Source organism: Giraffa tippelskirchi, chromosome X (assembly GCF_054371585.1).
Source record: "Giraffa tippelskirchi isolate mGirTip1 chromosome X, T2T-mGirTip1v1.2.pri, whole genome shotgun sequence".
Classification (NCBI taxonomy): Eukaryota; Metazoa; Chordata; class Mammalia; order Artiodactyla; family Giraffidae; genus Giraffa; species Giraffa tippelskirchi.
Window position 1 is genome coordinate 42,518,647 of NC_137289.1, and position 125,438 is coordinate 42,644,084.

The 125,438-nt window shown below is 42.7% G+C and overlaps 1 protein-coding gene and 1 long non-coding RNA gene across 5 annotated transcripts; one reads left to right on the forward strand and one right to left on the reverse strand.

The window, feature by feature from the left end:
- Positions 1 to 32,151: 32,151 nt before the first annotated feature.
- Positions 32,152 to 70,016, reverse strand: LOC145537107 (plastin-3-like). 4 transcript variants are annotated; one of them, XM_081567781.1, is made up of 13 exons: positions 69,788 to 70,016; positions 66,708 to 66,933; positions 53,443 to 53,524; positions 52,503 to 52,668; positions 50,456 to 50,598; positions 42,772 to 42,867; positions 38,972 to 39,167; positions 37,320 to 37,398; positions 36,478 to 36,592; positions 36,157 to 36,290; positions 35,192 to 35,315; positions 34,845 to 34,969; positions 32,152 to 33,383 (listed from the first exon to the last, which is right to left on the reverse strand). In XM_081567781.1, exons 2-13 carry the CDS (start codon positions 66,710 to 66,712, stop codon positions 33,251 to 33,253), a joined length of 1,398 nt encoding a protein of 465 aa, XP_081423907.1. In that variant the 5' UTR covers positions 66,713 to 66,933; positions 69,788 to 70,016; the 3' UTR covers positions 32,152 to 33,250. The 4 variants fall into 4 exon arrangements, with proteins under 4 accessions (XP_081423907.1, XP_081423904.1, XP_081423905.1 ...); XM_081567778.1 differs by lacking the exon at positions 69,788 to 70,016 and adding an exon at positions 69,425 to 69,593; XM_081567779.1 differs by lacking the exon at positions 69,788 to 70,016 and adding an exon at positions 69,425 to 69,593 and having other exon boundaries at positions 66,708 to 67,015.
- Positions 70,017 to 90,624: 20,608 nt separating this feature from the next.
- Positions 90,625 to 93,208, forward strand: LOC145537109 (uncharacterized). Its single transcript, XR_014076208.1, has 2 exons — positions 90,625 to 91,358; positions 91,451 to 93,208. It is a non-coding gene; the product is annotated as an uncharacterized LOC145537109 (long non-coding RNA).
- Positions 93,209 to 125,438: the final 32,230 nt, after the last annotated feature.

Genomic DNA, 125,438 nt, shown 5'->3' on the forward strand with positions numbered 1-125,438 from the left:
GAGCAGGGAAAACAGGATATCCATGCTAGGATGTGTCATGGGCAATCAGTGCCAAAGTGGGATTAAGAGGCATTCACAGAGCAGAGCAGCTTGCTATGAGAGTCCGTTTAATCTGGAGGATATTAAATAGGAAGCTGGCCAGGCATACAGAGTAAAAGCCTCAGTCCAGAGAAGACGAAATCCACAAGGAGGAGGCAGGTTTGTGTAGAAAGTCAGAGGCCAAGCAAGGTGAGGAGGGCATTCATGGATGGAAGTGATCCAGCTCTGTGTGGGCAGTTAGAGGCTGAGTGGAACAAGGAGAGTATCTGCACATGGGGGTATGCCAGTGCAGAGTATCAAAGCGCAAGGAGGGTAAGGGGGGTATGTTTATAAAAGGGTTGCCTGGAGTGGGTGTCAGAGTCTGAATATGCTGAGAAAGGCACTCACATGAGTTGAGGACAATCCAGCATTTTGTGATATCAGAGCCTGAGCTATATCGGGAGGATACACACACACACACACACACAGGCATGCACACACACGTGTACACTTCCCAGACTCTCGATGAAAGGAACTGGGAAATAATGAGTACACACAGATCTCATATATTGGATTCTAAATTCCATTTTCCACTAAAAATACTTGGGACTTCTTGGAGAAATTGTTAATTCCATGGCTAGGACAGGAAAAGTACAAGATGAGCCTGGAATATCTTGTACCAAAAGCATCAAATTTTTCAAAGAATGCTGCTGCTGCTAAGTCGCTTCGGTCATGTCCGACTCTGTGCAACTCCATAGACGTCAGCCCACCAGCCTCCTCCGTCCCTGGGATTCTCCAGGCAAGAGAACTGGAGTGGGTTGCCATCGCCTTCTCCGTCAAAGAATGATGGGGAGATGGCAAAAGCACAGAGAGCCAGGCTTAAGGAGGTTCCCACTGTCCAAGGCTGGAACAATGTGAACTTCAAAATAAATAATGATAGTGACAGATCATGATTCATTTAGTAAAATAAGAGACTCTTAACAAAATAGATACAAATAAATTAATAAACCTAATTTTGGTGAGGAATAAAATATTTACGTACTTTAAAATACAAAAAAAAAATGTTTTAAAATACAAGATAGGGGAGAGTAACTTGACAGTGGAGAATCTTGTCAGCAACCACTTTAATCAAGTGATCCAAGTGAATATCATCAATATTGGGACACAATGAAATCATGAACCACCTGATAGAATGAGATGATATGAACACAGTATCATTTCTGTCATTTTCCTGTCAAAGATGCAAAACATGAAATTCATCATGAGCAAATACTGGATGGAGCAAAATTGAGAATTCTACAAAATAACTGACCTCTAGTTTTGTCATCCGAGTAATACTGCCTCATAGAATGAGTTGGGAAATGTTCCTTTCCACTTCTGTGGACACATTTAGAATGCATGTGTGGAGAATTAGCATGATTTTTGGTTTAAATACTTGGTAGAATTCAGCAGCGAGGCTATCGGGATCTAGGTAGTGTAAGGGGGCCTTTTGTGAGGTGGGTTGGGCAAAAGGTTTAAAAATGACTAATTCTATCTCTTGCTATTCAGATTTTCATTTTCTTCTTGAGTCAATTTCAGTCATTTATGTATCTCTAGAAATTTGTCCATTTCATCTAAATTTTCTAACTAGCATCATGGCATTTCTTTACAACTATATTTATTTCTCTAAAGTTGGTAGCAATTTTTCCTTTTTTATTCCTAATTTTAGTAATTTGAGTCTTTTTCCTCCTTTGATGAAAATCGCTAAAGTTGTGTCAATTTATTGACCTTTCTAAATAACCAAATTCTAATTTGTTGAGTATCTCTGTGGTTTTTCTATTCTCTATGTCATTAATTTTTCTCTAGAATTAATTGTTTACTATGGCTGCCTATTTGAGTTTAGTTTGCTACATCCCCTCACGTGGATGTGGTGTGTTTTTGCTTTCATTCTTCTCAAAGTAAAGTTGACCCTTGAACAACAGGCATATGAACTCTGCAGGTCCACTTATACAAAGATTTTTTTTCTTTTTTTTTTTAATTAGTTTATTTATCTATTTTTTAACTTTACAATATTGTATTGGTTTTGCCACACATTGACATGAATCCACCATGGGTGTACATGTTTTCCCCTTCCAGAACCCCCTCCCACCTCCCTCCCCATCCCATCCTTCCGAGTCATCCTGGTGCACCAGCCCCGAGCACCCTGTATCATGCATCGAACCTGGACTGGCGATTCATTTCACATATGATAATTTACATGCTTCAGTGGCATTCTCCCATATCATCCTGCCCTCGCCCTCTCCCATAAAGTCCATAATACTGTTCTATATATCTGTGTCTCTTTTGATGTCTCACATACAGGGTTATCTTTACGATTTAGTAAACTCCATATACATGTGTTAGTATACTCCCCAGGTCGGTAGGTGCTCAAAATGCTACTGGAGATCAGTGGAGAAATAACTCAAGAAAGAATGATGGGATGGAGCCAAAGCAAAAACAATATCCAGCTGTGGATGTGACTGGTGATAATGCTGTAAAGAGCAATATTGCATAGCAACCTGGAATGTTAGTTCCATGAATCAAGGCAAATTGGAAGTGGTCAAACAGGAGATGGCAAGAGTGAATGTCGACATTCTATGAATTAGCGAACTAAAATGGACTAGAATGGGTGGATTTAACTCAGGTGACCATTATATCTACTACTGTGGGCAGGAATCCCTTAGAAGAAATAGAGTAGCCATCATGGTCAAAAAAAGAGTCCGAAATGCAGTACTTGGATGCAATCTCAAAAATGACAGAATGATCTCTGTTCGTTTCCAGGGCAAACCATTCAATATCATGGTAATTCAAGTCTATGCCCCGACCAGTAACATTGAAGAAGCTGAAGTTGAACGGTTCTATGAAGACTTACAAGACCTTTTAGAACTAACACCCAAAAAAGATGTCCTTTTCATTATAGGGGACTGGAATGCACAAGTAGGAAGTCAGGAAACACGTGGCATAACAGGCAAATTTGGCCTTGGAGTACAGAATGAAGCAGGGCAAAGGCTAATAGAGTTTTGCCAAGAGAGCACACTGGTCATAGCAAACACCCTCTTCCAACAACGCAAGAGAGGACTCTACACATGGACATCACCCGATGGTCAACATCGAAATCAGATTGATTATATTCTTTGCAGCCAAAGATGGAGAAGCTCTGTACAGTCAGCAAAAACAAGACTGGGAGCTGACTGTGGCTCAGATCATGAACTCCTTATTGCCAAATTCAGACTTAAACTGAAGAAAGTAGGGAAAACCACTAGACCATTCAGGTATGACTTAGATCAAATCCCTTATGATTATACAGTGGAAGTGAGAAATAGATGTAAGGGACTAGATCTGATAGAGAGAGTGCCTGATGAACTATGGACAGGGGTTCATGACATTGTATAGGAGACAGGGATCAAGAACATCCCCATGGAAAAGATATGCAAAAAAGCAAAATGGCTGTCTGAGGAGGCCTTACAAATAGCTGTGAAACGAAGAGAAGCAAAAATCAAAGGAGAAAAGGAAAGATATTCCCACCTGAATGCAGAGTTCCAAAGAATAGCAAGGAGAGATAAGAAAGCCTTCCTCAGCGATCAATGCAAAGAAATAGAGGAAAACAACAGAATGGGAAAGACTAGAGATCTCTTCAAGAAAATTAGAGATACCAAGGGAACATTTCATGCAAAAATGGGTTCGATAAAGGACACAAATGGTATGGACATAACAGAAGCAGAAGATATTAAGAAGAGGTGGCAAGAATACACAGAAGAACCGTACAAAAAAGATCTTCACGACCCAGATAATCATGATGGTGTGATCATTCACCTAGAGCCAGACATCCTGGAATGCGAAGTCAAGTGGGCCTTAGAAAGCATCACAATGAACAAAGCTAGTGGAGGTGATGGAATTCCGGTTGAGCTATTTCAAATCCTGAAAGATGATGCTGTGAAAGTGCTGCACTCAATATGCCAGCAAATCTGGAAAACGCAGCAGTGGCCACAGGACTGGAAAAGGTCAGTTTTCGTTCCAATCTCAAAGAAAGGCAATGCCAAAGAATGCTCGAACAACAGCACAATTGCACTCATTTCACACACTAGTAATGCTCAAAATTCTCAAAGCCAGGCTTCAGCACTATGTGAACCATGAACTTCCAGATGTTCAAGCCGGTTTTAGAAAAGGCAGAGAACCAGAGATCAAACTGCCAACATCCACTGGATCATCGAAAAAGCAAGAGAGTACCAGAAAAGCATCTATTTTTGCTTTATTGACTATGCCAAAACCTTTGACTGTGTGGATCACAATAAACTATGGAAAATTCTCAAAGAGATGGGAATACCCAGACCACCTGACCTGCCTCTTGAGAAACCTGTATGCAGGTCAAGAAGCATCAGTTAGAACTGGACATGGAACAACAGACTGGTTCCAAATAGGAAAAGGAGTACGTCAAGGCTGTATATTGTCACCCTGCTTATTTAACTTATATGCAGAGTACATAATGAGAAACGCTGGGCTGGAAGAAGCACAAGCTGGAATCAAGATTGCCGGGAGAAATATCAATAACCTCAGATATGCAGATGACACCACCATTATGGCAGAAAGTGGAGAAGAACAAAAGAGCCTCTTGAAGAAAGTGAAAGAGGAGAGTGAAAAAGTTGGCTTAAAGCTCAACATTCTGAAAACTAAGATCATGGCATCTGGTCCCATCACTTCATGGGAAATAGATGAGGAAACAGTGGAAACAGTGTCAGACTTTATTTTTGGGGGCTCCAAAATCACTGCAGATGGTGACTGCAGCCATGAAATTAAAAGAAGCTTACTCCTTGGAAGGAAACTTATGATCAACCTAGAGAGCATATTTAAAAGCAGAGACATTACTTTTCCAACAAAGGTCCGTCTAGTCTAGGCTATGGTTTTTCCAGTAGTCATGTATGGATGTGAGAGTTGGCAGGTGAAGAAAGCTGAGTGCCGAAGAATTGATGCTTTTGAACTGTGGTGTTGGAGAAGACTCTTGAGAGTCCCTTGGGCTGCAAGGAGATCCAACCAGTCCATCCTAAAGGAGATCAGTCCTGGCTGTTCATTGGAAGGACTGATTTTGAAGCTGAAACTCCAATACTTTGGCCACCTGATGTGAAGAGTTGACTCATTGAAAAAGACCCTAATGCTAGGAAGGATTGGGGGCAAGAGGAGAAGGGGGTGACCGATGATGAGATGGTTGGATGGCATCACCGACTCAATGGACACGGGTTTGGGTAGACTCCGGGAGTTGGTGATGGACAGAGAGGCCTGGCGTACTGCGATTCATGGGGTCACAAAGAGTCGGACACGACTGAGCAACTGAACTGAACTGAACTGATACTGTATTTGTGTTTTTCTTTCTGGCTTACTTCACTCTGTATAATAGGCTCCAGTTTCATCCACCTCATTAGAACTGATTCGAATGTGTTCTTTTTAATGGCTGAGTATATTCCATTGTGTATATGTACCACCACTTTCTTATCCATTCGTCTGCTGATGAGCATCTAGGCTGCTTCCATGTCCTGACTATTACAAACAGTGCTGCGATGAACATTGGGGTACACGTGTCTCTTTCAATTCTGGTTTCCTCAGTGTTTATGCCCAGCAGTGGGATCGCTGGGTCATATGGCAGTTCTATTTCCAGTTTTTTAAGGAATCTCCACACTGTTCTCCATAGTGGCTGTACTGGTTTGCATTCCCACCAACCGTGTAAGAGGGTTCCCTTTTCTCCACACCCTCTCCAGCATTTATTGTTTGTAGACTTTTGGATAGCAGCGATTCTGACTGGCGTGAGATGGTACCTCATTGTGGTTTTGATTTGCATTTCTCTGATAATGAGTGATGTTGAGCATGTTTTCATGTGTTTGTTAGCCATCTGTATGTCTTCTTTGGAGAAATGTCTGTTTAGTTCTTTGGCCCTCTTTTTGATTGGGTCGTCTATTTTTCTGGAATTGAGCTGCAGGTGTTGCTTGTATATTTTTGAGATGAATTCTTTGTCCATTGCTTCGTTTGCTACAGCACTACACCATCTGCAGCTGGTTGAATCTGCAGAGGTGAAATCACTGATTTGGAAGATCCACATAGAGGGCCAACTACAAGTTATATATGGATTTTTGGTTGCAGAAAAGGTTGTTGCCCTAAACCCCGCATTGTTGAAGATCCAAATGTATTTTCTACTTTCTCTTGTGATTCTTTCTTTGACCCTTTGATTATTTAGGAGTATGCTGTTTAACTTCCACATATTTATCTGTTTCTCAAAATGTTTTGTTTTCTAATTTCATTCTATTTTGAGGATGGACTTGATATGGTTCGAACCCTGTAATATTTATTTAGGTTGGTCTTATGTCCTAGCATATAGGGTATTCTAGAGAATGTTCCCTGCACTCTTAAGAAGATTGTATATCCTGTATTGGATAAATTGCTCTATAGATATCTGTTAGGTTCATCTGGTTTATATTATCATTCAAGATCTCTATTTCATTGTTGATCTTCTGCCTAGTCTTTCTATCCGTTATTGAAAGTGGATTAGTAAAGTATAGCAATTATTGTTGAATTGTCTATTTCTTTCTTCAATTCTATCAGGTTTTTTTTTCCTCCATGCATTTTTTGGTTGTCTTGTTAGGTGCATATATAATTACTATGTCTTCCTAATAGAGTCCCCTTTTTATCATTATGAAATGTCCTTCTTTATCCCTAGCATCAGTTTTTAATAAAAATCATTTTTTTCTTAGTACAGTATACCCAATTCTCTCTTTGGTTGATGTTTGCATTATATGTATTTTTCAGTCATTTCATTTAAAATCTATATCTTTGACTCTAAATTATGTCTACTGTAGAGAGCTTATAGTTTTATCATATTTATGTAGTCTCAGAATATTTGCTTTTTGATTAGATTGTTCAATTCATTCATAATTTACATCATTATTTAGTTCAGTTCAGTTGCTTAGTTGTGTCTGATCCTTTGAGACCACATAGACTGTACCACGCCAGGCTTCCCTGTCCATCACCAACTCCCAGAGCTTGCTAAAAGTCATATCCATTGAGTCGGTGATACCATCCAACCATTTCATCCTCTGTCATCCCCTTATCCTCCTGGCCTCAATCTTTCCGAGCATCTGGGTCTTTTTCAATGAGTCAGTTCCTCGCATCAGGTGGCCAAAGTATTGGAGCCTCAGTTTCAGCATCAGCCCTTCCAATGAATAGTCAGGACTGATTTCCTTTAGGAGTGACTGGTTTGATATCCTTGCAGTCCAAGGGACTCTCAAGAGTTTTCTCCAGCACCATATTTAAAATCATTAATTCTTGGGTGTTCAGCTTTCTTTATAGTCCAACTCTCACATCCATATATGACTACTGGGAAAACCATATCTTTGACTGGACATTTGTAGGCAAAGTAACGTCTCTGCTTTTTAATGTGCTGTCTAGGTTGGACACAGCTTTTCTTCCAAGCAGCAAGCGTCTTTGCATTTCATAGCTGCAGTCACCATCTGCAGTGATGCTGGAGCCAAAAATAAATAAATAAATAAAGTCTCTCACTGTTTCCATGGTTTCCCCATCTATTTGCCACAAAGTCATGGGACCGGATGCCATGATCTCAGTTTTCTGAATGATGAGCGTTAAGCCAACTTTTTCACTCTCCTCTTTCACTTTCATCAAGAGGCTCTGTAGTTCTTCTTTACTTTCTGCCATAAGAGTGATGTTACTTGTGTGTCTGAGGTTATTGATATTTCTCCTGGTAATCTTGATTCCAGCTTGTGCTTCATCCAGCCTGGCCTTTTGCATCATTATTAATATGATCAAATTTATGACTATTTTATTTTTTTTCCCAAAATTCATGTTTTTTGTCCTTGTTTTTATCTTTATTGCCTTCATTTGTAAATGAAATTTTTCAGTGTAGCTTTTGGTTTGCATTAATGATATAGTTTAAATTTTATTTTCTTAGTGACTACACTAGGGCTTTCTATATTCATATTAACTTATTAGCTCTACTTTATATTTTTACTAACTTAATGACAGTGAGAATAATCATCAACATCCCGGGTAACAGTGAACTAAACTGGACAGGAATTGGTGAATTGAATTCAGATGACAATTATATCAATTACTGTGGGCAATAATCCTATAGAAGAAATGGAAGAGCCCTCATAATCAACAAAAGAATCCTGATATGCACTACTTGGGTTCAACCTCCAAAATGACAGAATGATCTCGGTTCTTTCCAAGGTGAACCATTCAGCATCACAGTAATTCAAGCCTATCCCCCTACCACAGATGCCAAAGAAGCTGAAGCTGATCAGTCCTATGAAAACCTAGAAGACCTCCTAGAACTAACACCAAAAATAGCTGTTCTATTCATCAGTGGGGATTGGTATACCAAAGAAGGAAGTCAAGAGATATCTGGAATAACCAGCAAGTTTGGCCTTGGAGAACAAAATGAAGCAGGGCAAAGGCTAACTGAGTTCTGCCAAGAGAATGCCCTCGTCAGAGCAAATACCCTTTCTCAGCAACACAAGAGACGGGTTTACTCATTGACATCACCAAATGGTCAATACTGAAATTAGATTGATTACGTTTTTCGTAGTCAAAGATGGAGAAACTGTATGCAATCAGAAAAAAAAACAAGACCTGGAGCTGACTGTGGCTCTGTTCATCAGCTTCTCACAGCAAAATTCATGCATAAAATAAAGAATGCAGGGAAAACCAGTAGGACAGCTCGGTAAAACTGAAATCCAATTCCCTGTGAATATGCAGTAGAAGTAACAAATAGATTCAAGAAATTCAGTTCAGTTCAGTCGCTCAGTCATGTCCGACTCTTTGTGACCCCATGAATTGCAGCACGCCAGGCCTCTCTGTCCATCACCAACTCCCAGAGTCTACCCAAACCCATGTCCATCGAGTCGGTGATGCCATTCAACCATCTCATCCTCTGTCGTCCCCTTCTCCTCCCGCCCCCAATCCTACCCAGCATTAGGGTCTTTTCCAATGAGTCAACCCTTCGCATGAGGTGGCCAAAGTATTGGAGTTTCAGCTTCAACATCAGACCTTCCAATGAACACCCAGGATTGATCTCTTTTAGGATGGATTGATTGGATCTCCTTGCAGTCCAAGGGACTCTCAAGAGTCTTCTCCAACACCACAGTTCAAAAGCATCAATTCTTCGGCGCTCAGCTTTCTTCACCGTCCAACTCTCACATCCATACATGACCACTGGAAAAACCATAGCCTTGACTAGATGGACTTTTGTTGGCAAAGTAATGTCTCTGCTTTTAAATATGCTATCTAGGTTGGCCATAACCTTCCTTCCAAGGAGTAAGCGTCTTTTAATTTTATAGCTGCAATCACCATCAGCAGTGATTTTGGAGCCCCAAAAAATAAAGCCTGACACTGTTTCCACAGTTTCGCCATCTATTTCCCAAGAAGTGATGGGACCAGATGCCATGATCTTAGTTTTCTGAACGTTGAGCTTTAAGCCAACTCTTTCACTCTCCTCTTTCACCTTGATCAAGAGGCTCTTTAGTTCTTCTTCACTTTCTGCCATACGGGGGGTGTCATCTGCATATCTGAGGCTATTGATATTTCTCCCGGCAATCTTGATTCCAGCTTGTGCTTCTTCCAGCCCAGCGTTTCTCATGATGTACTCTGCATAGAAGTTAAATAAGCAGGGTGACAATATACAGCCTTGACGTACTCCTTTTCCTATTTGGAGCCAGTCTGTTGTTCCATGTCCAGTTCTAACTGTTGCTTCCTGACCTGCATACAGGTTTCTCAAGAGACAGGTCAGATGGTCTGGTATTCCCATCTCTTTCAGAATTTTCCACAGTTTATTGTGATCCACACAGTCAAAGGCTTTGGCATAGTCAATAAAGCAGAAATAGATGTTTTTCTGGAACTCTTGCTTTTTTGATGATCCAGCGGATATTGGCAATTTGATCTCTGGTTCCTCTGCCTTTTCTAAAACCGGCTTGAACATCTGGAAGTTCTCGATTCAAGTATTGCTGAAGCCTGGATTGGAGAATTTTGAGCATTACTTTACTCGCATGTGAGATGAGTGCAATTGTGCGGTAGTTTGAGCATTCTTTGGCATTGCCTTTCTTTGAGATTGGAATGAAAACTGACCTCTTCCAGTCCTGTGGCCACTGCTGAGTTTTCCAAATTTGCTGGCATATCGAGTGCAGCACTTTCACAGCATCACCTTTGAAGATTTGAAATAGCTCAACTGGAATTCCATCACCTCCATGGCTTTGTTCGTAGTGATGCTTTCTAAGGCCCACTTGACTTCACATTCCAGGATGTCTGGCTCTAGGTGAGTGATCACACCATCGTGATTATCTGGGTCGTGAAGATCTTTTTTGTACAGTTCTTCTGTGTATTCTTGCCACCTCTTCTTAATATCTTCTGCTTCTGTTAGGTCCATACCATTTCTGCCCTTTATTGAGCCTATCTTTGCATGAAATGTTCCCTTGGTATCTCTAATTTTCTTGAGGAGAGCTCTAGTCTTTCCCATTCTGTTGTTTTCCTTTATTTCTTTGCAATGATCGCTGAGGAAAGCTTTCTTATCTCTCCTTGCTATTCTTTGGAACTCTGCATTCAGATGGGAATATCTTTCCTTTTCTCCTTTGCTTTTCACTTCTCTTCTCTTCCCAGCTATCTGTACGGCCTTCTCAGACAGCCATTTTGCTTTTTTGCATTTCTTTTCCATGGGGATGTTCTTGATCCCTGTCTCCTGTACAATGTCACGAACCTCTGTCCATAGTTCATCAGGCACTCTGTCTATCAGGTCTAGTCTCTTAAATCTATTTGTCACTTCCACTGTATACTCATAAGGGATTTGATCTAGGTCATACCTGAATAGTCTAGTGGTTTTCCCTACTTTCTTCAATTTCAGTCTGAATTTGGCAATAAACAGTTCATGATCCGAGCCACAGTCTGCTCCTGGTCTTGTTTTTGCTGACTGTATAGAGCTTCTCCATCTTTGGCTGCAAAGAATATAATCAATCTGATTTTGATGTTGACCATCTGGTGATTTCCACGTGTAGAGTCTTCTCTTATGTTGTTGGAATAGGGTGTTTGCTATTACCAGTGCGTTCTTGTGGCAAAACTCTATTAGCCTTTGCCCTGCTTCATTCTGTACTCCAAGGCCAAACTTGACTGTTACGCCAGGTGTTTCTTGACTTCCTACTTTTGCATTCAAGAGATTAGATCTAGTTAACAGTGTGGTTGAAGAACTATGGGCAGAGGTCAATAATATTGTACAGGAGGCAGTGAACAAAGCCATCCCAAAGAAAAAGAAAAGAAAGAAGGCAAAGAGGCTATCTCAGGAGGCTTTAAAATAGCTGAAGACAGAAGAGAAGCAAAAACCAAGGGAGATCGGAAAAGGTACATCCAACTAAATGCAGCGTTCCACAGAAAAACACGGAGAGACAAGAAGGCCTTAATCAATGAACAGTGCATAAAACTAGAAGAAAACAAGAGAAGGAGAAAGAATAGAGATCTCTTCATGAAAATTAGAAATATCAGGGGGATATTTCGGCCAAAGATGGGCACAATAAAGGACAGCAATGGTAGAGACCTAGTAGATGCTGAAGAGATCAAGAAGAGATGGAGGGCATACACATAAGTAGTGTATGAAAAAGATCCTAATGAACCAGATTATTATGATGGTATGGTCAGTCACCCAGAGCCAGATATTCTGGAATGTGAAGTCAAGAGGGCCTTAGGAAGCAATACTGTTAATAAAGCTAGAGAATGAGACGGAATTCCAGTAGATCTGTCCAAAACACGAAAGGATGATGCCATTATGGTGTTGCATTCAATATGTCAGCAAATCTGGAAGACCCAGCAGTGGCCACAGGACTTCAAAAGGTCAAACCTCATCCCAATTCCCAAGAAGGGTAGTACTAAAGAATGTGCTAACTATCGGACAATTACACTCATCTCCCATGCTAGTAAAAGTCAGGTTTAAAAACTTGCATGCTAGGCTTCAGCATTATTTGAACCAAGAACTTGCAGATGTCCAAGCTGGGTTTAGTAAAGGAAGAGGCGCCACCAGAGATCAAATTGACAGTATTTGCCAGATCACGGAGAAAGCAAGAGCATACCCAAAATCATCTATGTCTGTTTCATCAACTACACTAAAGCCTTCGACTGTGTGGATCATAACAAATTAACAAAAGCTCTTAAAGAGATGAGAATACCAGACCATCTTACCTGTCCCCTGAAAAACCTGTACATGTGTCAAGAAGCAACAGGTAGCACCCTGTATGGACCAACTGATTGGTTCAAGATTGAGAAACCAGAGCCTCAATAAGTTGTGCTGGGGAAACAGACAGCTACATGTAGAAGAATGAAATTAGAACACTTCCTAACACCATACACAAAAATAAACTCAAAATGGATTAAAGACCTAAATGTAAGGCCAGAAACTATAAAACTCTTAGAGGAAAACATAGGCAGAATACTCAGTGACATAAATCAAAGCAAGATCCTCTATGGCCCACCTCCTAGAGTAATGGAAATAAAAACAAAAGTAATCAAGTGGGACTTGATTAAACTTAAAGCTTTTTCCAGCAAAGGAAACTATAAGCAAGGCAAAAAGACAACCCTCAGAATGGGAGAAAATAATAGCAAATGAAACAACTGACAAAGGATTAATTTCCAAAATACATAAGCAGCTTATACAACTCAATAGCAGAAAAAACAAACAATCCAATCAAAAAGTGGGAAAAAGACCTAAACAGACATTTCTCCAAAGAAGACATACAGATGGCTAACAAACACATGAAAAGATGCTCAATATTTCTCATTATTAGAGAAATGCAAATCAAAACTACAATGAGACATCACCTCACACCAGTCAGAATGGCCATCATCAAAAATTCTACAAACAATAAATACTGGGGAGGGTGGGGAGAAAAGGGAACCCTCTTGCACTATTGATGGGAATTAAATTGATACGGCCACTATGGAAGATGGTATGGAGATTCCTTAAAAAAAAAAAAAAAAAAACTAGGAAGAAAACCACCATTTGACCCAGCAACCCTATTCCTAGGCATATACCCTGAGGAAACCACAATTGAAAGACACATGTACCCCAATGTTCACTGCAGCACTATTTACAATAGCTAGAACATGGAAGCAACCTAGATGTGCATCAGCAGATAAATGGATAAAGAACTTGTGGTATATATACACAATGGAAAATTACTCATCCATAAAAAAGAATGCATTTGAGTCAGTTCTAATGAGGTGGATGAATCTAGAGCCTATTATATAGAGTGAAGTACATCAGAAAGAGAAAGATAAATATTGTACACTAATGCATATATGTGGAATTTAGAAAGATGGTATCAAAGTATTTATTTGCAGGGCAGCAATGGAGAAACAGACATAGAGAACAGACTTATGGACAAGGGGAGAGGGGCGGAGAGAGTGAGATGTATGGAGAGAGTAACATGGAAACTTACATTGGCATATATAAAATAGATAACCAATGGGAATTTCCTCTGTCTCAGGGAACTCTAACATGGGCTCTGTATCAACCTAGAGGGGTGGCATGGGGAAGGAGATGGGAGGGAGGTGCAAGAGGGAGGGGACATAGGTATAATTATGGCTGATTCACATTTAGTTTTGACAGAAAACAACAAAATTCTGTAAAGCAATTATTCTTCAACTAAAAAATAAATAAACTTAGAAAAAAACTACACTGATTTAGGGCTTCCTTGGTGGCTCAGGAGTAAAGAATCTGTCTGCCGATGCAGGAGACATGACTTTGATCCCTGATCTGGGAAGATCCCACATGCTGTAAAGCAACTAAGTTTGTTCTCTGGAGTCCGGGAGCCACAACTACAGACCCCATGTGCCGCAACTACTGAAGCCTGCGTGCCCTAGAGCCCATGCCCCACAACAAGAAAAACTACCACAGTGAGAAGCCTGCACCACAGGTAGAGAGTAGCCCCTGCTTGCTGCAACTAGAGAAAACCCCTTGAGGGAACAAAGACTCAGTGCAGTCAAAAATAAATAAATTTAAATTTTAAAAAAATTAATTGCTTTAAACATAACAGAGAAGGGCCATTAGAAGTAATATTAAGTCTGAATAAGATGATATGGTTAGATAGCATCATTGATTCAATGGATATGAATTTGAGCAAACTCGGGGAAATAGTGAAGGACAGGGAACCCTGCGTGCTACAGGTCATGGGGTCACAAAGAGTCGGACATGACTTACCAACTGGACAACAAAAAAATCTGACTTGTAGGATACTTTTTGAATAACTATAATAAAATAAATGCAAATAGCTACTGCTAAAAAAAAAATAAGATCGAGAAAGGAGTACAATAGGGCTGTTTGCAGTCACCTTGTTTAACCTGTACACTGAACACTGCATGAGAACTGCTGGGCTGGATGAGTTACAAGCTAGAATCAAGATAGGCAGGAGAAACATCAACAACCTCAGATATGCAGATGATAGCACTCTAATTGTAGAAAGTGAAGAGGCACTAAAGAGACTCTTGATGAGGGTGAAGAAGGAGAGTGAAAGAGCTGGCTTAAAACTAAATATTAAAAAAACTAAGATCATGGCATCCAGACCCATTACTTCAGGGCAAATAGAGGGGGAAAAGGTGGAAGTAGTGACAGATTTACTCTTCTTGGGCTCTAAGATCACTGCAGATGGTGACTGCAGCTATGAAATCAGAGGGCACCTGCTTCTTGGTAGGGAAGCTATGACAAACCTAGACAGTGTTGAAAAGTAGAGACATTACTCTGCCAACAAAGGTCCATATAGTCAAGGCTATGGTCTTCCCAGTGGTCATGTATGACTGTGAGAGCTGGACTGTAGAAGGTAGAATGCCAAAGAATTGATGCTTTCAAACTGTGGTGCTGGAGAAGACTCCTGAAAGCCCCTTGGACAGCAAGGAGATCAAATCAGTCAATCGTAAGGGAAATCAACTCTGAATACTCATTGGAAGGACTGATGCAAAAGCTGAAGCTCCCGTCTTTTGGTCACCTGGTGTGAAGAACTAACTCATTGGTAAAGTCCCTGATGCTGGGAAAGATTGAGGGCAGAAGGAAAGAGGGCATCAGATGATAAGATGGCTGGATGGTATCACCAATGCAATGGACATGAACTTGGCAAACACTGGGAGATGGTGAGGGACAGGGAGTCCTGGTACGCTGCAGTCCATAGGGTTGCAAAGTGTCAGACACGACTGGGTGACTCAACAACAACAATGACAGTGAGATATAGAAATGTTACTCCTATACAGCTCCATCTCCTCTTCTGCATTTTTGTTATGTTGGCTCAGCAGCAAAACCTGCACTTCTTACAGCACTCTTAAACTTGAACATCTTCAGTCTCTATTCCAAATAATGTTAGTCTCTTCAGGAGAGCTATGCAGCTCTGTTCTTATGGCCTGACTCTCACCCTCTGCAGAATCTCTGTGCTACTGCTTCAGAGATGGAACAGGAACTTTTATTCTTGCAGTGCCACTCCCATACAAGCAAGACTCTAGGCTGGGGGGTGGGGGCAGGAGGGGATGGGTCATTGCTGGTCTTCTTGGTTGGTCCCTCCCAGTATGGAATCTCTGCCCTACAGGGAACCTGGTGTGAAGATTATTGAAGCCTAGTATTCTCAGCTTACTCTGCCTAAGACAGAGTTTCTGTGTTATGGATGTAAGCTGGGTAGAGGAAGGGAGTCTTGGATCTCTCTTGCCTGGAAAGAGCTTCTGCAATAAATCTGGGAAGGATAAAGAATGCTGGAGCCAACCCCTCATGGGGAGAAATCATTGTCTTGAACTGAAGTCTGGGAAAAGAGCAAGTCCTGTGTAATTAGCTATAACCACATGGAATAGAGTTTCTGTTGCACTGAGCTGGGCAAGGTGGGAGGTGGGGAATAGGTCATGGTTCAAGCGCCATAGACTCTAGCTCATCTTATCAAGATTTACTAGATTTTATTGAATAAATGTTTCCCCAGGGCCTTCCCTGGTGGTGCTGCAGATAGGAATCTGCCTGCCAATGCAGGGGACATGGGTTCGATCCCTGGTCCTGGTCTAAGAAGTTTCCACATGGCATAGAGCAATGAAGCCTGTGCACCACAACTATGGAGCCCCTACTCCAGAGCCCATGTACTGCAACTACTGAAGCCTGCATGCCACAACAAGATTAGCCACCGTAATGAGAAGCCCAAGCACCACAACAAAGAGTAGTCCCTGCTCGCTGTGACTAGAGAAAGCCCTGCCACACAATGAAGACACAGCCTAGCCAAAATAAATAAATAAGGTAAAAATAAATAATTTTTTAAAAAATGTTTCTTTATTTGCTGTAGGCTTTAGAGTAATGTCTAGATATATTAAATATTTTTTTTTTTTACAAAAATTGCCAGTTATTGTTGTTTTGCTGATAGAGGCGATCCATGGAGCTTCTCATGCCACGATTCTAGAAGTGCTTTTTCAAATAACTTATTTTTAGAGTGAATGAACCTAGGACTGTTCTGAGCATGAAAATAACAATGAGTTCCCATTCTAGTTTTAACACTTTGAATGTATTATTTAACCTAAGTTTTTCCTCATTTATAGCATGGGCACCTTGTATACCTCTCAGATTTTGGTGAGGATTGAAAGACTATTGAAATAGTGTTATATAAACACCAAGCATAGACATTGACTCACAGTAATCACTTAAATGTCACTTCTCTCCCCTTCAAGTAAATGACTGTCTCAGGCTGGATAGCTATTTTGGGAACTATCACAGTGTCTCTGCTTAGTCACTCAGTCGAGTGCAACTCTTTGTGACCCCATGGAATGTAGCCCACCAGGCTCCTCTGTCCACGGGAATTCTCCAGGCAAGAATATTGGAGTGGACTGCTATGCCCTCCTCTAGGGGATCTTCCCAACTGAGGGATCAAACCCAGGTCTCCTGCATTGCAGGCAGATTCTTTACCATCTTAGCCACCAAGGAAGCCTTCACAGTGTCTAGAATATGGTCTCTGTGTTCATATATACTCTGCGTTCAAAGTAAGGGGCTAGGGCAGGCCTAGATGGCAGAAGACAGATGGCCAAGAGGGGGGCCACAGCTTAAGGCATTGTGTATATATCAAGAATTTTGGAAATATCCAATATCCTAAAGCTCTGTCATCATGCAAAACAAATTGAAAAGGTGATTAAAAAATTCAATTTTAGAAAATTTAGGATCACTGCAGTTGGTGACTGCCACCCTGAAATCAGAAGATGATTGCTTTTTGGTAGGAAAGCTATGACAAACCTAGACAGTGTGTTGAAAAGCAGAGACATTACTCTGCCGACAAAGGTCCATATAGTCAAGGCTATGGTCTTCCCAGTGGTCATGTACACTTATGAGAGCTGGACCGTAAAGAAGGCAGAGTGCCAAAGAGTTGATACCTTGAACTGTGGTGCTGGAAAAGACTCCTGAAAGCCCCTTGGATAGCAAGGAGATCAAACCAGTCAATCCTAAAGGAAATCAGTCCTGAGTATTCATTGGAAGGACTGATGCTGAAGCTGAAACCCCAGTATTTTGGCCATCTGATGTGAACAGCTGACTCATTGGTAAAGTCCCTGATGCTGGGAAAGACTGAGGGCAGAAGGAGAAGAGGGTGTCAGAGGATGAGATGGCTGGATGACATCACTGATGCAGTGGACATGAACTTGGGCAAACTCCGGGAGATTTTGAGGGACAGGGAGGCCTGGCATGCTGGAGTCCATGGGGTCAAAAAGAGTTGGAAATGACTGGGTGACTGAACAACAGCAACAAGTACCTCATATAAGTGGAATCATATAATATTTAACAATATTTGTAACCTTTGTATATTGTCACCCTGCTTATTTAACTTATATGCAGAGTACATCATGCAAAATGCTGGATGGATGAAGCATAAGCTGGAATCAAGATTGCCAGGAGAAATATCAATAACCTCAGATATGCAGATGACCCCACCCTTATGGCAGAAAGTGAAGAAGAACTAAAGACCCTCTTGATGAAAGTGAAAGAGGAGAGTGAAAAGATGGCTTAAAACTCAACAATCAGAAAACTAAGATCATGGCATCTGGTCCCATCAAATTAGTTCATTTCAGTTCAGTCACTCAGTCATGTCCAGCTCTTTGTGACCCCATGAATTGCAGCATGCCAGGCCTCCCTGTCCATCAGCAATTCCTGGAGTTTACCCAAACTCATGTCCATCGAGTCAGTGATGCCATCCAGCCATCTCATCCTCTGTCATCCACTTCTCCTCCTGCCCCCAATCCCTCCCAGCATCAGGGTCTTTTCCAGTGAGTCAACTCTTCACATGAGGTGGCCAAAGTATTGGAGTTTCAGCTTCAACATCAGTCCTTCCAATGAACACCCAGGGCTGATCTCTTTTAGGATGGACTGGTTGGATCTCCTTGCAGGCCAAGGGACTCTCAAGAGTCTTCTCCAACACCACAGTTCAAAAGCATCAATTCTGCAGCGCTCAGCTTTCTTCACAGTCCAACTCTCACATCCATATATGACCACTGGAAAAACCATAGCCTTGACTAGATGGACCTTTGTTGACAAAGTAATGTCTCTGCTTTTTAATACGCTATCTAGGTTGGTCATAATTTTCCTTCCAAGGAGTAAGTGTCTTTTAATTTCATGGCTGCAATCACCATCTGCAGTGATTCTGGAGCCCAAAAAATAAAGTCAGCCACTGTTTCCACTGTCTCCACTGCTTCCCTATCTATTTCCCATGAAGTGATGGGACCGGATGCCATGATCTTAGTTTTCTGAATGTTAAGCTTTAACCCGACCTTTCATTCTCCTCTTTCACTTTCATCAAGAGGCTCTTTAGTTCCTCTTCACTTTCTGCCATAAGGGTGGTGTCATCTGCATATCTGATGTTATTGATATTTCTCCCGGCAATCTTGATTCCAGCTTGTGCTTCCTCCAGTCCAGCATTTCTCATAATGTACTCTGCATATAAGTTAAATAAGCAGGGTAACAATATACAGCCTTGATTTACTCCTTTTCCTATTTGGAACCAGTCTGTTGTTCCATGTCCAGTTCTAACTGTTGCTTCCTGACCTGAATACAAGTTTCTCAAAAGGCAGGTCAGGTGGTCTGGTATTTCCATCTCTTTTAGAATTTTCCACAGTTTATTGTGATCCACACAGTCAAAGGCTTTGGCATAGTCGATAAAGCAGAGGTAGATGCTTTTCTGGAACTCTCTTGCTTTTTTGATGATCCAATGGATGTTGGCAATTTGATCTCTGAGTACACTTCTTAAATGAATGACCTTGTCTAATTGAAGTGTACCCCGCAGTGACCACTGTGATTCTAGGTGGTCTTAGTAAGATTCTGCCATTTTTGTAGGTAGTGATAGCTTCAGAAGGGAGTGCATTACTGAAACACAGTTTTAGCAGGTGTGCCAGAAGATGGTGTGCTTAATTCTTTGAAACTTGAGGATGCCATTTCTTCAGCTAAGTCTTAGGTCTCTCGGAGACAAATTAATACCTAAGAGGAATGTGCTACTGGGTTGGGGATTTTGTGGTGTTTTACAGCATACCTCTTTGTATAGACCTTCACCCGCCTGCTAATGCAGGAGACATAAGAGATGCAGGTTTGATCCCTGGGATGGGAAGATCCCCTGGAGGAGGGTATGGCAACTTACTACAGTATTCTTGCCTGGAGAATCCCATGGAGATGGGAGCCTGGCAGACTACAGTCCATGGGTCACAAAAGTTGGACACGACTGAAGCAACTGAGCATGCACACGCTTCTTGAGGTTGGCAGGTAAGGTTAGAGTTAGGTAGCAAGCACTCTTAAGGGCTTTTAAGTGCTTCACCTGTAGTCACCAATTTTGTGGCTATGGTTTCCAAGATTTGCATTAGCAATAGATCTATTATTTCTTTCACAAGATTTCTTTACAGTGGCAGACATCCTAATGTTTTTAAATAGTCCGACATGTGCCTACTTAGATTCTGATGTATCACTGGTCAAAGCAGTTAGAATTTCTTATCTTGTTTCCCCGAGTCCCCCTTTGGTTTATGCTGTGGACTTACCTTGAAGATTTGCAAAGCCCCTAACAGTGCCCATCTTGTTTTCTTAGATTGAAGGGTATCCATTATTTTCCCTTGTTGAAATAACCCTCCCTAGTTCAATGAGACTTACTGTTTCTGGCTGCCTGTGCACGGCTCATGAGACCTATCAAAACCTCCTGAAGTTGGCTTATGTGCTAGGGGAAGTTGGCAACAAACTCACATGCTGTGGCCCAGTAAGTCTCACCTAGAAAAGTCTGGAGTCTTTCACGCCCCAATCTTCCACTCAGAAGGATTAGGAGAAACAAACTCCAAAAGCTCAGAACACAAAATAAGCAGGGATAAACCTGAGAGAAGCTTACCTGAGATCCCAGAGAATGGCTGCTGCTGCTGCTGCTAAGTCGCTTCAGTCGTGCCTGACCCTGTGCAACCCCATAGACGGCAGCCCACCAGGCTCCCCTGTCCCTGGGATTCTGCAGGCAAGAGCCCTGGAGTGGGTTGCCATTTCCTTCTCCAATGCATGAAAGTGAAAAGTGAAAGTGAAGTTGCTCTGTCGTGTCTGACTCTTAGCGACCCCATGGACTGTGGCCTACCAGGCTCCTCCATCCATGGGATTTTCCAGGCAAGAGTACTGGAGTGGGGTGCCATTGCCTTCTCCGAATGGCTGAAGAAGCAGCAAACCAACAGGGTTCTGTGAGTATCTTCACCTGTGTTTTGGAGCAGTTCATGGAATCTCAGTAGCTCTCTTCAGGTCTCAACTCATTGCCAAAACTGTCAGTTGATGAAACAAAACAATTTGGTTACGAGTTTGATGTCCTTTATGTAGGGGAAAACAGTCCCTGCATGGTGAAGTGCAGTGCCTCACAAACAGTGAAGCGCTCTTCCTGAGGGATTTTGGGAAGAGCAAGTTTTATAGAGGTAAAAGAGGCAGTGCCAAAAGACGGCATGACTTGCTAGGAGGTCGGGGATTTCCTTCTAAGGCTAGTAAGCCCTGTTTTCTAAGGTAAATCTTAGTTAAAGCGGAGTTGGCGGATAGTTATCGGTGTGTAAGGATTCCTTGACAGGTGTTTCCTATAAGTGCCTGCTGATTTAGGTTTATATTTGTGATGTGGGCCTGGCCACTGGGGTCCTGATATATGACTCACCTTTATCAATAGGTACAGCAAGGAGTGTTTGCCATAGAGTAAATTCCACTTTGGCTGGTTAAGAGGTTATCAAGGCCTGAGTGATTGTCCATAGCAATCCTGATGGGTTTAGACTAGTTTGTCTTTCAAAGTTGAAATTGTATTACTTATGATTTATTAAGGTCTAAGGCAAGTTTTGGGCTGTGTTTGTCAGTGATATTACTCGTAAGAGGGAATTTCCACTTATAAAGTATGCATTTAACCAGAACTTCTGGAGGAGTTGTTTTTTAATGAGCTTGGGTGCACTGCATTTTGAAGGTTTCTGGGTACTATTTTTTTTCACATGATCCACAGGAAGGATGGTACCTTTAAATATGTAGAAGTGCCTCATAATTATCCTGAGTACACAGAATAAATCAGTGTGTGGCAGATCGGTGGAAGCCTATCCATGTAAAATGGAGTACCCTAGTTGGAAGTAGACTATGCTGGAAGTGTAAGTATCATTTATCACAAGGGAAGACCAGCTTGGTATCCTTCAAGGAAGATACTTTTTTTCTTTTCAGAGTGCATTTTTTATTTGTAGTTGTGGTAGAATATGCATAACAAAATTCACCATCTTAACAATTTTTAAGTGTATAGTGCAATTGTATTAAGTACGATAAGACATATCTTTTGAGTGGAATTAAATAGGTCAGCAAAGCAGGGTGTTTTCGAAAGAGGGTGAACTGACTGTCATGGTCAAGAGGCCTCAATATTATTGTCTACTACTGACTAGCAGGTCTTGCTGATGGTATTATAAAAACCTTAGCAGAAGTGTTCTGATACTGTAAGGTCAAGGTCCATTTTTATAAGGCTGAAGAGTGGGATTAATGATATGAGGGGAGCTTAAGTGCCAAAAGGGGCTTATCAGAGAGTCTTCCTTCCAAGATGTTTAAAGGAACTTATATTAAATTAGTGTCCCCAGGGTCTGGTGGAGGATATTAGATCTAGCAATCAGATAAATTCAGAGCAGCAGCTATGACTGGGAAAAACATATAGGAGAGTTTTGTTTTCCCTAAAGTGGCAGAAGAGGGCAATAGGGGTTTAAAACTAACTGGATGGTGATAGAGTATCTAACAGGAGATAACATATAATGGGATGAAATAAGAAAAGATTAAAAAAATTAAAAAGATGAAAATAATAGGATGAAGATAAGCTTTAAAGAAGGCTTCGTGCCGAAGAATTGATGCTTTTGAGTTGTGGTGCTGGAGAAGACTCTTGAGAGTCCCTTTGAGAGCGAGGAGATCAAACCAGTCAAACCTAAAGGAAATCAACCCTGAATACTCATTGGAAGGACTGATGCTGAAGCTGAAGCGCCAATACTCTGGCTACTTGATGTGAAGAGCTGACTCATGGGAAAAGACCCTGATGCTGGGAAAGATTGAGGGCAGGAGAAGGGAGTGACAGAGGATGAGATGGTCGGATGGCATCACCGACTCAATGGACATGAGTTTGAGCAGTTTGAGCAAACTCCAGGAGATGGTGGAGGATGGGGAAGCCTGGTGTGCTGCAGTCCATGGCATTGCAAAGAATTGGACATGACTTAGTGACTGAACAGCAATAGAAGAGAGATCACAAGAGTGTTCCGGAGGGTGTAAAAGTGTCATAATAGGTAATATCAGTAGAAGGGTAAAGGGACAGAAAGAGTGTTAAAAAAAGAGAAAATTAATCTCCATTCTGTCATCTTGGGTGGAACCTATCCAGTTCTGAAGACAGAAGCTTTTGTTGTCTCGGGCAGAAGCTGCCCACTTCCGCAGTTAGCAGCGTCTGGAGGATTCCTACGAATCCTCAGTCTAAGGTCTTCTGATGAAATGAATGTCCAGTAATGTGGGAGGAAATGATGTATATCTTTTAAGGTAAACATTTGATATACTTAAAAAAAAAAGTCTAAGTATCAGTATCTTGGAGTTTTACTGATATATCGGTTGTTAACAGTACCAACAAGATACTTTTCACTAAAACTCAATGAAGTTTTATCTCTGTTGTCTATTTCAGAAGACCAAACCTCCAGGTGGCAGATCTCACAGGGGATGTTTAGGTAAGTAGTTTGAAGATGTGCCTTATATCCATTATTCATAAAGTTGGAGATATTTCATAAGTCTCCTGGAGTACTCAGTCACATTAGCCTGTAAATAAAGTAGAATCTGGAATTGGAAGTGAAATTCCCAGATGCACGAGGCAGCTTTTTATTAACATACAAGGAAGAAAACTGTGGAACCTTGAGTGGCCTGAGTTTATCATCATAGGGCTAATGGCAGTACTTTAGGCCTGGGAAGTCCAAGGGTTTTTGAGAGCTTTAATAGCTAAAATTCTAGAATTCTCCTAACTTTCTTTATTTTTTGAGATTGAATATGGTATGTACAGAGGAATTTCTGAGTAAAATGTTAATACTTTAAAGGATTTAAAAATAACGATACCAGCAAAATGTGTGTCCCTGTTACTAGAGAGATACCTTGGGATTTCTAACATCAGGAGTTGGAAATCATTTCACTTGGCTCTCCAGCAGAGAGGCCTCAAACTACCCCAAGAATATACAATAACCAGAACCCAGTCATCGCCCACTTGGAAATGTTTAAGGGGACCTTGAAGTTTGGGTTCCTATTTCCTACATTTACAGACTTTGAGAATGTGTGAGATTGCAGGTAGGACATGCCCTGAAACCACCCTCAGCAATACTTCTTACCATTTCCCTGACTGTTAGTTCAATGTTGTGGTCAAACTAGCTCTGCTATTGAGTGTGCTACCATGAAGCAATTTTGCTAAAATCTGTTTTTATCAAGGTTATCTTCTTAGATAATGGCCAAGCATCTCAAGGTCTGTTAAATCATTGTTTATTTTATAGGGGTTCCTGGAGAAGTCAGGAAATCTTTGTTTCTATACCATGTAGACATCATGTAGTTAACCTAAAATCACCTGTTTACTATCAATATAAAATATTCTCTTAAATATTTTGTAGGTTAGTCTGAGCACAGACAATTAATTGAGCCATAAGAACTGATTTAATTTCTATGAGAAGTTTTCAATATTTCAAGGGGATATTTAAGTCTGTAATAGCATATCTTAGGTAGCAATTTTTTGGTTTTACTTTTTCTGTTGGAACCATTAACAAATACAAATGCATCACAGTTCTTTGAGTCTCTAGGAGGTCTGTCCAGGGCACATAGACAGTCTCCTAAAAGCCATAAGCAACCATAGCGGTTTTCCGTTTCAGGTGAAGGAAGGCGCGTGACTAGCTCTGAAATATTGCAATATTTCTTAGGTGACTAGCTGAAAGGTGGTGAGCGCTTTTCTTTCATGGAAGAGTGTATACAGCACTAGAGCAATTACATTTAGTGAAGACTTGAGAACCAAGTTACTGAAGTTTTCACATGTTTTGTTGTTGCTGTTACAGCTTGCAAAGAGGGTATGTCTTGGTTACTGAATCTAAAAAATAGACTTTTCACCAATCCTATGTAACTGAGTCAGTACCCCCAGTGCCTACCCACAAATATTTTGAACAAAAAAGAAAAACAATCCGTGAATCCAGAATCCTGCAAAAATACTTGGCAGAGTCAGTGCGTCAGTCTCTGTGCTTAAATGTATGTTTCTTTTAACTTGAAATGTATTCAGTCATTGAAAGACATAACTACCATGCTTTATTTATGCAAAATTAACATAGGAATAAAAACTCTTAATTTGTCAAGTTGATCATCACCATTATTTTTAGTTTGGACTTGATTAAGTGGTAGAAAAATTTATTCTTATATAGAATTGAGACTCAAATCTTCATATTCTCTAGTGGCCACTTCAGGACACCCAAAGATAGTTTAGGCATAGACGATGTCTTAGTAATTGTATGATTCTGAATTTGGAGCCTAGATTCGGGAAAGGCAAAATCAAGGCTAGTTGTCAGAGAAGACAAGGTGTAAGTCCTAAGTATCTAAAGACAAGAAATATTTATAATCAACACCATAAAACCACACTAGATTTTACCAAGGCTAAAGCTGTATTAGGGAAAAGATAGCAGCAGTACCTCCTATCAGCGAGGAGAGGATGTTTGCTCATTTCTGAGACTTAGAGGACATTCATGTTTTGTCTGTGTTCAGACAAGATTACACAGTGGCCTTGTTTTGGTCTCATTTTGTCACCACCCCAGAGGGGCCTTGTCGGATGTTGGCGCGTGAATTTCTTCATGCTCACGAGAGAACAGACTGAGCCGTGAATGCCAGGCCAGCTTCCATAGGCCAGGGGCTATTTTCCGCTTTCTCATCGGTGACAGACTCTGAGAGGACTGTCTTATCTATATTTTAAGTCTTGGCTGTCAAGCCTTACAAGGGGCCCCTTCCATGAAATTCAGCCAGTTGTAGCAGTTTTGAAATTAAGATTTTGAAACCCAGGAGTAAATATGGGTCAAATCTGTATCTCAAGAAGAAGCCTGCTGCTGCTGCTGCTAAGTCGCTTCAGTCGTGTCTGACTCTGTGTGACCCCATAGACGGCAGCCCACCAGGCTCCGCCGTCCCTGGGATTCTCCAGGCAAGAATACTGGAGTTGGTTGCCATTTCCTTCTCCAGTGCATGAAAGAGAAAAGTGAAAGTGAAGTCGCTCAGTTGTGTCCAACTCTTTGCGACCCCATGGACTGTGGCCTACCAGGCTCCTCCATCCATGGGATTTTCCAGGCAAGAGTACTGGAGTGGGGTGCCATTGCCTTCTCCGGAAGAAGCCTGCAGGATTTCGAAAAACCTTTCTGGGACCCTTTATCGCCAATCAAATTTGCAAGAAATAAATCAGCAGCTAAAGCATCACTTTGCATTGGGGATTTTGCCAAGTACCATGACCCCAAGCCACACACATTGTCTACCCCTGTCCAAATTTTCCCTTTTTGACTTTGTACTCTGGATACAAACTTCCACAGTCACACTTTAACCTAGTGGTAAGTGTTCATATCCCAGATCTGAAACTGTTGAGCTCAAGGAAAAGAATGGGTCTCATTCATTTTATTCAGGCCTTAGACAAAAGCCTGAAATTAAGCAGTTGCTCAGTATTGTTTAACTGACCATTAATGAAAAATATTTTAACATAAGACTCAAAGTAAAATGTAACTTGGAGAACTTCTCTAGGCACAGGAAGTATATTGAATAAAAGGTGACAAAGAGGAAGACTGAAGTCCTAAATTCTTCCCTGAGGGACATTTCACAAAGTGGACAAAATCTGATAAATACCTCATGAGTTGCTGCAAGTTCCTTTACCTGGGGTTTAATGGTTTTACTTAAAAACCTTTCACCAATACTATTTGCTTTCCAGTAAGTGGTCGTCATCTCCATCTTGCTGATCCTTGAAATAAACCTTCCCATGCAGTGCTTCTGGGAAAGTATATGAAGGACAGAGAACCACTTCCCATTAAATTAGCAATGATTTGTTTTTAACTTTAGGAACACTTAACATGAGATCTACCGTCTTAACAGATTTTTGCTGATGACATGATTGTCTGTGTAGAAAGTCCCAAAAAACTTACCCAAAAACTCCAAATAAAATGAAATACTTAGGCATAAACTTTAAAAAATGTACTGAATCTGTATACTAAAAAATTTTAAATGCTGATTAAATAAACAAAGAAGACCTAACTAAATGGAGAGATATGCTATACTAAATGTCCATTGACAGAGAAATGGATAAAGAAGATGCGGTATACATATATAATAGACTACTACTCAGCCATAAAAAACAATGGATTAATGCCATTTGCAGCAACATGGATGGACCTAGAGATTATCACACAAGCCAGACAGAGAAAAACAAATATCATATGATATCACTCATATGTGGAATCTAATTTAAAAAAAAGATACAAATGAACTTGTTTACAAAATACAAACAGACTTACAGATGTTGAGAACAAACTTATGGTTACCAAAACAGAACCCTGGCAGGGATGGATAAATCAGAATCTTGGGATGAACACATACACACTACTACACATAAGATAGATAACCAAGAAGGACATACTTGATAGCACAGGGAATACTATTCTTCAATATTCTGTGATAACCTGTGTGAGCAAAGAATATAAAAAGAAGGAATATATGTATAACTGAATCACTTTGCTGGACACCTGAAACTAATACAACATTGAAAATTAACTATCCGCCAAGAAAAATTTTTTAAAGATATTTTTGGAATCATCTGGAAATTTTGAATTTAGACTTTGTATTAGACATATCTATGTTATACTTTGGAGATATCATGACAATGTTGTTGTAGCATGTGGGTTCAGTTCAGTTCAGTCGCTCAGTCGCGCCCAACTCTTTGCGACCCCGTGAACCGCAGCACACCAGGCCTCCCTGTCCATCACCAACTCCCTGGGTACACCCAAACCCATGTCCATTGAGTCGGTGATGCCATCCAACCATCTCATCTTCTGTCGTCCCCTTCTCCTCCTGCCCTCAATCTTTCCCAGCATCAGGGTCTTCTCCAATGAGTCAGCTCTTCGCATCAGGTGGCCAAAGCACTGGAGCTTCAGCTTCAACGTCAGTCCTTTTTCAATCAACACCCAGGGCCGATTTCCCTTTGGATGGACTGGTTAGATCTCCTTGCGGTCCAAAGGACTCTCAAGAGTCTTCTCCAACACCATAAGTTCAAAAGCATCAATTCTTTGGCACTTAGCTTTCTTTATAGTCCAACTCTCACATCCATACATGACTATTGGAAAAACCATAGCCTCGACTAGACGGACCTTTGTTGACAAAGTGATGTCTCTGCTTTTTAATATGCTGTCTAGGTTGGTCATAACTTTCCTTCCAAGGAGTAAGTGTCTTTTAATTTCACGGCTGCAATCACCATCTGCAGTGATTTTGGAGCCCAGAAAAATAAAGTCAGCCAATGTTTCCCCATCTATTTGCCATGAAGTGATGGGACCAGATGCCATGATCTTAGTTTTCTGAATGTTGAGCTTTAAGCCAACTTTTTCACTCTCCTCTTTCACTTTTATTAAAAGGCTCTTTAGTTCTTAACTTTCTGCCATAAGGGTGTTGTCATCTGCATATCTGAGGTTATTGATATTTCTCCCGGCAGTCTTGATTCCAGCTTGTGGAGAATGTCCTTATTCTCAGATTTATGATGAAATATTTAAGAGTAAAATGTCACAATATCTACAATTTACTTTCAAATGGTTCAGCAGAGGAACACACAGATACAAAACAACTATGTCAAAATGCTAACAACTGAGGAATGTAGGTAAAGAATATATACATGTTCACTATAACACTCTTAACTTCATTGTAGGTTAAAAAAATTTGTGTTATTTGCCTGAGTATGGTAATAGTGTATTTTAATCTTAGCCTTCTGATATTATAGAAATATGTAATATAAAAAGTAAAAACCCCTTGTTAATCACACTCCATCCCTCCAAGTATAACTACACAAATATATTTATGGAATTTCTAACACTTTTATCTATATGAAAGTGAAGTCGCTCAGTCGTGTCCGACTCTTTGCGACCCCATGGACTGTAGCCTACCACGTTCCACTGTCCATGGGATTTTTCAGGCAAGAATACTGGAGTGGGTTGCCATTTCCTTCTCCAGGAGATCTTCCCGACCCAGGGACTGAACCCAGGTCTCCAACATTGTAGGCAGACACTTTACCGTCTGAGCCACCAGGGAAGTCCCTTTATCTATATATATACTATCATTTATTTTTCTAAAGTGGGATTAACACAGGACATCTTTCCTCGTCATTACAGAGTCACAGCCATCTTTTTTCTAAACTTTTTATTGGAGAATAGTTGACTTACAATATTGTGTTAGTTTCTGCTATGCAGCAAAGTGTATGTTATACATATATCCACTTTTTTAGATTCTTTGCCCATACAAGTCAGTGCAGAGTATTGAGTAGAGCTCCCTGTGCTATACAGTAGGTTGTCATTAGTTATCTATTTTATATATATAGCAGTGTGTAAATGTCAATTTTATATATAGTAGTGTGTATATGCCAATCCCAATCTCCCAATTTATCCCCTCCTTTCCTTGTAGTAACCAAAAATTGTTTTCTACATTCGTGACTCTACTTCTGGTTTGTAAATATTTGTACCTCGCCTTTTTTTTTAGATTCCACATAAAGAACAGACTTTTGTTCTAAGTGGGAGAAGGTGAGGGTGGGATGATTTGAGAGAATAGCATTGAAACATGTATATTACCATATGTAAAATAGATGACCAGTGCAAGTTCTATGCAGGAAGCAGGGCACTCAAAGCCGGTGCTCTGAGTCACAGCCATCTTTTTAACAACTACATAACTATTGCATTGTGTAGATGGACCATATTTATCTCACCAACCCTTTATTATATTACAAGATGTATCATGGCACACTGCTGTACTTGCTGGCTGCACAGAGTTGAAGGATATGCTAGTTTTTGGTTTCTCTGTAATTACCAACTTGCCTTCAACAAGCTATAAACTGATCACTCTTCCATCTGTGGTGTCAGAGAATGCCTGTATGCTCATACCTTCATTAGCATCAAATAATTTATCAATTACTGTTTAAAAAAATCAATGGCAGGCAGTTCATAAAAAAGGCAGTTCTATTAAATGCCTATTACTCAGTGAAAGAAAACAATCTGAAAAGGCTATACTGTATGATTCTGACATTCTGGAAAAGGCAAAACTATGGAGATCGTAAAAAGATCAGTGGTTTCCAGGGGTTAGGGAATAGGGAGGGATGGCAAGGCAGAGAACAGAAGATTCTAGGGCAGTGAAAATCCTATATATTATACTATAAAGGTAGATTCATGTCATTACACATTTGTCAAAATCCACAGAATATCCAAGGTAAACTATGGACTTTAGGTGATTATGGATGTGTCCATGTAGGTTCATCAACTATAACAAATGTACCACTCTGGTGGGGGATGTTGTTAGTGAGGGAGGCTCATGCATGTGTGTGGGCTGGAGGTATGTGGAAAATCTTTGTACATTTTACTCAATTTTGCTGTGAACCTAAAATTGCTCTAAAAATAAAGTCTACTAAAAAAGGCAGCTCTTTGTTGGTTGAAACTACATAACCCTCGTTACTTTTTGAGAATCAGCATTCCCTTTTAATGTTCTTTGTTTGATTATAGGCTTTGAATTGGATATTGATCTCCTTTGCCCATTTTTCTAATGGAACTTTCTCTTTTACAGATTTGTTAGATTTCTTAATATATTAGTGATTTTAGCCCTTTATTTGGAGGAAAGAAGAATGGTGTGTTCAGGCCAACTGTTTCATGTGAACACTTAAGTAACCAAAGGTGCATTCCTACAGATGGTGGGCTCTGTACAGTGAACCACCCAAGAAACTAGCTCCTGTTTTGAATAAAGGGCAAGATGGAATAAGTCTTTTTTATTAATATCTTGCTTCAAAGCCACTTCAAGGCATTACTTACAGAGAACTTTTGTACCTGGAAGGAAACATATGTAGATAAGCATGGGAAATACAAAGTAGAAGACAGGTCATAAGGGATAACTGTCCTGTCTTATCAGTTACCCTGGTATATATTTGCAGAGACTGGTCTTTTATCCTTATATTAAGAAAATCCATCATACGGGTACTATAGACTAAATGTTTCAGGCTCCTCCAAAATTTGCATGTTGAAACACAATCTCCCAGTGTGACGGTATTAGGAGGTGGGACATTAAGTTATAAAGGTGAAGTCATGAGTGGGGTCAGTGCCCTTATTAAAGAGACTCCAGAGCTCCTTGTCCCTATCACAATGTGAGGTTACAGCTAAAAGACAGCCATCTGTGAACTAGGAGGTGTGCTCTCACCACACAGCAAACCTTCCAGTGCCTTGATCTGGGACTTCCAGACTGCCTAACTGTGAGAAATAAATTTGGTATTTATAAATCACGCAGTCTATGATACTTTGTTACAGCAGCCTGAATGGACTAAGACAATGGGACCAAACATTTTTTCTCAGTCATCTATATTGTGACTTTGCTTACTCATTTATTGCAAAAGTAGAATTGTCACATTTATCTTTCTTTTATAGCTCTGGGGTTTATATCATATTAAGAAAGGTCTTTCTTATTCTTAGGCTATAAATAAAAACTATTTTATAGTATCACCATGTAGTTCCTTAAAGGATTGCATTTCATATTACTGATTCACACAAAACGTTAAAACGGTACCATAAACAACATTTTGTCAACTAGAGATGATTTTGCCCCCACCTTGGAACATTTGACTGGTTCTGGAGACATATTTGGTCTACACACTGGGGGTATGCTACTGACATCTAGTGGATAGAGGCCAGGGACACAGCTAAATGCTCTGCAATAATGCACAGGACAGCTCCCTCCCACCTCCAACAAAGAATTATCCAGCCCAAAATGTCAATAGTGATGAGGCTAAGAAAACCTGTCATAAGCCACCTCTCCTCCCTGGTTGTTTGGATCCCCATTGTTTTGACCTTCTGTATACCATAGAACAGGCGTCCCTGGTGGCTCAGCAGTAAAGAATCGCCTGCAATGCAGGAGTTGCAGGAGATGCAGGTTCTAGCCCTGTGTTGGAAAGATCCCCTGGAGAAGGGAATGACAACCCACTCCAGTATTCTTGCCTGGAGAATCCCATGGACAGAGGAGCCTGGCGGGATACAGTCCATAGGGTCACAAAGAGTCCAACAAGACTGAAGTGACTTAGCACGCATGCAAACACATATCGTGTCATTACTGAACACTGAAAAGATTGAATGACATGAAAAGAAAGAAAAAGGGAGAAAATGGACTAAGAAATTTTGGTAAGTTGGAGAAAACCATCTTACCTCATTGAGGATTATAACCTTAATCTGTCCATCTGTGTAATTCAGCTCCAAAAGCATAAATTTAACAAACATCATATTATAAAGTACACCAGAAAATGAGTTAGAATATTGGAGAAAAAAAACTGGCAAACATTATAGGCATACTAAGAAGGGACAGAGGCACGAAGAGACTAATTATGTAAATGCCTTTATTTGAACTAATAATCGCTACCAGATTACATTAGAGTTAGAGTAACATTATGATCTTAAAAACTATAGCAAACAGCTTGACAAAGCAAGAGTACATTAGAGTACATTAAGTCCTACATATATGTTTATTTTTTAGTGACCACATCTCCTTATCTTAGGTGTAAAATTAGAAAATTTAATATACACTTAGCATACTTGGCCTACCATATCCTTCCTAAATTCTGAGCCCACTCTCTCCTCAAAAGTGTCATATTCAACAGCATTTTAAATCTAAAGAGAGAGTTTGATGGTACATGTTTTAAAACAAATAAGCATATATTGAACCAATGTTTCAGGACAAAATATGTCAAGTGTTTACAGCTTTAGTGTGGGAGGGAAGATGGAAATTCAAGGTACATTTCCCTCTATGTTTTTTACTTACTTGAAGACCCCTTAAAAAAGTAGCAAAATCAGCAGTCTTATTTAACGTAATCAAAATATTCTTAAATGTACAAAAAAGGATCATGTAGACAGAATACTGTAAAAAGATACTGATTTTAAGAATAAAAGAATATGAAAAGCTTCTATTACATTCTGCACAGCCAGTTACTTCTGTCAATTTTCAGTACTAGAAAGATAAGCAAAGGATACTCATATACAAATACCCTCTGACCACAGTTCTTGAATAAGAACTAGCATACTGGATGGAAAGCAAATTATTGCCTAATATCAATAATATTCATATTCAATCATCTAAGCAAGTCCCACGAGGTGGACATTCTAAGAGGAAAACAGATACATAGAAATACGTACAGCAATGGAAAATGTCAAGGGCAGCGATCTATGAGGAGCGAGTAAATGATTTGACTACGGGCACATTTCAGGTGGGCCTGACAAATCCACCTTGACTATGGGAAAGAGGAGTTGTTGCTACTAAAACTCTTTCACCTGAGGGCTCCCATGATGAGCTTAGTCTTGTGAAAACTAAAAAGTCCTTTCAATAACCAATAGTTTCTTAAGCCATGAGCACTTCGGCCAGAAATTGCTGTACTGCTAATCATGCACCTGGGAGCAAGGTTGTTTTTTATTCAAATTGGTTATTTTACACTCTCTTCATACCCCTGCCCATCAAGCATGCAAACACAGTCATGACCATCTTGGGCTTTACTTCCACAAGGTCTTCTGGGAGAGCGTACACCCTGGCTCCAAGTCTTCTAGCCATCGACACTGCGTACCTATTTTTTGGAGGAAACAAAAATTGAAGTGCAATTCTGGTCAGTCATGGGCACTGACATGAGGCATCTATTTCCTCTTATATACTCAACTGTCTAGGATGCAAAACTTCTACAGTGAGAGTTCAAATCAGAATGACTTTATTTTTCATTGTCTTCTCTTTTATTTTTTGAGGTCACTCATAAGTGATACCAGATTTTTAAGCTCTACTATTTGGGGCTGATGATATTTATTCACTCCTTTTCTACAATGTAAAATGAGAACAATTTAGGAGCACTGATATGAAAAAACACTTTTCTAGAATATGTGTGTGTGTGTATATACATATATGTATATATACCCAGATGTTGAAAATATGTATATATAATTACTCAGATATTGATATTCTCATTGAGCATGTAATAAGATAACAGTGGCTATCACGAGATCTTAGAGACACAGAATGGAAAACTGTGCCAGATGCAAAATACAATTTCATAGATGCAGTGAATACTTCGAAATATCCAAGGGAGGAGAGAAAGTCTGTATGGTACATGCCAGTGTGGCTGAAGCAAGGAATGAAAAGGGTAGAAAAAGGAAAGGAGTTAAGAACTGACATGTCCAGCCGAGGAAATTTGCAGGAGCACCCCTCAATTAATACACAAGGCATTTCTAGGTGTTCTATAACAGGAATCTTTAAATATGATCAAGTTTCTGGAAAAAGAACTTTGAGGAGTTCTCTATAAATCTTTATCATATTATGCTGCAAATATTTTTTTCAAGGAGGGAAGAAATGATGTGATGCAGTATGTGATGCCAAAATGAAGTTTTACAGTAATGCTTCTTAGCTATCTTGTGAAGCCCTGTTGGGAGCTGATTTTCAGTGTATACTAGGAGAGCTTTCATGGGTTGCCCATGAAACCAGATCACAGTCTAGATCTTTGGAGAAGAAGGGAAGAGGCAGGTGGGAAGGACCTTCTGCATGTTGTCAAAATGCAGGGAACTTTCAAGGCACGGTTTCAGCTGAGGGTTTAGCATCCTGCCCACTTAAGGGACCAAGATAAACTCAGTGTATGTAGTAAGGTGGGCTATGCACAGTAAGTTTTAAAAACGTTTGAAAAGAGTGCAACAAAAGAAAACCCTATCAAAGGCATGGTTATCCTTAGCCCATTTTTCTTCTGTTCTAAGTTTGCAGCTAAGTTGCTTTAACACATACATTATTTCTATAACCTACAAACCAATGGCTGACTGAGCACCTACCTATTAGGTCAGGTGCAGCAATGTTAGGCTCTTAACGTATTTTACTCATTTCAAAATCTCCAAGGTAAGTATTATTGCTCCCATTTTATGGATGAGGAATCTGAGGCTAGAAGATGCTTCCCCCAGCTGACACCATTCTTGAGTGGCAGAACCTGAATGATAATGCAGATCTGCCTGCCTACAATGTCTATGCCCTTATGAGGATATTAGGCAGCATCCCTTACTTGGCATTATTGTGCTTGTCATCTTCTGTCAGAGTGCCACTCTTAACAAGGTCATAGTTTATGCAGCCTGGCTGGATGGCGTCAATTAAATCCACAACTGCCAAACTAGAGCTGATCGTCTTATCCTAGAGTAAAAGGACAATACATTTGAGAATTTCCATGTGTACAAATTAATGCATGATCACTTATATAACGCTGTCAAAAACAAAGTCTAGTGAATTAGAAAAGAATCATGTCGTTAGCCCCACAATGATCTCACTCACAAAGAATCCAAAGGCTAGCTTTCCAAACTATAGATACTTTTTATAGCAAACATAACGTTTAATAGTCAAACATGGAATTCTTACCTTAAAACTCTGAATGGAGGTTGATTTTCCAGCTTCATTCAATGTTCTGTTCACCCAGCTTACAATGATGTCGTCATTAGCTTTCTGACCATCACCGAGATCTTCCAGGACATTGAGGGTATATCTAAATGAAGCAGCAGAAGAAATAGGTAACTAATGAGAAGCTACTGCATAGGATAGGGAACTCGACTCAATGCTCTGTGCTGAAAAAGACGGGATATATTTAAACATATAGCTGATTCACTTTGCTGTATAGCAGAAACTAACACAACATTGTAAAGCAACTAAACACCAATAGAAATTAATTTTAAAAAAGCAGCAGAACAGTTTCTGTCCTAGTTTATTAGAAAAAAATACAATTATTAGAATGCTTTATCTTTCATTTCTTTTCCTTAGGTTTGAGAGATTAAAGGAAAGATTTCACGAGAAGACATTCACACTATATGAAAAAAAAAATTTCAGGCAGTAGTGGCTTGCCATTGAGCTGCCTTTTGCACTGCTGGTGGGAAGATTTTCAGCGCTCTACTGAGTAAGTCCACCAGTCTACTTACTGCAGGCTCACTGTGTACTAGGCCAACCCCTGGTAACGACTTAAAGTAAGCTGTGCTTTGGCTGGTACCCAGTTATAATGAATTGCTTTTTAGCATTACAGTTAAGAGATCTTCTTTCTCAAATGTATACATGTTCATAATTTTTGCTGTTTTTATTCACCAACTCTAAATGAGGCTCAGGTCTGTGTCAGGCAGATTATAAAAAAGGGAAATATTCACAATTCTGTTGCCTCACTATCGAGAAGGCATTTCCCATTGACCATCCAACATATACTCATTACTTAAACTCACTTCGGAGTCTAAACATAAAAATTTCAAAGGTGTAGTCATTGATACGTTTCCTTAGAAATAGTAAAGACTAGATCACAGACCTGTATGATAGTGAACTTGAGCAGTTAAAATTGTATACCATACCTTCTCATCAGCTGCCAGACCAAAGCTAAAGTCAGGGTTTGATTTCCATCATTCAGGTCTTGCCCTCCAATGCCAACCAGGGAGAATTTGGCAGGATGCTTCCCTAATTCAACAGCATAGTTGCAGTTTTCTAGCTGCAAGCAAACAAAAGCAAATGATTAAAGATTTTCACTTGTTTAATCTTTATATGCAGGTGCGCACAAAGTAAGACACAGTTTCTGTCCTCAAGAAGCTCAGAGTCAAAGAGTTTCCCAAACAAAAGAAACAAATTGAGAATAAAAACAGTCCGTAACAAATATGTGCAGCAACTTAATTAGCTACCTTTTTCATGTTGGCTCCAAGTTTCGGGTATGGAGGTTTATTCACCTTACTCCAGTCAACAGGAACTTTAATTCGTTCATATAGCTGTAAGATTACCAGGGCATCTTGCAGGTCACTGATGATTTAAAAAGAGTTTGATCAGTGTTTTCAGAGAGCAGAGCCTGTTTCCTTAAAAACAAGGACACTACACTGTCAAAAGACTCATGTATTTTATTAATCTGTGCTAAAAATGGAGCTAACACCATCCAATTCACTTAAAAATAGTTATTGAGAGCTTATTGTTTGCAAAGAACTGTTCTAGAAGCTGGGCTCATAGGAGAAAAATTCCAGGCCTTTAGAGTCAGAGAAAGAAAGAGAATAAACAAGTATATGGATAAATGGGTTAGGGGAATGTATTTAATTGCTATGAAAAACAAAAAGAAAGAGGTTAGGAGTTAGGGAGTGGTAGGTGGTGGTTAGGATCTGGATCAGCGGCTTGAATATAGCAAGGGAATAAAGCATTTGATGTGGAAAAGAACATTCCAGGCTGAGAGAACAGTGAACACAAAGACCTCAAGGCATCATGGATGGTCTACTTAATGTGCTCTCTGGTCTCCGTTTCAAAATATAAAGTCTCTGTTCCCTAGGGTGTTAGAAAGATATTTATACATTTTTTCACTTAATGACCATGTAAAGAAATAATCTGGGCTTTTGTGTATTTGGGAAATGATAACAGAAGTCACCACATTTTCCAATAAAGTAATGGCTACAAACTAACATTTAGAAAAGGTTTAGAGCTATAATTATTTATGCAGCATCCATTCATGATGTTCAAAACTTTACAAGAGCATTGGAAGGCTTACGCATAGAGATGGTTTACATGGGGATTAACACCAAGAGAGTTCATCCAGTTACGAAAGGTTCTTTCTTCGCGAGTTTCTCCTATTAAAAATATTCACAGTGTTTATATAATCATTAAACACCTTGCATATGTGCATATAACATCAACCCACAATTAGATGATTATTTTTTTTTCAGATCTAAAGGTTTTCTCCAATATGAATCTCTAAGCAGTCTCTCTAAATACATACTCTCTTGTTTTTTAAATTGGATGACTTTCTTTTAAAAGTAAAAATATAACCTTATTATAACCAGCTAAGAGGTATATGAACTTTTTATACTCTCTTCCCTATCTCATCCTTCTCCAGTATCTCCCCAAATCCCCATACTTCTAAAGTAACTGATATTATTGGTTTAGTTTTTATTAGAAAAATTTACCATGGTCATACAAACCTCTATACTCACATTAATTTACATCTTCTCTCTACCCATTTAAAAATACTGATACTAAGTTACATATATGTACTTTTTTTTACGTGCCTATATTAGAGCAACAAATTATTTGAAACTTCAAAAGCATAAAATTTAAAGATTTTACAGTAATCCTAGTATATATGCAATGAGCTGCTAATTGAGAGTTTGAAGTATTAGTCGCTAAGTTGTGTCCAGCTCTTTGTGATCCCATGGACTGTAGCCTTCCAGAATCCTCTGTCCACGGATTTCTTAGGCAAGAACACTGGAGTGGGCAGCCATTCCCTTCTCCAGGGGATCTTCCCAACCCAGGGATTGATCCCACGTCTCCTGCACTGCAGGCAGATTCTTTACCATCTGATTTCATAATAATGCTAGTGGATATGCAATGAGCTACTAATTACATTTGTTAATTTTTAAGTACTATACTTCATGCATATATAATCTGGCAAAGGTATACTCTGCCTTTCCCAAATTAAATGAATATTTACATGCATTATTATTATTTTTTGAGTAGGTTAAAGGTGAAAGGAAATGAGAGCAGTTTCAGTTAGTCTGACTATGCAAGAATGAATCAAATACTGCAGATTTACATAGGTCAAATTTTATGCACATGTGCATTTTTTTGGAGGGAGGTTTAAAAATAAGTGACCTAAATACAAAATATTAAAATAAAACATTGGTTTACTAAGTGGCCTTATACTAAGTGATCCTAGGCTAGCTTACTTTAAAAGTTCCCAGACTTCCTTGGTGGTACAGTGGATAAAAGTCCTCCTGCCAAAGCAGGGGACACAGGTTCGATCCCTGGTTCAGGAAGATCCCCTATGCCATGGGGCAACGAAGCCCAACTACTGAACCTACGCTCCTCAACAAGAGAAGCCACCCCAATGAGAAGGCTGAGCACCAAAACAAAGAGTAGCCCCCGGGTGCAGCAACTAGAGAAAGCCGACACGCAGCAACAAAGACCCAGAGCAGCCAAAAATAAGTAAATTAAAATAAAAGTTCCCTTGTATCATCCCTTTCTATCAGCTGCCACTTTTTACTCAGCCCTTGGGACTACTTATAGTAGACAGTTGCTAAAGGAAAGTGGATAAGGAAACTTATTAAATCAAGATTATGAAATCATCGTGGCCTATGTATTTCTACTGTGTAGCCCCAAATATAATTTAAGAAACCTGTATACTAAACCTGTATACTCTATTACCTTCTAATAGAGTCCAATCAATATCTTGGTTCTCTGGCTTAGTGAGTGCTGGGTATTTATTAAACAGGTTAGCCACAAAGGCTAAGTTCAGTTTGGGGTTCCCACTGACAACATCAGCTGGGGTAACAAACTTTCTGCAACCTAATTTGTCTGCTTGTTGAAGCATACTCTCAGCCCTCTTCAAATCATCTGTTTCCTGTTGAAGTAAAATAAGACTTTTTTTTAAAAAAGGCCATACTAAAAATATAGAAACTTTGCCCTACAATGATAAGCTGGGTATACAATTCTATTTTTTCTTAGCCAACACATGGTACTTATATTACTGTTTTGAATGCAAAAAAAAAAAAAAAGTTGCCTGTGCTGGATATGCAGTACCTTGAAAATACCCTAGATGGCACCAGATCACGAATCTAAGGACAGGATACATTTCACTCAACTGAAATTACTTCTCTCATGCCAAAATTCATTAAGAAAAAAAGTGAAACTTGTTCAGATTTTAAATTTAGGCCCTAAAGAGGGTGTAAGGCTGAAAAAGATGAAGGAATTATGAAGAAATTTTTTACAATAATAATCAAGGATACCAGGCTCCAATAATTTTGAGGTTTAAATTACATATTTCAAATTATCATCTTTCTCTTAAACTATTTTTTGATTTTACTTTTCCATCCAGGAAGCAAAGTTGTCTATTTCTGTGTAAAATACTTACTTTCAGCTAATTCCTAGGACTCCTAACTTCTTCTCTGTTTTGTCCCCCCCACCCCCTCAACCCCAACTTCTTTCCTTTTGGAAAGATGCATGCTGATTTCTTGACTAACATACAGTTTGGTGAGGAGTATAAGTTACAGATCTGATAATTTCATACCAAATTAAAGATAGTTTCCCAAGTGCTCACCATCCCCACCTCCCAACAATAAAAGTAAAAAAAAACTGGAGCTGCAGGAGGAACAATTGCTTTTGGATTATTCGTTTCCAGTGATCTGCCCCCTCTAGACTTCTCTTGGCAGTTACTATAGATGTGGCCACCCCAGTATGCCCCAGGGTAAATGTATGTCTTCTGGAAAAGAGTGTCAGGTAAGAAGGGATTTTTATAATAAGGGGGAAACAAGAGATAAAGGAAATTTGAGGAATGTTACTTACAAACCAACACAGTTCAGATTCTATAATTTGAGTCTTAACTCTGTCTTTAATGGGTGATGCTATCTTTACTTTTTTCATCTCCAGTGAGGGGCCTCGATCATCTAGGTCTCCAGAAGAATGGGTATTTACTGTGTTACCCTTCACTGTTACCATTGCAGAGCAATCAGTAACCACCAGCAGATGAGCAGTTGACTGGGATTCAGCCTTTGGGATTCTCCATGAGCCTAGTGAGTTCATCTCATAGAGCCTATTCTATTTTCTGTTACTTTAATACTTCTGGTTCATGCTATTTACTATCTTTATTTTTAAATCTCATATTTTTTATCATCTCGGCATTCTTAAACAAAAAGCATTGATGATATTGGAGTAGAAGGAAACGTTGAAATAGCAACAATTTTAAAAAATTAAGATACAGAATAATGAAACAAAAGACAATCAAATAAATATATATATATATGCCAAAAAGAACTTCAGCCCATACCTCACATCATATTCAAAATTAACCTTCAATACACACACACATGTAAATGTATAAACCCAAAACTATAAATAAAAAACTAGATATAAAACCCCAACTATAAACCCTCTAAGAGGAGACATAAGAAATGTTTGTGACCTTGTGTTAGGCTAAAATTTCTTAGATACAACATCAAAAGCATGATTTGTCAAAGAAAAAAAATGACTAAATCTGACTTTGTTCAAATTAAACAATGCCTGTTCTTGGAAAACCACTGGGACTAAGTATCTGCAAATCACATATCCAATCAAGGACTTATATCCAAAATATATAAAACACTCAAAACTTGATAAGAAAACAAACAATGCAATTAAAATGGGTAAAGTGTTTAAACAAAGATGTATAGACAGCAAATAACTACATGAAAAGATGTTCAACATCATTAGCCATTAGGGAAATGCAAATTAAAATCACAATGAGACACCTCTACCACTGCCAAAATTCTTAATGTTTAAACTAACCACATTAAAGTGTCAGTGAGCATGTGGATGAACTGGAACTTTCATGTGCTACTGGTAGCAATGTGCAATGGTACAACCATTTTGGAAAACAACTTGGCGGCTGCTTAGAAAAGTTAAACGCACATATACCATTACCCAGCCATTCTACTCCTAGGTATTTACCAAAGATAAATGAATGCATAAACTCACACAAAGACTTGTATATGAATGTTCAGAGCAGCTGTATTTGTAATAGCCTCAAACTTGAAACAATCCAAATGTTCATTGGGGTGAATGGATAACAAATTATAGCATATCCATTCACTGAAATATTATTCAGCAATAAAAAGGAATGAATTTCTGATTTATGTAACAACACAGATGAATCTCAAAATAATAACGCTGAAAGAAGCTTGATTAAAAAAAGGGCACCTATTATATGATTCCATAAAATTCTCAAAAATTCAAACTACATTGAAAGAAAGCAAATCAGTGGTTGCCTGGGATGGTGGAGTATGGAGGCAGAGAGGAATCACAAAGGATCATGAGGAAACTGGATGTTATGATGGAGATACATATCCCTAAAGAAGGTATAAGACTGACAAAGATAAAGGACACTGAAAAACAAAGGAAAAGCATGATGAAAGGCTCAACAGTAAAATGAATGTGTGGACAGAGCAGTAGGAAATTGCCCTGGCTAGAAGAAATGGAGCAAGATGGTGTAGCAGGGCTTCACGTGCACAGCAGAACATTTCAGATTGAACTCTTAAGTCAACGGGGAATCCTTAAAGGATTCTGAGGAGGACAGAGACAGCGAAGGGAGTGCTTTAAGATCAACCAGGGAGAAGTGACTAGAGAAGAGCTGTATCATAATCAGAATCAGTACACTGGTGTTATCTACCCAGGCATAAGATCACCTGGCTAGACATCCCAGATAGCTTCCTTCATGCACAGGAGGGCCCCTCATTTGTGCCAAGAGGGACCTGAACTGAAGAATTTCAGATTTAAAAACAGACAGAAATGTAAGTACTACAAGTCAGTGACAAATTCAGTTCTGATAAGGGCTGCATAAAATGTTTAGCAAGTGTAATCCACTCAATCCTGAAGTGGATATGAAATATGCTAGAAATGTGCATTTTTTAAAAATCAGTAGAATCCATTCCATATCTAATGAATACAAAGAACAACAGGATCCTAGAAAGTTGAGACTCAATAGTCTAGGCCAACTTGTTACTTCATGTATGAACAAAGGAACTTGTCCAAGGTCATTGAGCAAATAAGTGATGTAACAAGGGAACATGGTCTGTGACAGTAATTCACCAAATTGGATTTGAGAGATCAGGAGTTTGTAAACACATTCACATTACTCTCAACATAAGAATATGTTTTCATTAAATCTATCATTGTGATTATAATCCAAACACTCAGAAAAGGTTAGCCTCTAGTGCTTATTTCCCCACACTTACTCTGAATATTTTATGCCATCCATAAAAACCAACAACACCATAACTACAGAACTCACCAATAAACTATTAATATAAATCAAAGCTGGTCTTTCTGTCTATAAATTACATCTACAGTAATAAAATTTAAGATAATACTTAAAACTGCCAACATCACAACATGCAATTATAGGCATTCTTGTTATCTATAAGAAATTGACAATTTTGTAAGCTTGTAGAATTCACAAGAACATCTATACTTACATTGAAACCCGACATGTTAATATCTATCCGTGGTTCACCTTCCTTTTGTCCTTTTGGTGCGATTTGATTGAGAAGATGAAAATAGGCTTTGGAATCCTAAAAATGAATTGCAAATGTCAGTGAGATCACATTTACAAAGAATGAATGTATCCTATTGTCCCATGTGTGGAAGGATATTTGCATTGGATTTTGTAAGAATGTGACACAAATCTCTATCTTCTTATTTAACAGTTCCTTTTCCCAGAAAAGTCCACCTATCTGGCCTTATGTCTGCCTTGAATATGGATGAACTGGATTTTGTCATGACTTTACAATTTATTGAAATCATCAATATAATAATGCTAGAAAACATATAACTAGTTCTGTACCTTCACTGAGTTACTGAAGTCAATAAGCTTGACAGATAAAACAAGCACGAGAAACAAGTAGGATAGGAGAAATCCAGGAAGCATAGGGAAAGAGAAAATAAACAGGTTCTATCATTACAAAGCATAATATGTATATACCATAACCTATGGAGAAGAGATTAGTTGTGTTAACAATGCATTAAATTATAAATTGAAAGGACAAAAATTTTTAAATGATTTCTACTTGAGGTGGTGAAATAACAGTAAACTCTTAATCATCTGAATATATTTAACCAAATGAGCTTCTCTTTGTTTTAAGCCCTTGACCTCTTTCAACACTGGAACACTTTTACTTGGAATACCAATACCTAAAACAAAATGGTATTGCTCATATGGGATGTGGGCTGGGTGAATTCAGGCTGTGTGGATGCTACACAGAACAAAACCTGAAAACCACTATATTAGTGTAAACATTTAATGAGGGTCTCCAACACACATGTCAAGTACAATTCTGCCTCTCTGGAATACCAGAGGACAGGAACTGGAGTGAAGTTTCTTTATCATGTTGAGGCAGGACATACATGGGCCCCAGGCTGAAGTTTCTCCCTGTGGACAGAAACTCCATAATAGTAATAGCAGAAACTCCATAAAAGCTGGATGATGGAGCAGGCTGGGCCCTGTCCAGATAAGAGATAGAAGAGGTAGCATCACGGTGGTTTTGGGTAGCCTCAGTCCACAGTGCCTTGAAGCAGGGCTTTGGTTCCCAGACAGAAATTGAGGTGTTGCCCCCTTCCTTTTGACCTCCATTGAGCCTTCCTGTGCCTGTGTAGTCAGGAAGGTATCCTTGACTTCAAGAATGAGGAATATATGGTCTTTTATTTCTTATCTGGGCAAGGCCCAGCCTCCTCCATCATCCAGTTTTTATGGAGTTTCTTCTATTATAGAATTTCTGTCCACAGGGGAGAAACTCTTCAGCCTGGACCCATGTATCTCCTGTCTCAAGCTCATAGTAAGTGATGTCAACCTACCCATAGGCCTCTTCACTAGAATCCATCTTGGCTAAGAGATACACATGCACACATGGGAGGATCCTGAGATAAACCAAACACGGACTCAGAACCAGACAAAGCAAGATGACTGGCAAAGGGAAACCCAGAAGAAATGCTCCATGAAAGTGACTTCAACCACCACAAGGGTGCAACTGTCTCTCTGAGCCCACCCATGTGAGTCTATTCACATATACGTTTTCCTCCTAATAAACACTTGTTTTACTTGTCTCAGTCTCTATGTGGAAATTCATTTCTACACAGCTGATGGGCCAGGGCCTTGGTCCCACTGGTCCCTCGTGGTCTAGTGGCTAAGATTCAGTTCTCTCACGGCTGTAGCCTGACCTCAATCTCTGGCTGGGAACAGAATCCCTGCCTCAAGCTGCTATAGGCCGAGGCCACCTGAGATCAATGTTACATCTGAAGATCACCTTCCCAGCTTTGGTAGTTTTCTATTACTGGGCCTTGACAGTCCAAACAGATTATAAAGGAATGTTTCTCATGGTAACTCCTATGGATTGTGTACACCCTAATCCCCCAGGGAAGTTGCTGAATATGGAGATGGCCAGATGTAAGCTCTGACCTGCTAAGTACAGAGCTCTGGGAGAGGCCTAGAAAGCTGTATCTTCAATGAGCCAACTATGTACGTTTGATACACTTGCCAGAAATTATTCTAAGAATGGGGAGAATCAGGTGAGAGTGAAAGCCACTGCAGAGAAATTCATGGAACGCAAACTCAGATCTTACATTAGTGGCACAGAGGTTATCTCCTAAGGAGTAGGGCATTACAGTTGTGAAAGTGCTTTCACTTACAACTATCTACTAAGGGTGCAGAAATAATTTGTATGTGCCTTCTCCCTATGCACTTGAGAAAGACAGGTGAAGAGTAGACCCCAAAGAGTCTGTAACTTACTACCCCAAAAAGGGGCTTTAGGTGAAAATTTGAATGTGAACATAAATTGGAACTTCCTTTTCACATTACCCAGAAATCCTCTTCTTTTTAAAACTATTAAAAGCAGAATATCTTTTTAAAAAAATATCAAAGGAGAATTTTTTACAATATTCATTTAAAAATAAGATTCCCTTTCCAAAACAGCAGAATACACTTTTTTTCTCAAGTGTACACGGAACACTCTCCAGGACAGATCACATCTTCAGTCACAATCATCAGGAAATTTAAGAAAACTGAAATTGTATCAAGCATTTTTTCTGAACCACAATGCTATGAGACTAGATATGAATTACAGGAAAAAAAAAAACACAAACACATGGAAGCTAAACAACATGCTTCTAAATAACCAACAGGTACTGAAGGCATCAAAAAGGAAATTAAAAATACCTAGAAATAAATGACAATGAAAACATGACAACCCAAAACCTATGGGACGCAGCAAAAGAGGGAAGTTTATAGCAATACAAGCCTACCTCAAGAAATGAGAAAAACATCATAAACAACCAGACTTTATGCCAAAGCAAATAGAAAAAGAAGAACACAAAAAAAAAACCCTGAAGTTAGTAGAAGGACAGAAATCGTAAAGATATAAATGAAAAATACATGAAGGAAACAATAGCAAAGATCAATAAAACTAAAAGCTGGTTCTTTGAGAATATAAAATTGACAACCCACTAGCCAGACTCGTCAAGGAAAAAAGGGAGAAGACTCAAATCAATAAAACTAGAAACAAAAAAGAAGTTACTACAGAACGCAGAAATACAAAGGATCATAAAAGACTACTGTGAGCAACCATATGCCAATAAAATGAACAACCTGGAAATGGATAAGTTCTTAGAAAAGTACAACCTTCCAAAACTGAAACAGGAAGAATTAGAAATCACAAACGGATCAATCACAAGCACCAACATTGAAACTGTGATTTAAAAATCTTTCAGCAAACAAAGGCCCAGGGCCAGATGGCTTCACAGGTGAATTCTACCAAAAGTTTAAAGAAGAGCTAACACCTATCATGCTCAAATTCTTCCAGAAAATTGCAGAGGAAGGAGAACTCCCAAACTCATTCTATGAGGCCACCATCACCTTGAGAGCAAAACCAGACAAAGATACCACCAAAAAAGAAAATTACAGGCTAATATCATTGATGAATATAGATGCAAAAATCCTCAACAAAATTTTAGCAACCAGAATCCAACAGCACATTAATGGATCATACACCATAAGCAAGGGTGATTTATCCCAGGGATGCAAGGATTCTTCAACATATGCAAATCAATCAATGTGATTGACCATATCAATAAACTGAAAGATAAAAGTCATACGATCATATAAATAGATGCAGAGAAAGCTTTTGACAAAATATAATACCCATTCATGATAAAAACACTCCAAAAAGTAGGCACAGAAGGAACCTACCTCAACATAATAAAGGCCATATACGACAAACCCACAGCAAGCATTATTCTCAATAGCGAAAAACTGAATGCATTTCTTCTAAGATTAGGAACAAGACAATGGTGCCCACTCTTGCCACTATTATTCAATCTAGATTTGGAAGTCCTAGCCATGGCAATCAGAGAAGAAAGAAAAAGAAATAAAAGGAATCCAGATTGGAAAACAAGAAGTAAAACTCTATTTGCAGATGACATGATAACATAGAAAACCATAAAGATTCCACCAGAAAATTACCAGAATTAATCAATGAATATGGTATAGTTGTAGGATATAAAATTAACACAGAGAAATCCCTTGCATTCCTATACACTAACAATGACAAATCAGAAAGGGATGTTAAGGAAACAATTCCATTCACCATTGCAACAAAAAGAATAAAATACCTAGGAATAAACCTACCTAAAGGGACAAAAGACCTGTATGCAGAAAACTGTGAGACACTGATGAAACAAATCAAATATGACACAAACAGATGGAGAAATATACCATGTTCTTGGATTGGGAGAAATATTGTGAAAATGACTATACTACTCAAAGCAATCTACAGATTCAATGTAATCCCTATCAAACTACCAATAATATTTTTCACAGAAATAGAACCAAAATAAGTTGCAAATTTTTTTTTTTCAAAATAAGTTACAACTTTAATGGAAACACAAAAGACCCTGAAAAGCCAAAGCAATCTTGACAAAGAAAATCAGAGCTGCAGGAATCAACATTCCTGACTTCAGACTATACTACAGATCTACAGTCATCAAGACAGTATGGTACTGGCACAAAAACAGAAACATAGACCAATGGAACAAGATAGAAAGTCCAGAGATAAGCTTACACACACCTATGGGTACCTTATCTTTGACAAAAGAGTCAACAATATACAACGGAGAAAAGACAGCCTCTTCAATAGGTAGTGCTGGGGAAACAGGACAGCTACAAAAGAATGAAACTAGAACACTTCCTAACACCATACACAAAAAAAAACTCAAAATGGATTAAAGACTTAAATATCAGGTCAGAAACTATAAAGCTTAGAAGAAAACATAGGCAGCATGCTCCTTGACATAAATCACAGCAAGATCCTCTGTGACCCACCTCCTAGAGTAATGAAAATAAAAACAAAAAAAACCCTAATAGACCTAATTAAACTTAAAAGCTTTTGCACAGCAAAGGAAACAATAAACAAGATTAAAAGATAACCCTCAGAAAGGGAGAAAATAATTGCAAATGAAACAACTGACAAAGGATTAATCTCCAGAATATATAAGTAGCTCATATAGCTCAATATTAGGAAAACAAACAGCGCATTCAAAAAATGGGCAAAAGACCTAAACAGACATTTCTCCAAAGAAGACATACAGATGGCCAAGAAACACATGAAAAGATGCTCAACATCATTAATCCTTAGAGAAATTCAAATCAAAACTACAATGAGCTATCACCTCACACCATTCAGAATAGCCATCATCAAAAATTCTACAAACAATAAATGCTGGAAAGGATGTAAAGAAAAGCAAACCCTCCTATACTGTTGGTGGAATGTAAACTGATACAGCCATTATGGAGAACAGTATGGAGATTCCTTAAAAAACCAGGAATAAATACCATATGACCCAGCAACCTCACTACTGGGCATATACCCTGAAAAGGATCCATGTACCCCAATATTCACGTGTGCTTAGTCACTCAGTCGTGTCTGACTCTTGCGACTGCATAGACGGTATCCTGCCAGGCTCCTCTATCCATGGGATTCTCCAGACAAGAATACTGGAGTGGGTTGCCATTTCCTTCTCCAGGGGATCTTCCCAACCCAGTGACTGAACCTAGGTCTCCTGCATTGCAGTCAGACTCTACCGACTGAGCTACGAGGGAAGCCGAACATTCATAGCAGCAGTATTTACAACAGCCATGACATGGGAGCAACCTACATGTTCATCAACAGATGAATGGATAAAGAAGATGTGGTATATATACACCATGGAATATTACTCAGCCATAAAAAAGAACGAATTTGAGTCAGTTCTAGTGAGATGGATGAACCTAGAGCCTGTTAAAGAGAGTGAAGTCAGTCAGAAAGAGAGAAACAAATATAGTAGATTAATACATATATATGGAATCTAGAAAAATGACACTGATGAACCTATTTACAGGGAAGGAATGGAGACATAGATATAGAGAATGGACTTGTGGACACAGTGGGGGAGGGAAAGAGTGGGACGAATGGAGAGAGTAGCATCTATATATATATACACACACACACACACACACACACACACACACACACACACACACTATGGAGTGTAAGATGGATAGCTGGTGAGAAGTTGCAGTGTAGCACAGGGAGCCCAGTCTGGTGCTCTGTGATGATCTGGAGGGATGAGATGGGGAGAGGGGTAGGAGGCCAGAGAGGGAGGGGAATGTATGGCTGATTTGCGTTGTGGTATGGCAGAAACAAATATAACATTGTAACATTTTTAAAAATATATTTAAATTTAAAAAATAGGGGCAGGGTTGAGGTAAGAAATACAAACATACATAAGAGTATATAACTACCCCCAAGAACTGAATGCCTGAAGGAGGGAGCACATGACAGAAGAGGAGCCAAATAAGAAAGGGAATGGGGAATCCTGAGGCCCTTTCTCTCTAGGCCTTTACTAACACAGATCCACTGAGGCCTGGGAAAGGCAGTTAGGAACAGAAGTCATGACTGCCGATCTTTTCGTACAGCATGTTGAACAGTAGGCAGAATAGAAAATGTTAGCACTGTAATATTTAAACCCCTTTCCACAAAATGAAAGCTAGACTTAGTGCTGGTGCTCTTACTTGGCTCAGTCTCTCTACTGAAATCTACCATCAGGGCCTAGAGGCAACAAGGTTGGGTGATAAACTCATAGGATTTTCCCTCCTTTAAGCTGACCTGAAGTCTCCATGTTATTATGTCCCTGTCAAGTATTTAACTAAACGGTTAAGGCTGTATATTGTCACCCTGCTTATTTAACTTATATGCAGAGGACATCATGAGAAACGATGGGCTGGAGGAAGCACAAGCTGGAATCAAGATTGCTGGGAGAAATATCAATAACTTCAGATATGCAGATGATACCACCCTTATGGCAGAAAGCGAAAAACTAAAGATCCTCTTGATGAAAGTGAAAGAGGAGAGCGAAAAAGTTGGCTTAAAGCCCAACATTCAGAAAACTAAGATCATGGCATCTGGTTCCATCACTTCATGGGAAATAGATGGGGAAACAGTGGAAACAGTGGCTGACTTTATTTTTCTGGGCTCCAAAATCATGGCAGATGGTGATTGCAGCCATGAAATTAAAAGACGCTTACTCCTTGGAAAGAAAGTTATGACCAACCTAGACAGCATATTATAAAGCAGAGACATCGCTTTGTCAACAAAGGTCCGTCTAGTCAAGGCTATGGTTTTTCCAGTGGTCATGTATGGATGTGAGAGTTGGACTATAAAGAAAGCTGAGTGCAGAAGAATTGATGCTTTTAAACTGTGGTGTTGGAGAAGACTCTTGAGAGTCCCTTGACTGCAAGGAGATCCAACCAGTCCATCCTAAAGGAGATCAGTCCTGGGTGTTCATTGGAAGGACTGATGTTGAAGCTGAAACTCCAATACTTTGGCCACCTGATGCAAGGAGTTAACTCATTGGAAAAGACCCTGATGCTGGGAAAGATTGAGGGCAGGAAGAGAAGGGGACGACAGAGGATGAGATGGTTGGATGGCTTCACCGACTGAATGGACATGGGTTTGGGTGGATTCTGGGAGTTGGTGATGGACAGGGAGGCCTGGCGTGCTGCGGCTCATGGGGTCACAAGGAGTCGGACACAACTGAGCAGCTGAACTGAACTGAAGTATTTAACTAAACAGTTACCTTGATGTCAGCACTAAAATTGTTGATTTTCTGCCAGCCTGAGTTTTCCAAATGAAAATTTGCCCATCTAAGCAGAAGCTCTTCTGGAGATAATTTCATAAGCTCCTCCAAAGTCTCACCATCTCGAAGTAAAGCAGCCAAGGCTACAAAGGAAAAAAAGAAAAACCCAACCGATACATTATATGGTAACAGTCATTACATGTTTATTGAGTCTTTTGACACTCTGTTAAGTAAGTAACAGAGGTACAAAAAGTACTGTGACCTAGTTCCTGGTTTTCAGGTACTCACAGTCTAATAATAAAGATAAATGAAAGTATATAATGAGTTATAAGATGATACAGATAGAAACACTTAATTACAAGAATACACAGCATTACATATTTTAACATCTTGATTATTCATCACATTCCAAATACCAAGTAAGTTCTAGCTTTAAGTTGAACATTGTTACATTATGTCATATATTTACATAAACTATTCTTAAATAATATTAAAATCAGAGGCTTGGGGGAGTATGTTTAAAACTTTGGAGCCTTTTGATTTAAAGAGTATTCAAACCCTATGGTATTTATATTTAAGCATAACTAACTCTTGAAATGTTAAACCTGGTTTTTTAAATTAATTTAATTGGAGGCTAATTACTTTACAATATTGTAGTGGCTTTTGCCATACCTGTTTTTAAAGAAAAAGAATTCAACTTTACATTGTCTATAGCACCTAATATGTAAAGGTTCCTCAACACTTTTTTGTTATTGAATTAAATGTGCAGAAGAAGCCAAGGGTTTTTGGTTAAATATCCCCAGAGATAAGAGGTAGAAGCTTGGGCATCTGCACAGAGAATTGTCTAAATTTAGGTACTGTTTTTATGGAGAAGTTGTATAGTCCTTATGCAATAATTCCCTCCCATAGGATAAAAGATTTACACTGAACAAGAAGACTAAAACTGCCTGACTTCCAAAGAGGTCTAAGTAATATCTCTAATGGGCAAACTTCATCTTTCATAGACTCCACTTCACACCATGTCACTCTGGCACTGAGGGATTTAAGTAAAGGCAGAGGCAACATTGTCACTTGTACAGAAACCTCCTCATGCTCTCCATCTCCAAGTCAAAAGGCTGGAAAGGATTAAACAGCCTGACCTCCCTGCACCTGAGACCTTGTCAGAGATAAATCATTTGACTTATTACATGAGCCAATGTAGTTTAATTTTGTTGTCTTCCTTTCCTTGTTCAATGGACTTTAACTCTAACAAGATAAACACTGCTCTGAAGAGGCTAGCAACTAGAAAAATTTTATTTGTTTAAATACAGCCCACTTTGAGTGGACTGAAAATTTTAAGTATCATAAAGTCTTGGATAAATGTGCAGAATAGGACTGTTGACAGGTATTGTGAGACCCTGAAATACTGAGAACTCCCAATATATATTCTTCCCCCAAAGTAACTGAAGATTGATATGGTGATTTCCGGAAAAAAACGTGAATATTTGGAGTGATGCTTAATATTTTAAACTTCAAAAGGAGAGGACAGTGTAGCACTTCCTAGGACCTTAGGACAATTGTATCACATATGCTTATACATTCTACAAGTCTATGATGTGATATCAAACCCTATGCTATAAAAACGGTGCTTCTGCTAATTCAGGAAATATGAGACCATCAAGGGCAGGTTAGAATATTTTTGAAGAGTCTTAAATCTATAATAGAATAGAAAAGGTATTAAAATTAATAGGAGATGGTGTGCCTGAGGGTGGTAATGGGGTGGGGACTATGTGAGTAGAGCAGAAAAGAACTTTGCACAAATTCCTTAAACTCTCTGGGTTTTCGTGTCTTTATTGTGAAATGAATTCTAAAGAGCCAGACAAATGTTAATTACTACTAAAGAAGAAAGTTATAATTAGGCTGTTTTCCTGAATAACACTATAACATTACCTTCTGTTAATTCTAATTATCATCTAATCACCTCAATTAGGTGAAAGCGTGACAGTCTGCATGACTAGAAAAAAATAACCAATAAACAATTTTCAAGATCATGACTGTGTTTCATTACCTTCATTCCTGCTTAATTCAATGTCAGCAAACAAACCGATCTTAATGATCTGCCACAGCAGTCCCAAAACCAGGTGAGGCTTCCCAGCCCTCAAATCCTCTGCACCAATGTTCACAACATGACATCCAATGGCAGAAGCTGAATTCAGTGCCAAGTTCAAGTTTTCCTGCAAGACAGCCAATTTATAACACTTGCTTCTTGACCTTTCTGTTTTTTTACAGTCTTTTTCTCCCTTCACTGAAATAACACTCAGTAATGACATTATGTATTAAGTTTACCCATACATGATCCACAGAAAGTAATATCCAAGCTTTGGTGTTAAAAGCATAGCTAAAACAAATCTATCCTCATTTTTATAGTCTTTTCCAGATTTCCAAGGCAAGTTAACAGCATTTTTAGTTAGCCTCGATTGAAAGATACCGACCCTAAAGGAAAAGGCTGAGTTACTAGAGTAAGTATATCCATGTGGGTTATGTGTTGAATTTTTTAAAATGCCTAAATGAGAGGTCTACTGAATACACATGAGAGTTCTAGAAGTTCTGAATCTCCTCATCCCAAGAGATGGCCTTGCATGAGGAAATACTGCTATATAACGCCCTAATACGAGATGGAAAATAAAAGCCTTCTATTCTTCAAGCATGCTAATTAACTAAGAGCTTAAACATGCTTGCTTATTTCTGTATGTTTGAACGCAAAATGTAATGAAAAGAATATAGGGCTTTGCAGTTACACCTGGATTTGAACTTTAGTTCCAGCACTATTTACCTTGGTACAGCTCTGAAATCTTTCTGCATCTCAGCTTCTATGAAATCTGGAAAATAATCCTCAACTCAGAGCTGTTGTAAGAATTAAATGAGACAATGCAAAATGCAGAGCCTTCAGTCTGTAAAACAGGTCCTCAAATAATAGTTTCATGGAAGGAGAGGAGAAGAGTGCATACCTGAATGATGAATGGTATGAGTTTCTTCTTGTTGATTGCTCTCTCATCAATTGTATCAGGAACTGAAAGGTTGATCATTTTACTGAAACAGAAATTTTAAAATAAGTTGACTTATTTTTTAAATAATCCATAAATATTCACAAATATTTTAAGGCTTATTATAATATCTATCTCATGTAATCTGAAAAAAAAGCAATGTATGACTTTAGTCAGGTTGATCAAAAAACCATACATATAAAAATGCAAATAAAGGAAAGACCAAAGTGCTTATAGTAGTTGAATATTTCTGAGTTGGGGATTGGGGCATATTTTCTTATTTAATGTTTTGTACTTCTCACATTCTTTTAGAAGAATGAATTACTTGGATATTAAAAACTTTGTTGAGTAAGTGTTAAAAACAGATAATATCCCACATTGGAACTGAATCTCTCTGTTAGATTATATAATGTATAATTAAAATGATTTCATCTACAAAGACGAAAATTAGTTGAGCATGAGATTCTTTCATTCACCAAATATTTATTGAGTACCTAGATGATGCACCTGGAGAAGGCAATGGCACCCCACTCCAGTACTCTTGCCTGGAAAATCCCATGGATGGAGGAGCCTGGCGGGCTGCAGTCCATGGGGTCACTGAGTCGGACACGACTGAGCGACTCCACTTTCACTTTTCACTTTCATGCCCTGGAGAAGGAAATGGCAACCCACTCCAGTACTCTTGCCTGGAGAATCCCAGGGACAGGGGAGCCTGGTGGGCTGCCGTCTATGAGGTCGCACAGAGTCGGACACGACTGACGCGACTTAGCAGTAGCAGTAGCAGATGATGCACCAGGTACCATATTTGGTGCTGAAAATACAGTGATAATATCGATAGAAAGAAAAGTTGTATTAATTAGGGCAGGATCTGACTTAGAACAACCTCATTTGGTAAAATTTGGAGTTAGACTCTAACATTTTAGATGTTTATACTACTGTCCTAAAACAAGTTATTTTGCATAGAGAAAACCGTGCTTATTTCCATGCAAAATTTAAATATTAAACAAATAGTATCATATGAGTCTCTCTATTAAAATATATGGGAAATTATTTCTTTACAGCCTATAAGTGGCAAGTAAAAGGGTATCTCACATTTTTAGAAATCATCTTTTTAAATAACCAAAATGACCGTATTGGAAAAAAACAAATTTTATATATTGTACACTGTCATCAGAAATATACCCACTGTACTGTTCTAAGTGTTCCAATATGTACTTACTCAATGCTCACAACAAATTTCTGAGCAAGCACAATAATATGGGGATCATAATGGATGGATCCTGAAATGCAAAGCAGTCAAGTACCTTTTTTTTTTTAATACTTCTTCCCTACTATGGAAAAGGTCAGTTTTCATTTCAATCCCAAAGAAAGGCAATGCCAAAGAATGCTCCAACTACCGCACAATTGCACTCATCTCACACACCAGTAAAGTAATGCTCAAAATTCTCCAAGCCAGGCTTCAGCAATACGTGAACCGTGAACTTCCAGATATTTGAGCTGGTTTTAGAAAAGGCAGAGGAACCAGAGATCAAATTGCCAACATCTGCTGGATCATTGAAAAAGCAAGAGAGTTCCAGAAGAACATCTATTTCTGCTTTATTGACTATGCCAAAGCCTTTGTGTGGATCACAATAAACTGTGGAAAATTCTGAAAGAGAAGGGAACCCCAGCCCACCTGATCTGCCTCTTGAGAAATCGGTATGCAGATCAGGGAGCAACAGTTAGAACCGGACATGGAACAACAGACTGGTTCCAAATAGGAAAAGGAGTATATCAAGGCTGTATATTGTCACCCTGCTTATTTAACTTATATGCAGAGTACATCATGAGAAACGCTGGGCTGGATTAAGCACATGCTGGAATCAAGATTACCGGGAGAAATATCAATAACCTCAGATATAAAGATGACACCACCCTTATGGCACAAAGTGAAGAAGAACTAAAGAGCCTCTTAATGAAAGTGAAAGAGGAGAGTGAAAAAGTTTGCTTAAACATTCAGAGAACTCACGCCGTCTGGTACCATCACTTCATGGCAAATAGATGGGGAAAGAGTGGAAACAGTGGCAGACTTTATATTTTTGGGCTCCAAAATCACTGCAGATTGTGACTTCAGCCAGGAAATTAAAAGATGCTTACTCCTTGGAAGAAAAGCTATGACCAACCTAGACAGCATATTAAAAAGCAGAGACATTACTTTGCCAACAAAGGTCCATCTAGTCAAGGCTTTGGTTTCTCCAGGAGTCATGTATGGATGTGAGAGTTGGACTATAACGAAAGCTGAGCGTGGAAGAATTGATGCTTTTGAACTGTGGTGTTGGGGAAGACTCTTGAGAGACCCTTGGACAGCAAGAAGATCCAACCGGTCCATCCTAAAGGAGATCAGCCCTGGGTGTTCATTGGAAGGAGTGATGTTGAAGCTGGAACTCCAGTACTTTGGCCACCTGATGCGAAGATCTGACTCATTTGAAAAGACCCTGATGCTGGGAAAGATTGAAGGTGGGAGGAGAAGGGGACGGCAGAGGATGAGATGGTTGGATGGTATCACCAACTCAATGGACATGAGTTTGGGGAAACTCCGGGAGTTGGTGATGGACAGGGAGGCCTGGCGTGCTGCCGTCCAAGGGGTCGCAAAGAGTCGGACACGACTGACATTGACTGACTGAATAAACTGAACTGAACTGATGTACCCATGGGTTAGTTAGACAAACAACATCAGAACATTGCAGTTTAAGGAAGAGAGCATTTTCTTGCAGGGCCATGCAAGGAGATGGGTGGCTTATGCCTTTAACAATCCTGAACTTTCCAAACACTTTCAAGAATGCCCACTTATACAAAACTTGAGGGAGGAATGTGATTAGCTCTGACAACCTTCTTGCTGTCAGATATTCTATTCTTGAAGAAAAGTCATAGTGAGGTAACTGTGTTCCTGTAAACCTCTAGCAAAACAAATATTAGTCTCAATGCTGAAAGGTAAGATTCCAAGCTTGACTTTCACACTCCAAGGTCCTGTTTAGGAGGAGGGGCTTCCTGGGCAAGCTGATTATCCTGCCTGAGAGCATTCATCCAGCACCCAGTCTTGGTCCTCCCACCAGTGGCCAGTCACAGCTGAAGATGCAGCTCTCAGTCTCTGGGCCCTCCTCTTACCAAGGTCCCCATACCCTGCCCAGCCACCTTAAAGGAGGGAGCCAGGTGCCCAGCCCACAGTTGCCCTCAGTCTTCTCAGTCTACCCTAACTTTGGGGGGGAAGCTGGGTCTTGTAGACTCTGACCCAATCAGATTATTGCAAGCGTTGAGTCATGGAGGTGGGGATGGCAGAGGTAGGTTGCCTAGTGCTCTGAACCCTGGGCCAGGCCAGTGAGTGTCTCTAGCAAGGTCTCTGGACCTCTGCAAGACTCGGCCTTTGGCCTGTCCCCAGGCTCCACCCCTTGCTACCCAGACCAAGGCCAGAGGACCTGGAGGGCCATGGACGAAGGCTGAAATATACCTTTTACTACACTCTGCTGAGAGGCTGACTATTGGTGGACCTGGTCTTCTAACCTCTATGGTCTTTAGCTAAGGACGGCAGCTCCATGCCCATCTTGCCCCTATTACAGTATCTTCCTTGGTGAGATTATACAAACTTTGACTGAAAGTGGGTAACTTAGACCATCATGGTCTATTTCCACTAGCCCAAGATAATCACATTCTACTCTGTTTCTATAACTCAGGTAAATTAACTAACAATATCATGTGATGATATAGTTTTTATCTTCCTCTAACTGAAATATTATACTTAAAAAGCATAATGTCCCCTCAGACATATATATTGCAAATGGGGGAACCATTTATTCATTCACTGCTGGAGCTATAGTTGAATTGTTATATTTTGAAAACAATTTTTATTGGAATGGAGTTGCTTTACCATCTTATATTAGTTTCCGTTGTACATCTAAGTCAATCTATTATAGGCATACATAGATCTCTTCATTTTTGGATTGTCTTCCCATTTAGGTCACCACAGAGCACTGAGCAGAGTTCCTTCCACTTTTTTCGTTTTTGAATTCAAATTAAGTTATTTGTATTAACTGGAGGATAATTACTGTACAATATTGTGATGCTTTTTGCCATATATCAACATTAATGAGCCATAGGTATACATGTGTCCCACACATCCTTAAGCCCCACTCACCTCCCTCCCCACCCTATTCCTATGGGTTGTTCCAGAGCACTGGTTTTGAATGCCCTGCTTTATGCATATATAAACCTGAATGATGATTTTCCTGAATGATGAAATATGCAATTTTCTCTATATCACATATGAGTTATGGGTGTAGTTTTTTCTACATTAAATTTGATATCTGTATTTATGTTTGGAAATCTAGCTGTATATTTTTGGTCATGATAGATGGACTATTGTATGTTTCACATCTGGATATCTCTGCACTCTTTTCCCTACATAAATATGGAATGCTGTATTCTTCACATAGGAAAATTTGAGCACATGTTTTCCTGAATAAAGTATGGAATATTTTGCAGTTTTCTAATGAAAATCTCACTTAAGATTTTCGGACATGAAGTATATAATTCTCCATAGTCCAAATATGAAACACCGAGGCAAATTTTCATTACTGAACTAGGAAATTTGTACATCTCATAAATGATCATCTAGGTAAAGATTTTCCTACATGAAAGTTGGTATATTTCATATTTCACATAAAGAAATATGGACACAGATCTCCTTGTTTGGGGATACTCTGTATTTCACATATGAAAACATGGGTGCTGATGTTTCTACACTAAATATGTAACTCTCTATATTTCCCATTTGAAAATCTAGACACAGGTTTTCCTGCATGAAACATGCAATATGCTATATGAAAATCTGGAAAAAGGTTTTCCTGCTTAAATACTGAATGTTTTATTTTACACTTATTAAAATCTGTGTGCACATTCTGCACATGACATATGGAATTCTCTTGTGTTTCTCTTTGGAAAATATAGACATTCAGGAACCTACATTAAATATTAAATTCTCCTTAGAACTCATATTAAAATATTGGCACAGGTGTTGTGGGCCTAGGTTTTCAACTGTGAAATTATATAATTCTGTATGATTCACGTGTGGAAATCTGAGTGCAGATTTTCCTAAATGAAGTATGAAATCATGTATATCTTACAGATGATAAGTTAAGTGTAGATTTTCTGCTATATTGCTATATGGGATTCTGCATATTTCATATAAGAAAACCTTAATTATGATTTTTTGACATAGAATATGTAATTCTAATTTCACATATAGATATCTGGGAACAGATTTTCCTACTTGAACTATGACATCTCTATATTTCACATATAGAAATCAGTGTACAGATATTCACGCATCACATATGAAATTTTCCACGTTTCGTATGTGGGACTCTCAGGCCAGATATTTTAGAAAATATATGGAACTCTCTATATTTCCCAAGTAAAAACAAGATGAGGAAGTTTTGAGATGAAATATGGACGTTTGTTCATTTCTCATATGAAAACCAGGGTACAGATTTTCTTACATGACATATGAAACGTGTATATTTTAGATACGAAAATTTGAGTTCATATTTTTTACATGAATTATGGAATTTTCTATGTTTCAAATATGGAAAACTTACCTTAGATATGCTTCTATGAAATATAGAATCCCTATATTTCCTATATGACATGTGGACCCTGATTTTGCTCCATAATATGTGCAATTCACTACATGTCATATATGAATATCTTGGTTTAGATTCTCCCACATGAAATATGGAATTCTCTGTATGTCCCTTTCAAGACATGAGGGCAGGTTAACTTGACGAACAATGGAATTCTTTGTATTTCACATTTGAAAATCTAGGTGCAGATTTTCTACATGAAATATGAAATTCTGTACATTTCTTGTATTAAAGTATTAGTGCAGATTTTCCCACTTCAAATATGGAATTCTCTATATTTCATATAGGAAAGCCTGAAAGATGACTTTCCTACAGGAAATATGTAACTTTCTATATTTCATACACGAAAATATGGGTACAGAATTTTCTCCAGGAAGTATGAAATCTGTATTTCATGTCTGAAAATCTAGCTGTATATGTTTGGTCATGATATATGAAATATTGCATGCTTCACATATGGATATATGTGCACGTATTTTCCTGCAAGCATAGGGAATTCTGTATTATTCACATAGGAAAATTTGAGTATCCATTTTCCTGCTGAATCATGGAATTCTACTTTCATAAATGAATTTCTCAATTAAATTTTCTGACAAGAGATGTACAATTCTCTATCATTCAAATATGAAATTCCAGTAGCAAATATTCATTCCAGAAATACGAAATGTGTACATTTCACAAATGAAAATCTAGATAGAGCTTGTCTTACATGAGGTGTGGTACTCTTTACATTCCATATAAAAGATCTGAGCACAGATTTCCTTGATTTAAATATAGACTAATCTATATTTCACATATGAAAATATTGGCGTTGTGTGTTCTACAATATATGTATTTCTCTACATTTCACAAATGAAATGTTCAATTCTTCATATCGCATTTATAAATATTGGCTGCACATTTTCCTACATGGTATATGGAATTCTCTGTGTTTAGCATTTGAAAATATAGACTTTCATTTTCCTACACTAAATATTAAATTCCCTAAACTTCACATATTAAAATATTAGCATGGGTTTTGTAGGCACAGTTTCTCAAATGTGAATGTGGAATTTTGTGTTTTGCATGTGGACATCACATTAGAAGTTTTCCTAAATGAAATATGGACTTCTGTATATTTTACAGGTGATAATTGGAGGAAGGGTTTTTCTGCTATATTGATACATGGGATTCTGTATTTTTCATATATGAAAATCTTATGATTTTATTACATAAATATGTAACTGTCTATATTTCACATTATACAACACTGGGAAAAACTTTACCTACATGAAATATGAAATCTCTACTTTTCACATATATTAATCAGTGAACAGATTTTCACACATGACATAAGAAATTTTTCATCTTTCATATAAGGAAATCCCATCCCAGACATTCATACAAAAAAACCCTGAAGTCTATATTTCATATATGAAAATACAGTTGCCAATTTTCCCACATGAAATGTGGAGTTCTCTCTATAGAATCACATGTGAAACCTGGACACCCATTTACCACAAAATATGAAATCTTCTATATATCATATAGGAAAATCTCTGCTCAAATTTTCCTCTAGGCAGTACTTAACATTATGTATGTCACACATGAAAAACTGGGTGCTAATTTACCCATGTACAATCCGGAATTGTGTATATTCTGGATATCAAAATCTGTGCACCAATATTACTACCTAAACTATGGAATTCGGTATATTTCACATATGAAAATCAGGGTGAAATTTTACTCAGTTAAAAATGGAATTCTCTATATTTTACATATGAAAATGTCAGTGCTGAATTTACATCATGAAATATTGAACTTTTTGTATTTCACTTTAGGAAAATCTGGATGCTGAGTTTCTTACATGAAATATGGTATTTTCTATACCTCATATATGACAATCTGGGTGGTGACTTCCTTACATTAAATATGGAAATCTCTATATTTCACAGACGAAAATCATGGCGTTGGTTTTCTTAAGATATGGAGAACCTATATGGTATTGGAGTTCTCTCTGTTTCACAAATGAAAATATGTGCACCACTGCTTCTTCGCAAAATATGGAATTCTTTGTATTTCTTCTATCAAAATCTAGGCTTGAACACACTTTCATGGAAGTTGGACTTCTGTATATTTCACATTTGAAGATCAGAATGGATTTTCCTATGAGAAATATGAAATCACTGCATTTCGTGTGAACCACTGGTTCTTCAGGTACTGACACATTTGTTCCCTGTTTGTGTCCCTGTGCCTTGCACATGCGTGTGTACAGGTGTGTGCTTGTGTCACCTGTGTTTGCGTGTATGTGCATGGGCCCAGCCCCCTGCTGACATGGGAGATGAAGGCGAAAGAACATGAGATGTCTAACAACGAGAAGAGGAGGCAGGAGACGTCCACAGTCTAGGGGAGACTGGTCCACGCATCTCTGCGGTGACCCTGTTCAGGACAAGAATGAGCAAAGGATGGCCAGTGACAACTCTGGGTAGTGAGTCCACAAATCTGCAATTACCTCAGGAGACAAAGACAGGCTTACAATTTCTGCTGTGCTGTTGTGTGTGTTTGTATCCGCAAGAGGGGTTGGAGGGTTTGCAGAGTCACCCAGTGTAAATCAAGTGGTGGGGGCTCTAAAATCATGACCTGTGGACCCCTCAGTCTGTGGGGGCATTGGCTCTGATTAAAACTCTTCAAGAAATGGGCATAGAAGGAACCTACCTCAACATAGTAAAGGCCACATATGATAAGCCCACAGCAAATATTATTCTCAATGGTGAAAAACTGAAAGCATTCCCCCTAAGATCAGGAACAAGACAAGGGTGTCCACTTTCACCACTATTATTCAGCATAGTTTTGGAAGTCCTAGCTACAACAATCAGAGATGAAAAAGAAATAAAAGGAATCCAGATCGGAAGAGAAGAAAGTATAACACTCACTGTTTGCAGATGACGTGATGCTGTACATAGAATACCATGATACTATCAGAAAATTACTAGAGCTAACCAGTGAATTTAGCAAAGTCGGAGGATACAAAATCAATACACAGAAATCATTTGCATTCCTACATACTAACAATGAAAAATCAGAAAGAGAAATTAAGGAATCAATTCCATTCACCACTGCAACAAAAAGAATAAAACATCTAGGAATAAACTTACCTAAGGAGACAAAAGAACTATATACAGAAAATTATAATTTGATGAAAGAAATCAAAGATGATATAAACAGATGGAGAGATAATCCAGGTTCCTGGGTAGAAAGAATCAATATTGTGAAAATGACTATACTACCAAATGCAATCTACAGATTCAATGTGATCCCTATCAAAGTACTAATGGCATTTTTCACAGAACTAGAAAAAAAAAAGCCACAGTTCGTACGGAAACACAAAAGACCCTGAATAGCCAAAGTCATCTTGAGAAAGAAGAATGGAGCGGGAGGAATCAACTTACCTGCTTTCAAATTATACTACAAAGTCACAGTCATCAAGACAGTACACAAAAACAGAAATAAAGGCCAAGGGAACAAGATAGAAAGCCCAGAGAAAAACCCACACACATGTGGGCACCTTATCTTTGACTTAGGAGGCAAGAATATACAATGGGAACAAGACAGCAGTTTCAGTAAGTGGTGCTGGAAGAACTGGACAACTCAGTGCAAAGAATGAAATTAGAACACTTCCTAACACCATCAGTTCAGTTCAGTTCAGTCGCTCAGTTGTGTGCGACTCTTTGCGACCCCATGAACCGCAGCACGCCAGGCCTCCCTGTCCATCACTAACTCCCGGAGTCCACCCAAACCCACGTCCATTGAGTCGGTGATGCCATCCAACCATCTCATCCTCTGTCATCCCCTTCTCCTGACCTCAAACTTTCCCAGCATCAGGGTCTTTTCCAATGAGTCAGCTCTTCCCATCAGGTGGCCGAAGTATTGGAGTTTCAGCTTCAACATCAGTCCTTCTAATGAAAACCCCGGACTGATCTCCTTTAGGATGGACTGGTTGGATCTCCTTGCAAACCGAGGGACTCTCAAGAGTCTTCTCCAACACCACAGTTCAAAAGCATCAATTCTTCTGCGCTCAGCTTTCTTTATAGTCCAATTCTCACATCCATACATGACCACTGGAAAAACCATAGCCTTGACGAGACGGCCCTTTGTTGGCAAAGTAATGTCTCTGCTTTTTAACATGCTGTCTAGGTTGGTCATAACTTTCCTAACACCGCACACAAAGATAAACTGAAAATGGACTAAAGACCTAAATGTAAGACCAGAACCTATATAACTCTAGGAAGAAAACATAGGCAGAATACTCTATGACACAAATCATAGTAAAATCCTCTATGACAAACCTCCTAGAATAAAGGAAATAAAAACAAAAATAAATAACTAGGTGCTAATTTAATTTAAAAGTTTTTGCATAGCAAAGGAAACTATACACACAGTGAAAAGACCACCCTCAGAATGGGAGAAAATAATAGCAACTGAAACAACTGACAAACTATTAATTTCCAAAACATACACACAGCTCATACAAGTCAATACCAGAGAAACAAACAACCCAGTCAAAAAGTGGGCAAAAGTCCTAAACAGATATTTCTCCAAAGAAGACATAGAGATGGCTAAGAAACACATGAAGAGATGCTCTCCATCACTCATGATTAGAGTGTTAGTCGCTCAGTCGTGTCCAACTCTTTGCAAGCTCACGGACTGTAGCCCACCAGGCTCCTCTGTCCATGGAATTTTCCAGGCAAGCATACTGGAGTGGGTTGCCATTTCTTCCTCCAGGGGATCTTCCTGACCCAGGGATTGAACCTGGGGCTCCTGCACTGCAGGAAGACTCTCTACCATCTGAGGCACCAGAGAAGCTCATTATTAGAGAAATGCAAATCAAAACTACAACGTGATATCACCTCACACCAGACAGAATGGGCATCATCAAAAAGTCCACAAGCAACAAGTGCTAGAGATGGTGGGAATGTAAATTGATACAGTCACTATGGAAGACAGTGTGGAAATGCCTCAAAAAACTAGGAATAAAACCACCATGTGACCCAGCAATCCCACTATTAGGCATATGACCTTCCAAAAACCAAAGCTGAAAAAGACACACGTACCCCAGTGTTCACTCCAGCACTATTTACGGTAGCCAAGACATGGAAGCAAGCTAGATGTCCATCGACAGAGGAATGGATAAAGAAGCTGAGGTGCGTATATACAATGGAATGCTACTCAGCCATAGAAAAAAAGGAATGCATCTGGGTCAGTTCTAAGGAGGTGGATGAACCCAGAGCCTATTATACAGAGGGAAGTAAGTTAGAACGAGAAAAACAAATACCGTATATTAACGCATACATGTGGAATCTAGAAGGATGGTACTGATAAACCTGATCCCAGAGCAGCAATAGAGACGCAGACATAGAGAACAGACTTGTGCACAAGGGTAGGGGAGGAGAGGGAGTGGGTGAGATAAATGGAGAGAGTAGCATGGATGAATATACATTAACATATGTAAATAGATAGCCAATGGGAATTTGCTGTATGACTCAGGGAACACAAACGGGGGCTCTGTAATAACCTAGAGGGGTGGGAATGAGCGGGAAGTGGGAGGGATTCAAGAGGGAGGGGACATATGTACACCGAAAACTATGGTTAATTCGGGTTGAGGTGTGACAGAAATCAAACCAATACTGTAAATAATAATCAATCAATGAAAAATAAATATTTGTTAAAAGCTAGAAATAGGTTAATTTGGAAATTACCTAGAATGTCACAATTGAGAGGGAAAAAACCCCTTAATATGTGATCTATTGCCTTCCAGGTTCCGTTCTCTTCATTTTTAAAAAGTATGAGATAGGGGAGTTAATGTCTTCATGATACTGTATCTATTATTTGGACCAGGAACTGTTCTCTGTGATATGTGCATGCTGACCTGACATCCCATGGTCTTTCATGCACTTAGGAGACACTGTGTTCAATCCGTACACGGTAAAGTTTCCTGCGGATGGACATGTGGATCTGCCTTTTGATCCAGAGTACACTAGACACCGCAATGTGTTCCAGATTGGGGGTCAGATACAACACGTCTCTGTTCCTCTCCACCTGGCACCAATCTGACTCAGCTCTTGCCAGGGAGGTGACTTTGGGTAAATTCATTCACCCGTTAACCGCTACGTGTTTCTGCTTCCTCAGCTGCCGAAAGGGATGACAGCATTAAAAATGCTACCTCATAGTGTTGTGATGAGTACTCAAAGACTTCATTATACGTGCACACATGGAGAGCTAACCACGGTTCAGAAGGGTGAGCTTATCTTCCTGCCTCTCTTCACTTCCGTTTCTGCTTGTACTCACACCCCCGTCCCTGCCCCCACCCTTTTCCCCTCCCACCCCAACTCCGCTCTCTAGCACCCGTGTCCCATCCTCAGACTCTCCATCCAAAATCATGGCTGACGATCTCCTCATGATTTACCTAAATGTAAGACCAGAACCTATATAACTCTAGGAAGAAAACATAGGCAGAATACTGTATGACACAAATCATAGTAAAATCCTCTATGACAAACCTCCTAGAATAAAGGAAAATTAATTTCCTTTATTATGAAAATTATGAAAATATCCATACCATTACCCTTGGATTAAAAATCATGAATATTAGCAGAAGAAATAAGAAACACACTAAAACTGGCAATGTGAAAACTAAACAAGAAATAAAGCATTAATGATGAAAGTTTGACTATTAACATTTTCATATCTTCATTAGATTGAGATTTTCAGAATTTGATACAGGGGAATTAGACTTGATAAAAAGAAAGCCAAAATAAAAAAAAAACCTATGTGAAGAAGTTTCTTGGCCTTTAAATGACCCTCTGTAAGGTTTTTAAAACTTTATATACTCTAGTTCTATAACTGGCCAGTGACCACTTACTTCCTGTCATTATACATATCATAGGAAGGGGTCATTAGACTTGTAACTGCATAGAGAATATGCACTAAATTTTTCCATACGAGCACATGATGAAGCCTCAGTGTTGTATTTAGGCTTCACAATGTCCCCACAGGAAGAGCCGAATACTCATTATGCTAAAAAAAAAAAAAAATCCTTCCCCCATGCCTCATACAATCCATTCTTGAGGCCCTGAAGGGCTGAAGTGATGCTGCAAGGTCCATGCGGTGAGTCAAAGGTGGTCTTGACACTGTGTCCCTGGAGCACTATCCAGGGAAATGTGGAACAGCAATAATATTAACTACAGTAATGACAACAGCTAGAATTGACCGGGAACGTACCATATGGCACATACTGTTCTGACACTTTCCCCTGTCTTAACATGGTCAGTGTTCTACACTGCCCCATGAAGTAGTTAAATTTACTCCAAGCTAGTGCTTCTATGTGGCTAATGGAAGAATGAGGCACAGAGACACTATGTTACTTGCTCAGAGTCGCCCAGCAGTCAGGGAACCACCGGTCTCGAGGCATTGTGGAAACCTCAGTGTGTTCTGTATTTATTCAGTCAAGGCTAAGATCCAACGGCTATGGCAAAATATGTAGAATAACAGCTACCACATAACACAAATTGATCTTACCTCATAGAAATGCACACGAAATAGAAATCGGATTTCTTCAGAAATCTTTCAGATAGAGGCTTGGCAAGACTGCATCAGGATGTTTTGTAGAAAGGATAGTCTGAGAGCCTCCTCAGAACAGCAGACAGCAGGTCAGTGAGTCTCCTAGACTGGAGGTCTTGGGTTTGTGCATCAGAGAAGGCAGCAAACCCCTGTCACCTACACATGCTCCCAGTGGAGACAGAGCCTGGCAGGAGACAAAATAAGACCATTCCTCTGCTCTAGTAGTGCCTAGACAAGTTGTCCATGTCAATCAGAACTGAGGAATTCTAAAAAAAGAAAAATGGAGATTTCATGATCCGCACTCGGTGCATCTCACTTAGTGCAGCTACAATAGTGCCCTAGAATCTGTCCGTTTTCACTATGCTTGGGAAACTCTCAGGGACTTTAGTAAACCTCATTAGTAGCGAGACTGTCAGCAAAATAAGGGAAATAGCGATCAGAACACATATCAGAAAAAAAAAAAGTAGAGATGATCAACAAAACCCAAAGCTGGCTCTTTCAAAAGATCAATACAAATTCATAAACGTCTACTCATGTAGACCAAAAAAAGCAAGATATCTAAAGACAACACTTACGAATATCGGAAGTAAAATAGATTTCAGATCTCACAGAAATTAAAAGGATTCTGTGAATGATTATAATAACTACATCTGGCAATTTCGGTGAAAGGAACTAACTAACAAAGTTGAGCCAAAAAGAAATAGATAATCTATTTAAAAATCGAGCTTGTAGTTGAAAAATTTACAGAAATCTCCAGGCCCAGGTGGTATCCCTGGCACAACAGACAAAGGGAGGGAAAAAATGGGTAGGGACAGAGAAAAGGTGACTATATTCTAACACAACCAGTTACTCAAGGTAAAATGGGCCAAATCCAAGCAATGTGATGAAGCCATTGGTTTTATTTTCTCATTGTCCTCCAGCTTCTCCTTCCTGCCTCCCTCCTTTGCCCCAGTTGCTTCCTCCTTCTTAAGTCCTGCCCTGCATCAAGAGTAGCAGTGTTATGAGGCGCGATTCCCATATTGTAACTGATATCCGCTGGCTGACTGACATTCAGCTGGATGCTATCATCCCTGCAGCTGGTATACTCAAGCTTTCTGTCTCATCATGGACCAGAAGGTTTCACTCCTAATTTCAGGTATAGCTAGGAGAGAAGGTGCAGGGCACACGTTGGAGCCTTGAGTCCTTCATCTGTGAAATGCGGATGACCACAAATTGTGGGAGAAACAGAGATTTCGGCACCAGACCCTTTGCAATGAGTGCTAAACCCAATGAAACATGACAAACTCAGAGCATCACGGGACTCCTTGACATTCAGAAGCACCTCAAGTAGATTTCCCTGCCAGGACTGTTGCGTTTATTGCTCCTTCAGCCTGGAATGCTCTTCCCTTAGGTAAGCCCATGGCCTGCTCCCTCACTTCCTCCACATCTCTGCTTAATTGCCATCTTTCAGGGAGATTTTCCCTCATTATCTTGAATAAAATAATAACATCATACCCCACACACCCCCTTTCCCCTGATCTAGTATTATCTTTCTTCATAGTGCCTGCCACCCACCCTTGATTTACTTACTGACTACCAGGTCTCTGAAACGAGAGACTTGGTCCGTTTTGTCCTGTTACAAACTCCTCGAATAGCGCTCTGGTATATGGCAGGTGCTCAGAAAACATTTGCTGAAGGACAGTCGGGAGCCAGGCCCTTTACACACATCGCTAACATGCACAGGTACCCTCCAAGACCGACACTGGCCCCACTGAATTAATTATCATACACGCTCAATGACACACAGTCAGCATGTCAGGTTCCAGGCTTCGGAATCATATCTGCCAGCTTCCAAATCCTCAGCTCCTGGACAGAGACCTCACAGCCAAGAACTCAAGAGGTTTTATTTCTAACACAACGACTCCAAACAGCTCAGGTAGATACCCAGACACACAAAAAAAGGTCACTGAGTATCTGCACAGAGAGCTCACAACTCGAGCCTCAGACCCTCAAATACGACAGAGACCAAACACACTGCGACAAAGAGCCTCCAAACAGACCAAGGTCGTCAAGACAGAAACAAATGAGAATCGCACAGATACTTCACATCACGGAGACTGACTTCCGAACCACTCCGGACACTTACTAAGTTAATACAGAAACCGCTAAGCAGAAAGACATAACTTTGAGTAACTCAAGAACATCATACAACCTGCAGATAAAGTTCCCAGACAAATGGAAAACCTGCACCCTGTGCGCAGACCCCAAGCAGCTGAGAGTTTCCACCTTAAGACAAACCCCTCCTCAAAGCAGCTCAGAGACAGCACAACTTGGGACCCAGAATCAAAAGCTCAGAGATCTCACATTCTGGGGCGCAGACGCCTACACAGAGATCTCACACCCAGGGACTCAAGTGCCCCAAAGCTCCAAAAATGCACATCCCGGCACACAGGCACACACATCCTAGAGGCTTTGGACTATGGCTCTCAAAATCCACTCCGATCAAATACCCCATCACCCACAATCCTGGCCAATGGCTCAGAGAGATCAAGCGTACCCAAAACAGCATCTGTGATGTCACACGTAGCCATACACAACCCCAAGCTCCCTGACCCAGGTTACTCTCCAGGGAGAGACACGAAACAAGCCCTGAGACCTCTCCCTGGTCATGAATTGCATGCATCTGTGCGACTTACCGCGCGTTGCCATCTGATCCAGACTGAGGGAGAGCTCAGTAAGACTGAAACACGGTCGCCCTGCACAGCCACTGACTGTGCCGAACCTCGCCAGTAACCAAGGCAGCCATTCAACCCCTTCGGGAAAAGCGGTAAAACTCGGAGAAAACATGGCACACTCTGAAAAGCCGGGCAAACGAACGCAGGCGCACTGGTATACACACGCCTCGCGCCCAGAGGTCCAGCTCCGCGACCTCAGTGCCTGTCTAAGACAGGCAGCCAATGGGAACTGAGCAGGAGAAAAAGGAGGGCGGGAGTAGCCGGACTTCCGCGTATACTCGCGCTCCGGAAGAACTAATTCCGGCCATCTCCCGGTCGCCTTACCCCCAAAGCGGCAGCCAATCTCTCGCTCTGGAGCCATCCCCACCTTGGATGTGACCATGTCAAAACGAAGGGGTGGAGTTGGAAAAGAGACAAAGAAAGTTGCGGCTTAATATCAGTGTCCACTCAAATTCAAATGCGGCGGGAAGGCGGAGTGGAGCGAATGCGGTTGGACCCAGTGGCGCCATGAGTGCCTCCGCTGGGAACTGTGGTCGATGCCCGACGCGGTGTCAGGGGACCCTCTGTGTTGTCACACGCACTCTCCCAATGGTACCTTCCAGAGTGGGTGGTCCTACCGCTACCCCTCAGCGGTACATCCCAGGACAAAACTGTTTCATCTCGAGCGCCTCTTGGTGGTGAGATTGGGGAACAACAGACGTAGATTCCCCAACCTTCCCAGGATGATAATGCAAAGGGTGGAAAGACAAAGTCAGGAGGAAAACCCCACAGATTGCCACACTCTTGGACTCGGAAAAAAGTCTTCATAAACTGAAGATTACTCCTCTGTGGTGGCCACTATTGTAACAGGAAGCATTCAAAGAATTTTCTCTGTGCTGAGCATTGGCATTGGTGCTTGTTTGTGCTTTCCTGCTTAACACAGAATAGGTCTCATGGGGAAAGGCGGCCACAGTCCCCCAACTGGCAGAAGAGATAAAGCTACTGAGAATGGAATCCGAAGGCCTGGCGTGGGGACGGCCTCTGTCGCTGACTGCGAGTGATATGTGAAAGGACAACAGGACTTTCCATTCTGTTAGAAAAGGGGTCATCTCCAAGGGGACCCAAGGACACCATGTAGGTGAGATAAAGACCACAGCTGTGTCATCATCTTGTCATCCCTGAATATGTTCCCTAGCAGAATCCTCAGCCTGTCTAGCTGTGCCTCTCTCAACGAGTTTAAATTTATTCATTCTGTCATTCAGTCATGTGTGAAGCACATGTATGTGTGAAGCACAACTATGAGTGTTAGGAAGGAGAAAATCAACCTTGCCCTCATGGAATGTACATTCTGTTGGGATCATACACCCCCAAACTCTAAGTAATTTTTCAGGCGTTTGTAACTGCCGTGATTAAAATTAAATCGGGATAGTGAAATAGAGAGAGGGGATCATGTCTAGAAAGAGTGGTCACGGAAGTTCTTTCTAAGATTGTGACTTTTGAGCAAAAGCCTAGAAGAGATGCCTCTCTGGGAGAAGAGTACCCCAGACAGAGATAATGGCCAGTGGAAAAAGTGGGGAGTGGAACTCAGTGTCGTGTGTGTGAAAACAGTGAGGAGGCTGATGTGACTGTCACAGCGTGATGGAGGCAGAGCCAGGAGATTGGATGAGAGAGGTAACGAGGGGCAGGTCCCATAGGGCGTACTGGCCATGGGGAGGACTTTGACTTGAGCCCCAGGAGGGTTCCTACAAGAGAAGCCCCCATGCTTCCTTCAGAGGCCCAGGTCAGACAATGATTGTTGAGGGACGCCTGGTTTACCCCCAAGAAAACCACAGGCCCTCTGAAGCTGAACGTGCCTTTCCTCGAATCCCCACTCTCAAGGGGAATGCCCCCTACTGCTCCCAGTGAACATCCATGTCAATGGATGATACCCTCAGGAGAGCCAGAACAAGGACCCTCGTGGTGTGAGTGAGGTCACATTCAGTCTTGCAGAGGCAAAGAGGGACGATGTAACAGGCACGGAGTTGTCAGGGAGAAAGACAAAGCTAGAGCATTAGATAGGAGCAGAGAGACTCTTTCTGGAAGCAAAGTGTCCCCACTTAGTTAGCAGCCACCTATGGGTGCCCAGCCCTGCTACTGGATGATGTACCTGTCTCTACAGGAGAAAAGAGGCCCCTCCTCGGGGACTGCCTCTAGGGAGTGATTGAGTTACCCATGGCCAGGGCATCGGTCATGCTCCCTTGACACACATCAGGGGCCTCTGCCCATCAAGACAAGGACATGTTCCAGTCATGGGGAGGCTCATGCTGTACACAGGGTCCCTCACAACCTCTTCTGTCCAGACTACACTCCTGCTGACCTCAGTGCCAATGAATGCTTTAATGGGGGAAAGAGAGGCAGGGGTCTCTGCATTTGTGGTGGAGCCTCATGAAAATTGCTGAGTGTGAAGTTTCTCCCCACCTGCTTGGAGCCTCACCTCTGTAATTTTCAGCACCACCTCCCAGGGGATGAGAAGGTTGCATTCCATATATCCGGTAACCAGCTGAGTGTGTGATGGGGAGACACAGAGAAATATCCTGACAGTGCGTCAGTCACAGGGTCCTTGCGGCCCTGTGCAAATGCCCCCCTCCCTCACTACCTGGCCAGGGTTGTGCTGAGTCTTCCCTGCCTCCTCCAAGGAACCCAGGCTTACATCCAGTTTCTCCCCTCCTCCGGTGCTGAGACTTTCCATCTGCACTGGGCTTTGGATTGGGCTCCCATCTACAAACAGTGCCCTCCTTGTTGTGGGTTGGGCAGATTGAATGAGTGAGTGTGTGAACACAGATTTGGTCACAGGGCCCCTATCAAGGGTGGTCATCATGTCAGAAAGTTTTGTTCTTATCAGAGTTATTTCCATGGGCTCCTGTGAACTGCACATCACTTACTCTCCCTGAGGATGGGGCCCCAAGCTTTCATCTCTGTAGGCAGGCATGGTAGAAATCATAGCAAATGTGAAATCACAGGTCTACTTCTAGACCCGTGAGAGTGGGGTCTATCCAGCCTTCATCTCAAGAACACTCTCATTTGCAGATACATGAACAGCTCAGAGGCCCATCCCTCTGGACAAAGACCACCCCTCCTCCCCATAGTTCAGAGACTCCATACCTGGGACAGAGATCCACAAATAGTTCCGAGCCTGCTCATCCTGGACACCAATACCAAGCAGCTCAAATATGTCACACCTGAGGACACAGACCCTAACCAGCTCAGAAATTCCCACTGTGGCCTCAGATGAGTTAGGATCCCTAAGACAAACAGCGTTGCTCACAGCCAGTTCTATCGGGTGAGGTTGTAACCTCTGTGGTTGCTGAATGACACTGCATCCTGAAGGAATTCAGAGTGAAAAACAGGATGAGGCACACTATGCTTTGGACCAGCTGGCCTTTATTTCGTTGCACGGATACCTCAGGAAAAGGTTCAGTGACGCCAGATTCTTGCATCTTCCCAAACACAGAAAAGCATGAAAAGCGGTAACTTGTGATATCTGATCTCTGTGTTTCACAGTAATCTTTCACCAATATCCATACTTGACTGAATGTATTTCCTAGCCAAAATCATACTGACTTCTCTGCTACCTCCTCAGAGCAGGTTCCTCAGAGCTAACAGAGTAGCTGTGTCCTGGGTTCTAGTCCCCAGAAGACCCTGAATCCAACTTAGACTCCCAACACTTCCACCGTATGTTTTTCTCTAAGTAGACACTACTCAAGCTAACAGCTCCCCTTTAGCTCGGAGGCGTCACACCCCTCCGCACAGGGCCGACAGGCTGCACCCTGGGACACAGAGCCCCAATTCTTTCCCTCTGGACTTCCGTGTGGGCAGTGGCACTGAGACTCTGTTAAGTCAACACCAAGGGAGAGAGGCCGCAAGTCTTGCAACCCCTGCAGTCTGCATTCACCAGCATGTCATTCTGAGGAAGGCAGTTTCACTCCAGGGGTGTGGTGTGCCTTAGAGCTGAGGGGTTCTGAAACTGATTTCCCATGTCTGGGTCCCTGACTTAGGCCCTAACCCTCCCCCCATCACCGGTCACCTCTGGTCATGGTAACTTTGTATCCTGCCCCATGGGAGGTTCAGAGTGAATCCCAGATCCAGAGAAGAAGCCCCGGGGACTTGGTCGTCTCTCTCAGCACCCACTGTGGGCTACTGAATTCTGGAGATCGGAGAGGGTTTCCCCTCACTGTGCCTATGACAACTCCCTTACATCCCTCTAATCATCTGTCATCTTCCAGAGTCCCTCTCCTGGTGACAGCTGCCACAACTCCTCTCTCTCCGCAAATTCCCACCCCTCCCCTCATCTTCCAAGAGGCCTCCCCTCCCACCTCAGGGGCCTCTTTAGCCCCTCCCCCAGCCCGACTCCCAGGGCCTCATTGACACCCTCACTCCATTTGTGGCCTCTCAGCTGGCACCCCCCTTCCTCAGAGGATCCCGTGAGGACCCTGTCTACTCCCTGCATTCTTCAGGACACCTCTCTCCTGCCCACACACAGGGGTCTGTCACAAATTCCTGCTGAGGGAGGAACGGAAAATCTCTCCAAGATCCAGCGAATATCCAGACCCAGACCAGGAGTCCAGGGCACTTCCCTCAGGGCTGGTGGGAAAGGGTGAGGGTCTGTGAGAGAAAGAGCCAGACTCAAGGTCCCACAGGTGTGACAGGGTTTTCTTCAAGGGACCTAGTGAAGAAGAAGTGAGATGGCACCTTAGAAGTGCTTAGGACACTGCAACTCAGAAGGATGATTACCTGAAACTCAGAGCCCCGCCCAAGGATGCCTGCTGACTCCTAGAGTGACCTCGCTAAAGCAGCCACTGACTGGGGAAGCCTCTCCAGCCTGTTGACTGGGCAGCAAACACTCCTGGAAACTGGGTTCCACTGGCCCTTCGGTGCTCAGGCCCCAGGCCCCCACTGCAAGCTCTTGCTCATCAGCCTCAGTGCCTGTGTGAGCCCTGGTCTGATCTGGGGTCTCTGTCGCTGTACCCCGCGAGAGCCTGAACCTGCGTTTTCCACGTGGGCTGTGCAGAGTGGTCTAGTATTCCTTGCCTTCCAAGCCCCACAACCAAAAACTGCTGCCTGTGTATTCTAATGTGCAGGGGACGGGCGTGGGCAAAATGGGGGTTGGAGTGGCCTCCTGGACATCTGAGAAAGGGGATTCCCCTCTGTCCGCCCTGAGAATGATGTGAGGAGGTAGGAAGCAAGCTTGACTTCTCCTGCACTGTAGATTGGACAGCGCTGTGGCAGCATCTATCAAAGTGAACACTCCTTTCAAAATCCTTGTCCTGTCCCTGAAGGAAGGATATTTTCTGTCCAGTTTTGTCAGTCACCCCAGTGCCCAGCACATAGTAGGTGCTCATTGGGTGATTGGTGACCGACTGAGTCTTGATCCAGCAGCTCCACTTTAAAAATGTATAATCAACACACCCACATTCGTAGACCTGTGTGTAGAAGGAAGGTGGTAGCAAATAATTGTGCAAAACCTCTTTATGTCCATTAATTGTCAATGATCTTTGGATGGTAAACTAACGGTGAGGGGTTCATGGTAGAGCATGCAGCACGCACTGGCCGTGGAACACAATGAGGGGACCAGTGTGTACTGATCCTATGGAACTGCTTCAGGAGATGCTGTTAATAGTTGTGGGGAGGGGAAGCAAATGGGAGATGCTCATAGTGGGGCCTGCTCTGTGTGTGTATTTGTCTGTGTGTGTGCTCTGCTGTGCTTAGTCGCTCAGTCATGTCTGCCTCTTTGCGACCCCATGGACTGTAACCCTCCAGGCTCCTCTGTCCATGGGGATTCTTCAGGCAAGAATACTGGAGTGGGTTGCCATGCCCCCCTCCAGGGGATCTTCCCAACACTGGGACCAAGCTCAGGTCTCCTGCATTGCAGGTGAATTCTTTAGCATCTGAGCCACCAGGGAAACCCAAGAATACCAGAGTCGGTAGCCTATTGCTTCTCAGGGTTCTTCCTGACCCAGGTCCGAACCGGGGTCTCCTACATTGCAGGCTGGTTCTTTACCAGCCGAGCTACCAGGGAAGCCCTGTGTGTGTGTGTGTGTGTGTGTGTGTGTGTGTGTGTGTGTGTGTGTGTGTGTGTGTGTGTGTGTTTGTGAAAGCCGTGTGTGTGTGTGTGTGTGTGTGTGTGTGTGTGTGTGTGTGTGGTTTAAATACAGAGAAACCTGTTTGAAAGGAACAAGGAGGCAGTGATAACTAACCCCAGTGGTAGGTCCTGGGAGCAGAGAACGTGGAGTGAGATGACCTGTGTAGTCCATGTACTGATATACTAATGGAATCTCACCAGCCCCGTACTCAGATAATATTTGAGTAACTATTAATATATAAAGCAAGGTCATATGATGAAAACAATACCTGTAGCACAGAGCATTTGTATGTGAGGGCCTCTGGAAGATGTCCAGGAACAGGGTTCTCAAACTTACATGGCCCAGGGCCAGGCAGTTAGTGTGCATAAGGGAACCCAGCTCATGTGAGGGTAGGGAAGAGCAGCACATGGCCACGGTAAATGTTCCCTGCTGATCCGCTTCTGGTGTAGGTACAATAGAGAAGATGGGGTTGGTGCAGACTCCAGACCCTCGTGACAGCCTCCGCCGCATCATAAATAGAGGTAATTTTCAGGACTGCATCAAAGTTGTTACGTCTTTGCACTCATGTCAACTCCTTGGGAGTTTCCCTCAACCATTTCATCGCAGAACACACAAACACAGACACGTCATAAGGAAAGATAACTGACCCTCTGAACCCAGAATTCAATAACTAACTAAGATGGACTTGAGGGGACTTCCCTGGTAATCCTATGGTTAAGAATTCACGTTGCAGTGCAGGGCATGCGAATTCGCTCCAACCACTGAGCCTGTGGCACAGCTAGCGAGTCCGTGCACCCCAAATTGAGTTGCGGATCTTTCCTTGCGGTGCACAGACACTCTATTTATGGTACAGGTTTACTATTGTGCTAATAAATTATGTCTTTTACAAAATAGATACAGAAATGTAAATTGTAAAGACATCAATTAAAGATAAACTTTTTTAAAAAACAATTATCCAATTAAAATAAATAAATACATTTTAGAAAACAACAAGACTGACTTAGGAATTGGTTCAGCCCATGAGGAATTAACAGGCTTGTATTTATCCTCCCACTTTAAGTAACTGAAATTTTGTGATGGTTCTCATACATAGTAGAACCTGCAAGATGCTGATGCCTGAGAGAAGGGGGAAAACGAGGTGAGAACTACAATTTTCCCTGGCTTACTTCCTGAAGAAGTTTCCAAGCGTTAGTGCAGGAAGAGGGAACCCACCCAGAGGCCAGCACTCTGCCAGATCTGACGAAACAGAGTACAGCATTCAGGGAGGCCAACACAGCTAGAAATCCTGGAACACAGGACAAGAGAAAGGGGAGCTGCACCTAGCAGGGAGGACTGCAGAGAGAGAGAGAGAACAGGAGCGAGCGCTACCGATATTTGTACAGGGTTCCCTGGGAGCCCCCTGCTCCATTCCGATCAGCTCATATGTGTGAAGAATGCACCTAAGGCCACGAAAAGAACCACCGAAAAGGAGTGGGTGGAGCGATCTCAGAGTTCACAGAGGGATGGAGATAGTTCTTCTTCTTACCTGCCAGAGGGAAGAAAACACTCATAATATGCAGGTATCTTGCACATTACTCAGCAAGATATTACCTCAGTAGCGGGGCAAATTAGCCCTAGATTAGTGACTGCTCTGGTCCAATCTAACAATGATTGAAAGCAAGCCTGAAAAGGATAAATCTCCTTCTAAGCATCTGAAATGCATCACAGGCTCGGTCTCAAAACTACTGAAAGGAATTATTATTATTGCTATTACTATTATCATAAAATCCAGAACTCAACAAGGTACAATTCTCCATGTCTAGAGTATAGTAAAAAACTGTATTGCATCGAAAATGTCTATAGACAGAAAACAACTGAAGGCCAGCTCAACTACTGAAAAGATTGACTCAAACATCAGCAGCGACTCTGATGTGACATCAGCAGTGGCAGAAAGAGAAACAAAAAGACACGTTTCATACACAGGAACAAATTTGAGAAAGCAGAATTCTCATCAGAATTTATACCACCCAGAATTGTCTAATCAGTGCAAATGCTGTTTGAAACGTGAAGATGAAGTGGAAATATTTAAACCAATGACTATCAAACTAAAAATCTAAGAATATTCATTGCTAACAGATCTGCCATACAAAGTCTTTTAATGAAGTTCTTAAGGAAGAAGGAAAAGGATAGAAAAACATGTGGGTCTGTACAAAGAATTGACTCATACTGGAAATAGTAATACTTTTTATAAATATACATTTTAAAAGTAGTTAATCTCATATGATAATCATTGAAAGCAAAAATATTAAGTGTACCGTGGTGTTTGTTACATATGCAAAAATAAAATGTAAGAAAAGAATAGCAGGAAGGAAAGGGAAACACACAGTTTTAAGGTTCTTCGATAGGAACTGGGTATAGTATTAATTGAGGGCTTATTGGAAGAAGTATAAAATGCATATTGTAAACTCTAGAGCCACCGCTAGAAAGATTATTTTGGCTGTGCACTCAGCTCGTGGGATCTTAGTTCCCTAACCAAGGACTGGACCTGGAGCCATGGCAGTGAAAGCACCAAGAGCTAATCCTTGGAGTGCCAGGGAATTCCCTAGAAAGATTTTTCATAAGATGTATAGCTAGAAAGCCAATAGAGGCAATAGAGTGGACTAATTAAAGAAAACAACCATCTAAACGAAGAGAAGAAATGGACAACTGGTCACTGAAAGAACATATGTGATATAAAGAAAAGCATATCCAGATGGGAGATTTAAAACTGAACTGTGTACACACTAATTGTAACTTGCCTACACATGTCAACTAAAAGACCTACTTTGGGGGACTCCTCTGGTGGTCCAGTGGTTAAGGATCTGCTTTCCAATGCAGGTGACACAGGTGTGATCCCTGGTCTAGGAGCAAAGATCCCACATGTCTCGAGGCAACGAAGCCCTTGTGCTGCAACAAGAGAAGCCCATACACTGTAACTAGAGAGAAGCCTGCACGCAGCAGCGAAGGCCCATGAAGCCAGATAAATACTTAAAGACCTAGTTGGTCAGATCACATTATGTATGGTCAAAAATGATCTCACCCTAAAAAAGTTAATAATTTAAAATTAAATGGGTGGAAATACTTACACCTTCAAATTCCAAATCAAATCAAAGCTGGAGAGGCTGAATTAATCCCATTAAGCTATACTTCAGAATGAGGACTTTTACTGAAGATAAAGAAGGACAGTGCATAATGATAGAGAATTCAGTTCATTGAGAAGACGTAACAATCATGAATGTGTAGGCTATTTTAAAAATATAGGAGCCAAAAGCTGATAGAATGGAAAGGAGAAACAGACAAATCCACAGTTGCAGCTGGAAACTTTAACTTTTCACTCCCAGTCGTTAATACAATAAGAGAGCAAAAAAATGAGAAAATATATAGAAGACTTGAATAATACTATGAACCAGCTTGACCTAATTGATATTTATAGAATGTGCTCAGTCACTCGTTTGTGTCCAACTCATTAAGACCCCACGGACTGTAGCCTGTTGCATGGTTAGTCGTATTGGACTCTTTGTGACCCTATGGATCGTGGCTTGTCAGGCTTCTCTGTCCGTGGAATTTTCCAGGGAAAAATACTGGCGTGGGTTGCCGTTTCTTACTCCAGGGGATCTTCCGGACCCAGAGACTGAACCTGCGTCTCTTGCCTCTCCTGCGTTGGCATGCAGATTCTTTACCACTGCACCACCTGGAAAGACCAACAGAACAACAGCAACCAAATACATATTCTTCTAAAGTGAATATGGAAGTTCATGAGATATGCGATTTTAAAAACGTCATGAGTTCAAAAGGACTGAAATCATACAAAGTATATTCCCTGACCACAGGAGAATTAAAGTAGAAATTAGCTGTGGAAAGATAGCTAGAAAATCACAAACTATTTGTAAATTAAAACCACTTCAAATTAATGCCAAGATCAAAGGAGAAATAGGAAATACAACAGATCAAAATTTATGAGGTGACACCAAATCTTCAAAGAGGGAAATTTATAGCATTAAATCGTTGTATTAGAAAAGGAAAAAGGCCAATGATCGTTCAAAGACCAATAACCTTCTTACTGAAGAAGCTAGAAAAGTACAATAAAATTTCATCCACAACCAGCAAAAAAAAAAAAAAAAAAAAGATTAACAAACATCTGAACAGAAATCAATTAAATAGAAACCCGAAAATCAGTAGTACCAGAAAACTCCATGAAACCAATTGTTGATACCTTGAATAGATTAACAAAATAATAAACTTTCAACCAGGTTGATTAAAAAAAGAGAGAGAAAAAGCAAGTAGTGACACTAATTACCAATTTCAGTAATGCCATAGGGGACATCAATACAGAGCTTTCAGATATTAAATGCACAATGAAGGAAGATTTTTAAAGTATTATTCAAAATCTGTTGCTTGTTTAGTCGTATTGGACTCTTTGTGACCCTATGGATTGTGGCTTGCCAGGCTCCTCTGTCCATGGGATTTTTCCAGGCAAGAATGCTAGCTGGAAAATTTCCAGGCTCTAGAGTTTACATGGGTGGCCATTTCCTCCTCCAGGAGATCTTCCTGGTGCAGGGATCAAACCCGCATATACTGCAACGGCAGGTGGATTCTTTACCACTGAGCCACCTGAGAAGCCCCGAAATTTGTTAAGAGTATATCTAATTGTGTTCTCGCTATACATACACACATTTGTGCGTACTATGTCGTTTCAGTCACAACCAGCTCTTTGAGACTCTGTGGACCATAGCCTGTCAGACTCCTTTGTCCAGGGATTCACCAGGCAGGAATACTGGAGTGGGTTGTCATGCCCTCCTCCAGGGGATCTTTGCAACCCAGGGATCGAACCCACATCTCTTGTCTCCTGCACTGGCAGGTGGGTTTTTTTTTTACCACTAGCCCCACCTGTGAAGCCCCCTACACACACACGTAAAACCTAACAAAAAAATAAAATAAAATAAAAGGAAACAAGACTGCATCCAGGAAATTAAAAGATGCTTCGTGCAGGAAGAAAAGCGCTGACCAATCTAGACAGCATATGAAAAAAGCAGAGACATTACTTTGCTGACAAACTTTCCTCTAGTCAAAGCTGTGGTTTTTCCAGTGCTCATGTATGGATGTGAGAGTTGGACAGTAAAGAGAGCTGAGCACTGAAGAAATGATGCTTTTGAACTGGAATATTGGAGAAGACTCTTGACAGTCTCTTGAGTTCAAGGAGATGAAATCAGTCCATCATAAAAGAAATCAGTCCTGAATATTCATTTGAAGGACTGATGCTGGAGCTGAAGCTCCAATACGTTGGCCACCTGATGTGAAGAACTGACTCATTGGAAAAGACGTGAATGCTGGGAACGTTTGTTTGCAGGAGGCCAAGGTGATGACAGAGGATGAGTAGGTTGATGGCACCAACGAGTCGATGTACAGGAGTTTGAGCCAGCTCCGGGAGTTGTTGATAGACAGGGAAGCCAACAGAGAGTGTAGGCAACTTCCCTAAGATCAAAGACCTCAGACGTGGAAGCACAGAGAGGTCAGACAACTTGTTCAAGATCACACAGCTCTTAATGTTAAGACCAGAGAAGTCAGGCCGGGTGCTGAGATCACATGGGTCAGAAGTGGAAGCACAGGGAGGTCAGCCAACTTGCCTAAGATCACACAGCTCATATGAAGAAGCACAGAGAGGTCAGGCAACGTGCCTAAAATCACAGAGCTTCAATGCGGAACAACAGTGAAGTTGGGCAACTTACCTAGGGTCACATAGCTCATAAGGACATAAGCACATAAGCACAGAGAGGTCTGACAACTTGACAAAGAACACAGCTCAGAAGTGGAAACACAGAGAGATCAGACAACTTACCTAAGTTCACACAGTTCAGAAGTGGAAGGAGAGAGGTTAGCAATCTTGCCTAACATCACACAGCTCACATGCAGAAGCACAGAGAGTTTTGGCAACTTATCTAAGCTCACACGGCTGAAATATGAAAGAACAGCACATACAGGCATCTTGCCTAGGATCATAGAGCTCAGAAGTGAAAGCAGAGAACGGTCAGGCAACCTGCCTAAGATCACACGGCTGAGATACGGAAGCACGGATAGGTTAGGCTACTTGCCTCCGATGGGATGGGTGCAATCTCAAAAATGAGAAAAAGATCTCTGTTCGTTTCCAAAGGAAACCATTCAATATCACAGTACTCCAAGTCTATGCCCCAACGATAATGCCGAAGAAGCTGACGTTGAATGGTTCTTTGGTGGGCTACAAGACCTTCTAGATCTAAAACCAAAAAAGATGTCCTGTTCATCATAGGGGACTGGAATGCAAAAGCACGAAGTCAAGAGATACCTGTCATAACAGGCAAGTTTGGCCTTGGAGTAAAAAATGAAAAGCAGGGCAAAGGCTAACAGAGTTTTGCCAAGAGAACGCACTGGTCATAGCAAACAACCTCTTCCAACAACACCAGAAACAACACTACACATGGACCTCACCAGATGGCCAATACCAAAATCAGATCGATTATGTTCCTTGCAGATGAAGATGGAGAAGCTGGATACAGTCAGCAAAAAGAAGACTGAGAGCTGACTCTGGCTCAGATCATCAACTCCTGATTGCCAAATTCAGACGTAAGCTGAAGAAAGTAGGGAAAACCATGAGATGGTTCAGGTATGCCCTACATCAAATCCCTTAGGATTTTATAGTGGAAGTGACAGATAAATTCAAGGCATTAAATCTGATAGAGAGAGTGTCTGAAGGACTATGGACGGAGGTTCGTCATAGTGCACAGGAAGCCGTGATCAAAACCATCCCCAAGAGAAAGAAATGCAAAAAGGCAAAATGGTTGTCTGAGGAGGCCTTACCAATAACTGGGCAAATAATAGAAATGAAAGGCAAAGGAGAAAAGGAAAGATATAGCCATCTGAATGCAGACTTCCAAAGAAGAGCAAAGAGTTTAAGCCTCCTCAGTGATGAAGGAAAAGAAATAGAGGAAAAGAGTAGAATGGGAAAGACTAGAGATCTCTTGAAGAAAATTAGAGATACCAAGGGAATATTCCATGCAAAGATAGGCACAATAAAGTACATAAATGGAGTGGACCTAAGAGAAGCAGAAGATATTAAGAAGAGGTGGCGAGAATACACAGATCTATACAGAAAAGATCTTAATGACACAGATAAGTCCAATGGTGTGATCACATCTCATACTACACACCTCTTTTCCCTGTTCTTGTGGATCTTAGCGTTTCACCCTATTTGGGTTCTGACTCCCCATACTAGGCTACTTTGTCTTCATGGATATCCTCTTCATCCCTACCATCTCATCTGGCCCACTATAGTACCACGTCCCCTATCATGGATGCCTGTCTTGATAGACCTCACCAAATTGCTTTATGAATAGTTGCTTTATACTTTGGGGTATAATCCCAAAGGATGACTTACTTAATTTATTCCGTTGCTCATCCTGTTCTAGTTTTGGCCATTGGAAGCTCATTCCTGTCTACTTTGACATAACCCCATTACTGTGGGGCTTTTTTTTTTTTCACTTCCGTTTTGATACCATAAGATGCCCCAGACTCCTCTTCTATATTTCTTCTCTGAGCCCTATAATCAGCAATTTCTCCTAGAAGCCTGGTTCCTTTCCTTGGGGAAAGTATTGGGAACCAAAATGTGTGCTTATTTCTACATCGTTGTTTCTTTCAGGTATGGGGAGTATCATTCCTCTTAGACTCTTTCAGCTCACAGAACAAAGAAATGTATGTATGTATACTCATGTGCCATCTATTTAACAGTTTAATTCATGTACGCATGTGCAACCATATCAAGATTGTTAACCTGTATCACTACTAGAAAGAACACGATCAACTAGATTACAGTGCTTTTATCTTTTGCTTTCAGTCTTTCAAACTCTGTTCATTTCCAAAGTTACTTAAGTCAGGGAATCTGATTGAGGTTGTTTTAAATATTTGCAATATAATTGGATAGTTTAGACAGATTCTGTATTCCATTCTTGAGGTCAAAATTTGTTTAATATGCATACATTGATTCACTCTATGTGCTGTAAGATTCTGAGGGTTTTGGGAAATATGCAGTGTCATCTATTTACCATAACATCATACAGAATAGTTTCACTGCCCTAAAACATCCTCTCTGCCAGGAGAAGAAAATGGCATCCCACTCCAGTATTCTTGCCTGGGAAATCCCAGGGACAGAGGAGCCCGCTGGGCTACAGTCCATGGGGTCCCAAGGAGTCACTCACGACTTAGAACAGTGAAGGCCACACAAAACACCTCAGCGGCTCCTAGTTTGCGGTCTCTCCTTTACTATCTTTCTTTCCCACTTGGCCCTCTGTTCCACAGGGCCACGTGCCCATGGGTCTGCTCTGCTCACCCAGTGTCTGGATTTAACAAATGGAAAAATAAAAATGAAAGATAGACCCACCCTCCCAGTAGAGCACCAGGTTCAGAAAGAATACACTGGCAAGGAGATGGCATTCTGTCACCCCCCAACCCTTTTGCAACTACCCGCTGGAAATTTCACCATCTTCCTTTAAGCCCTACTACCAGTTGACCTCTGCAAGCCTCCTTATCCTCTGCCCTGAAGTCATCACAATGGCCTCATGGGTTCTGGATGGGGCAGGGCCTCTAAAACGTCACCAAGGGCCCAGCCCTGGCTGGACCTCAGTCTCCAGGTGCCAGGGCAGACCAGCGCACCAGGAGCCATTTCCTCTCGGCTCACCATGTGGTCTCTCAAATCGTTCCTGTGCTTTTCCATGGGTGTTACCTGTGTCTACGCCTTAAAGTTTACTTCTCTGAGAGAGAAAGCTGAAGAACCCCAGGGGAAGCTGCTCTGTGGAGGGCACTTTTTAATTCGGCAGAATCTACAAGAGCATGTCCGAGACTTGCTTGAGATCACGTTGCTTTGGCTTTTCTTCATTGTGCTGATGTACGTGACAGTGAAGTTGGCAGGAGAGAGTGGCGAGAGTAAAGTGCAGCCTCCTCCTGCAGCCCATTAGGACCGTTCATTTGGCTCTCTCAGAAGGAAAAAGGAAAAGTCTTCCTCTGAAGAAGACTACCTTTTCCATACCTTAACCCTGCTCGAGATGGACCTCGTGAAATTTGTGTCCAGTGTGTGGAATCTGAAATTCGCCACGTCAACTGGTGGTAACCACCCCCCCCCCCACAATGTCGAAGTTCCTGCAGACCTATGAGCTCTGGGGCAACGAAGAATCCAACTGACTGGATTTGTGAGTCAAAGTAGGAGAGGCATTGTTAAACGTTGACATACATTATCCAAACTAATAAAACTATTCTGAAGCAAAACAAAAAAGTCTCTGATATTTTTCATTCACTCTTTAGTTTTACCTTTTCCAGAATGTCATATAATAGGCAGCATGCAGTGTGTGATCTTTTCCAGGCTAGCTTATTTTACTTTATAACATTCATTCAGGTTTCATCCATTTCTTTTTGTGATTTGATAGCTCACTTTGTTTTATTCTTCAATAATATTTTCTTATGTTGATGTACTACAGTAGTTTATCAAGTCGTCTATTAAAGCACACTTTGGTTGCTTCCAATTTGTGTTTGTGTGTGTGTGTGTGTGTGAGAGAGAGAGACAGGGAGAGAGATAGCATGAATTAAGCTGTTATAAAATTCATGTGCATGTTTTTGTGTGGGCAGTGGCTATCAAATCGTTTGCTGAACTATCTAGGAGCACAATGGTTAGATCATGCGGTCTGACAATGTTTAGCTCTGTAAGAAATTGCTTCCAAATGGCATTCCCACTAACAACGAATGAGAGTTCCTGTTGTCCCTCATCTTTGCCGGCAAATGGTTTGTCAGATTTTTGTATCTGACCATTCCAATAAGTCTGTCGTTGTATCTCAGTGTTCTAGTTTCACCAGTCTACTCTAAAAAGTTATCTTATTTCCATATTTCCATTGTGTTTTATTACCATAAATTCTTCGGGTGTTTTTTCTTTAACCTGAGGTTTAATCTCACTCCTGACATCGCCTACATTTGGGGCCTCCCTGGTAGCTCAGACGGTAAAGCATCTGCCTGTAATGCGAGAGATCTGGGTTCGATCCCTGGGTTGGGAAGATCCCCTGGAGAAGGGAATGGCAGCCCACTCCAGTAGTCTTGCCTGGAAAATTCCATGGATGGAGGAGCCTGGTAGGTTACAGTCCATGGGATCACAAAGAGTCAGACACGACTGACCAACTTCACTGGTTTTCTGAGGTTTAAATAGATCTTCTGCTCAGCAAAACTTCTGCTTCTGTTTATGCCATCAGTGATTACTTTCCTTCATTAGTCCTCTAATAACTTTTTCATGAAGGACCCGTAAGTTGAAATCATGCATATTAGAAAAAAATATTTTTAATCGAACAACACTGAGCACATTTTCTTTTCCTGAGTATTGCTTTGTCCACTATTCTTCAGCGTTTCCACACAAAACTTGAAGTTCAGGATGAACTTCTCCCCTTTTTCTTTGGTTTGTTTTGATTCTCTTCTATCCTTTCGAGATGTTAACCAAATCGGTATGCGTACCAGTTGCAGTTGCAGTTTTACATTTATCATGAAGTTTCACTACAAGCATATGTGTATTTTATATGAGTCTTCACTGTATTATGTGTGTTCTTCATAGTGTTTGAAAAACTATTGCTCATTATTCCAGTTTTTAACAGTCTGTGCCTCTTCTCCATTGAGATTCAAACGAACCCATTGATATAATCTTTGAAAGAGAGAACAGCCATAAAATATGTTGGTATAGTTATTGAAGAAAATAGACTTCAAAAAGAACAGTAACTAAACTGTTTGCTATTGAATAGCCGAATTAATTTTCTCTCAGTGTATTTTGTATTTATGAAAGTCCAAATGTTCTTGCATGTAGTCTATACAGAGAAGATAAATTAGAAAGCACCTCAATAGAACATAGATTTACAGAAAATCTAATGTTCAGTTTTAACTAGCTCAACTTAGAGCTTTGTTATAGTTCAGTTATCCACAGCCTTGGTTTCGTGTCAGCAAATAGAATGTGCTAGTTCTCTTTGGGGGGAAGATATTTTAATCAACCTTTTCATATGCTTTTGATTTTCAAGAGAAGAGAAATCTAAAGACACATGTTTTCATATGTCTGGTACTGTGCCTGATGAATATTTTTCTATTTAATATGTTATCATGAGTCAAATGTACGTTTTGCTTACTTTCAATACTGATTTAAAGTTGGACTGGCATTACTGACTCAATGGGCATATCTTTCAACAGGCTCCAGGAGATGGAGAAGGACAGGAAAGCCTGGCGTGCATGGGTCGCAAAAAATTAGACACGACTGAGTGACTGAAATGATCCTATTAAAGCACAGTCATTACAAAGGTTACAAAGTAACATGTATTCCTCAAAGAAGACCTGATGACAACATTTGTCACCGTTCTTTTGTCCTAAATTCACCTGGTAATTTGTTGTAGCCATCAGTGTTTGGAAGAATGATCAATTGCACATAATTTAATGACTGAATGTGGTTTGGGAGTGAGGTATTCTCTCAGATAGTTACCCTCTTCAGAAATAGGACTTTAGGTGCTACTGTTAATGAATACCAACGTACCCAGTATAGTTAGGCCAAGCAATATCAGAACATTGGAGCTTAAAGCAGAGAGAGTTTTATTGCAGGGCCATGAAAGGATGGCATATGGCTTTAAAAATCCTGAACTCCCCAAGGGTTTTCAGCCAAATACACTTCTGGGAGAGGTGAGGGAGGGGTGTGATTAACCGTTGCAAACGTATCCCTGTCAGATCCTCTGCTAGTGAAATAAGGTCACGGTGAGGTAACAGTGTTCATGTAAGCCTCTATCGAAACAAATATGATTCCCTATGCTGAAAGAAAAGCTTCCAAGCGTGACTTTCACACTCCAAGGTCCTGTTTAGGAGTGGGGGGGGGGCCCTGGGCATGCTGGTTATCCTGACTGGGAGCATTCATCCAGCACCCAGTCTTGATCCTCCCACAGGAAGCCAGTCCCAGCTGAAGAGGCAGCTCTCAGTTCTCTGTGCCCTCCTCTTACCAAGGTCCCCATACTTTGCCCAGCCATCTTCAATGAGGGAGCCAGGTGTCCAGCATGCAGCTGACCCTCAGTCTCCTCAGCGGGCAGGGGCTGGGTTCGGTAGACTGACTCATGCAGAAGCCACAACCGTTCAGTCATGGAGGTGGGGATGGGAGCGCTTGGCTATTGCTCTGAACCTGGAGCCAGGCCAGTGAGTGGCTCTAGCAAGCGGCTCTGGGCCACTGCAAGACACAGCCTTTAGCCTGTCCCCAGGTGCCCTGGCTTGCTACCCAGCACGAGGCCAGAGGACCTGGAGGGCCCTGGGCAAAGCCTGCAATATATCTTTAACTAAACTCTTCTGAGAGGCTGACTCTGGTGGAGCTGGATTTCGAACTTCACTAATGGACATGAGCTAAGTGTGCAGCTCCATATTCCTCCTGCCCTCTTACAGCATCTTCTTTGGTGAGATTATTCAACGTATGACTAAAGTTGGTATCTTGGGCCATCATGGTCCATTTCCACTAGCCCTTGATAACCACATTCAACTCTCTGTTTCTATAACTCAGGTATTTTAACTAACAATATCATGTGATGATCAAGTTTTTGTCTTCCTCTAACTGAAATATTTTACTTAGCGGAATGCCCCTAAAGACATATACATTGCAAATGGGGGAACCATTTATTTATTCACTGCTGGAGGTCTAGTTGCATTGTAATATTTTTAAATCAATTTTTATTTGAGTATAGTTACTTTACTTTGGTGTATTAGTTTCTCCTGCACATCAGTGTGAATCAATTATATGCTAACATAGATCCCTTCGTGTTGGATTGTCTTCCCATTTGTGTCTCCAGAGCACTGACTAGAGTTCCTTGTGCTTTTCTTTCTGATTTTGTTAGTAAGTTAAGTTGATTTCTTTATTTTAACTGGAGGATGATTACTATACAAACATTGTGACGGTTTTTGCCATACATCAACCTTAGTGAGCCATAGGTACACATGTGTCCAACACATCCTTAAGCCCACCCCACATCCCTCCCCACATTATTCCTCTGGGTTCTTCCAGATCACTGGCTTTGGATGCCCCGCTTCATACATATGTACACCTGAAGGATGATTTTCCTGCATGAAATATGTACTTTTCTATGTTTCACAGATGAAAATATGGGTGCAGAGTTTTCTACATGAAATACGAAATCTGCATTTCCCTTTTGAAAATCTAGTTGTATATTTTTGGTCGTGATACATGGCTTATGGAATGTTACGCATCTGGATGTCTGTGCACACTTTTTCCTACATGAATATGGAATTGTGTATATCTTACATAGGAAAACTTGAGCATACATTTTCCTGCTTGAAATACGGAATTTTATATATTTTCTATATGAAAATCTCTATTAACATCTTCTGACATGAAGTATGTTGTCCATAGCTCAAATATGAAAGCACGATGCAAATTTTCACTCATGAAATAGAAACTTTGTACATTTCAAAAATGAAAATCGAGGTACAGATTATCTTACCTGAAATTTGGTATATTTTATACTTCACGCAAAGACATTTGGATGCAGGTTTCCTTGGTCTACATATGCAATACTCTATTATTTCACATACGAATATACGAGTGCTGTTAGATTTTCAGTTCAGTTCAGTCATTCAGTCGTGTCCCACTCTTTGGACATCAGGGATCAGTGAAAGGCGGCGTCCAGTCCTAGAGAGGAAACACGCTACGGAGCCATAAGAGGCGGCGACCTGGCCTGGAGAGGAAAGACTGGAGTCGTGAGAGGTGCTGTCACATCCTAGATAGGAAAGACGTCTGGGATCAGTGAGAGGTGGCGTCACGTCCTAGAGAGGACGACGTCCAGTCCTAGAGAGGACAGACGTCTGGGATCAGTGAGAGGTGGCGTCCGGTCCTAGAGAGGACGACCTCAGGGATCAGTGAGAGGCGGCATCAGGGCCTAGAAAGGAAAGATATCACGGAGCTGTGAGATGCGGCGTCACGTTTTAGAGAGGAACGACGTCAGGGATCACTGAGAGGCGGCATCACTTCCTAGAGAGGAAAGACGTCAGGAATCAGTGAGAGGCGGCATCCGGTCCTAGGGAGGAAACACGCTACGGAGCCATAAGAGGCGGTGTCCCGTCCTGGAGAGCAAAGACTGGAGCAGTGAGAGGCGGTGTCACATCCTAGAGAGGACGACGTCAGGGATCAGTGAGAGGCGGCGTCCCGTCCTAGAGAGGACGACCTCAGGGATCAGTGAGAGGGGGCGTCATGTCCTAGAGAGGAATACGTCAGGGATCAGTGAGAGGCGGCGTCCCGTCCTAGAGAGGACGACCTCAGGGATCAGTGAGAGGGGGCGTCATGTCCTAGAGAGGAATACGTCAGGGATCAGTGAGATGCGGCGTTCGGTCCTAGAGAGGAAAGACATCTGGGATCAGTGATAGGCGGCGTCCGGTCCTAGAGAGGACGACCTCCTGGATCAGTGAGAGGCGGCGTCATGTCCTAGAGAGGAAAGATAGCACGGAGATGTGAGAGGCGGTGTCACGTTCTAGAGAGGAACGATGTCAGGGATCAGTGAGAGGTGGCCTCAGGTCCTAGAGAGGAATACCTCAGGGATCAGTGAGAGGCGGCGTCAGGTCCTAGAGAGGAAGACGTGAGGGACCACTGAGAGGCGGCATCATGTCCTAGAGAGGAAAGATTTCATGGAGCTCTGAGAGGCGGAGTCCGGTCCTAGAGAGGACGACCTCTGGGATCAGTGAGAGGCGGCGTCAGGTCCTAGAGAGGAAAGATAACACGGAGATGTGAGAGGCGGTGTCACGTTCTAGAAAGGAACGATGTCAGGGATCAGTGAGAGGCGGCCTCAAGTCCTAGAGAGGAAGACCTCAAGGACCAGTGAGAGGCGGCGACAGGTCCTAGACAGGAGAGACGTCACGGAAAGACGTCACAGAGCCGTCAGAGGCGGTGTCCAATACTGGAGAGGAAAGACGTCAGGGATCAGTGAGAAGCGGCACGACTTCCTAGAGAGGAAAGACGTCAGGAATCAGTGAGAGGCGGTGTCCGGTCCTAGGGAGGAAATACGCTACGGAGCCATAAGAGGCGGCGACCCGGCCTGGAGAGGAAAGACTGGAGTCGTGAGAGGTGCTGTCACATCCTAGATAGGAAAGACGTCTGGGATCAATGAGAGGTGGCGTCACGTCCTAGAGAGGACGATGTCAGGGATCAGTGAGAGGCGGCGTCCAGTCCTAGAGAGGAAAGACGTCTGGGATCAGTGAGAGGCAGCGTCCCGTCCTAGAGAGGACGACCTCAGGGATCAGTGAGAAGCGGCGTCATGTCCTAGAGAGGAATACGTCAGGGATGAGTAAGAGGCGGCCTCAGGTCCTAGAGAGCAATACGACAGCGATCAGTGAGAGGCGGCCCCACGTCCTAGAGAGGAAGACGTCAGGGACCAGTGAGAGGTGGCGTCAGGTCCTAGAGACGACGACCTCAGGTATCAGTGAGAGGCGGCGTCAGGTCCTAGAGAGGAAAGATATCACGGAGCTGTGAGAGGCGGCGTCCGGTCCTAGAGAGGAAAGATATCACGGATATGTCAGAGGCGGTGTCACGTTTTAGAGAGGATCGACGTCAGGGATCATTGAAAGGTGGGCACGGGTACTAGAGAGGAAAAGCATCACGGAGCCGTGAGAGCCAGTGTCACATCCTAGAGAGGACGACGTCAGGGATCAGTGAGAGGAGGCGTCCGTTCCTAGAGAGGACGACCTCAGGGATCAGTGAGAGGCGGCGTCCAGTCCTAGAGAGGAAAGACGTCTGTGATCAGTTAGAGGCGGCGTCCTGTCCTAGAGAGGACAACGTCAGGGATCAGTGAGAGGCGGCGTCCAGTCCTAGAGAGGAGAGACGTCTGGGATCAGTGAGAGGCGGCGTCCGGTCCTAGAGAGGATGACGTCACGGATCAGTGAGAGGTGGCGTCCAGTCCTAGAGAGGAAAGACGTCTGGGATAAGTGAGAGGCGGCGTCCAGTCCTAGAGAGGAAAGACGTCTGGGATCAGTGAGAGGGGGCGTCCGCTCCTAGAGAGGAAAGACGTGTGGGATCAGTGAGAGGCGGCGTCCAGTCCTAGAGAGGATGACGTCACGGATCAGTGAGAGGCGGCGTCCAGTCCTAGAGAGGAAAGACGTCTGGGATCAGTGAGAGGCGGCGTCCAGTCCTAGAGAGGAAAGACGTCTGGGATCAGTGAGAGGCGGCGTCCAGTCCTAGAGAGGAAAGACGTCTGGGATCAGTGAGAGGCGGCGTCCAATCCTAGAGAGGACGACGTCAGGGATCAGTGAGAGGCAACGTCACTTCCTAGAGAGGAAGACCGGAGGGATAAGTGAGAGGCTGCGTCACAGCCTAGAGAGGAAGACGTTAGGGATGACTGACAGGCTGCAACAGGTCCTAGAGACAAAAGATATCACGGAAAGTCGTCAAGGAGCCATGAGAGGCAGTGTCCGGTCCTAGAGGGGACGACCTCAGATCAGTAAGAGGCAGCGACAGGTCCTAGAGAGGAAAGACGTCACGGATCAGTGAGAGGCGGCGACAGGTCCTAGAGAGGAAAGACGTCTGGGATCAGTGAGAGGCGGCGTCCGCTCCTAGAGAGGATGACGTCACGGATCAGTGAGAGGCGGCGTCCAGTCCTAGAGAGGAAAGACGTCTGGGATCAGTGAGAGGCGGCGTCTGGTCCTAGAGAGGAAAGACGTCTGGGATCAGTGAGAAGCGGCATCATGTCCTAGAGAGGAATACGTCAGGGATGAGTAAGAGGCGGCGTCAGGTCCTAGAGAGGAAGACGTGAGGGACCAGTGAGAGGCGGCATCATGTCCTAGAGAGGAAAGATATCATGGAGCTCTGAGAGGCGGAGTCCGGTCCTAGAGAGGACGACCTCTGGGATCAGTGAGAGGCGGCGTCAGGTCCTACAGAGGACAACGTCAGGGATCAGTGAGAGGCGGCGTCCAGTCCTAGAGAGGAAAGACGTCTGGGATCAGTGAGAGGCGGCGTCCAGTCCTAGAGAGGAATGAGGTCTCTGATCAGTTAGAGGCGGCGTCCTGTCCTAGAGAGGACAACGTCAGGGATCAGTGAGAGGCGGCGTCCAGTCCTAGAGAGGAAAGACGTCTGGGATCAGTGAGAGGTGGCGTCCGTTCCTAGAGAGGAAAGACGCCACGAAGCCGTCAGAGGTGGTGTCAAGGTCCTAGAAAGGGTTAGGGTTAGGGGTTAGGGGTTGGGTTAGGGTTTGCTGTTAGGGTTAGGGTTCAGTACCCACCTTGAGGCCAGGGTGCAGGCTCACGGCGTCCTCTCCCCTCAGCGGGGCAAGAGGCTAGTGTGCCAGTCTCAGCCACCTGCCCTGAAGACCAAGGAGCAGTCCAAGCACGAGCTGATGGACAAGGACAAGGAGGAGCAGCTGTTTCTCTTCACATAGCTCGCGGGGCTCCTTCTGGCTGAACAGAATCATAGACGGAGGCATGGGGAGCAGAGGCGGAGCCTGCACGCCAGCACTGGACCCCCGCCCTCGCCCCTCGTCCCCCATGCTTTGCCTTCAGACTCACCTTAAATAAAAGCTGTGTTGCTCAGGTACCTCCAGGCCTGTCTCGGGAGGCAGGCACGGTAACAAAATGTCAGTCTCCCCTCATTTGTCACTTAAACCAGCAAATGATAAGGGGTAGAGGAAGAGATGGTTGGATGGCCTCACCGACTGAATGGACGTGAGTTTTTAGCAAACTCCGAGAGATAGTGAAGGGACAGGGAAGGCTGGTGTGCTGCAGTCCATGGGGTCGCAGAGAGTCAGACATGACTCAGTGACTGAACAACAATGATAAGGGATGAGCCCATTTGGATGTCCTGTCAGTCAGCTGCTGAGACAGACGTCCTGCGGTGACTGGGGTGGGATCAATTGCAGTTCTGCACAAGGTGAGGTGGGAGGTCAACTGCATGTTAACCTGAGGTGACAGGTAAAAACTCCAGTGTAAACCGAAGTGATGTGTGTGATCCACCCTGGGATCTTCTTCAGCTCCACCCAACACTGATGCGTTGTAGGATGACTCCTAGCTGCCAAGGAGCTCAAGTGTGGGAACAAGCACTGTTACACTTGAGGTGAGATGTAGGCTCAGACTCAGGCTCTCTGAGACGTAATTGTGAAGTTCATCCATTTTTCTACCTGAGGGATGTAGAGGATCATCTCTAGGTGGAACTGAGTGGAGGTGTGGGGTCAGCTCAACACAGAGGGTGAGGTGTGGCCTCAGCCCCGAAATCCAGGGAGGTGAGGTGTGGGTCACTGCCAGCTCCACCAAGGGTTTAGGTGTGGGTCAGCCCCCAACTCCTCCATGGGGTGAGGTGAGGGGTCAGCCCCCAACTACACATGGGGTGTTGTTTGAGGTCAGCCCCAGCTGCACCATGGGGTTTGGAGTGGCTTCACCCCCAGCTCCACTTGGGGTGAGAAGTGGGTTCAGCCCCAGCTCCACAGTGGGGCGAGATGTGGGATCAGCCCCAGGTCCACCTTGAGGTGAGATGTGGGGTCAGATCCAACTCCACCTGGGGTGAGTTGTGGGTCAGTGCTTGCTCCACAGTAGGGTGAGGTATGTCGTCAGCCCTAACACGTGTGGGATGAGGGGTGGGGTCAGGCCCATTTCCATTGTGGTGTGAGCTGTGGGATCAGCCCCAACTCCACGTGGGGTGAGGTATGGGTTCAGCCCCAGCTCCACCATGGGGTGAGGTGTGGCGTCAGCCCAACTGTTCTGTGGGGTGAAGTCTGGGGTCAGCCCCTAACTCCACCATGGGGTGAGATTGAGGTCAGCTCCAGCTCCACGTGGGGTGAGGTGTCGGTTCACACAACCCCACGAGGGGTGAGGTGTGGGGTCAGCACCAACTTTATGTGTGGTGAGGTGTGGGGTCAGTCTCAACTCCACATGGGGTGAGTTGTGTGGTGAGCACCAGCTCCACCATGGGGTGAGTTGTGCCGTCAGCCCCTGCTCCACCATCTGGTGAGATGTGTGGTCAGCCAAAACGCCACCGTAGGGTGTGGTATGGAGTAAGATCCATCTCCACTGTGGGGTGAGGTGTGTGGTCAGCCCCAGGTCCACAGAGGGGTGAGGTCTGGGGTCTACCCCAAACTCCTCCATTGTGTGAGTTGTGGGGTGTGCCCCCAACTCCTCCGAGTGGTGAGGTGTGGTGTCAGCCCTAATTCCACCGTGGGATGAGGTGTTGGGTCAGCCCCAGGTCCACCATGGGGTGAGGTGTGTGGTCATCCACGACTCCACTGTAGGGTGTGGTGTGGGGTAAGGCCCATCTCTACCGTGGGGTGAGGTGTGAGGTCAGCCCTATCTCCACTGTGGAGTGAGTTGTGTGGTCAGCCCCAGCTCCACCGTGGGCTGAGGTCTGGGGTCTACTCACAAGTCCTCCGTGGGTTGAGGTGTGGGGTCAGTCCCCAACTCTTCCATGGGATGAGGTGTGTTGTCAGCCCCAAATCCACCGTGGGGTGATGTTTGGGTCAGCCCCACTGGGGGTGAGGTGTGGGGTCAGCACCAGCTCCACCATTGGGTGAGGTGTGGGGTCAGCTCCCAACCCCGCCACGTGGTGAGGTGTGGGGTCAGACCAACTCCTCTGTGGGGTGGGGTGTGTGCTCAGCCCCCAGCTCCACGTGGGGAGAGGAGTGGGATTAGCCAAAACTCCATGTGGGTTGAGCTGCGGAGTCAGCCCCATCTCCACCTGGGTTGAAATGTGGTATCAGACCCAGGTCCACCGTGGGCTGAGGTGTGGGATCAACCGCCAACTCCACGTGGGTTGTTGTGTGGGGTTAGTGCAACTCTACATGGGATGAGGTGTGGGATCACCGCAAGGTCCACCTTGAGGTGAGGTGTGGGGTCAGATCCAACTCCACTTGGGGTGAGTTGTGGGTTCAGCCAAAGCTCCACAGTTGGTTGAGGTATGTCGTCAGCCCTAACACACGTGGGATAAAGTGTGGGGTCAGGCCCATTTCCACCGTGGTGTGAGCTATGGGATCAGCCCCAACCCACAGCCAGCAATTCCATTTGGGGTGAGGTGTGGGGTCAGCCCCCAACCCAAAGTGGGGTGAGGTGTAAATCAGGCGGAAATCCACTTGGGGTCAGGTGAGGGGTCCACCCAACTCCACGTGCAGTGAGGTGTGGTGTCAGCCCCGAATGCACCATGGGATGAGATGTTGGGTCAGCCCCACTGGGGGTGAGGTGTGAGGTCAGCACCAGCTCCACCATGGGGTGAGGTGTGGGTTCAGTCCCCAACTCCTCCGTGGGGTGAGGTTTTGGATCAGTCCCAACTTCATCATGGGGTGAGGTGTGGGGACAGCCCCCAACTGCTCCATGGGGTGAGATGTGGGGTCATTTCCCAACCCCTCCATTGGTGAGGTGTGTATTCAGCTCCAACTCCATCATTGGGTGAGGTGTGGGTTCCTGCCTCATCTCCTCCGTGGGGTGAGGTATGGGATCAGCCCCAGGTCCACCATGGTGTGAGGTGTGGGGTAAGCCCTACTGTGGGCTAAGGTTGTGGGTAAGCCCCCACCGTGCGGTTAGGTGTGGTGTCAGCCACAATTCCACAATGGGGTGAGGTGTGGGGTCAGCCCATGCTCCACCATGGGGTGAGGTGTGGGGTCAGTCTGCAACTCTTCCGTGGGATGAGGTGTGGTGTCAGCCCCAAATCCACCGTGGGGTGAGGTGTTGGGTCAGCCCCACCAGGGGTGAGGTGTGGGGTCAGCCCCAGCTGCACCATGATATGAGGTGTTGGGTCAGCCCCAGGTCCACCGTCGGATGGTGTGTTGAATCAGCCCCAGATCCACTTGGCTTGAGGTGTGGGGTTGGGCCCAGCTCCACCGACAGGTGAGGTGTGAGGTGAGCCTCAGCTCATCCGTGGCGAGACGTGTGGTGTCAGCCCCAGCTCCTCCGTGTGGTGAGGTGTGGGGTTAGAACCAGCCGGCCCATGGGGTCAGGTGTCGGATCAGTACCAGCTCAACCGTTGGGTGAGGTGTGGTGTCAGCCCGAGCTCTACCGTGGGGTCAGGTGTGGGGTCAGCTCAAGCTCCACTGTGGGGTTAGTAGTGGGGTCAGCCCCAGCTCCACCACTGGGTGATGTGGGGTCAGCCCCAGCTCCCCCATGGGGTGAGGTGCGAGGTCAGCCCCAAATCCACCATGGGGTGAGGGGTCGTAAAGGGAAGAGGAGAAGGGAGCGACAGAGGATGAGATTGTGTGGATGGCACCACCGACTCAATGGACGTGAGTTTGAGCAAACTCCGGGAGATCATGAGGGACAGGGAGGCCTGGCGTGCTGCAGTCCATGGGGTCACAGAGTGTGGGTCACGACTTGGGGACTGAACAACAAAGAGGTACTCATAAGCAAAACTCTTAAGGTTGCTATTTCAGGGAATGGCCACAAGGCGGCAGGATTCTTGCATGCCCAGTTGTGATAACCTTGGCAATGAAAACTTTCGAGTTTTAACTCAGGACTGTAATTTAATATGGAATGTACCTGAAGAAACACCCCAAAGCTTGTGTGTTCTTCCTGAACATTCTTATGTATTTATTTTAATAATTTTATGTATTTATTGGCCATGCCACGCGGCTCGTGGGATCTTTATTTCCCTGCCCAAGGATCGAACCTTCGCCCTCTGCATTGGCAGCATAGAATCTTAACCACTGAACTGCAGGGAAGTCCCCCTGAGCATTCTTTTTTTAAACGAACCTTTATTTTATACTGTGGTGGCACTGACATACTATGTGTTGTTGGTGGCAGGTGAACGGAATGTATTTTCTATTTTGTTGTTGTTGTTCAGTCGCCAAGTCATGTCTGACTCTTTTTGTAGGAGCGTTCCCTTTTTATCAGGCCCTGTTACACTGGTAAAACATCTATTTGTGTATACATAAGTGTACTTAATTATAAATGTCTAGGTACATAGATACATAAACGTCCAGATTGATAGTGATATAAATGTCTAGGTACATAGATATATAAATGTCTATATGCATAGATATATAGATACATAAATACCTAGATACATAGAAACATAAATATCTATATACATAGACATATCAATATCTGTATACATGGAAGATGGTTACACAGTGGAAAATGCAAGAGACAACCTTATCGACAAAATAAGTGATAAAGATCGTGGCCTTTATAAGAGTATACTAGGAGAGAGAAACATAAACAATTTCAAACAAAGAGAACAAAGCTAACCACGATTCATGTAACTAGTTTTAATCTGGTGGCAATAAACCAAGTCCCCAGGGGAGTCAGTAGATGATGGCAAATTCTGGAAGGGTCAGATAGTGAAAACAAATTCAATGTTTCATCTTTGTTTACAAAGTATACCTTATCAATTTATGGATTCATACTTGTTGATACCTCCTTAAGTATGTATCATCCTATATATATCCTCACATGGCCACATCCAAACTGTTTCAACTCAAATCATTCCAAGCATAACTCCAACTTGTTGCAACTCTAGTTAGTCAGTTGTTGCAATTTCATGAAACAGGCACATTGTGATTCTTTCGTATAGACCAGTAAAGGCTAGGGTTTCTGTCTAATGTTTTTTTTAGAGGCCTTAGAAATCATTGAAAATTTCAACTCTTCTCCCTGCTTCACCTTGTTCTGATTCAATCGACATGGGAAGAGCTGTGGAAAGAGTGTTTAATATAATCTGAACTCACCAGGTATCTATTATTTGGTGTACATGAAGATCTGAGAAGTAGACTTTGATGGGTATAACAAGAAATATTGTGGATGTAGAACATAATTAGAAATTGCGAGAGTCATTTGACCAGAGAACAATCACAATGGGTCAACTTTATCTCCCACACCCATGAGGACAAGTTTATCTTGGTAATAACATCAGCAACTGAGGAGTGAAAGTGTTATATCACTGTGAAAAATGATTATGAAAAGAAATCTATGAAATGTTTTCATAGATAGAACACAACTTTCCAAGAGGCTTTAAATTTCAGGTAAATGTTTTATTCTTTGAAATCTTGAGTGGATTACAGACTCGGTGTACGTTTTACAGACTGTTCCAAGTAACATTCTATTCCATCCTGGAACGAATACATCACTTTGATTCATGCCCTTGTGACACACTTAATCAGACTTGGAGACAATCTATGTTGGAGAGTGCTGTCAACCAATTTGTGCATACCAGCTGCAGATCTGACAAGAAACATTTACTCTCCCGTGGTTGTTGCTGTTCAGTTGCTGAGTTGTGTCTGACTCTTTGTGACCCCATGGACTGCAGCACGCCAGGAATCCCTGTCCTTCACCATCTCCTGGAGATTGCTCAAACTGCTGTCCACTGAATTGGTGATGCCATCCAACCATCTCTCCCTCTGTCGTCCCCTTCTCCATTTGCCTTCAATCTTTCCCAGTATCAGTCTTTTCCAGTGGGTCGGCTCTTCACATCAGGTGGCCGAAGGATTGGAGCTTTGGTTTCAGCATCAGTCCTTCCTATGAATATTCAGGACTGATTTCCTTTAGGATTGACTGGTTTGATCTCCTTGCAGTCCAAGGGACTCTCAAGAGTCTTCTCTAGCACCACAGTTTGAAAGCATCAGTTCTTCGGTGCTCTGCCTTCTTTGTGGTCCTACTCTCACATCCGTATATGACTACTGCGAAAACCGGTAGCTTTTACTCCCACATACGGGATGTCAAATTTGCTTTTACATACTGCCTGCTGTATTTAGACTCTCGGTTCAGACTTCATGTAACCATGTAGTGTTGTATTTAAATCCAATTTGAAACAAAGCTTTAAGAATGTTTTGCCTACCAGTAGCGTTCTATTTTCACCAGCACCTCTTACCTTGGTGTGACATCTCAAAACTCAGAAATCCTTACATGTTGATATGAATATCAATTTCATTGTAGCAGAGTTTGAACAGAGAAGTGAAAAAATCAGGATGCCTATTTTATCCGATTTCTCCAGGCAGAAAATTGAAGCTGCTTGTTGCTGTTCAGTCACTCAGTCGTGTCCAACTCTTTGCGACCCCATAGATTTCAGCACGCTGGGCTTCCCTGTCCTTCACCATCTCCCAGAGTTGGCTCAAACTCATGTCCGTTGGGTCGGTGATGCCATCCAACCATCTCGCCCTCCGTCGTCCCCTTCTTCTTCTGCCGTCAGTCTTTGAAATTGAAACTGTTAGAAGGCAGAGTTCATGCAGCTTATGGGCTCCTTGACTCAATCTTTTTGCAGGAATTTTCTTATGTATTTTTTCAAGTGTGACCTTTCCTTCATATAATAGCCAATAACAGAATTAGAAGAAACTAATTTGAAATGACGGAATGTTTCCACCCTGACAATCTGAACACAAAGGAACCAGTGGGAACTGCAAAGATCTGGGGTCAGGCTTTTAAGAATATTTTAGGTTGGCAAATAATAACCAATATGCTTTCAATTTGAACAATGTTTATTCTGATAAAGAAGATCCTTTTCTAGAAGGCTTCCAGTGTGGCTGCCTCCTGCTGGAAGCCTTGGATGATGGAATCAGGGCACTTTCTGTCTGTCTGTACAGGACCCTGGGCTCATCTCTAAGAAATCCCTGGATCTCCCCTGCATCCTGACCACCATGTGCCCAAAGATATTGGTAACGGTTTGGTTTTGCCTGTTGAAGTGTTTAATGACAAAGATTCTTTCAGTTTCCTGGTGTGGGTGACATGTGGAGCCCAGTGATGATTTTTTCTTTAAGAACCTTACTTGCTAGTGAAAGGTTGTTGCTGAGCCACAGAAAAACGGCCGGGATTCTTGGCCTCTGGAGGAGAAGAATTCAATCCTGGGCCAGAGACGAGGCTGGATCGCTCAGAGCTTTGGTGTGATCAAGTTTTATTAAAGTATAAAGGAGATAGAGAAAGCTTCTGACATAGGCATCAGAAGGGGGCAGGAAGAGCACCCCCCTGCTAGCCTTCAGCTGGATGTTATATAGTCACTAGCAGTTTGTTAATGTAAGGAAGAAATGTCTTATACTCAGACATTGTTCCCCTAATCTATGTAAATGAAACTATTTGCATGATCTGCCTTTCTGCAAAATTCAAGTCAATCGTTTTATGACTCGGAATGTCCAGTGACCAGATTATTCGAAAATACATCCTATGGATGAGGGGTCTGGTGCCATTCTGAGTTTAACATGCTGGTTTGCCAGGTAGGTTCTGAGCCATTAGGCGGAAGACAGCATTTGGGGTAAATGCAGAGTACATTAACATAGCTTAAGACAAACATTTCCTTAAGAAAAATGCATTGGTTAACTCAAAGTTTGAGAATAGTTAACTTCAGGTGAAACCAGGTGTCATGGCAACACAGTATTTTTTTTTTTAATACATTTATTTATTTTAGTTGGGGTCTAATTACTTGACAATATTGTAGCAGTTTTTGCCATCCATTGACATGAATCAGCCATGAGTTTACATGTGTTCCCCTTCCTGGACCCCCCTCCCACCTCCCTCCCCATCCCATCCCTCTGGGTCATCCCATTGCCCCAGCCCTGAGGGTGGGACATTCTGGGAGAATAGCATTGAAACATGTATATTATCATATGTGAAACAGAACACCATTCCATGTTCGATGCATGAGACAACACAGTATTTTAAGAGAAACCTCTTTTAAATTTGTATAGAGAAGGGGGAAAATATCGCTAGTTTGTTTTTTCCTGCCGCTTAAGAGAGATAAAATGCCTGACACTTGCAGCCTATTTCCTCCGTTTGGAGACCCCTGGCCTTCCTGCCTGTTGCCCTCTCTCATTCCCCCCTTTTCTTTTAGGAGAATTATGTTGCCTAGGGAAAAGGGACGTCGTTTTTGTTCCATAACTGCTTCCAAGCTGACAAGGGGCGTTGTCCCTAAATTATTGAGGCAACATATTCTCCTAACTCTCATATTGAGGGTGTCTGATCCAGGGGCCCCAAATAGTAGTTGGAGGAAGCTGCAGCAGTAGCAGGCATTTGAGCCACCATCACCATCTGTAACTTAAAAGCTCTCATGCACCTAGAAACAAATCCAGTTACACAGTTACGGATGCAGGGAGTAAACAGCAAAAACAAAATCACCAGAATTATTGTAATTAAACTAGTTTTCCCCCATGGGGAACTAGTTAACGTCTCCCAAAGTGAGGCAATCGAGGCTCCAGGAGTATCCATAGCCCCAATCATCTTGTTCATGTGTTTAGCAAAATGAGTAACGTTGGTGCTCGTATCAGGTATATATGTACAGCACTGGGTATGAATAATGGCACAAGTTCTTCGTTGCGCAGCTCTCCGAATATCTAAAGCCAATCTGTTTTGTAAAACCACCTTTCTAATTTGTGCTTGTTCAGCATTAAGAGCTGAAATAGCTTTTTGAGAATCTTGCAATGCCTGTTGAGTAAAATTAGTCAAAGCACCTACTCGTAGCATAACGTCTGTAGTTCCCAAAGAGGGAACAAACATTGCAGCCAAATAATCATACCAGTGAAATATAGACCTTGCCCACCGAGTTTTAAGGTGGGGTAAATTAGCAGGTTTTTTTGGAAGCTCTGAAAAGATAGAGCCGTGAGTAAAGGCGAGACCTAGGGTGCATCTCCCTGTCCAACCAGGGGGAAGCCATGCCCATAGGTAAGAGCCACATATCCAATAAGTCCCGTTTGGAGCAAGCCAGCGTGACTGAGATATCCAGTCCCAATCAGTGCCTGGCCAGACAAAGGGAGGACCTGAATTGGGGTTGGAAAACACGGGAATGATTACATTGCATATTTCCCGAGGCAAAAGTCCCAAGTGTTTCCAATCATTATAATTAAGTTGTTGACTAACTTCCGGGGATGGCTGTATTTGTTCCCAGCATATAGGGGCAGTAGATATTAGACGTCCTTTTTCAGGAGTTAGCCATATAACCTCATCCCATATTTGATAAACATCAGGTAAAAAGCCATTAGATCTAGACCTATTTGCCTTATGTGTGGCAAAAGAGTCATTAAACCGAGACAATGTATAATCAAAATTAAAAGTCACGTTATGTCCATAGTTAAGGTACAAAGTGTTGCACCAGTCCATTTTAGGGTTGTTAGATGTCATTAGTTTAAGAAGAGGCGTCACATAGGATTGTTGTCGAAGGTATTCGCAGACTTGGAGAAAGTCTTTTCCTTGAAGTGGAGATGTCCACCACGGGAAGCCTTCCACTGATGAAGAGGGGAGTGCTCCGCAGACCCAGCAGTTAGACCGATTATGAAAGGCAGCGTAGGAGTGAGCCCAGGACAGGAAGGCATTATCTTGAGGATCAAACGGCAGACTCAGGACCTTTGGAGTCAGCAGAAGTAGGCTCACATAGATGATCAGGCCCATCTGAAAGGTACAAAGTCAGAGCATAGAAAGTCAAGACATAAAATGAAGCCACTTAGTTCTGGTCAGGGTGCCACCTCTTAACTCGAGTGTGATGTACCCACGAATCAATTCCTGGCACTTTGACAGCTGTGGGAGAAGAAAGAATAACTTGGCAAGGACCTTCCCAGAGGGGCTCAAGGGATTGGCCACCAGACCCAAAGTTTGTATGAGGACCTCAGTTCCTGGCTCAAATAGAGGCTTGCTTGACTCAGAGGCTGGGTCAGGAGTCCTCTCCCGGAGTTCTGTTAATGCCTGTTGAAAAGCTGAGAGCCGAGTTACATAATTAGTTAATTCCAAGGCTTCAGGGTCTATAACAATGTCTGTGCGTAAGAAACGCCTTCTATAAATACATTTAAAGGGGGACAGTCCCTCCTTTTTGGGGGCAGTTCGAGCCCTCATTAAAGCTATGGGTAGGACTTTAATCCAATTGTCCTGAGTCTCTTGAGTTAATTGACGCAGGTGTCTTTTGATAATGTCATTAGCTTTTTCAACCTTTCTTGAGGATTGGGGTCTCCAGGAACAGTGTAAGTGATATTCTATTCCTAGAGCTTTAGACACCCCCTGAGTTACGGCAGCTTTAAAGGCGGAGCCGTTGTCACTCTGAAGGCTCCGTGGCAGCCCAAACCTGGGGATAATTCTATGGATTAAAATCTTTATAACCTCCTTAGCCTGTTCACTATGACAGGGAAAAGCCTCAATCCATTCAGCAAAAGTATCCACCCAAACTTGTATGCAAGAATATCCATTAGCAAAAAAAAAAAAAGAATATCCATTAGCTTTTGGCATATGAGTAAAATCAATTTCCCACCCAGTCCTCTCCAGGATACTTTCCACTTCGTTGTAATCCAGATTTTGCCAGCTTTTTAGTCTTTGGGTTATTTTTTTGACAAACCTCACACCTTTTGATAATGTTCTTTCAAGTTTTTATTACATTTTTACCTTCAAACAAATGAGAAGCCATCTGGTAAGTACTCTCTGCACCCAAATGAAAACTCTGGTGTAAACCCTTAAGGATTTTCCATTGAGCATTTTCAGGAATTATTAATCATCCATCTTCGGACTGTAACCATCCTTTATCAGTAATCTTTGCTCCTCTTTTCTCATCTTTCTAATTCTTCCTCAGTATATTGTGGTTTTTCCCGCTCCACAGGACCTGTCCAGATCAAAGGCGTCTGTAGTGAAGGGGATTGGGTAAAGTGCTGCTTTTCTGGCGTCAGCCAGCTGATTACCTTCGGGCTATTTTACTCCCATCCCTGTTGTGTCTTTTGCAATGCATAACAGCTACTTCCTCAGGACAATATATAGCAGTTAAAAGTCTCCCGATCTCTCTGAAATGTTTAATAGGTTCTCCTGTTGCTGTGTTAAACTGCCTTTCTTTCTATATGGCAGCACAAGCATGTAAAGTCAAATAAGCAGACTTAGAATCAGTGTAGATATTTACTCGCTGCCCTTTGTTTAACTCTAGAGCTCGGGTCAGAGCCACAAGCTCCGCTAACTGAGCACTAGTTCCCTGGGGGAGAGATTTTGTTTTAAAAACCTGTTCAGCCATCACCACTGCATAACCTGCTTTATGCTTTCCATCTCGAACAAGAGAACTGCCATCTGTAAATATTTCCATGTCAGGATTGTCTAATGGGGTATCCATTAGATCTTCCCGAGCTGCATAGTTTAAAGTTAGAAATTGGGAACAATCACGATCTGGTGTTTCATTTTCCTTCTCAGGAAGGAAAGTGGCAGGATTTAAATTCCCACAAACCTTAAGCTTAGTTACTGGTCCTTCTAACAACAATGACTGATATTTAAGAAGCCTACTGTCTGTCATCCAGATATTAACCTTAGAATTTAAGATTCCACTCACATCATGAGAAGTCAGTACAGTAAGGTTTCATCCATTAATTATTTTTAAAGCTTCTGGTGCTAATAAAGCCGCTGCTCCAATTACTCTTAGGCAGTGGGGCCACCCACGTGAAATTACATCTAATTGTCGGCTTAGATAAGCAATAGGTTGCTGGTGAGGTCCTCGGGGTTGTGTTAAAACTCCCAAGGCCATACCTTTTCTTTTAGTGACAAACAAATGAAATTCTGACCCTGTGGGCAAGCTCAGAGCGGGAGCTTGCAGGAGAGCCGCCTGTAGAACCTTAAAAGCCTTTTGAGTATCTGGAGCCCAAACCAGTTTGTCGGTTTGGGCCTGCTCAGTTTCAGCGATAAGTTTATATAAAGGCCGGGCAAGTTCCCCATAACCCGGAATCCAAATGCGACAGTAGCCTGTGATTTCCAAAAATCCTCTCGGTTGTCTTAAAGTCATAGGTAGGGGATGATTTAGTATAGGTTTAATTCTCTCGGGGCCTATGGCCCTAGTCCCTTCTGATATGATTAGGCCCAGATATCTAACAGATTGTTGACAAAGCTGAGCCTTTTCTCTTGATGCCTTGTAACCGCAGCCTGCCAGAAAGTTTGAGACATCTTCTGAGGCTTGTGAACAAGCTTCCTCTGTCTCAGCACAGAGCAAAATATCATCTACATATTGTAACACCACCGCTCCAGAACTATTAAAGTGTTGTAGATCCCGGGACAAACTTTGTCCAAATAAGTGAGGACTGTCACGAAATCCCTGGGGCAAAACTGTCCAGGTTAACTGAGACGCTGGCTGCGTAGGGTCTTCAAAGGCAAATAGAAATTGACTTTCCTCCGCCAAAGGCACTGAATAGAAGGCATCTTTTACATCCATTACTGAGAAATATTTGGCTCGTTCAGGAATTTCAGACAATAGAGTATAAGGATTAGGCACCACAGGATGTAAAGGAACTACAGCCTCATTTATTATTCCTAAGTCTTGAACTAGTCTCCAGTTACCATTTGATTTCTTTATACCCAAAATAGGAGTGTTGCATGGACTGTTACAGGGAATTAATAGTCCCTGCTCCTTTAAATTTTCGATGATGGGTCTTAACCCTTCCTTAACCTCAGGTTTTAGTGGATACTGCTTCTTATGTGGGAATAAGTGCCGGTCTTTGAGCTTATCAACTACAAGAATAGCATTTTGTGCTCGACCCACCGATTTTCCATCAGCCCATACTCTAGGGTTTACATTTGGTTCAATTAAAGGGAGAGAAAGGGAGGGCTCCATATTCATGAACACGGAGGCATGGACCTTACTCAGTATCTCTCTCCCCAAAAGGGGTGAGGGCGATTCTGGCACGATCAGAAACTCGTGTGAAAATAGCACCGAATCCCAGTCACAACTGACAGAAACCCAGAAGTAATACCTTTTGGCTCGTCCAGACAGTCCCATTATGGAAGCGGATCGGGAAGAAAGTGGGCCAGGGGCTTCAGTAAGCACGGAGTAAGTTGCCCCAGTATCTAAAAGGAAATTGACGGATTGGCCTCTCACAGTTATTAATACCGGGGTTCCTCAGGTGTAATTAGGACGGGAGCTTGTGTGGGGACCCCCGGGCACCTTCAGTCCTGATTGTCTTGAGAGTCAGACCCCTGAAACCTACGCCTCTGCGGGCAGTCTCTCCTCCAGTGTGGTCCTTTGCAGACCGGACCTGGAGCCGGGGGCGGCTTAAACGCCTGAGGGCAATCCCGCTTGAGGTGCCTCTCCTTTCCACAGTAATAGCAAACCCATCCCTTTTCACCTGGGTCCCTCTGGGCATTTTTCTCAGGCTATTTAAGAACAGTTCGTACAGCCATTGCGAAGGCTTCCGCCTTTTTCTTTGTCTTTTTCTGCCTTTCTTTCTTTTCTTCATATTCCCTACCATAATAGACTGTCTGAGCCAGTTGTAACAGATTATCTAAAGACTGGTTAGGTCCATACGCCCGTTTTAATAGCTTACGGCGGATATGGAGCCGACCGAGTGAGAAATCTATCTTTTGAGATCGCTTTTCCCTCCTCACTTTCGGGATCAATCTCAGTGAATCTGCGAAGGGCTTCTCTCAGTCTATCTAGGAATTGACCAGGAGCTTCCTTTTCCTCCTGTTTTATGTTTGCCGATTTACCATAGTTTAAAGGCTTAGCACGCGCCTGCCTGAGTCCTTCAAGAATGCATCTGACAAAATGACTCTGATCCCATCTTCCTTTAGCTGTGTTGTAGTCCCAATCTGGTTCTATAGTTGGGACAGCCTGATTCTCAGTGGGGAGAGCGGCTGTTTCGTCCTTCTTCTTCCCTACTGATTCATTACCAAGCCATTTATCTCCATAAGCAACTGCTTTTTCCAAGACTCGACTCTTTGAGTCGGGAGTCAGCGTGTGTCCCAAGATATACATCACATCCTTCCAAGTAAGGTCATAAAGCAAAGTAACACCTTTAAAAGCTCTAATATATTTTTCTGGGTCCTCTAAATAGTCTCCCAGATCCTCCTTAATTCTTTGTATTTCTTCATAAGAAAAAGGCTTATTCACTCTCATAGACTGATTATTTCTCCCGGTGGGTGCTTCATGAAGAGGCAACAGCTTGTGCCGCTGTTCCTCAGTCTCTCTGGCTGCTCTGCGCAGAAGATCCCAGGGATAGATTGGAGAAACCTGATTTTCTTTCTCTCCTTGTCTCCTGTCTTCCATCCCATCTCTTACTTCGATGGTCTGAGTTTCTACTGAAACCAAAGTAGTCTGAGGTCGTACTGAGACAGGAGTTGGTTCGACCTCTACATGGGCAGTTTGAATCTCAGTTTGGGTTTCCACTGAGACCAAGGCAGCCCTTCTGGGGCGGGGGGGGGGGGTCTGGTTTTCAGTTGGGAGCCCCGGGTATGGGGGCAAAGTAGGAGGACAGGAGGGAGCTGAAGGTGTCACACCCAAACCTACACCCTTAGGACACAAGTCTGGCATATTTCGCAGAGAGAAAAAGGGCAACACATATGCTACTTCTACCCATTTCTCTTGTTTTTTTTTTTTACAGAACCGGTCTAATTGTAGAACAGTATTATACTTAAGAGACCCTCCAACTGGCCACCGTTTGCCATCCTCCAGTGGGTACCGCGGCCATGCAGTATCACATAGGAAGACCAGGTGTGTCTTCTTTAAGCCCTGGGGATCAAATCTATCCTAGTTTTTCAGGATACAGTTCAAAGGAGTGAGGCTGGAATTGTTAGCTCCCATCTGTAAGAGAGAAAAAAAGCGACCAGCGCCCTCTTTCTCCCGGAGGCGTCCCTCCCTGCTCTAGATGGGGGTGTAGACAGACTTGACACCAAAGCTTTTCTTTTTCTGGTCGGACTTAGTCTGTCCCTTACCGACGCAGGCGCCGTACTCGTCCCTCCCGGTTCTACCACCGAGACGGGGTGGGGATGCACCAGGGGTAGACCTGATGGCATCCCTGACTGACGTCCAGCTCCTCGCCGTTAAAACCTTGCTTGCCTCTGATGCCACCCGGGGTGCAATCAGAGTAACCTTCCAGAATGCCTCCCAGACCAAGACCGCTGGAGGAGACATTTGTCACCTGAGTGCCTGTGCACGACCCTGAATATATTCCTGACCACAATAAGACCAATGCGCACATAAAACTGAGATGTTCCTTCCAAGCATCACCACACCAGTATAAGAGCCTCGTCTGGGCCGCTAAGAGCCAGTGTTACCAAAGGAAAAAAAATCCATTGCAGTTCCAATCTGAGTAACTTTTAACCTCAGAGATGTTCCCGCAGCTAGAGCTCCATCTAGCTTCCAAACTTTCGATTCCTAGCGAGGCTAGGCGCTTGCTGACTACCAACCTCAAGTTTGGGACCCAAGGAACAGTACACAGTAACAGCATAGATCACAAGTCCCTTGAAAGTCTATGACCCGACAGATAGGTTAGTACTTCTAATTCCCAAGGAGCTATGAAATGGTCAAAGAGACCGAAAAGTTTGACCGAGAAAGGAGAGTTCGGTCCACACGCTTTGCCCATTTCTGCTCGGTCCCCAAAGGAGACACTGGGTGTCTCTTGGCATTGGCAGGTCGGTATAAACCCCCGACAGGTTTCTGCCATAAGCCGTATGAGGTCACCGCGGAACCGCAGAGCAGGGCTCCTCACTTCTTTCACGCAGATTCACACAAGCACGCCGTAGAGTTAGTAAAGTACAGCAGAAAACGTGTTCGCTAGGAGAACAAAGAACTAGAGCTCCAAGCATCCTTACCTTGTGGTGAAGAATCCCGGACGAGCCCCCAAGATGAAAGGTTGTTGCTGAGCCACAGAAAAACGGCCGGGATTCTTGGCCTCTGGAGGAGAAGAATTCAATCCTGGGCCAGAGACGAGGCTGGATCGCTCAGAGCTTTGGTGTGATCAAGTTTTATTAAAGTATAAAGGAGATAGAGAAAGCTGACATAGGCATCAGAAGGGGGCAGAAAGAGTACCTCCCTGCTAGTCTTCAGCTGGATGTTATATAGTCACTAGCAGTTTGTTAACGTCAGAAAGGAATGTCTTCAACTCAGAGTGACACCACACCCCTCATCCATAAGATGTATTTTCGAATAATCTGGGCACCGGACATTCCGGGCCATAAAACGATTGACTTGAATTTTGCAGAAAGGCAGATCATGCAAATAGTTTCATTTACATAGATTAGGGGAACAATGTCTGAGTATAACATACTGTTTTGCCAAGTAGGTTCTGAGCCTTAGGCGAAAGACAGCGGTTGGGGTAAATGCACAGGACATTAACATAGCTTAAGACAAACATTTCCATAAGAAAAATGCATTGGTTAACTCCGAGTTTGAGAATAGTTAACTTCAGCTGAAACCAGGTGTCATGGCAACACAGTATTTTAAGAGAAACCTCTCTTAAATTTGTATAGAGAAGGTAAAAAATATCGCTAGTTTGTTTTTTCCTGCCGCTTAAGAGAGATAAAATGTCTGACCCTTGCAGCCTATTTCCTCCGTTTGGAGACCCCTGGCCTTCCTGCCTGTTGCTCTCTCTCACTAGTTCCCACATGAGGGTGAGGCCCCTGTCCAATGATGAGAGACCCTGCATGTGTGTGACCTGTGCCTCCAGGGAGAGCAACCTTATGCTAGTTTAAACCTGACCACGTTCTGTCTACATGGTGGATTTAGACCTCCCTAAGTCTTGTCTAGGGGCTTCCCTGGTGGCTGAGATGGTAAAGAATCTGCATGCAGTGCAGGAGACCTGGGTTTGATCTCTGGATCGGGAAGATCCCCTGGAGAAGGGAATGGCAAGCGACTCCAGCATCCTAGCCTGGAGAATCCCATGGACAGAGGAGGCTGGAGGGGTACAGTGCATGTGATCACAAACAGTCAGACATGTCTGAATGATGAACACTTTGACTTTTCAATGCCGTCTGCACTGATTATGTTTAGACAAGACTGCGTGCTTTCTACAGTGATTCCATGTCTTGCCTATTGAGATAGTGTGGGAATATTGACAGCGACCATGTTCTGTGTGCACTAGGATGTGGAGACCTGGGTGCAGACTGGGCCTGTCCTCTGTCCTGGAAAGCTCCGTGCCTGTGTCTGAATGTCAGTGCTCAGAGGCCTGGGGTCTGGAGCTGAGGTGGGCTTCTCTGGGTAACGTGCCCTCCTCTGAGTGGGGTTCCATGGTCCTCCCAGGGGTCAGGGCTGCAGTAGGGCTCTTAGTCTTTCCTCCTGCCAGGTTCACCTGCCCTGGGGCTCATAGAGACACCTCAGGTGGGCTACCTGGTAATTAGTCCCATTTTCCAGCACCTTCAATTTGAGTAGGAAGGCAGGTTCACCTGGTAAATTGATTCCAGGGTACTGGGATGAGGCAAAAAACCAACGGGCAGCAGGTGAGGTTGCCCCTGTGATCGCCTTCCGGTCGCCCATCCCTGCTCAGCAGAGACCAGACCTGCCCCTCGTCTCCTAGCCCCGTGCCTGGTGTGTTTTCTCAACACCTCAGTGGGAAAACAAAGGACCGAGCCCGCTGGAACCAAGGTAGTGTGTTCAACATTATCGTGACAGCTGTAAAAACAGTATCAGACAGAACCGAAGGGTGGGAGAGGAGGACTTCCCTGGGACAAGTGTGGGGAGAGGAGACCCTACGCTTCTTTCTACCATCCCAGGAGGCTCCAGGAACCCACTCGTTTCCGCCTTAGGGGCTCAGCCAGCAGAGACCTGGTGTCCTAACCAAGAGTCGTGCGACCCCAGATGCAGGGGCCGGGGATTGTGTGGGTCTCACCCCATCCACGTGGGTCCGGATCCCGTACCCGGAGACCCTGTGTCTGCTCTTGCCCCTCGGAGATTCCCAACATCTGAATTGAGGGTGTTGCCCTGATTAACCTGTGGTCCTTTTTCTTCTCTTCATCTTGGGACATTCACATGAGGTCAGGCACCTTTGAATGGGTTGCTGCTCTGTGTTCTACTGGGTGAAAACATTTGGTGGTGTCATATTAATGTCATAGCATATCACATATCTAATCCATAGGGTCGCCACTGTCTGGGGTTCCCTAGATGGATTTCAGGTAATTTAATTTTTATTTCCTATTGGAGTCAAGTTGATTTCCATTGTTTTGTTAGTTTTAGCGGTACAGGAACTTAATTTGATTTTACATAGAAGCGTATCTATTCTTTTTCCATGTTTTTCCTCGTATAGATTATTACAGTCTGTTCAATAGAGTTCCCTGTTCTATTCACTAGGTCCTATTTGATTATTAATTTGTTAGATATTAGTCTGTATCGTTAATCCTAAACTCTTAATTATCCCTTCTTTCTAACTTTCTTTTGATAATCATAGTTTGATTTTCTCAGGCTGTGAAGTCTGTTTTGTACATTAAGTCATTGGTATGAATTTATAGATTGCACCTGTAAGTGATATCTCACGATATTTATCTTTCTGTCTGAGTTCCCTCACTTCCTGGGATGATTTCTTAGTCCATCCATGCTGCTGACAGCATCCTTATTTCATTCTATTTTATGGTTGAGTAGTATTCCAGTGTATAGATGTACCCCCTAGTCTTCATTATTCTGTCAGTGGACCTTTTGGTGGATGCCATGTCTTGCCTATTGAAATAGTGCTGCCCTGAAAATCAAGGGGCATGTGTCATTTTGAATGGTGATTTTCTGTGGACCTGCGCTTCTCTTGTGGCTCAGCTGGTAAAGAATCCGCCTGCAATGAGGGAGACTTGGGTTTGATCCCTGGGTTGGGAAGATCCCCTGGAGAAGGGAAAGGCTACCCACTCCAGTGTTCTGGACTAGTGAATTCCATGGACTGTATAGTCCATGGGGTTACAAAGGGTCAGACACGACTGAGCTAATTACACTTCACTTTCTCTGGACCCAAGCCCGTGAGTGGGATTGCGGGGTCATATGATACCTCTATGTCTTGTGTTTCTTGGAAGCTCCATGCTGTTGTCCATAGGGGCTTCACCATGTACATTCTCAAACAAGATTGTAGGAAGATTTCATTTTCTGTATATTCTTTGCAGATCTTTTATTTTATTTATCTATTTTATCTTTATTCTTTGTAGATCATTTTGATGATGGCCATTGTGACCAGCGTGAGGTGATACCTTATGGTAGTTATGATTGGCATTGATTTAATAACTATTGGTGTGGAGTATCTTTCCATGTGCTTTTATTATTTTCATCCTTTGTGAGTACAATTTACCTCTTGAAAATGGCTTCTTGAATCTCGGCGCTGTTTGGAATTCTTTTCTGATGAAATGCCCCGCGACGTTTCTTGAGGGCAGATGTCATTTAAAGCCCCGTCACATTTGTGACTATTTAGAGCCCTTCAGCACCTGTTTTATGGCTTCCCTGCTCGCTCAGTGGTAAAAGAATCCACCTGCAATGCAGGAGACTTTCAGGAGACCTGGGCTCAATTTCTGGGTTGGGAAGACCCCCTGGAGAAAGAAATGGCAAACCACTCCAGTATTCTTGCCTAGAGACTCCCATGACAAAGGAGCCTGGCCGGCTACAGTCCATGGGGTTGCCAAGAGTCGGACACGACTGAGCAACTAAACAACAACAACTGCACCAGTTTTGACATGTAAATCTTGATCTGTACCAGCTAATTACTCCCCCCGCCCCCTGCCACCTTTCCGTTTTGCCACCTTTCTGTAAGTTTCTGAGTCTGTGAATCTGTTTGCCTTTTGTAATGACATTCATTTGTATCCATTTTTAGATTCCACAGAAGCGATACTCTCTATTATCTGACTTTCCCTTTCTCAGTTATTTCACTTAGTTTGATCACCTCTAATTTCTTCCCTGTAACTGGAAATGGCGTTATTTCATCCTTCTTTATGTCTGAGCAATATCGCATTGTGTATATGTGCCTCATTTTCTGGATCCGTCTGTCTGTCCTTGTTCACTTAAGTTGCCCCCCTGTCTTGGCTGTGTATGTGCCTCATTTTCTGGATCCATCGGTCTGTCCTTCCTCACTGAAGTCGCTCCTCTGTCTGTCTGTTGTACCCAGTGTATATGTACGTCATTTTCTGTGTCCGTCTGTCTGTCATTGCTCACTTAAGTTGCCCCCTGTCTTGGCTGTGTATGTACCTCATTCTCTGTGTCTGTCTGTCTGTCCTTGCTCACTGAAGTCGCTCCCCCGTCTTGGCTGTTGACCCGGCGCTGCCGTGATCTGTGGAGTGCAGGTGTCTTTTAAAATGTTGCTTTCTTTTTCTGGATCTCCTTCTAGGTGTTGGATTTCTGGGTCACCGGGTACTTCTATGTTTAGTTTTTAAAAGAGCCACCATAATGTTCTCCCTAATTGGTGTACCCGTTTACATTCCCACCAACAGTGTAGGAGGGTTTCTTTCTCTCCACACCCTCTGCAGAATATATTGTTGTAGGTTTTTGATGTGTCCATTCTGACCAATGTGAGGTGATGCCTCAGTGTACATTTGATTTGCCTTTCTCAGAGAACTGGTGATGCTGAGCATCTTTTCATGTGCTTTATGACCGTCTCTATGACTTCGTTAGAGAAACATGCATTTAGACCTTTGGCAGATTTTTTTGTTGAGTTTTGTTTTGTTTTTTTTTTTTTAGCTGAGGTGTACTAATAATTTGTATGTGTAGGAGAGAAAGTTCTTGTGGAATCAACCCTGAATATTCATTGGAAGTGGAAGGGCTGAAGCTGAAGCTCCAATCTTTTGGCCACCTGATGCGAAGAGTCGACTCATTGGAAAAGACCCTGATGCTAGAAAAGATTGAGGATGGGAGGAGAAGGGGGCAGCAGAGGATGAGGTGGTTGGATGGCTTTACCCACTCAACAGGCGTGAGTTTGAGCAAACTCCCAGAGATAGTGAGGGACAGGGAAGCCTAGAGTGCTGCAAAGAGTCAGACATGACTTAGCAACTGAACAACTACGAAAAGCTGGATCTTCCTGAATATTAACTGCCTAGCAATTCAGCTGACCTTTAATAGTCAGCTGCACAGTATGAAAAGACAAAAAGACACGACACTGAAAAATGAACTCCCCTAGTTGGTAAGTGCCCAATATGCTACTGGAGAAGAGTGAAGAAATAAATCCAGAAGGAATGAAAAGGCTAAGTCAAAACGGAAACAGTTGTGGGTGTGTCTGGGGGTAAAGTCCGATGCTGTAAAGAGCAATATTGCATAGGAACCTGGAATGTTAGGTCTATGAATCCAGGTAAATTAGATGTGGTCAAGAAGGAGATGGCAAGAGTGAACATTGACATTTGAGGAGTAAGTGAACTAAGATGGGTGGGAATGAGTGACTTTAATTCAGATGACCATTATATCCACTACTGTGGGCAAGAATCCCTGAGAAGAAATGGAGTAGCCCTGATAGTCAACAAAAGAATGTGAAATGCAGTACTTGACTGCAGTCTCAAAAACAACAGAATGAACTCTGTTCATTTCCAAGGCAATTCATTGAATATCAAAGTAATCCAAGTCTATGCCCCAACCTCTAATGCTGAAGAAGCTGAAATACCGATTCTGTGAAGACCTCCCAGAACTAACACCAAAAAAAGATGTCCTTTTCATCATAGGGACTGGAATGCAAGTTATCTATGAAATCTCTACTTTTTTTTCCCCGACTTTTTGCCTTAGAAGGTTGAGCAGAGTGGTGAGTATCAGGTCCTTGTGAGTTATTTATATCAGATACACTTTTCTGTGAATATAAACAGGAAGATAGGAGATAAATTTGATGAATTATCTCTTAGAGACAAAGATTTCTGTGCATATGTTGAAGGAAGGAATGAAGGAAGGAAGGCAGAGGATTTTCCTTGTGGATTACTTGTTACATATATTGATTTCTTGTCAATTTAGGTATGGACCTCCTAATGCATCCCATCCCTTCACTTCAATTTTTTTCTGGAACCGTTTGTTTGATTTGAATTCTCAGAGTCTCTTTCAGAATTGGAAATTTGTTGGCTTGCACATCTTTTTTTTAGTTTACCTGGACAATACCTCATACACCATGTTCTACCTCTGCCTTAGTGCATGATCCTTCAAACTCCATCCCTGTGACTACCAGTGTCATAATTCCCTAACTTCAGTGGCAGTTTTATATGAGTGAGAAATAGTCTACCGTATACGTGTAGCACATCTTGTTGTTCAGTTGCTCAGTCGTGTCTGACTCTTTGTGACCCCATGGACCGCAGCATGCCAGGCTTCCCTGTCCATCACCAATGCCCAGAGCTTGCTCCAACTCATGTCCGTTGAGTTGGTGATGCCATCCAACCATCTCATCCTCTGTCATCCCCTTCTCCTCCTGCCTTCAATCTCTCCCAGCATCAGGGTCTTTCCCAATGAGTCAGTTCTTCGCGTCATGTTACCAAAGTATTGGAGTTTCAGCTTCAGTGTCAGTCCTCCTAAAGAATATTCAGGACTGATTTCCTTTAGGATGGACTGGTTGGGTCTCCTTGCATTCCAAGGAACTCTCAAGAGTCTTCTCCAACACCACAGTTCAAAAGCATCAATTCTTTGGCATTCAGCTTTCTTTATGGTCCAACTCTCACATCCATACATGACTACTGGAAAAACCATAGCTTTGACTAGACAGACCTTTGTCGGCAAAATATTGTCTCTGCTTTTTAATATGCTGTCTAGGTTGGTCATAACTTTTCTTTCAAGGATCAAGCATCTTATAATTTCATGGCTGCAGCCACCATCTGCAGTGATTTTGGAGCCCCCAAAAATAAAGTCTGTTATTTTTCCATTGTTTCCCCATCTATTTGCCATGAAGTGATGGGACCAGATGCCATGGTCTTGGTTTTTTGAATGTTGAGTTTTAAGACCGCTTTTTCACTCTCCTCTTTCACTTTCATCAGGAGGCTCTTTAGTTCCTCTTCACTGTCTGCCGAAAGGGTAGTGTCATCTGTATCTGAGGTTATTGATATTTCCCCCGGCAATCTTGATTCCAGCTTGTGCTTCCTCCAGCCCAGCATTTCACACGATGTACTCTGCATATAGTTAAATAAGCAGGGTGATAATGTACAGCCTTGAGGTACTCCTTTCCCCATTTGGAGCCAGTCCATTGTTCCATGTCTGGTTCTAACTGTTGCTTCTTGACCTGCATACAGACTTCTCAGGAGGCAGTTCAGGTGGTCTGGGATCCCCATCTCTTGAAGAATTTTCCACACTTTGTTGTGATCCACACAGTCAAAGGCTTTGACGTAATCAATAAAGAAAATGTTTTTCTGGAATTCTCTTGCTTTTTCTATGATCCAGTGGATGTTGGCAATTTCATCTCTGGTTCCTCTGCCTTTCTAAATCGAGCTTGAACATCTGGAAGTTCATGGTTCATGTACTGTTGAAGCCTGGCTTGGAGAATTTTGAGTATTACTTTGCTAGCATGTGAGATGAGTGCAATTGTGCGGTAGTTTGAACATTCTTTGGCCTTGCCCTTATTTGGGATTGGAATGAAAATTGACCTTTTCCAGTCTTGTGGCCACTGCTGAGTTTTCCAAATTTGCTGGCATATTGAGTGCAGCACTTTCACAGCATCATCTTTTAGGATTTGAAATAGCTCAACTGGAATTCTATCACACCCACTAGCTTTTTGTAGCAATGCTTCCTAAGGCCCCCTTGACTTCACATTCCCGGATGCCTGGCTCTAGATGAGTGATCACACCATCGTGGTTATCTGGGTCATGAAGATGTTTTTTGTATAGTTCTGTGTATTCTTGCCACCTCTTCTTAATATCTTCTGCTTCTGTGAGATCCACACCATTTCTGTCCTTTATTGTGCCCATTTTTGCATGACATATTCCCTTAGTATCTCTAATTTTCTTGAGGAGATCTCTAGTCTTTCCCATTCTATTGTTTTCGTCTATTTCTTTGCATTGATCCCTGAGGAAGGCTCTCTTATCTCTGCTTGCTCTTCTTTGGAACTCTGCATTCAAATGGGTATATCTTTCCTTTTCTCCTTTTCCTTTTGCTTCTCTTCTTTTCACAGCTATTTTTAGGGCCTCCTTAGACAACCATTTTGCCTTTTTGCATTTCTTTTTCTTCGGGATGGTCTTGATCCCTGTCTCCTGTACAGTGTCACGAACCTCCATCCATAGTTCTTCAGGCACTCTGTCTATCAGATCTAATCCCTTGAATCTATTTCTCACTTCCACTGTAGAATTGTAAGGGATTTGATTTGGGTCATACCTGAATGGTCTAATGGTTTTCCCTAGTTTCTTCCATGTAAGTCTGAATTTGGCAATAAGGAGTTCATGATCGGAGCCACAGTCAGCTCCCGGTCTTGTTTTTTCCTGACTGTATAGAGGTTCTCCATCTTTGGCTGCGAAGAATATAATCAATCTGATTTCGGTATTGACCATCTGGTGATGTCCGTGTGTAGAGTCTTCTCTTGTGTTGTTGGAAGGGGTGTTTGCTATGACCAGTGTGTTCTCTTGGCAAAACTCTGTTAGCTTTTGCCCTGTTTCATTTTGTACTCCCAGGCCAATTTTGCCTGTTCCTCCAGGTATCTCTTGACTCCCTACTTTTGCATTCCAGTCCCCTATGATGAAAAGGACATCTTTTTTGGGTATTAGTTCTAGAACATCTTGTAGGTCTTCATAGAATAATTCAATTTCAGCTTCTTCAGCATTACTGGTTGGGGCCTGGATTTGGAACTGTGATACTGAATGGTTTGTCTTGGCAACGAACAGAAATCATTCTGTCATTTTTTTTGGGGGGGGGATTGTAGACATGGTTTTATTTATTTTTTAATAAATTTATTTATTTTAGTTGGGGGCTAATTACTTTATAATATTGTAGTGGTTTTTGCCATACATTGACATGAATCAGCCATGGGTTTACATGTGTTCCCCATTCTGTCATTTTTGAGACTGTACCCAAGTACTGCATTTCCAACTCTTCTGTTGACTGTGAGGGCTACTCCATTCTTCTAAGGGATTCTTGGCCACAGTAGTAGATATAATGGTCATCTGAGTTAAATTTGCCCATTCCAGTCCATTTCAGTTCACTGATTCCTAAAATGTTGATGTTCACTCTTGCCATCCCCTGTTTGACCACTTCTAATTTACCTTGATTCATGGACCTAACATTCCAGGTTCCTATGCAATATTGCTCTTTATAGCATGGGATGTTACTTCCATCACCAGTCACATCCACAACTGGGCATTGTTTCCACTTTGACTCTGTCTCTTCGTTCTTCCTGGAGCTATTTCTCTCCTCTTCTCCAGTAGCATGTTGGGCACCTACTGACCTGGGGAGTTTATCTTTCAGTGTCATATATTTTTGCCTTTTCGTACTGTTCATGGAATTCTCAAGGCAAGAATACTGAAGTGGTTTGCCTTTCCCATCTCCAGTGGACTACATTTTGTCAGAACTCTCCACCATGACCCGTCTGTCTCGGGTGGCCCTACATGGCATGGCTCATAGTTTCTTTGAGTTAGACAAGGCTGTGGTTGTTGTGACCAGTTTAATTAGTTTTCTGTGTTTTTGGATTCTACCTGAACTATCTGTCTGGATTCTACCTGAACAAATAGAAAAGGCCTTGAGTCTCACTACTATTTCCCCATAAAGCATCATAAAAACACCCAATCCAGACTAATCTTTTCAGGGTCCACAGTACACTACTGAGGGTGCTTATATTCCAGGAGGCAGCGTTGTCAGGAAGGAGGCTTGAGCTAAGATCCCAGGACCAGCAGAGGTGAAGACTGGTTTAATTTTGCCTTGAAATTCCTAGCGGCCTCAATCCCACAATGTAATCTTGTCCCAGCCTGACACAGCACACACTAAACCTTTAAAAATTGTTCACTGCCAGACTGTTCTGACCCCACCCCAGTTCAGCAGTGGGACTCAAGCCTGCTCAGCCTCCAGGGATGCGGTAGCATCCCAAGTTAGGGAGGTCGAACGTCATACAGTAGACACTGCTTTCCTTCCCTTTTCTTTAACATCTTGCCAATACTACCCGCAGCATAGTCTAATTGACCTGCTGTGACGGTTGTCACTGCACAGTCGCCTGATTCAGGTATGAAGTCATCTGTGGGTTTTCTCTATGGTGTTGGGGGGACTATCTGCCTTAGGAGGTCGGGCAGAGTGGTGAGCATCAGGTCTTCATGCCTTTTCTACCTCAGGTACTTTATTTTTGCCAATGGAAAGCAGGAAGATAACAGATAACTGGATCATCTCTTAGAGCTACAGAGTTGTATGTCTGTGTGGATGGAAGGGAGGAGGAAAGGGTACAGTCCACGTGGGTGATTCATTACAGGTACAGATCTGCTTTCGCTTTGGGTACTTACCTGCTAATTTGTCCCAGGCCGTGCTCTTTCTTTCTTTCCAAAACCCTTTTTTTGACTTTGAATTCTCAGCGTCTCTTTCTGGGATGTCAATTTGTTGCCTTCTATGTCTGTCCTCACTTGGCCTAGACTAGACCTCATATACCCAGTTCTTCCTCTGCCTGCCTGACTACTCTTGGCCTGTGATCCTTCGTGGGCCATCCATCCGTGTCTCCCAGGGTTAGAGCTCCCTACTTCCCGTATCATTTTTTCTGTGAGTGAGACACCGTCTACCGGATCTGTGCACAACATTTTCTTTAAGCTTCAGTCTCTCGTTGGGGATTTTGCAGGTTGTGCATCTAGGCTCCTGAAGGAAGCAGTGCTGGCGGTCTGTTGGGGTGCATGTGCCTTTTGATCGATGGAGCTCTCAGGATACAGGCCAAGGTGCGGGAATGACACAAGGCCTGACTTGAGAGTGTTTCTTTCAGGCGTTCAGAGTCTGCCGTCTCCCTTCTAGCGGCTGCTGTCAATGGGCGCTCCCACCCGCAGTCCAGGGCGGTTCTTCTTCCTCCAGACTCTCTGCCACGTTGATTGCCTATAGCCTTGCCATGTTGGCATTTGTGAGTGTTGCAATGTGATTTCCCATTGTTCTTTGGATTGGCATTCCTGCGGTAATTAGGGATGCTGAGCGCCTTGTTTGGTGGGGGAGGTTGGGTGCATCTGTGCTTTCTGTTTTTTTCTTTCTTTCCTCTCCTTTAAGGGTGTGAGGGCGATTTTCCTTTGGCAGTTGGCTTCCTGAACATCAGCTGCCATTCCCTGGGGGCAGCTGGCTGGAAGGGAAGCCCAGGCCTTGTGGATTGAGCTGAGGTGCCTGTGGTCATGTTGTAGTTACAGACAATGGCCACAAGGTGGCAGCACTTTCCCAGGCCCACCTTTGGATTCCAGGGGCAAGCGGAGCCTTAGGGCCAGCTGGCTTCCTGGGCTGTGCAATAAATGAGCGGGATGTGCCTGAGCAAAGAAGACAGGCCCTGGTCTCACTCCTTTCCCCCTACAGCATCTCACAAACCTCCCTTCCAGATGAGTCCCTTCAGGGTCCACAGTGCACTGCTGGGAGTTCTTAGGCGTTAGAAGGCTGCATCCTCAGGCAGGAGGCTGGAACTGGGATTCCCAGCACCAGGAGAGGGAGAGGCTGCCTGAATAACCTCAGTTACGCAGATGACAGCACCCTTATGGCAGAAAGTGAAGAACTAAATAGCATCTTGATGAAAGTGAAAGAGGAGACTGAAAAAGCTAGCTTAAAACTCAACATTCAAAAACGAAGAACGTGGCATTCGGTCCCATCACTTCATGGCATATAGATGAGGAACTGATGGAAGCAGGGAGTGTGCTTCCCCCCCCCACCCCCACCTTGAGCTCCCAAATCACTGTAGTTGGTGATTGCAGCCATGAAATTAAAAGACACTCCCTCCTTGGAAGAAAAGCTATGACCAACCTAGACAGCACATTAAAAAGAAGAGACATACTTTGCTGACAAAAGTCTGTCTAGTCAAAGCTATGGTTTTTTCAGTAGTCGTGTATGGACGTGAGAGTTGGACCATAAAAAAACTGAGCGCCGTGGAATTGGTGGTTTTGAACTGTGGTGTTGGAGAAGACTCTTGAGAGTCCCTTGGACTGCAAGGAGATCCAACCAGTCCATCCTAAAGGAAATCAGTCCTGAATATTCATTGGTCGGATTGATGCTGACGTTGAAGCTCCAATACTTTGGCCGCCTGATGGGAATACTGACTCACTGAGAAAGTCCCTGATGCTGGGAAGGATTGAAGGCAGGAGGAGAAGGGGATGACAGAGGATGAGATGGTTGGATGGCATCACTGACTCAATGGACATGAGTTTGAGTAAGCTCCGGGAGTCGGTGATGGACGGGGAGGCCTGGTGTGCTGCGGTCCATGGGGTCGGAAAGAGCCGGACACGACTGAGTGACTGAACTGAACTGAGGCAAAAAGGGCCTGACTTCCTCAGCTTTACTCTGGTGATCCCAGAACCTCTTACTTAAAAATAGGAATTTTACTTTGGCTCGATTTATAAATTGAAAAAGGTTTGTGCTGGATGCCTTATACAAATTTTGAAGGCATAACAATTTAACTCTGACGTTACAGAACATAGAACTTCCTAAAAGAAATTTCCAGTCAGTGGAGAGGGGAACCCCGTAGGGTCATGCTTCGAGAACTGCACCCCCTCCCATGAGGAGTCCAGGGGCCTATATAAGACGAGGGCTTGCAGTCAGGACTCAGTGATGAGGAACAGAGGTGCTAGGATCTTGTCAAAAACAGTCCTAGGCTGGTGTTAATAGCCCAGTAATTGAGTCTAGCAGTTCAGTTACTCTGCGGCCTTTCTGATATGTAACTACAAGGGCAAGGGAGCGTTGTGAGGGTAAGCAAAGGATAATATGTGCAACACTGTGTCCTTACATGGCAGGGAGAGAGACAGAGAGACACACAGGCAGAGCAGACGGTATTTTAGAAGAGAGAATTTGCTGAGAACAGAGGACTGAGGTAGGGAGGGCCACTGATGAGCCAGCGGGCAGACTTCCTGACTGACCAGGAAGAGCTGATCTCTTTCCTGGGCTTGCACCCAATGGTTATAGTCTCAGGACAAAGAAAGTTCCTATGAGATGGGATGGTGTTCTCATTGGTTGGGGGTCTTTTGATTGCCCACCTTGCCTAATATGGAGATTGGAACTTGCTATTTAGGGACAGAATGTGAAGTGAAAAGTGAAGTGAAGTCACTCAGTTGTGTCCGACTCTTCGCGACCCCATAGACTGTAGCCCACCAGGCTCCTCTGTCCATAGGATTTTCCAGGCAAGAATACTGCAGTGGGCTGCCATTTCCTCCTCCAGAGAATCTTCCCAACCCAGGGATCGAATCCCCTTCTCCCACGTCTCCTGCATTGGCAGGTGGGTTCTTTACCACTGAACCACCCGGGGAGCCTTTTCATCAAAGAGTCCCTGGGGAAAACAGAACCACTGCAGGCCCCGCCCGTGTCCCCACTGGGGATGAGTCCCGTCAGGGCACCGGGGCTCACAGACGACAGGGAGCTCTTGCCCTCAGGACTGGCTCCTCCTTCCAACCAGCTGCTGGCTAGAGGCCCAGGCATCCCCATCCTGGCTCCAGGCTCCAGGGCCTGGCTTCTGGGACAGCTTAGGGGTAAGTAAGACCCTCACACTCCTGTACCTGCCTGGGGTCAAGAATGTCTTAAAATCTGCACCTCGCAGATCATGGAGGGCTGAGTGTTTCCAGCGGGTATGGGGGAAACATGGGGCGTGAGGTTCCCACTTGTGCAGGGCCTTCCCAGTGCAGAGGTCTGTGCGTTTCCCCAGCCAGTCAGCTCCCCACGTCATCCTCCCAGGAAGCCCAGATCCAGGGTCACCAGGGCAGAGGCCCTCTCTTCCTTTCTGTGTCACTGTCAGTCCCACAGTGAGGAACCCGACGCCCACCAGCCGCCGTGTCTCTGTGTGTTGCTCCTTTCCAGATGACATGTTCAGAGGTTTGAGCAGTCTTAGCTACCACACCCTGGAAAGACCTCTGTAAAATAAAGCCCACTGCTTATGAAAGCTCCATTTTGCCTTTAGTCTACAGATTCTGCTCATTTCCAAAGTTGTCAGCACCTTCTGCCTCATCCTGTGCAGTGAGGTTTTTTTATGTAGTTCTATTACAGTTAGATGCGATGTCACGTTGTGTGTTCCACTCCTACACCCCAAATAACTAAAATCAAATGGATTATAATCGACCCCTTGGGCTATACAAATCTGCTGCTGCGGCTGCTGCTAAGTCGCTTCAGTCGTGTCCGGCTCTGTGCGACCCCATAGACGGCAGCCCACCAGGCTCCGTCGTCCCCGGGATTCTCCGGGCAAGAAGACTGCAGTGGGTTGCCATTGCCTTCTCCGATACAAATCTGCAGGCTTAGACAAATGCATATGACAGGTATCCATTCTAAAGTATCACATGGAATCCTTTAAACCCCCACCCCATGATCTGCTTATTATCTGTGTAGCTTTGCCTCATCCAGCATGTCATAAATGGGGTCATAATGATGTAGGAGATAGCTGGGCTCCAGGTTAGACACTAGCAACTGGCCTCCTGTTTGCATTTCACGGGGCATGAAGAAGTGGGCTTCAGCTGGATACTCACAACTGTTAGCATTTCCTGAGACAAGAGATAGCTGGACTCCGGTTAAGGCATTTACAATCAGCCTCCTGTTTGCCCTCTGAAATGTAAGTAACAAGAGAAACAGGGTAAACAGCCAGGGTTTGTCTCTTGGAAACACCTTAAAGTAACAGTCATGGCAATAGTCAAGGTAATAGTCAAGGCAAGGACAAAGAGGGGCAAAACCCTGTGTGAGAAAAGGATTCAGGAATCGCTGCTCCCCCTCTTTTGGGACAAAGGAGACACTACACATGCACAGGAAGGCTCTCTGTGGGTTAAAAGTCTGGGGACAATGCCAGGCCATAATGAGTCTTGCGCCTCCCAGAAGCCTTCACTTCGAGATCCATCTTGCCTGAGGGGTGTGTGCATACCAAGGGGAGGGTCCCAGCATAGATCAGGTTGAAAAAGAAACCAGATAACTGGCTGAAGGAAGACAAAGACCCGGAAAAACTGACCCGTATTAATGACTTAACCGCCTCTTTACTGTGCTCCTCCTCACCAGGGGGGCTGCCCACACACTTTCTCTCCAGATGTGCATCTCTGCTTTGCTTCTGTCTCAGCTAAACAAATTGTTTCTCTATGTGCTCTCCCACTTGTCTATGTCTGTAATAATGAATTTCATACTTGCATTTACAGTTTCTGCCTCCGGGATAAATGCATTTTTCCCTGGGACAAAGAGTCAAGGGAAAATATCTTCTAGCCTGTAGCCCTTGCTGCTCTGGTGTCTAGGATTCCTGGTTTTCATCCAGGCTGGCCAGGTTCAGTTCCTGGGCAGGGAGTTAAGATCCTGCTTCATGCCCTGCTCACCGTGTTACCAAGTCCAAGCTCACTCGGCTCGTCGCACAACAGGCCAGTGAATCCAAGAGACGAGGTGTTGAGGCAAGGAAGAGACTTTAATTGGGGAGCCAGCTGACGGAGAAGACGGCAGGCTAGTGCCTCAAAATATCCATCTTGTCAGGGCCGGATGCCCAGGCTCTTTTATGGATCAGAAATGAGGGAGGTGAGAAAACAAAGCAAAAAGACTTTTCAATCCTTGCAGATGTCTCCTAGAATGGCAAGCCTCAGGCAGGGGGATGTGTTAGTCTCACTTCCTTACAGTCCTTCATAGGGGGCTCAGATTATCTCCCAGAGGCAGGCCATTATGTATATTTAGTATAATAAAAAAGGGTTAAAGTCGTAGATCCAGTGTAAATTTAAAATTAACCCTCCCTGGTTACAACTGCTGCCTCGTTGAGTTCAATAGTGTGTGCAGCTTCTTTAGGCTGGATTCTGTCACTAACAATGTATGAGTTGATGGTTCATTCCTTTCTATTGCTGAGCAGTGTTCCATTGCATATGCTTGTAAAGAAAAACAATTTTCCTTCTACCGTTCCAGATTCTTGGTAGAGACTTCCCCTGTAAAAAAGAAGAAACCGATTCCCAGGAGAAAACCAGAAGTTTAATAACCTGTATACCTCCTGTATGGGTTTTCCTGGCGGCTCCGATGGTAAAGAATCCACCTGCAATGCGGAAGACCTGGGTTCGATCCCTGGGTTGGGAAGATTCCCATGGAGGAGGGCACAGCAACGCACTCCAGTGTTCTTGCCTGGAGAACCCCCTGGACAGAGGAGCCTGGCAGGTTATACAGTCCATGGAGTCGCAAAGAGTCAGACATGACTGAGCGACTAAGCACACACCTCCTATATATACAGGAGCTACCCAGAAAAAGTGAGGTA

What these genes read in the sequence shown, in the direction of transcription:
- LOC145537107 (XM_081567781.1), bottom strand. An exon ending in GTCTGGCAGCTGATGAGAAG is followed by an intron (nt 35,316 to 36,156) that starts GTATGGTATACA and finishes TGCTTCATTTAG; the next exon opens with ATATACCCTCAATGTCCTGG. An exon ending in CCTCCATTCAGAGTTTTAAG is followed by an intron (nt 34,970 to 35,191) that starts GTAAGAATTCCA and finishes CTTTTACTCTAG; the next exon opens with GATAAGACGATCAGCTCTAG.